Source organism: Peromyscus leucopus, chromosome 6 (assembly GCF_004664715.2).
Source record: "Peromyscus leucopus breed LL Stock chromosome 6, UCI_PerLeu_2.1, whole genome shotgun sequence".
Classification (NCBI taxonomy): Eukaryota; Metazoa; Chordata; class Mammalia; order Rodentia; family Cricetidae; genus Peromyscus; species Peromyscus leucopus.
Window position 1 is genome coordinate 131858801 of NC_051068.1, and position 144179 is coordinate 132002979.

General features: G+C 42.3%; 2 protein-coding genes and 1 pseudogene across 3 annotated transcripts; 2 read left to right on the plus strand and 1 right to left on the minus strand.

The window, feature by feature from the left end:
• Positions 1–16010: 16010 nt before the first annotated feature.
• On the plus strand, positions 16011–77927 carry Abcd3 (ATP binding cassette subfamily D member 3). Of its 2 annotated transcripts, none has more exons than XM_028880074.2 (23): positions 16011–16199; positions 33428–33464; positions 42030–42128; positions 42990–43078; positions 49518–49587; positions 50883–50980; positions 51315–51438; positions 52973–53029; positions 55282–55424; positions 58409–58478; positions 59813–59882; positions 59967–60064; positions 60159–60250; positions 61805–61896; positions 61980–62052; positions 63592–63655; positions 66823–66900; positions 66998–67063; positions 67161–67250; positions 67688–67807; positions 71712–71816; positions 75275–75331; positions 76339–77927. In XM_028880074.2, the coding sequence occupies exons 1-23, from the start codon at positions 16090–16092 to the stop codon at positions 76414–76416; spliced, it is 1980 nt and encodes a 659-aa protein (XP_028735907.1). In that variant the 5' UTR covers positions 16011–16089; the 3' UTR covers positions 76417–77927. The 2 variants fall into 2 exon arrangements, with proteins under 2 accessions (XP_028735907.1, XP_028735909.1); XM_028880076.2 differs by lacking the exon at positions 16011–16199 and adding an exon at positions 16381–16474.
• LOC114700452 lies at positions 33473–34873 on the plus strand (annotated as a pseudogene).
• A 29197-nt stretch (positions 77928–107124) lies between the features above and the next one.
• F3 (coagulation factor III, tissue factor) lies at positions 107125–117741 on the minus strand. The gene is given in 7 exon segments (XM_028880077.2): positions 107125–108026; positions 109521–109680; positions 110337–110515; positions 112159–112346; positions 116343–116448; positions 117558–117585; positions 117587–117741. Coding segments are annotated over 7 exon segments (858 nt in total). The 5' UTR covers positions 117647–117741; the 3' UTR covers positions 107125–107889.
• Positions 117742–144179: the final 26438 nt, after the last annotated feature.

Consider the following 144179-nt stretch of genomic DNA (forward strand, 5'->3'; position numbering starts at 1 on the left):
AGAAGGGAAGAACCCTTTTCATTGTTGGGTGTCAGTGATACATAATAACAATATGTAGCTATCAAGTTATTATTGGAAATGCCAATCTTCTTTGTTTTTTCTTTGTCTGTGTAGCCCTTGAACTCACAGAGCTCTACCTGCCTCTGACTCCCCAGCACTGGGACTAAAGGTGTGCACCACCACTGTTCAGCTTGGAAATGCCAATTCTGACCACTTGGTTAAAGTGGGGTCTGCCAGATCCCTCAACAATAAAATGACTACACTTTCTTCTTTTTTGTACTTTGTATTCATTAGAAATGAGGTACTAAGCTTAGTTAACATTCCAGGTCTGGGTCGTTTTAGATATGAAAGTGCCACACAAAAAAAGGGCTTTGTGTTGAACATCTGTGCTGTGGGATGTCATTCTGTATGCTGTGAATATGTGTTGCTCTGATCGGTTGATAGATAAAATGCTGACTGGCCAGTAGCCAGGCAGGAAGTATAGGTGGGGCCAACAGACCAAAGGAATGCTGGGAAGAGGAAGAGCAGAGTCAGGAGTTGCCAGCCAGGCACAGAGGAAGCAAGATGACAAGGCAGAACTGAGAAAAAGTACCAAGCCACATGGCTAAACATAAATAAGAATTATGGGTTAATTTAAGTGTAAGAGCTGGTCAGTAATAAGTCTGAGCTAATGGCCGAGTGGTTATAATTAATATAAACCTCTGTGTGTTTACTTGGGGGATGCAAGTGGGAGAGATTTATCCTGACCACCAGCCAGCCAGGACACAGGAAAACTTTAAAAGGTGATTGGATTATAAGGATGGTAATTTCATTGGTGGGTTAACCCATAGATGAATTCATAGCTGGATAGACTCTAGAAGGGAAGGCCTTGCCAGAGGAGGTGAGTCATCAGGGATGTGCCTCTGAAGGGTCTGTCCCTGGACCCTTTCTCTTTGGCTACTTCTTTGCTTTCCATGAAGCGAGCAACTTTCCCACCATGATCTTTGGCGATGATGTTTCTTCTTTGGAGCCAGATAACCATGGATTATAACCTTTAAAACTGTGAGCCAAAATAAATCTTTCCTCCTATATTGTTGTTTGAAAATATTCTCTCACAGTGACAAAAGGTGACAAACACAAACTGTGTTACCTCCTGATGGGAGGGTATCAAAGAATGTGCGGACCCGTGTTAAAGTCAGCAAAACTTTTAGTATAGACTTTGAGGCTACGTGACTGTTCTATTCCTTGATAAAGTTTGACTCACTAATTTTAGTATGTATTCTATAAGTCTTGTCCTTTACAATGATTACCAATATGTTCAAATGCTGCTTTTCTATTGCCCCAGTTAGTTCTACATTTGTTAACTGATGCTTTTTAAGTTCCTGTGACAAAGAATTTTCCCTTTGTTCAATTGTTATACCATCACTTATGTGAATGTCCATGACAATATGGATTGGTGGACATTTATTTCATTCTTTGTGTTTAATCCCATCTAAGCTTGCTGATTTGGTTCCAGGCTTGGCTGATGCAGGCACTTTTAATTTCTGTATCATCTAGCCAGCTATCACCCTACCTGAGTTCATACAGATAGACTCAGTCCCAGCCCTGCATGTTTCCTCCTACCTTCTTGCTGATTGATAACTTATTTTCTCTGACGATGAGAAGCCTGACTTCATGACTGACAGTTTTCTTTTGTTTGTTTGTTTATTTGTTTCTATGCTTAGTCTTTGCACATTTGGAAAGAGTTATGGACAGTTAATTGCTAACTGTATTTGTGTGTGAAACATGAGTAGAATACAAGTATTGTCTACAGTTCTTTTTGTCTTCAACCCTACATGTCACTAGAGTTTTCCTGCCTTGCCCACAGTCAGGACAAATCTTTGTCACCCGCCAGTCCCACAGTCGCTCAGACCCAACCAAGTAAACACAGAGACTTATATTGCTTACAAACTGTATGGCCATGGCAGGCTTCTTGCTAACTGTTCTTATAGCTTAAATTAATCCATTTCCATAAATCTATACCTTGCCACGTGGCTCATGGCTTACCAGCATCTTCACACGCTGCTTGTCATGGCAGCGGCCGGCAGTGACTCCTTCTGCCTTCCTGTTCTTTCTTTTCTCCTCTCTGTTAGTCCCACCTATACTTCCTGCCTGGCCACTGGCCAATCAGTGTTTTATTTATTGACCAATCAGAACAATTTGGCATACAGACCATCCCACAGCACCTACAATTGAAAAACAAAACAAAATAAAATAAAAATGCACCAAAACACTGTTTTCCCAAATTACCTGTCAGCTCTTCTCTCACTCTGTGAGTCTGTACAGTTAAGATTAATCTGAGTAGTCTACATTCCATCCTAAGAGTTTCAACAGCCTGATTTATTTTTTATATTTGCCTATGGTAAACTTTACTGCTTGTGGCACAGCAATCTGAACATTTTACTAAGGATGTGGTCATTCTTTTTACCACTGTAGTATCAAACAGAGCAGTTCCGCCTTCCTAAAGTCCCTAGTCATCTAGTCCAGAACATCTCGGTCACTGTTCTATTGCTGTGAAGGAACACCATGGCCATGACAACTCTTATAAGAGAAAACATTTAACTGGGGCCGACTTACAGTTCCAGAGGTTTAGTGCATTATCATCATGGCAGGAAACATGGAGACACACAGGCAGACATAGTACTAGAGAAGTAGCTGAGCTTTCTACATCTGGATTGACAGACAACAGAAAGAGAGAGGGGGAGGGAGAGGAGAGGGAGAGGGAGAGAGAGAGGAAGAGAGCAGGCCTGGATTGGGCTTTTGAAAGCCTCAAAGCTCACCTCCAGTGACACACTTCTTCCAACAAGGCCACACCTACTCCAAAAAGGCCACACCCCTTAATCTTTCTCAAGTAGTGCCACTCCCTGATGACTCAGTTTCCAACTGTATGAGCCTATGGAGGCCATTCTTGTTCAAACCACCACACTAGGATAGCTCCTTTAGAGTGAACTCCAGCCCTTAACCCCAACACTTATGACATCGATTTCAAGCAATAAAGGGCATTAGGAATCAACTTGTCTAACATGTTTGTATTTTATAATTTTGTTTTTTTAACGATATAAAAGTAATGAACACTTTTTTGTTTAATGGTAGAGAAATGTGTGGTCCAGAAGATGAGCCTCCCTAGGTGGGGTTTGCATGTGGATATGTGAGAGCTTATCTCTTTGGATGCCCGCGGGTGAGTTCTTGTGCCCACTCTTAGACTTCTCCACTCAAAAGCCTTTTCCAGGAGTCAAGTGTTCTAAGACTGATTCTGGAAAGTGACTGATACTGAGGCCTTTCTGTCACACCTGGTACTGTTCAGAGCCTCCCCAAAATAAGTCATACGGTTACCATGACAAGGCTGGAGGTGGGGTTTAAACTTAGGACCCAGGCACATGATTCTTTCGACTTCGGTGGTTCAGGGCCTGCATCCAGAGCAATCGGAGCACCAACGGTGGGTGGGTATGAGACTTAGAAAGCGCCTATGAGCAGGAAAGTACCATATGGTGACCTCAGCTGCTGTAGCTACAGAGGGAGAGACTTATGTGTTGGGAGGGAGATCTCCATTCAAATGTTTTCACTTCTCACCTCGTACCATACAGAGCTCTTTAAAACCAGTGAGCCGGACGGTGGTGGCGCACGTCTTTAATCCCAGCACTCGGGAGGCAGAGGCAGGCGGATCTCTGTGAGTTCGAGGCCAGCCTGGGCTACAGAGTGAGTTCCAGGAAAGGCGCAAAGCTACACAGAGAAACCCTGTCTCGAAAAAAAAAAAAAAAAAAAAAAAAAAAAACCAGTGAGCAAGCAAGCAAACACATAAACAAAACAAAAACCCCAACCAAGAACAGCCCCAGACCTGATAGATAGAAACAAACAAAAAAACCCTTCCAACCGGGCTGCAGTAGGAATTTAGCAGGAAGTAACAAGGATCCTAGCAGCCAGAAGGCCTCAGCGAAGATTTTCTTATGAAAGTCCTAGCAAGAAAGCAGCTTTCTAGAACTGTAACAGAAATATGAGAGGCTGGAGAGAGAGCTCAGGGCCAGAGCACTGGCCGCTCTTCCAGCAGAGGTTCAGGTCCCCTCACCCTCCAGGGGAACCTGACTCCCCCTTCTGACCTCTGCTGGCACTGCACACACCGTCATGCAGGCAAAACATTCATACACGTAAAATAACAGTAAATATTTTTTAAACAAGAATTGCTGATAAGATGCCTGCCCTTGAAAGTGCAAGTCTGAAGACTGGATGGTGGGAGAAAGTCCTGGATTTGTTTAACAACTGTGATAGCAAGAGGTGGCCCTGGGAGACAGAGGAACAGTGGCATTCTGACATTGCAGGTGGAGCCCCCACATGATTAGGCAGGATACCAGCCAGGGTCTGTCAATTTTCAGCTTTACAGCCTCTAGAGAAAGGCCTAATGCTCTCTGTCAAGCTAGCCTATGGAGATGGCCAAGGGTACTTGAAATATAGCACAGATGATTTTTTTTTTTTTTTTAATTTCTAAATGATTGTGAGTCACCATGTGGGTTCTGGGAACTGAACCTGAGTCCTCTAAAAGACCACAAGACCAGTTAACTTCTAAATCACCTCTCAATCTTTGATAGCACAGGTTTTAAACACACACTATCATTATGCAATCTTGTTTCTCTGTATTATATTCCTTTCACTGTTTGAGTAAAATATACCCCTTTCTGTGCTGTTAAGGAGCCACGTTTGGAGTGGAGTGCAGCTTGCTAACATGTATAGTCACAGTCCTGATGCCCAGCATGGGCTGGCCCAGACAACACACCCAGCACACAATGGTATCCAGACAAGCCTCAGCTCTAGGGAGAACTGCCACTCACTCCTTATGTATAACGCACTATCCCTGATGGCAGACATCTTTTTGGATTAGAAAGTGTTTTGACATTAACTGTACATCCCATGGGGCATTTGTAACTATTTTAAAGGTTATTTGAAGGACATCTGAGCTAGATTGCTTTTCTTCTCATGTTTTCTTAAGATAATAATTTCTCTTCCGTAGTTTTAAGTACTCATGGAGCGTGAACGTATCAGCAAATGGTCTTAACATACCTATTTTGATTTGCTCTAAGCCGTTTCCTTTTCAAACGCATGGTTAGTGAGCTGGTGATATAGTTTCCTGCTAAAGCACTTGTTTAGCATGCCTGGGGCCCTAGCTTCAATCCTCACCATCTCCACAGACAGATAATTTGTTACGAATTATAAATAATTAGCAAAATGAATGGCATGGTGGGAATGCAAACTTGTACAACCACTGTGGAAATCAGTATGGTGGTTTCTCAGAAAATTGGGAATCGATCTTCCAGACCCAGCCATACCACTCTTGGGCATATACCCAAGGAATGGTCAATCATACCACAAAGATACATGTCAACTATGTTCATAGCAGCACTATTTGTAATAGCCAGAACCTGGAAACAACCTAGATGCCCGCCAGCTGAAGAATGGATTAAGAAAATGTGGCACATATACACAATGGAGTACTACTCAGCAGAGAAAAACAATGACAGCATGAAATTTGCAGGCAAATGGATGGAACTAGAAAATATCATCCTGAGTGAGGTAACCCAAACCCAGAAAGACAAACATGGTATGTACTCACTCATAAGTGGATTCTAGATATAAAGCAAAGAACAATCAGACTGCAACCCACAGATCCAGGGAGGCTACATAGCAGGGGGGACCCTAGGATGACTGTGGCTTATAATAAGTTCTGCCATGCTGCTTTTCAGAGGATTTTACTCTTTCCCAAAGAAACCACTTTCTGACTTCTATCATAGACTGATTTTGTGAAGTCTTGCACTTTGGCGTCACCAAATTGTCTTGTAATTGCATAGATGTACCATAAAGTACCCGCTCTGTCACTAAAGGACACTGGGGACATTTCTCACTTTAGGCTGTTTTGGATAAAACTGCTGTGATGGTTAATCTTGGTTGTCAGCTTGCTTGGATTGGGGATTAATTAAGAGGAACCTCTCTGGATGAGTCTGTGATGGTTTTCTTGGAATGACTAAAGGGGAAGACCCACCCTCAGAGTATGCAGCCCCTTTCAGGGGCGATACAGACCCAAACGGGTCTATGGAAGAGCAATGCTGCTCTTTTTGTTTGTTTGTTTTTGAGATTGTATTTTAATCACAACATCTTTCCCTTTCCTTTCCTCCCTCCAAACTCTTGCATATACCCCCTCCCTGCTCTCCTTCAAATTCAGGGCCTCTTTTTTTTTTTCAACAATTGTTATTGCATGCATATATATTACACTTATTTGTGGATCTAAGGACAGACTTTTATGGGTTGTTGCTAGGGATTATGCTGCTTTACTAACCTGGTGATTGTAGATTTCCTCCAGTAACCACGATTTCACTCTTGCTGAGCAGTTAGCCGGGTTTACAGTGTCAGACATGGTAGCCCTTTTGTTGGTCAGGTCTTAAGTCCAATTAGGAGCGATTGGTTACTACCAAGGTGTGTGCGCTACTACCTCACCCATAGGGTTATTGGGCCGTGTTTGTTGTCAATGTGGTTCATAGGCATCAGAGTTGGGTTGGTTTATAGGACTGCCGGTTGTCTCCCGCCTTTGGAAGCCTCCATGGCTCCTTCTGATACTGTGAAAGCTAGTCCTCGAGGGGCGGGTATTCAGGTCAGGTCCAGCTCAGGCTTCTCTGGCTCCTGTTTCAGAAGTGCATGGTGTCATCAGCAACAGGGCCTTACCTTCCACCTGTAAGGGGTAGCCAAGGGCAACAGCAATATAAACTGCCTGCTTTGGCTCTTGCTGGTAAGTGTATCTACTCTGTTGCTGCCACTGCTGCCGCTGTCATTTGCTGACACTGGAACCCAGTTCCTTAAGCTGTCCGGTGTGGACTGATGACCAGCAGCCCTCTGGGTGTACTGCAGGCCTTCCTTCTGTGCCAAGTGGGGACTGCTGTGGCATCCAGCCTCTTGGACTGAGTAGCCACTGAGTTCTAAGCCTCTCTAGTGTGTACACCACCATTGTTGGGCTTCCCAGTCCATATCATGTGAGTCAGTTGAATAAATTCATATATATACAGAAAAACCCGTCTCAAAAAAATTTATGGCCCCGTTACATCTGAACAGTTTAGTGTATGAGTTATAATATGTATACCTTATAATACAACTAAGGAAATTACCAATTTTAGTAAATTTAATACTGATATAATACTCTGATCTACCAGCAGTATCTCAATTTTGTTAGTTTTTGACTCAATAATGTCCCCATGCTCATTTCAAATCAAGCTCTAATTTAGAGTCAGCTATTACTTTTAACAGTCACCTCTCTTTAGCCTTAATCTGAAGCACCACAGGGAATATTTTATAATTTTCTTCAGATAGATTTTGAACATTTGTTGTCAGTTTTTGAAAAAAAAATTTTATTTAAATGTTATCATGTTACATTTTTAACTTGTTTGTATATATAAATATAGCTTTTTGCATATTCATTTTATATCCTACTACTTTTTACAAATCTTTTATTATTTTAGGTAATTTTGTCATTGCTTTTCTAGGGCGAGGTTACAAATGTTTTATGTAAAGGGTTAATTTTAGTCAGTATTCTCCAGACAAACAAAATCAAGAAAGTATATTATCTGTAAATGTACACATATTTTCTTTTACCTCATTTCACCAAAACTAGGAAATATCTACCACGTGTTAAGCTCTCTTCTAAACACTTTACAGACATTTTAACTTATTCCATCCCCCGAACACAAGCAGATGAACAGGAAGGAGGCTAACACTTACCAATAAGGAGAGCCAACGAGGGTCGCCTGGCACCAACCAAGAAGCCCTTGTAGCTGTGGCAAGGAGTTGGCTTTCATAACAGGGAAGACCTTAGAAAGGTTTTAAGCAGAAAATGAGAATCTCACCCTTCTCCAATGGTAAGATTTAGACAGCAGAGGTCTGAGAGAAGAACCTTGCAGTCACGGCTAGACTCATGATTTAAAGTTATAAATGAGTATGGCCTACTTGGAGAACTGGTCTGTTAGGAACAGAGAGTACCCACTGAGATGCGGTGGTGGGAAAGCTGGCCAGGTAAGGTCACTGGGCTGGAAAAGATGCTACAGCAAAGGTAACATCGGCAAACAATATTAGGGAAAGGAAGAAGCTAGTGTTTTAAGAACGAATATAAAATCAGGTTGCCATAAATATTAGTTTCCCTGACTCTAAAGGTATTCGTATTTGACTCTTATCTATCTCACATATTTTAGAAATATCAATTTATTTTATGTGCATTAGTGTTTTGCCCTCCTGTTTGTGCACAGCATGTGTGCAGTACCGCCTGAGGCCAGAACAGGGCATCAGATCCTGTGAAATTGGAGTTACAGATGGTTCTGGGAACTGGATCCTGGCCCTCTGTAAGAACAGCAAGTGCTTTTAACCACTAAGTCACCTCTCCAGCCATCGCACATATTTTTATGCCTTCAATTGGGGTGTGTGTGTGTGTGTGTGTGTGTGTGTGTGTGTGTGTGTGTGTGTGTTCTTTTAGGCAATTGCTTATTGGACAATTCCTCTCAATACTTTCTAATATATTATATAAGGAGAAATACATTGAGTGTCTCTCCTGGGGTGAGATATTATCAAAGTGTTTGTTGTCGTTGCCTTTATTTACAGGGTTTGCTATGTGCTAATCACCGCTCGACTGTCATAGAAACTAAAGCACTTAATCCTAATAACAACTCTTTGAAATAGGTGCCATTGTACTGATGAGAAAACACATGCAGAGACATACCTTGCCCAACATTATACAGTCTATAGAAGTCACGTGTAGCTACGCTGGAAACAAAAGGCATCTAGGTCAACAGTTGTTACTGACAGCTCTTTCATATGCAATTCATCCGTGTCCCTAATGAAATAGCAAATTATTGCTGCTCAGCCAAATCTGGCCACGTAGCCAAAGATGGCCTTGAACTTGTTGTTATGTAGCCAAGGGTGGCCTTGAACTCTTCATCCTCCTGCCTCCACCTCCTGAGTGCACTACCACATCTAGCTTTTAAATTTTACATTTTTCAATCAACTTAAAACAGCAACGACTGGAAAACAGTATTCCACCATACATGATGACTATATTCCATCATACATGATGACCATATTCCACCATACACAATGACCATATTCCACCATACACGATGACCATATCCCACCATACATACACGATGACCATATTCTATCATACATGATGACCATATTGAATTCAAGCTTTTGTTGTAATCAAGTTTTATTGTAACACAGCCTGTTCATGTACATTATTGCCTATGCTTGCTTTCATTGTTCACTGACAAAGCCAAGCAGCTATAACAGAGGTTCTTTGGCCCAGACAGCCCAACTTATTAACTAGTTGTCCCTTTGTAGACAAAATTTGCAGCCCTTTCCCTGAAGGAACTCGCTATTTGAGGGGAGCAGAAGTCAAGTTAATAAATTAGTATAGCACAGAACTCTAATTGCTTTGTCGAGGGGCCAAGTGGATAGGAAAAGACAGAAAACATACAGAAACCGAGTTAAACATGGAAAGCCAAACAGTATTGGGATGGGGCAGGAGATTAAGGTTTGAAACTATTTTATCAGAATGCAGCAGTTGGCAGAGCCTGGGCTACTGAGTAAGAAACCCCTGTGCCTGGAGGGAAAGAGGAAGCCAGGGCCAGATTAAACATCTGTAAGGGCTGAGAAGTTTGTATTTTCTTCCTTTCTTTTGGTTTGGTTTTGAGTTGAGAGTCACACCACGTTGCCCACGCTGGCCCGATTCCTGGGCTCAAGAGATTCTACTGCCTCGGTCCCCAAGTAGCTAGAACCGTAGGCATAAGCCACCTCACCCGGCTGTATTTCTTCTTCTTTCTTTTTAAACCTCTGTGTGTATGTGTGTCCATGTGAGAGCGTTTGCTTGTCACAGCATGCGCGCGCGGAGGTCAGAGGACAACCTTGGATATTGGTCCTTGCCTTCTGCCTTGTTGGAGGCTGGGCATATTTTTCTGTTCTCTGTTGTATCTGTCAGACTAACTGGCTCTATTGCTGGGTGTTCTCCTGTCTCTACCTCCTAGCCTGTAGCAGGAGTCCCAGGATTACAGGCGTGCTGCTGTGTCCTGCTTTACACGGGTCTGAGGACGCAAACGCAGGTTCTCACACTTGTCCAGCAAGCACGTGACCCACCGAGCCGTCTTCCAAGCCCTGCATTTGATTCTTCACATGATGGAAAGCAGCTGAAGGATTTTAGATGCCAGCCTGACATGATCAGGTTCTGAATTATAGAAAAGTACCAGGTCCTAGGAACTCAAGCCTAGGGCAAATCGAGATAAAAGGCTTTCTTCCTGAGTCAAAATGTAACAAGACCCTCGGCTGCTACCAACTCTGCTACCACACTCATCCTCGGATGTCCCCGGCTCTCTTCATCTGCTGTGGAGTTCTGTCTTTTCTCTCTCAAGACAATAGCCACCAACAAGTCTTTAACACATTTTATAACCTAGATAGAGCAGATAGTTCAGTATGAGTTGATGTATATACATATTTCATCGTTTAAGACAATTTATATGTTTTTTATATCAAACATATCACTATAACATGTAGTTATATTGGTGAAACTATGGTTTTATATTATAAAGTGAAAATAATAAAGAATCCACCCGACTTTGTATCAACTTTACTTTAAAACTACCTTGCATCATTATTTATTTTCTTCTAGGCTGGGGATGCAGCTCAGTGCTTCCCAGAACATCCAGAAAGCCCCTGAGCTGATCCTCAGCACTATATAAATTGAGCATGGTGGTGCAAACCTGTCATTCCAGTACTTAGAAGCAGGAGGGTCAGAGTTTCAAGGTCATCCCCAGCTACCCAGTGAGTTAAAGGCCAGCCTAGACCATATGAGACTGTCTTCAGCTACACAATTTTCTAGCCTGGTGAGTACTGGTGGAGAATGTGGGAGTCAGATACCGGGCCTGTGCCTCATGAAGATGGTCGAGCAAGATTCAGCCTGAGGAGGGTATTGTGCCAAGGTCTGTTTCTAGGAAGGAGACCTGACATAGCACGGGAGAAGAATCCAGTCCTAGGTGGGTTCATGTTAGCAATTTGTGCCCTCAAAAGAGGACGGTGATGTTGAACCCAACAGCTAGTCAAGCTGAGCATTACTGCGGTCTATGAGCAATGTTTGGTTGGATCACACAGACGGATGACTGGACATTGGGTTGCTGGGCAGAACATGAAGACTAACTTCAATCTGCTCTGCACAGTTCACAAACGAGAGGACCTGAGCATGCGAGTGCAGGCAGGCATGGGGAAGGGCCTGCCTTCAATGCAAAGATGACAGTAAACATGAATTTGTTTCCTTGCAAGTCCCTAGCCTGGATTAGTTTCTTCCTCTTGCACATTCATACATATTTCTGATTATATACCCAGCGCAGCTTCTATTACATTTCCTTTTGGATTGTCCTCTTGTTCCAGTTGTTAATCACAAGCGGGCAGGGCTGTTTTAGTTACTTTTAGGTGTGTTCTCAATACATGACTCACCAGATAACTTCCTGAGATATTAAACATTTTCTTCTTCCTTTTCACCTGTTTGGAGGACAGGCTCTGTACATCATTGCCTCCTCCATGGGTGGAGGGCTTCATGACTTTTTGTCAACACTTGAACTGAAATAGAAGTTGGAGAAGACTCAAAGGATCCTACCAGAATCTGGAAACGAGGGCTTCGCCTTGTAGGATGAACTGAGTTGGAAATAGGGGTATTAGGGTAGGAAGTATCTGGTATCTAAGGCAGAAAGAAGAGTACGTTCCGGGGAGGAAGTGACTGGAGTTTCCACTTATTTCCTGCGGTAGTGGGAAGTTTGGAAAGGTAGGCAGAGCTTCTCTTGCATCTGGCTTCGTGTGGGTGTTGAGGATCCTGGAGTTCACCCTGTTGGTGAGAGAACAGTAAGGGGGTTGCTCATTTGGTTCCCATTCTCCTTCAGTAACAAGTACGCACCACTTCTGTGCCCTTGACTGTGGGTAAATAAGATTATTCTCTCAGCCAGGAGATATCACAGTCAATTACAAAGTTCTCTTCCTACTACTAATCAGCAACATCACCTACCCGCAGCCAAATTCAACCCCCAGAATCCTTCTCTTGTTATTTGCTTCTTGTTGCCTTGACTCAGTTCTCATTACCTTTTTACCCAGATATGTCACAAAAGTGTGTAAACTGGTCTCTCAGCTTAGTGTTTCCTCCTTCAGTTTACCCATCATGCTCCAGGAGCATGTTCTCTGCCCTAAATCAGAGCTAAGGTCCTAGTCTTTCCCCAAACTTCCACATGATGTACAGAATGGATATCCTCACATGCAGAACAAAGCGCACCTTGGCACTTATGCCTTCCACAAGTTGATACTAAACATTTCCACCTTTCCCCCTCACTTCACACCCCTCCTCCAACCTCAGCCTTCGCCGTCCTCCTCGATCTGCCTTTATTTTTGCTTCTGTGATTTTGATTTCATTATTTCTTCTAAATGTCCCAGTGTTTTTTTTTTTTTTAAGGGTTGATGCAAATCAATCAGTTGCAAAAAGATCACACTCCAAATTTAGTGCTTAGCACAATAAACATGTATTATTTTTCACAGTTTCTGTGAGTCAGGAGTTTAGGTGCATCTTAATTGAGTTGTATGATGGGATCATTCATGAGACTGTAGCTTTCTGAAGGTTTGCCTGCAGAGAGAGGTCTGTTTCTCAAGTGACTGTCAGGCTGGTGCTGGGTTCTCTGGGGCTTCCAGAGAATTCTCCATGGCAGCTGGCTCACTCTATAGCAGTGGTTCTGAACCTTCCTAATGTTGTGACCCTTTAATACAGTTCCTCATGTTCTGGTGACCCCCAAACCATAAAGTTATTTCATTGCTATTTTATCACTGTAATTGTGCTACTGTTATGAATCATAATGTAAATATTTGATAATGGGACCCCAAGGGGTCATGACCTGACACAGGCTGAGAACCACGGTTCTATAGAAAGCAGTGCAGGAGATCAAGGCAGAAGTCATGGTGCTTGTTAGGATCTCAGTCAAGAGTCACATATCATCAGGTTAGTCTTTGTACCAGCTCTGGAGGAGAGACACAAAGGCAAGGACAACAGGAGGCAAAGCTCAGGAGAACAATCAGGAGATTGGCTGCCAGTTTTTTTTTTTCCCCAGGGTGCTTTCTTGATTCTCCAGCTCCACTTGTCTCCTATCTCCCCTGTTCTCAGTAGCTCAAATTCTCTAAAGGTCAGGTCTCCCGCAGACTGCTTAATAAAATGCCGTTTTCTCTTTCTTATATGTATTTGGCATGATGAAATGCGAATCTGAAAAAAATGCATATCGAATGACATAGTGCTGGAGAACTTTTCCCTCTAAAACCCTAAACGATGGGTTCTGAGATCATATCACTAAGAGGAGAAAAAAGCCCCTTCTTGTTTGGAGGATTTGAATGACCCGAGTTTGACTTAGAGAAGTAGTCCTGTGCTGGATAGTCTCATGTCAGTTTGACACAAGCTGAAGTCATCTGAGAGGCAGGAACCTCAGTTATCAAAATGCCTCCATAAGATTCACAAGGGCAGTCCTATAAGCATTTTCTTAATTAGTGATGGATGGGGGAGAACCCAGCCCATCATGGGTGGTGCCATACCTAGGCTGTCCTGGGTTCTATAAGGAAGCAGGCTGAATAAGCCATGGGAAGCAAGCCAGTAAGCATCACCCCTCCATGGCCTCTGCCTCAGCTCCTGCCTCCAGGTTCCTGCCTGTTTGAGTTCCTGTCCTGACTTCCTTCAATGAAGGACTACAGTGTGGACGTATAAGCCAAATCAACCCTTTCCTCTTCAACTTGCTTTTTGGTCATGGTGTTTCATGGCAGCTATTGAATTCCAAACTAAGACAGGTCAAAAATTAGAGACAAGGGGCTTATAAACAATGCTCTGCACTGATTTTAAATTTATGTTTCCAAAGGCATAGAACCTGGAGTCTACTTTTCAACTCAGGTTTACTATTGGAAGTAGATCTGATTTGCTTTGAGCGTCTCAAGCACTACTTCATTCAGATTTTATACTAAGTGCAGAAATTTCTTCATCCTTTTTTGGGGATCAGTCAGGGTCACAATCCTTCTGCTGTTTGGTGTCGCTTTTTGCATCAGTTTGGAAAGCTGACTTTGTTGGACTAACCCTCAGTGCTTTTTATCAGATGGGCATATCAACAACTAGAAAACATTGCAGCTTGTATAATTTCCTTTCTTTCTCCCTCCCTCCCTCCGTCCCTCTCCCTCCCTTTCTTCCTTTCTCTTCTTGCCCCTTAGAATCTTCTATGCTTCTTGAGCAAGGGTATTTTGTAGAATATCTTGTCTGTGGATTATTGTCTTTTTTTTTTCCTGAATGTTTTGAAGTCTATTTCCTCACAGATGATGTTTTCAATCAGTTTTAGAAGCACCCCCTTCATTATTACAAACTACACTGCAGTTCACTAGTGAACTAGTACCCACCTCTTCCCATCTGCGGATAGACTCCTTTGGCCTTAGGGTGTAGTTTTGAAATCATCGTATTTGTCAAGCCTTAATGAAAAGTTCTAGAAAAATTCTAAATGTTCTTATTGGTATTCTCATAGTACCCAGTTCATTTTTCTAACAAGTCACTTAACTCATCCATATTTTTCTTCATGTTTTTCTCCTGTACTGGCCTCTGGAGAATAAGGGACTGATTGTTCATACTTGCATTCTCTGGCCAAGCACACCTAATTACCTAAATGATTCCCAGGGTAACAGGAAACACACGAATGGCATATGGAGGATTTGGTAGAGGCTTTACTTTTGTGTAATTCAGACTTTTGACCGGCTGAGCACCTGTACACAGCGCACGTCACTGTGTCTGGTCTTTGCCATTCTCATAACCTTTTAAACGACCATCCATTCACACAGAGAACACCTGGGGCACCACTGTTTCACTGGTTAAACTCGTAGGCAACTTTCAAACGTGTATGCATTGTGTGAGGTTTTATAAGCCCTCTTTCTGACTGACACTTGCCTCTCTACGCTTTCCTCAACTGAAACCAACCATTCATTAAGTTATTGTGCATGCGCGAGACTAAACGCCAGGGATAACAATTCCTGCATGATAGGGGTGGGACAGGAGAAGAATGCTGTAATCTGTAAAGCCCTTCTGCTTCTGGGAGTAAGGCCAGCATTAATACAACGCACGATTGTTATTTCTGAATGTCCCTTTGCAAAGAACAGCGTCTCTCAAACTTTCTTTGACCAGACCTAACATAAAGAAATACTTTTTTTTTTTTTTTTAAATCGCCATTCCTGGTACATAGCTATACAAAAAGAATGTTTTTTCCCCCTTAAAACTCCTTTTTGTCACACACTCTTTTCTACTACATAGTATTTGAAGACTGAATGATGGGCTCGTTCTCCTAAACCGATTTTACAGAACTCTATAGAGATCATAACCCACGACGACTTGGAATAAGATATTTGATCTGCTGTAGTCTTTCTTCCCAGGTCTCCCTTCACTCCATTTCAAGTTGCAAACGATGACCGCACCTCCTCCAGTCTCGCAGGGCTCGGTGATGGGGCCGTTGCCCTCTTTCCCCCGGCTTCTTTAAGGAGGTGGCGCCGACTCATCCAGGGGATGGCGGAGGGGCCGGGCTCCGCGAGTCCGCCGGCGCAGGCCTGGCCCGCTCTTCCAGGTCTTGTGAAAGCCAGGGTGTGTGCACGCGGAGCTCACAAGGCCGAAGCGGGGGCGGCCACGGACCCGGCACCCAAGGACCCGCCGCGTTTCCGGCGAGTCCGCGGGGGTCCGCGCGTGCGCAGAGCGTCCCCCGGGGGTGGTGGTGGTGGGAGGGGGGGGGCGAACCTTTCGACCTCCCCGCGCCGGTGCGCGCGCCCGAGAAAGCCAAAGTCCGCGGTGGGCTCGGCGCGGCGGCGGCGGCGCGCGCCGGGGGGCGTTCCCGCGCGGCCGGCCCCGCCCTCGCCCGCTGGCTCGCTCGCTCGGCGCGCCGAGCTCTCCTCCCAGTCTCCCCCGCGCTTCCTGCACTGGAGGTAGTCGCCGCCGGCGCGTCCCCTAGCCCGCGGCTCGCTCGCCCTGCCGGTGCCATGGCGGCCTTCAGCAAGTACTTGACGGCGCGGAACTCCTCGCTGGCCGGGGCCGCGTTCCTGCTGCTCTGCCTGCTCCACAAGCGGCGCCGCGCCCTCGGCCTGCACGGGTGAGGCTCGCGGCCGCGCCGCCTTCCCCGGGCCCGAGCGGGTGCCCCGGGCGCGCGCCTCGCCCTTTCCTCCCGGGCCCGAGCTGCGCGGGTGCCCGCGGAGCGAGGCCGGCGGTCCTCTCCTCCGCCCCTCCTCCGCCCGCCCCTCCGAGTCCCCGCGGCCCTCGGCGGCCTGGTGGTGGTCACCGCGCTCGCCCCGGACTGTGGGAGGGAAGAGGGCGCGCCGTGTCCCCCGCGCCCCCTCACCACCTCCCTCCTCGGTGCCAACTTTCTGGGTGCGTTCTGGTTTTGCCATCTCATCGCTACGGAGAGCTCGAAAGGATTTGTTCGCCGGACGTTGACGTGTGCGTTCGGGATGGGCATTTTAACTCGCCGGGCTGGACCCAGCACTTGGCCGAGTCCCCGGGACCAGCTTGGGCTGGACTCCGGAGCAGTAGCGGTGCGGAGTCGCCAGGGCGTCCCGAAGGGGGGTGTTCTAGGTCCACTTGGCACGGTTTTCTCCCCAAGGGGTGCCCTCGTCCCCGGCCCGACCTGATCGGCGAACGCCCTGACATTTCATTTGGAAAAGCTGAATTGGCACCGTGCTGTGTGGAGGACAAAGTTTCCTCCCTCGGCTTTGTAGGTGAAAGGTGAAAGTGTGTTTTAGGTGAAGAGCACTTGTTAATTACACCACACTGCTTCCCGCCTGCAGAGAACGTTCGAGTTTGCTTTGAACTTTGGGGAAATGAGGGGAGAAGAAGAGAATTGGGTTCTGGGAGTGGGACACAGTTCTATTTCTTGTCGCACATTTGATTTCAGCGAGTGAAGGAGAAAAGGTTACTTCCTAAGCGTTCTTGCTAGTCTTTAGATAGTTAATATTCAGTCTTAGAGTAATGCTTCCATGCATTTTATTTCATTAACCCTCTGGGCAGGTACTGTTGTCTCCTGCTTTTGATTTGCCTGAACTATCAGAATGTGGTCCAACATACTAGCACGGAGTTCCTAGTACCCTTTCCATGAAGTATTTTTTGTCCTTCTGCCTGCGTTGACTTGCCTGTTGTCTGCAGGATACTTTTTTATTCCTACAACAGCTTTACAAAATAATGACCTGCATCACTGTCATACACTATTCGCCTTTTTAAAATATTTATTTGGGGGTAGGTGGGAGAAAAGGATTAACTGGTAAATACTTTCCTCTTAGGTTGTGTCTTTTTTGAACTCCCATTTGCAATTAGAAGTTATCAATTATTTGGGGATATGCTGATAGAAAATAATGCTTTAAACTACTTTTCTTTTTTTCTTTTTTCTTTTTGCTAAGGAGCGTTTCAGTGCATAGAACAGGCATTTTAATAGGAAGGGAACTTGGTTGCTAACAGCTCTGACGATTTAAAAACAGTTCTCTTTGCTAGGACATTACATTACATACAGAAAACAACATCCAGCGTCAATGTCAGGCTTGTCAGACTTGTGTAAGTAGAACACACCTGTGTTACCAGTGCCCAGGTCAAGAAGTATTATCAGCATCCTAGAAACCCCTTCATGTCCATTTCCAGTCACAGTCCAAGCCAACAGCTCCACTGATTTATAATGCTGTAGATTATTGAGTACAGGGATTTTTAAAAATAATATAATGGGAAATAGTAGCAATAGTGGTGACATAGTATAATATAATTTATTTTCCTAAGTAATTGAAACTGTTCATCTAACATTCCAAAAATCTTTTTGAGAAACTTTGTGAACTTTCTGGAGATAGAATTATGCAACAGGTAATTTAATGAACAAAATAGAGTTGCTAATCTTTCATATTGGGGTGAGTAGCAAAATCTTTGTTTTAGGTGTTAATATTTTGAGGGGTGAAAATGCAGATTATGGACAGATAAATGTGAGTCATAAATTCCTAAGATAAAATAAACTTACAAAAATCACTAAGAATGATATATATACCATTCATATATAATTTTTAGTGATATATATGTATCTAATATATATATATATATTATATTGTGTACTTCCATGATCTCATGTTTATCTTTCAGTCCCTACCTTTGGTTTCACAGTTTGGAGGTTAGAAAATTCTGACCTTCTATTCTACTGTTTGTATTTGGTAACAGAGCTAATTATTTTAATGTCTGGTGCTTAACTAAGGGATAAGTGGTTGCTAGTCCTTATTTTGTCCATCTTGTGAATAGTAGGTCTGTCTTAGAATATATATTATTTTGGACTTGGGTAGGTAACAGAGCAAGTAAAACCACTTCAGGAGTTTTGTTGCAACATTATTCTAAATATTAGAGTGGATAAAATTTCTGTTGCTTTAAAATTCTGCTAATGTAATTTTTATCACCCTGTTAAATCAATCTCTCTCTCTCTCTCTCTCTCTCTCTCTCTCTCTCTCTCTCTCTCTCTCTCTCTCACACACACACACACACACACACACACTTTTGTTATGGAAAATTTTATATATATACAGAGTAAGTAGAATATAATAACCCCCCATTAACTTTATCCATATTGTTTCATCCATATCTATTTGTGCCCTGATCCTTTTTATAGATTTTTAGGTAAAACAGTCATTGAAATGTGCAATTCTTAGTTACACTTTTTTCAAACAGAGACATTTGTATTACATTCTATCCTACAAATTAGAACATCTTCATCTCCCCAGAAGGTTCCTTTGTATTTCTTTCTAATTATTTCCTACTACTGTTTTGCTAACTTTTCCTACTTTACTCTTCCTTAAACAATTGACTTTTTTTTTTTTACTCATGGGCAAAAGTCAATTAATTACTAAAAAGGAATTGTTTGTTTAGGATGGTGTACTTCTGTGCTCCATGCTGTAGGAGACAGATACGTGTAACATTTAAAAAATGTAAGCCATCTTAAGGAGCTTACATTCTTATTAGGGAAAAGAGAGTTGCACATGAAATGTTGAAAGTGTAAGATGTTAGAGTGGAGTGTACAGCCACTTTACAGTCCTAGCTGACCCATGCTAGTGATGTGGTCCTTTGCTTTTGTACTTGGTTCAGCCATGTGCAATTAACTTGGAGTCTGTTGGGTGGGATAGGCCTCCTTTGGGGGTCTGATTGGATTTGTGCCATCTCCACCACGTCTCCCCACTGTTAGTTATTTTTCTTCACAGCTTAGCTCAGTAAAAAGATTTCTGCTAGGTGTTCTCTGTCTTTCCTAACTGCACACTGACAAATCTGTCCTTTGCTTTTCTGACACTGTAAGATTCCTCTTCTCTAGCACCCACCAGTTAGTTTTGTACTGGTCTGCTTTCTTGGCTTCTGCTTACATCAGACTCTGAAATTCTTTAGCCTTTGGACTGAGTCATGCTTATATTTCCAATTTGCTTAACTTTTATTTTCACTGTACCAGGGATCATACCTAGGCCTTGTCCACGCTAGGCAAGGGATTTACCACTGAACTAGGGAGACTTTGAGTCATATTTAAATCCCTCATTTGGATATGTCCCAGGATAGACACTCAGTGAATGTTACAGAGGGAATAAGTGGTGCAGAGCTGTGGAAGAACTCTTAAGGACAGTTGGCAGGTGTTGGAGAAGCAAATAGAGGTCTTATCTTCATAGAAGTCGTGAGTGTACCCGAGAGTTTGCAACGTGACCTGAAGAGTGGGAAATCAGGCTAGTTCTAATGCAGGGAAGGGGACCAGTCTACATTGCCTCAGTATTTTACTATGTGAAATAAAAAGCGTCAAAACAGAAGAAAGCAGTTTCCCTTCCCATCACTGCTCGTGAAATAAAGTTCAGATTTCTCATCCTAGGTTTCAGAGCTTTCCTCCATCTGGTGTCACCTTACCTGGCTGATCTTACTGTGGTCTGGCCTGCCAGTTGGTCCTCTGTGTTCCAAATAGGCCAGTTTCTGCACTGTTCTCTCTCTGAGCAGGCTACCCTCATTCCTGGCTTTGGACCTTTACCCATGTGATCAGTCTTATCTGTAATTTCTCTGTCTCCTTTGTTCTCCAGTTCTTTAACATACTTACCTGGCTAGAGAAGGGTCACCCTGACATCAAGTAGTGAGCTGCTCTTGATGATCTCAGTGATCCCACCCTGCTTTTAACTTGTCACGCCAGTGCCTTGCCTGTTGTACTCTGCTTCACTGGGTGTAATCCAGCTGGGTGTGTCAGGTACACCTCTAAAGTCTTAGTCTATAAGTGGTGGGGCACATCTTCCTCCCCAGATGCTTCTGCAGAGTTTCAGGCAGCGTGTATTCCTCTTACTCCCATCTCGGCGTGTGCTGTCTCCAATCCCACTCACTGTCTTTTGAGCCTGTCTCATACCTGTATTGCTTGCTCTACACCCTAAGCATGGTCCCCAGCACAACTGTTTATAGAAGAGTTGTTAGAAAATTGGAATTAGTAGCAAAGGTGGTATCTCAGCTTAGTTAACATCTTAAGAGTCTTTTACTTCAGGTATTTCTTGTGTATTCCCACCACTGGAAATTTCTCTGCGGTTTCCTCAGCCCGAGTTTCAGGGCCTGTGCCAGGCCTCTGCCTTAGCACTGGACGTGCTCCCGTCTAGCGGTCACTTCTTGCACTCCTTTCTCTAATCCCTGGTAGCTTCCCTGCAAACTTAATTCGTCCTTTCCTTATATCTGTCTGTCCTTTTCAAATCAAGCTAGTGGCTGGCTTCACCTTTCTTAGTTTTACAAGTTCACTGAGGGTTTTGTACAAGCATGAGCCATGTGAGGAACTGGGTCTGAATTGACATCCTTAGAATTAACTGTTGAGTAGAGCTGTATGGCTGGCCCTATTTGGGTTTCTAGACTAAAAGGAGATACTTAAGGAAACATACCTTTAAAAAAAGGGTATGTTAGCAACAACAGCTGTGTACTGAACCCAGTTGGAGCAGAGTTGTGAGAAGCGGTCTGTGGTCTGCTGGGGCTACTGGGTAAGGGTTGTCTATTACAATTCTCAGGTTTTGGTACATTAGCCCCTCAGACAGCCACTCTTGTCCAGTGCTCTTCCTTCACTTGCTCTTCCCCGTCTGCAATGTTTTCATGATGTCACACTGTTTATCCCTTCCCCTGTCAGTCATTGATCAGTTCACAGTTAGACCTGTTGCCCTATGATTTCAATAACATCCTTTGTGTGTACACGTTCTGTGTCTCTTCCTAGCAATACTTTCCTCCATAGCACTTAGTACTGTCAAACAGTCTGTGCTACTGGGATGTAGTTAAACTCCACAAAGGAAGATATTTCCGTCTGTTTTATTCATTGGTATAGCCCTAGTGGGAAGAACTGCATCTGGCATAGTGTACTCAGAAAATACTGTCCAGTGATTTTACCTGTGAGATGCTAATTTCCTAGGGCATGGCTACTGCTAATTTAAATAACAGTTTTCTTGTTATAAATGTGTATGTTATCTTAAGCATGTCATCTCTTTAAGACCTAGACCTCTTATGCTATTTGTAGGTTCAGAAACTTAATATAAATGATAGCATTAATTTATGATTTTTTTTAAAACCAACTTTTTTGGCAGTTAAGGAGGAGAAATATTAAAGATAATTAAATAAACTAAAAATTGCTCATATGACCATAAATATAATAAACATTTTATTTTTGCTTACTCTGTATTTATATGCCTTTTGCAGTTACAACTTCATATTTCACAGTTTTCATTTAAGGCATAAATTCTGTTTTTCTATATGGCCTTTATGACTATAGTTTGCATGTAATTATCCTATTTTATTTTACCCTTACGTGTTGTGTATTTTGACTGCCTGTGAAAGATTTTGTTTTTTTTTCTTGTAGTGCTGGAAATGGAATCTAGAGGGGTTCTACCACTGATCCATGCCTATAGATTTTTATGGATAGTATATGGATAGTATATTTTTTTTAGTAAATATTTATATCTCTGCTGAATAATTTCTTTGGACTAAATTGCAGAAAGAGGATTAATAAATGGAAGTGTATGGATGTCTTTATCATGATGAAAGGGGTGTGAACATGACTTTTTAAAATGGGTCATGAAAATTTGTAATGCTATGAATGTTAGTATAATTTACCATTATTGAGGGATTTTTTTTCTCTTTTAGAGGTTTAAAACGATGTTGAAAAGTTAGTTTACATGTGTTTTATAGATTGGCAAGAATGAGGTTTTGTTTATTTTCATTCAGCAGCATTATGATCATGAAGTAGCTTGATAGAGTTAAAGGACATGGTCTTTGAGGTCAGGTAAGGGTTCAGAGGTTTAGTTACCTATGCCTTAGATCTATGGCTTCTCACCAATTTCCCCACCCTCTCTGAGCCTCAGAAGAATAGGATAATAGTATTTATTTAAGCCATCACTTACGTAAAGATTGAATAAGAAAACATCTTAATCCAGTGCTCAACTCAGAAGCCATCATTATGCCTGCCAAAAGAAAACTAAAAAGACAACAAAATATCCCTCTGTTAGCTTTTCAGAAACTATTGAAGCTTCCAGAAAATGCTGTCAAGTGTGTCAATGAAAATGTCCTTAAATAGCTTTGAAATTGGTAGATGATTTGCTTTTAGAGTATTACATTGGTTTCAGAGACATAGTTTTAGGTCTTACATGTTTCCAGTTGCCATCTCCTAAATAAGATACTCTGTATTTCTCCACTGATAAAGAGCTGGTCTAGACTCATAGTATTCAAAGTGTGCTCTCACAGGGCAGAAAGAACTGTGACCTACTTTGTAGATCATAAGCTTTTGTTGAAATAGCATGAAGTTGCATTCATTTTTATGACATCACATATTCTTCACTGACTTCCTCTCTTCAAGTTGTTCCTTTGTTGTTATTGTTATTTTTGAACTTTTGAGTATTGGTCGTTGCTGGTCCTGTGAGTCTTTCCTTTCAAACGGTTTTGATTCTTTATTCTTAATTAGTATTCTTTCTGTATATATTCCTAGTAAATTTAAAGGATCAGATTAGAGTATGAATAGGTAAGATGTGACCATTTTGAGAATTGTTTTAGTTTTTATCTGTAACTTACCAGCACTTTCTGGTAACAACAGACTTGCCACCATCCGTCTCTTCCTTACTGAGTAGAGTGCTCTTTTAGCATATTTTTCTTGAAGCCAGAGGGAAAGGTCTTTCAGTTTTGGCCATGGAGCTGCCATGATGACATCATAGAGCCAGTGGTCCTTTGACCTTGAAGAGGGAGAAAACCCCTCCTGATCTAGTCTAACATTAGAGTTGCCACCATCCCTTCAGAGACCAGATTGGTCTTAGTCTAGCAAGTGAGCTCATGCTTAATCCAGAATTTACTACACCCTTCTGAAGTGCTCAGGTCATACTGTACCTTTAGAGAAATACAATGTAATGCTTTCTGAGGATCATTCATCTAGGATCTGATGTTTATGCTCCACCTTTAATCTGGAATCATGGGGAAGAAAAGATTACGTCTTCTTTGGAGTTATATATAGCAAATTAAATTCAAATTTATTCAAAATGTTATTTCTTTTGTAGAGTTTTAAGAATTGTTAGAGGTTGTTTAAAATGGAATTTGCACTATGTACAAAGGCATTAGGCCTTGGTTAAAAAAATCAAGACATTCTTATATTAGAGTCACTTTTGTTGTAGACATCTGTGTCAAGAGGTAAGCATAAAGACACAATACATAGGCTGTGTTCATCAATGGAGGCTGTAACACACATTAGGATATTTTTACTGGTCTGTGAATGTTTTGTTTTTGTTTTGCGTTTTGTTTTGTTAATGCTAAACTTTTTTGGGGAGAACAGGGTTTCTCTGTGTAGTTTTGGTACGTGTCCTGGATCTCGCTCTGTAGACAAGGCTGGCTTCAAACTCACAGAGATCCGCCTGGCTCTGCCTCCCGAGTGCTGGGATTAAAGGTGTGTATCACTGTCACCCAGCCACTTTTTTTGAGGCAGGGTCTCGTGTAGTCCAGGTTAGCCTTGAACACTAGGTAGCTGAGGATGACTTGAACTCCTGTCTCTATCGCCTAAATTTTGAGATTACTGGCATGTGCTATAACGGCTTTGTATTTAAAAAAAAAAAATAACATTTCTTATCCTTTTGCTAGTGTAGCAGGCCTGAGTGAATGTAACTGAACAAAGTATAAATCGAAATTGAAGCTCATCAGAGCATCATGATGCCTATAAATAGGTGTGGAAGCCTCAGCATTGTACTGGTAGCGTGAGGCAGACATTAAAGTGGACTGTATGATTTACTCCATGTGTAAACTATTTTGATGACTTCTTTTTATTTTTAAGCAATGCATAATGGTGTGGTTTTTTTTTTTCAGACCACAATTTAATATATTTATTATTTGTTCACATATTTTGAGACAAGACCTTATGGAACCCAGGTTGGCTTTGAATTCAGCTAAGTAACCAAGGATGACCTCAATTCTTGAGTTTACTGCCTCCCCATTTCTCAGGTGCTGAGACTGCAGGCATGTGCTACCCAGCCTGTCTTACTATTTCGTATCTGTCGGCATTAACCTGTAGGTGTACTATGTAGAACAGAGCAGCCTCTTAGGTATGTAATAGTTTAGATAGTGTATTGTGTTTATGGCCGCCCACTGTATGTTTTCATTTTTAAAGTATTCATGAAACTTAACCAACCCTATGAAGTGAGTAACATGGTATCTATAAAAAAGGAAGTGATGCTTTTTTTAATGTAGTGAATAGCACCAGATGCAAGAAATAGTTTTAAAATTATTCTTCTAATGCTTCATATTTCAAATATTAAACATTTTTAATAACAAAAAATTAATACACCTTAAATTTGAATACTAAAAAGAAAAGGAGAAAGCACCTATCATTTATCACTGTTACATTATATTTCATTGATTCTAAAATCTACTTTTTTCACATTATAGCATCCATTTTCACATTTTAATTTCTGAAATTAAATTGCAAAAGATAACTGATGTATCTTAGTTTTGACTAGAACAGTACTTAGGTTATTGCATTTCCTCTTTATTATGCATGTTTTTATCTTGTTTGTAAAAATACTGTATCAGCTTATGTGGAGGACTCTCTAAATTTAATGTTATTACTGTTCTTCAGTATATCATAAGCTTAGGAAAACAAGAAATTGTAATAGAATCATATATTTTCCTCATTCCAGACCCAAGAGTTGGAGGAAGCAGGCTGGCCTGAGATCAGTAGGTAGATAAAATAACTTCTTGCTGTGCGGTGGTGGTGCATGACTTTAGTCCCAGTACTCGGGAGGCAGAGGCAGGCAGATCTCTGAGTTCAAGGCCAGCCTGGGCTACAGAGTGAGTTCCAGGGCAGCCAGGGCTACACAGAAAAACCCTGTTTAAAAAAAAAAAAAAAAAAACAACAAAAAACTTCTCAAAGGATGCTGAGGTTTTAGCCTGTTAGTAGATGATCAAGGGATCCTCTTGAGAATTGAGGGGTATGGGCCAACTTTGAACCTTAACGTACAAGAATATAGTGATCAAGGAAGACACTGACATTAATCTCTGGCCCCCACATCCACCTGCATACTCACTGCACCCACATAATAACACATGCATGTATATCACACACGAGTACACATGCAGAAAGAAAAAAAAGAGAACCGTGCAGTATAACATTTCAGTACTACTTTTCTAGTTCAATCTCAAGCATCCCTACTAAAATAATCCTCTAGTAATACTATATTTAGAATACCATTCTCTATTTACCTGTGAATACAATTATATTGTATTAAAAATAGATTTAAGGTATTTTGAACTATAGAGTTCCTTTGACTTTTTCTATTAGTAATGCCCAAGATAGGCTGTTTAGTAGAGAGCTGGAAGTGGGGGAAGCCAATGTAGGATAAATGATAGCATTCAGTTCATGTGATTAACTGGGTTCAGCAATAGCAAGCTCTCCCTTGGAGAAAGGGATCAGTATGGAGAGAAATAGAAAATTTATCCAGTACGTTTAATTAAACGTTTGTTGTTTCTCGGTATGATAGAGAGTGAGATTAGCACATTGAATATGAAACTACAAATAATTTTAAGAAATCCAGAATTCCTAGACCTTTGTTAGGAATGTGGTCTTTTAGGAGAGCATGGAATTAGAAAGATTTAATTAATCTGCTTGTTACATGGATAGATTTCACTTTTGAGCTCAATCTTAATCTTTTGCTAAGAGGTCAAAGGCATTCCAAGTAGGGAGAACAGCTTGAGCAAAGACATTGAGAAGGGTCAGCAGGAACATGAAATTGGAGACAGTAAAACTCATTATTTTTATTGAATACTCATCATATTTTACACATATCTTACATTTATGGCGTGTATCAGTTGTTTGGGGTAGTCTTACTATTTTCCTTTTGCAGCTGAGGTATCAAAGAGATTTAAAAACAGGTATGAGGGAGGTGGTTCAGTGGTTAAGAGTGTTCACTGCTCTTGCAGAGGACCCGGGTTCTCTTCTCAGAATCCATATGGTAGCTCACAACCATCTGTAGCTCCAGTTCCAGGGGATCTGCTGCCTTCTGACCTCATTGGGCACCAGCCACTCATGTGGTACACATATACATGTGGGCAAAACACTCATACACATAAGAAACATAAATCTACAAACAGTTAAGATTGAATTAATGATGTGGATTGTAAAGAATAAAGCTTTTTACTCAAATTCTTTTAAATGAACTTTGATTCAAAAGAATAGTCAAGACTCATTCATGGTCTAAAAAAAGATTTTATATTAAATACAAAACAAGTTAATTATTAAATTTATTACATTATTAAAATGTTGAATTAACATTGTTTTCTGTGTGTGTGTATGTGTATCTTTCTCCATCACTCTTTGACCTTCCTCTTTGAGTCATAGTCTTTCGATCAGACCCAGAGCTCACGGATGTAGCTTGTCTCTCTCTAGGCTTGCTAGCCAGCTTGCTCCAAGGATCTCCTGTCTCTGCCACACCCACTGGGCTTCCTTTTGGGTTCTGGGGATCTAAACACCAGTTTTCTTGCTTGCCTTTGATCCACTGGAATCAAAATCGTGTTCTTCCAAATGTTGTCAAGGTGAGAGGAGAGGGAAGAAGGGAAGCCAGCGCAACAGTAGAGCGGCAACAAGGAAGGTCAGCAGTAGATGGGTGCGAGCCAAAAGAGGTCTTCCCACTCTAGCACGGGCGAGTACATTTTTAACTGAAGAACACCCACTCAGGGACAGCGAGGTGGCTAGTGCTAAAGTGCTTGAGCTCAGTCCTCAACCCACAGGAGGAGAGAACCAACCCCAACGTTGTCCTCTGACCTCCACACCTACAGCAGACATAAATAAAACAAAATTATCTTTAAAAAGAAATAATTTTAAGGTCTAGGAAATATATGTATATATATATTATGCAATTAAAAATTGAAAACAAACATCTTATAAGCTTTGAGAAATTCCTTACGCCATACTACAGGCTCATAGGTTAATAGGAATAGTACTTGCCTTCAAAGAGGTGTTACGATCTACCCAGAGTAAAATACTGATAGAACTATGAAATTACACACATATTAGATCTAAGCAAAGTGCTTTGAAATACAAAGAGGAACTACTGTTACTAAACCTTTATTCCAGAAACATGCAAAATATAAATTGAGACTTAAAATTGAGCAGGATTTAGTGTGAAGGTAACTTAAAGGGGGTTGGAAGTAAATAATACCATGGACACTATGAGCAAAATAATTTATTTCATAAGGTAGAAAATTATATTCATTTTAGAGATAGATGTTCAGATTCTAGCTGTATGCACAGTTACAGCTCGAAAGGGAATTCCTGGATCAGAATCCCAGTGACACCATGTGTTAGCTGTGTGACTTTGGGCAATTTATATAATTGCTCTGTGCCTTGTTTTCCTGCCTACAAAGTGGAAATAATATCACAAGTTAACATGAGCTAAAACCCATACAGTGCTTATAACAGACCCAAGCACTGTGAAGATGCAGAGGTCAGTGGCTATGTGAGGAAGAACTGGTAGTTGTGTTCGGGAGTGGGGATGTCACTTGAGGAGACCTCTGCCCTCAGTGAGAGCGGACTAGAGTATATAAAGTGATTATCCCAAGTCAGACGTAATAAACACCTAACAAAGACAGTAGCTAAATAAATAGGAAGGAAGGCCGGGAAGATTATTAGAAAGGACAGCAGGAACAGATTAGAGTTGAGAATTAATATGGAAATGAGAGGGAGAAAGGGGCACAAACTCAGAAATATGTAAAGGCAGGGAAAGAAACCATTAGCTCCAAACTAATGCCCAGCAAAATAAAACATTTTTCCTTTCCCAGAGACAATGTGCCCTGAGGAGAGTGGAGGGCAACGATTCCTCAACCATAGTAAAGAATAACAGTGAGCATTATTAAGTAGTCTATAAAAATGCTTCTTCACAGTGAGAGAAAAACAGCTTAATTACTTGGGAAGATGCTAGGTGGTGGGAGGAAGTGGACGTGTCAGTGACTGTAGTTGAGCTTTACTTTGAAATGGCACTTTTTAAAAACAGTCATGTCCCGTGTGTCTCATGAAAAAATTGGTGTCCTTGTCCGTGCAGATGTCTTGTAGAAGGAGGCTGCTCACTTGTTCACTGGCTCTGGCGGTTTTCCCGGAGTTTACCCAGAGTTAGCTGCTTGCGTATCTGGTCACTTAGATTTTTCTCTTTTCCCCTTAGGCAGATTCCCAAAGTCTTGGTCTGAAACCAAATTTAAAGGAGAAAACAAAATACAAGTTTCAGAAGTATCTACCATGTGTCAGGCATAGTGTTAGGCCTTAGTGAAATGGAGATGAACGGGACAGGGCCCCGTTCGCATGCTGGTGAGCGATAAATGCACTCACTGTAAGGGTTGTGAATGGGTGTAGCAGATGCCTGCCTGATATTCTCTGCTGGAGAGGCAAAAAGGAGACAAAGAAGACTTCTGAGATAGAGTTGCCGGATAGTTTGTTATCCTGATTAGCACAGCTTAAGACTGAAGGGAGGTATAATTATTTATTTTGTCAGCACAGTAGCAGTAAGGAAGGATCAGTCCAACCTTCATTTCAAAAGTCAAATTACAGATGGTTGTGAGTGGCCATGTGGGTGCCAGGTCCTCCCCGAGAGCAGCAAGTTCTCTTAACAGCCGAGCCTTCTCTCCCGTCCTGATTTATTTTGTGAAATAGGCTCTCATTATAGAGCCCAGGTGGGCCTGGAACGCTCAGCCTGGGATTCCAGGCATGCGCTGTGACTCTTGCCTAAAAGGACTCCTTTTAGTCAGCAGTAGTAACGTGAAGATAGAACACAGTGTGAGAGCACGCGGAATCAACACCGTTAAGATGGAGATGGTCAAATACTTGTAATTCCACAGTTTAACATAACTAATGTTGCAGTACCATCAGCACATAGAGTCTGTGCTCAGTGGCAGATGAGCCTGACTGGGCTGGAGCCAGATCCTGAGCAGCTTCAGTACCATGCTATAGAATTTGGACTTTGTTCTGAAAACTGTTTAAAGTTTTAATTACAAACTATACATTCTCATGGTGTGAAATTAAAACCAAAAAACCAGAACTCCTGATAGGAGTAAGAACAATTTGGTTTTTGTTAGGGTTTAGTAGTGATGCCTTCCATGAAGCAGACAATACTTTTTGATGCGTTGTGCTCAGTAACTTTGAAATTATCCATTCTTGGGCAGTTTCCTTATAAGTCTTTTGGGTGTGGTGCTTTTCCTTGGGATTGGTAGGAGACGATTCTGACAATTTTCTCAGTTTCCCACCCTTTCAGTCCACTTTTTTCCTTTTTCTTTATTTCTCTATTGATTAGGTGATCAATTTTGGAAAACTATGTTTTTCTAGGAAATTAGGCATTTCATCCAATTTTTTAAGTTACTTTATAAGAAATCCAGAGACTTACTGTTTTAAATTTTTAATTGCCTTTTGTCTTGTGCTTTTGCATTCCTCTTATTTTCTTAATTTTGAGGGAGGCACTATGTCCCCCTAGCTGGCCTCCTGGTCCTGCCGCAGTCTCCATGGTCTTGGAATTAAAAGGTAGGCACAGCCTTACATGGCCTGTATTCTTCCTATTAGTATTGGGTTACCCGGTGCTTTATTTTCTAAAGAACTAGCTCATGGATTGTTATTGCTTAAGGTTGACAGGTTTATTGTTGGCGGTAGACATGAGAGTCAGGCATAGGGAGAGCCAGTTGGGCAGTGAAACCAGAGTACAGGCACCACTTCAGGATCCTGACTCCATGTTCTGGGGTTAAATGCCCACAAGTAGAATTGCTGGATCATATGGTAATAATTCTTCTTTAATTTTTTTTTTTTTGAGGAATCTGTGTTTTCTCTTTAATGACTTTATTTGCATTCTTCTTAGCTATCTGAGAGTTCCCTTTTCTGTACACCTTTACCATCATTGTTATCTTTTGTTTTTTTGGTAATAGCGATCCTACTAGGTATTAGGTATATCTCATTGTAACCTTAAAAAAGGTATTTATTTGTTTATTCATTGATTCATTTTTATTTATATGTGTGTATCTGTGTGAGTTTATGTGTACCATGTCTGTGCAGATAAATGGGGAGGGTAGAGGGCATCAGATTCCCTGAAAGTAGAGATACAGGTTGTTGTAAGCCATTTGAGGTGGGCTCTGGGAAATTAACCTGGGCCCTTTGAAAGAGCAGTGCATGCTTTAAACTGCTGAGCCCTTACTCCACCCATCATTGTAGTGTCTATTTGCATTTTGTTGATAAAGAGACTTGAACATTTTTTGATATGCTCACTAGCCATTTGTACGCATTTTGATTAGTGACTAATGAGTAATGTCCATTGCTCTTTTTTTTTTTTTTTTTCTTTTTTTCAAGACAGGGTTTCTCTGTGTAGTTTTGGTGCCTGTCCTAGATCTCGCTCTGTAGACCAGGCTGGCCTTGAACTCACAGAGATTCATCTGGCTCTGCCTCCCAAATGCTGGGGTTAAAGATGTGCACCACCACTGCTCTATGTTTTCTTGTTTTTTTAAAAAAAAGTTATTTATGTTTTGAATGCCAACTCTTTACTAAATTAATGGTTGCAGATAGTTTCTCTCATTCTGATGCTGTCACTTGTTGATTATTACCTTTGCTGTGCTAAGAGACACTTTAAAACAGTTCTATAGTTTGTAATGTGTTTTAAACAATCCTATAATACCCTTAAATTAAGAACAATAATAACCTAAAGTGCTGTTTTCTTAAAAAAGTTATGTATTTTTATTTTATGTGTATGTTTTGCTTGCATGTATATAAGTGTGCCTTGTGCCTATGGAGGTCAGAGGAGGGCACCAGATCTTCTAGAATTGGAGTTACAGTTTTGAGTCACTATGTGGGTGCTGGGAACTAAGCCTGGGTCTTCTGCAAGAGTAGCCAGTGCTCTTAACTGCTGACCTATCTCTCCAGCCTGAACTCAAGCATTCTAACAAACGGAACATCCTTTGACTTGTCATTAGATGTGTCTTTCTAGCTCGGCTTGGTCTTGTGTATCTTAATGCTGAAAATGAAGTCTACTGAGTGGTTGAGCTCAGTGAGGCATTGACAGTGGAAGGCTGAGTATACATGACCCTTGCAGAGACTTGGAGATGTGCAGCAAAGATTCCTCTTTAAAGAGTGACTCACTGCCTACTCTGAGGAGTGTGTAAGCCAGGCAGCCCCCTCTGCCCATACTTTAGAGTCTACTTCAAGCACACAGACCCCCTCTCCCCCCAGGTCATGACTTAAGAAGAGCAGCATACATTTGGATAAGCCTGAGCAAAGCAGAGGTGTAAAGACATTTCAGTTCACGCCAGGGCATTCTTGACAGTGCTTATTGAGAACATGTCTTAGTTTGTTTTCTACTGCTGTGATAAAACATGGCCAAGACGACCTACAGAAGAGTATTTTGGGTCTATAGTTCTGGAGGGGCGTATGGCAGCAAACACCAGGTATGGTGGCACAGGAACATGGTGCTGAGAGCTGACATTTAGAACGGCAAGCATGAAACAGAAAGTGAATTGCTAGCAGGTGAGGCCTTACGGTCTCAAAGCCTGTCCCCAGGGACATACTTCCTCCAGCAAGGTTGCCTTTTCAAATAGTGCCACAATTGGGGACCAAGTGCTCAAATGCCCGAAACTACAGGGAATATTTCTCATTCAAACTACCAAGAATATGTGCCTGACTGGCTGATATTTTGCTGGGTGTGTTTGAGTTCTGCCTAAACTTGGTTTCCCCTTTCTGTTCACTGATACAGATTTCATATTCCAAATATGCTATACCCTCAACTTCAGGAAACCAATCTGCATCAACTTCTCATCTCTTCAGAATACTTTACTGGAAGGAAACACACCAAACAGGAATTTAAAATGTGGTTCATGTTTCATTGAAGAAGCACAAGGATAGTGTGTTACAATAGGTTGTAAGCCAAGCTAATGATGCTGTGTAAACAGGGACTAGTAATCAGATCATGAACCTGAGCTACTGTTTCCTTGAGACATCTATTTAGATTTGGTTACTCATGTGATTGAGGGGTGCAGATTCTGAGCAGCATGAGAGAACACAAAGAAGAAAGCTTTTTCTAGTGTGATGGCTAACTCAGCCAGCGTGACTGGTAGAGAAACACTCATAGAATCCAGAACTATCTATGGATGACATTTCTAGAGGAGATCGACTAAGTGGGCAGACCTGTCCTCGATGTAAGAAACACCATCCAACAGACTGGAAGCTTAGATGGGGGTAAAGGGGTAGAAGGAAGTTCACTGTCACAGGCCCTCTCATATCTTCATAGTGCATGCTGCTCTGCTGTCATGGTGGACTGAAGCCTCTGAAACTCTGAAACAAAATAAATCTTCTCTGGAGCACCCCACCTCCAGCCCCCAGTGTTTTAAGTCTCAGCACATGTAGCTTTGTGTCAACTTGTTAAAGTACCATTGGCCAAAACAGTTAATGTGGCCCAGTTTTATTCAAGAATGGAGAGGTAAATTGTCACCATTCTGTGGGAAGATTTATAGGAAAAATTATAATACTACAGATTAAGCATGTCTGCCCTGAAATTTTCTGAAATAATATAATTTTTTGAGCACCCTGGGTTTTTGCATCTGGTAAAATGTATGTAACATTTTTGTTTTTGTGACAAATTTTGAAAAACTATGAAATCTGAAGCACTTCTGGGCCCAAGCATTTCATGCAGTAGACACCCAGCCTGTAAAGAGGCAACTGAATTCTGAATGAATTTTGCTTTTCTAGATTATGAATAAAACAACCATTGGGAGAATTTGATGTATTTTTTGACATCTTAGAATAATTTTGACTATGAAAGCATATAGTATATAAAGTAAAGCTCTTTTATTTTTCCTTTGCAGTAAGAAAAGTGGAAAACCACCATTACAGAACAATGAGGTAAAAAAATTAAATCTACTTTTGGGGATATTTGCATTATTTACTTAATTTTATTGGGTACTTTTGAATTAAGATGAAGTCAGAATTTTAGAATGCAGTTTTTAAAGTACTCCTTCCAACCTACTAGATAGAACTAGAGGAATTTTCTTTTAAGAGTCCCACCCATCTAGTGTCTTCTAGACAAATATTGCTTGTATCTGTTCATGGAAAGTGGTCTTCTAAGGAGGAAGTCTTAACTCTGTTAGATTTAGCCCATGATGAGATTGACTGCCCATGTAGCTTTGTTTTTCTTATTTGTATTGAGACAGGATCTCACTATATGTATAGTCTTGGATGGCCTTAAACCCTTTATCCTCCTGCCTCAGCCTCCTTAGTGTAGGATTTAACATGTATGTAGTGCTATGATAAGAAACTTTCTTTGAATATTTATCATATGACATCATTTTTATCTTTTTAAAATTCTATATATATGCTTTTGGACTTACCCTAGAATGTCCTTAGACATTGTGCTTAAAATAGAACATAGTTACCCAAAGGATTTGATGTGAACAGCATATTGATAGTTTTCAGCTTAACATTGATATTATTTGTTTATTTATAACTATTTTTCACAAGTTATTGGTAAAATCTTTAGGTATCTTTTGATGATCTCTCTGATAACAGATCCTCTATTTCTGTATTCACCAATTAAATTTAAGTAGTAGCTTTATACCCCTTTAATAGTCATCATTTAAGTGTGCAAGTCAGTTATTAATATATTCATCACAGAGTTGAATGGTTGTTACCCCTCTCTTAAATTATTGGTGGTACCAAGTGGGCCCTGAGGTCATGTCTTGCCCAGATGGATCTCTGCAGTCCCCATTGCCCGTCTGAGTACTTCTGCCACACCTTCCTGCTGTCCACATATGTGCCTCAGCTCCACCTCAGCTGTGCCAATTGAGTGGATAGAGTCACCACACTTGCTGTGGGGACAGCTATACTTGGTTACCTGGCTTACAAAAAGTTCTATGTTAAAGATCATCACACCAAAGCTGTGGTGAACCTTCACATCCAGAAAGACAACCCCAAGGTCGTGCATGCCTTCAACATGGAAGACCCGGTAGATAAGGTCATATACTGATGCTGTAGGAGGTCCAAAAAGTTCCTTTCTGCAATGGCGCTCACATAAAACACAATGAAGAGACTGGTGACAATGTGGGACCTCTGATCATCAAGAAAATAGAAACTTAAGAGAGTCTTGATGCTGCATCCCACTGTGTTGTGATGTCACCTGATCATCTAATTAGAATGGCATCCGCTCTGTCTAATTGGTGTCCCCAGGTTCTAGATGTAGTACCTTGTAACTAGCAGCTTTCATATTCATGGCATCAGCCTTGCTTCTGGAACATCTTGGTGCACATTTGTTGAAAAAAAAAAAACACTAAACCAACTTCATGATATATGAGTTATTTGGGTCTTGTAAGGATCCATTCCTTTAAAATAATGGTCTTAGGATATATTGTATAAGGTTAATGTAGTAAATGATTTTCAAAATCATATACCATGTTCATTGTACTTATAGTTTAAAGAAAAAAAAATCACCTTTTCATATTACTTAGTTAACCTGGAAAGTAGAGAGTGTGATGAAGTTGCTTTGATTTATAATAGCATATGAGAAACATACTATAACCTTGACTGTCCTTGTGGCTGAGGTGACGGCATGGATTCAGCTTGTGAAACTGAATGTTATTCTCCTTAAAGCCAGCCAGATCAGGTCAACAGTAAAAGAGCAACAACTTAAAAAGACTTTTTTTGATTAACTCCCATCCCTAAGTCTCATGCTTAGTAGCACTCACTTCTTGTTAGCATCTTCTCTCAACCCTTAGCAACCATTGATCTACTGTTTGTCTATTGGTCTGCCTGATTTGGGGCATTTCATATTCATAGACTTATGCAGTATGTGTGGTCCTTTAGGCCTTTCACTTAGCATGATGTTTTCAAGGTTTCTTCATGTTGTTGCTATATCCATACTGTTCCTTTTTATGCTGAATAGTTCTGTTGTATAGGTGTAACACCAGGTGAGGGACTTTTACGTTGTTAACATAAGCATAAACACTTAGGAGTAATGCAGCTGTGAACATATACCAGTTTTGAGGTGGATACATGGTTTTTATTTCTCTTGGATGACCTATAACTTAGTGGGGAATTTAGGATTATATAATAACTCAGTTGACTTTTTTTCAAATAAATGGTATTTATCCCTGTGTTAGTTTATTGGCTTTAACTGCCTGTAGTATTAGTATAGTTTTGAATGTAATTCTTATACCTAGCATGTTAATACAGGCTATTACATACAAGATTAATTTGCCTTCTTTTTCTTCCTTAAAATTATTGCTAGAATTGACTAAACATCAAAGTGATTATTACCTGTTACATCCTTTAAGCTCTCCCCACCCTTTATCTCAGTTTGTCTCTCTGTCCACTGTGACTATATCTCATTGTAGCAAAACTGGTATTTCTCCATTAAGGTCACTCTTTACCACCTTCTTTTTTTTTTCTTTTGAGACAGGTTCTCACTTTGTAGCCTTGACTAGCCTGGAACTTGCTATGTAGACCAGGCTGGCCTTGAACTTGTAGAGATCTGTCTGCCTCTGCCTCCTGGGTGTTGGGATTAGAGGCAGGCACCACTATGCCTGACCTTCTATAAATGTTTTAAGAGAAGGATGGAGTTAGGAGGACAACTCAACAAGGAGAGACTTGAGGGAGATGTTTTTCTTTTCCCACCATGTGGGTCCTGTGGGTTGAACCCAGGTCATCAAATTTATTGGCAGGTGCCTTAAATTTTGCTTTCCCTCTTTTAATTTTTTTTTGTTGTTTTTGTTTGAGATACAGTCTCACTATATGCTTAAGGCTGGTCTCCTGATACTCTGTCCTCAATCTCTCACATCTAAATTATCCATCTGAAATGTGTCTTAAGTTCTAGGACAGTTAATTTGATTCCACTTATTTTGTACCCCCCCTTTTTGGACAATTTTGTGTTAACATAAATTATTTGTAGGTTGTATATAGTGTAATCAAGGTAGATTTAAGTTAGGTAAGTGATTGGTAATGGAAATAGTTACAGTTGTATCAGTTTGCTTTTTTTTTTTTCTTCAATGATAAAAGGCCGCCATGACCAAGATAATTATAGAAGGAAAGGTTTATGTAGGCTTACAGTTCCAGTGGGGAGTCTGTAATGGCAAGATGGCACAGCAACAGGCAGCCAGCACAGGAAGCTGACTGATAATGTTTTTGTCAGATAGGAAACCACGAGAGAGCAAGCTGGAAATGGGTTGAGGTGTTATGGCCTCTCAAAGCCTGCCTTCAGGGACTGCTTCCTCCAACAAGGCTCCACCCCCTGCAGATGCCATAGCTTCCCCCAAACTGTACCACCAACTAGGTATTACTTCTTCAACATCTTAGCTTATGGGAGACAGTTCTCATTCAGACCACTGCAGCACCGCACTGGCAAATTGTTAGGAAGCGCACAGATATGCTAAAGTGAAATGTGATAGGAAACATCCCAAATATCAACAGTTGAGAACTCCAGGTGGGAGGTACAGATTTCTTACTTTGCTGATCAGAATTTAAAATGTTTTCTACAGTGACTGTTACTTAGGAGAGAAAACAAAAATATTTTTTTTCATATCATACTCCGGGATGAGGATAACTAAGACAGTTTTCATAAGATGAAATTTAAGGTGTAAAGCTGTTAGATAGTTAGAAAATAGTACCGAGTTTATTTTATTTTAAAATACTTATTTAATTTGGTGTCATGCACAGCATGAAGGTAAACACTATGCTGTGATTGGTATTTAGCATTCTTCTGGGTGTTTATTAGTGTGTGGGTATGTGTATACCTACAAACAATGTATATAGAATTATTTTACATATTTAGGAATTTTATGAATTTACTTTTAAAGTGAAAAGCACATCGTTCTATTTTTTTCTTGTATAATGCTTTTTAGATTCATCCATGCTGAAAACAGTAGAATCTAGTTAATTTTTTGTTCAGTTTTTGAGATGAAGTCTTATTCTGTAGCCTAGGCTGATCTGAAACTTACTGTGTAGCTGAGGCTGGCCCTAAATTTGGTATCTTCCACCTTGGCTCAAAAGAGCATGGGGATCACAGTTGTGCATCATCATGCTCAATGTGAGGTCTACGTAATTTAGCTGTGTGTTGATAGTTCTCTGTTCTGTGTCACTGCCCTGTAACTTCATGTTCTGTTGTAGGAATGTGAACTGCTTCCCCTTCTTAGAACAAAGTCACCATAACTTGTGTAGTAGTGATGTGTACTTAGATTGTTTTAATTTTATAGGCTTATAAACTATGCTGCTTTCCTCATTAATGTTGCTGAATGTATGAATAGGTTTATCTGGAAGTTAAATTTGTGAGAGTCTTTCTTTGTCCTACCAGCCAGCTCCCAAATAACCATACAGAGACTTCTTATTAATTATGAAAGCTCGGCCAATAGCTTAGGCTTGTTTCTAACTAGCTTTTATAACTTAAATTAACCCATATTTCTATTAATCTATGTTCTATCATGTTACTTTCACCTCTATCCCAGTTTGTGTGTCCAACTCATTCCATATCTGGCTGGCTTCTCCTTGTCTCCGCCCTTTTTTCCTTGTCCTCTCTGCCCCCAAAATCCTGTCTAGCTATTGGCCATTCAGCTTTTTATTAAACCAATCCAAGTGACAAATCTTCATAATGTACAAAAAGATTATTCCACAATAGAAATTGCTAAAAATAAATTTGCTGGATTATTTTACATTTTGATAACTGATGCATAATTGTTGCAATTTAAATGTTTACAACAATGTACAGGAATACTTTAGTCATTACCCAAATACCTCTTACCTCAGTGTGTCAGACACTATTTGCAGTTTTATAGTTCATTCTTCTAAGTTGGGTGAATGTGAACAGGGGCTTCTCATTGCTCCTTGACTTTGTTGCCTCCTGACTTTACTTTTATTTTCCTAGTTGTGTGAAATGTGTTACTTAAACTTCTTAAGTGATCTTTATCTAATTTTTTATTTTCTTTTTATGATTCCCATGTTAAATGCATCACCAAAGTGTTTAATTTTTTTTTTAATACTGAAAAATAGGGGAGGGTATATATTAGTGATAAACCACTGGGGCTTCATAGTGAGACCCTGCCCAGCTAGCCACTACTTTTTAGTTTAGTTTTTTTTTTTTTAATTAATTAATTTATTTATTTAGTATTGCCAACAAACTTCCTGAGTGCTGGGAGCATTCACCACCACATGTGGCTTAAACCTGTGTCTGACTGTCTCTGTCTCTCTCAGTTGTACAAACTAATTAGTTTAGCTACTAATATTCTTAAAGTGCTTCATTGTTACTCTCATATTTTTTTTTAGCTCCTTCATCGTACCAGATCATTTCTTAGGGTCAGCTAGAAATAGGTATTCCCAAGTTTCTGTAGGTAGAAGGTCATTTTAACTCAAAATTCTGCTTCAAGTTCAAGTTAGAAATGGACGGGGATATTGAGATAACTCTGTAAGGCATGTCCCGACTGTTTTTGGAGGAGAGAGGCCGGTGGTGGAAGCAGGACTTGAGAATAGTCATTTCACTTAGGGTGGTGAGGTAGTGCTTACTCTGTTCTCTTCCTGCCTTGTGTTAGTCTGGGGAAATACAAAGAGACTTAGGTTGAAGTTACAAAGTTTGGCTGCAAGAGAATGCTCTAGCTCAACTAATAGACTGAGTAGGGTTTTGTCTGTCTTTTTTGCTAATAGGCCATCATCATTTGGATTAGTGCCTGGAGGAAGTGTTGAGGGAATGAATGCAGCTATGTGTGAATGAAGTAGACTGGGCCTGCCATTCACTGGGAGGTGTTTGAGAGTGAATTTTCTTGCTATGGCAACATACCTGACAAAGGCAACCTCAGGACAAGTTTAGTCTGGCTCACAGTCTGAGGGTAGGTCAGTCTAGAGAGAGAAAGAGGAGTCCTGTGGCATGTCTGAGGCACTGGTCACACTGCATCTGCAGTCAGGAAGCAGACAGGTAGATGCTAGGCCTCAGCTCACCTTCTCTTTGTCTTCAGTGCATGTAATGGTGCCACCCACAGTTAGGGTGGGCCCCTCCACCCCAGGTAACCTGATCTGGAGACTTCTTCACAGATGTACCCAGAGGCTTGTCTCCTCATTGATTCTAGATGCTGTCACCTTGACAGCATTAAGGATCACCACAGCTTCCTCTGAAAGACAAAATCTGAATCTGAAATCCCTAGTTCTAACTCTGTAAACATATTGCCTCCAGACTTCCTTTTTAAAATAACTGCTGTAGTGTGTGTGTGTGTGTGTGTGTGTGTGTGTGTGTGTGTGTGTAAATGTACTCAGCACAGTATGACACCTGGGAAAGTAATTTATGTTTTTTTAAACCAATTTTATTATTTATTTACTTATGAGTGTTTTGCCTTCATGAATGTGTTTGTATCATATGTATGCTTGATGCCCACAGAACACAAACTAGAACATTGGATTTTCTGGAACTAGAATTACTGATAGTTGTGAGCTACCATGTGGGTTCTAGGAACCAAAGCCAGGTCCTCTGCAAGAGCAGCAAGTGCTCTTAACTGCTGAGCGGTATCTCCAGCCCCTAGTTTATTGTTTTCATTCAGTATTAAAACTGTTGTCCGAACCTTAGATGGTCTTTTAACAAAAAAACCCAGAGCCAGATATAGGGGTGAAAGCTGAAAGATCAGAGAAGAACAGCCAGCCACTAGTTCTTACTTCTACAAAATCCTCAGCCTAAAGAAAGTGAGTTTATGTTTCCTCACACCTTATATACCTTTCTCTGCCCAGACATCACTTCCTAGGATGTGTGTGTGCTTCCCAGTGCTGGGATTAAAGGCGTGTACCACTACTGCCTGGCTCTGTTTCATTGTGGCCTTGAACTCACAGAGATCCAGATAGATCTCTGCCTCCCAAGTGATAGGATTAAGGGTGTGTGCCACCACTGCCTACCTCTATGTCTAATCTAGTGTCTGGTTCTGTCCTCTGATCCCCAGGCAAGTTTATTAGGGTACACAGTGTATCACTACATAAAACCATTCATTTTACAGTCATTTAGTATTAGTTTAATATAATATTTATACAAATGCTTGTGTAGTGGTAATTGCGCTGTCATGGGCATTTGTTTATTGAGAACATAATAGTTAAACAAGTGAGCTGTGACTGGGGATCTGGAAAGGGCTGGGTAGGATGTGTTCTACAGTAGCTTGTAGTTTTTCAGGGTCTCTCTTTCCTGTTCTCCCAGTCTAAGGGTAGCAAAACAAATACTCCCTACCAAAAGCTGTAGAAGCCACTTTTTTAGCTTTGCAAATGATTTGTCTTTCTGTTTTCTTGCACTGTTGAAAACAGACTCTAAGGGAAACGCCATGACCTTACCTTAAATCTCCATCCTGACAAGAAGTTCTTCTTCTATGTCCTTTAGGCTCTGTTCTTTGTAGGCACTCCTAACTTTCGTCATTTATGTCAGACTTAGAGATCTACCTCCAGATTAAAGGCATGTGCCACCACTGCCTGGCAGAAGTTTCTTCAAATTAGGGAAAATCATATTCAGGATTTTTAGAAAGCTTCTGTGTATCAAGAAGTGGAGGCTAGGGTTGTAGGACAGTGGGGATGGGCACATGCCTACCGTGAGGTCCTGGTTTCAGTTCCTGTCCCTACAAAAATAGTCAGGAAATACTCTGACTGCTCTGCACGTCTCAGACCTTCATCCATGCTGGCCACCTCGTTGTCCCTGGAATACTTTGACATGCTGTTTTCACTTACTTTTTATTCAATTATGCTCTTCTCTTAGAGAGCACACCTCATTTCTCTTCTAGGTAATTCTGTTTTCTTGGAATCTGTCTGAATAGAGAGCTGCTCAAGTGTGTGCTCTAAATTTATCTGTCCATCTTAATGCTTGTCTATGCAGCTATCTTAAAATGTGGCTCCATAATCACTGTGTGTTGCTGCAACTATCTTTTTTTTAAAAGTTGATTTATTATGTATACAGTGTTTTGCCTGCAGGCCAGAAAAGAACACCAGATCTCATGATAGATGTTTGTGAGCTACCATGTGGTTGCTGGGAATTAAACTCAGGACCTCTGGAAGAGCAAGCAGCCAGTGCTCTTAACCTCTGAGCCATCTCTCCAGCCCATGCTGCAACTATCTTAAATGTGGTTCTGTAACCACTGCATTTATTGCAGCTATCTGAAATGTGGTTCTGTAATCACTGCATTTATTGCAGCTATTTAAAATGTGGTTCTATAATCACTACATTTGTTGCAGCCATCTTAAATGTGGTTCTGTAATCACTGCATTTGCTGCAGCCATCTTAAATGTGGTTCTGTAATTAGTTTGCATTTGTTGCAGCTATATTAATGTGGCTCTGTAATCATTGTGCATTTATTGCTGCTTTCTTAAATGTAGTTCTGTAATCACTGTACTTGTTGCAGCTTTCTTAAATGTGGTCCTGTAATCACTGTGCATATGTTGCAGCCATCATCTTAAAATGGTCTTTTTTCTCTCTAAATGTAGAAAGAAGGGAAGAAAGAGCGAGCTGTGGTGGACAAAGTGTTTTTATCAAGGCTCTCACAGATCCTGAAAATCATGGTCCCTAGAACATTTTGTAAAGAGGTAAGTCTTAGGAGATTATAATACTGTATGTTCAACTTTCCATATTCACAAGTATTCAGAACAATAAGTCATAACAATTCAGGTAAGATGTTTTCTGTGTACGTAAAGAAGACTTAATAGTCTCTAAATTGACACCTGTATTGCTGAAGTAACCATTGCCTGCTCATCACTTTTTAATACCCGTTTTTACCTAGTAGAAGCTTATGATAATTTTGTATTATCCCGATCTGTCAGATCCGCACCTTCATGCTCCATGTGGCTTTAGTCTTTTTTCCTGCCCTCAGTCTCCATCCTCTCCTGTTTCCCTTGGTCTGTGTAATGTATTTTTCCTGCCACAGCTGCTTCTGCTATTCTAGACTTCCCTCTTCTCACTTCCATGAGGTTGTACAACTCTGTCTGACTGAGTTTATTGCTTTTTATGTGTAGCTCTTGCCTTAAGCACTCAAGTTGAAAGCCCTAAGAAACCCCGGCAGTGTTAAGAGACTTTTTATTTAACAAGTTGAACCTCATTTGTTTAGCTTGTACAAATTTTTAAGCTTCAGTGCTTATTGTTTAGTTAACACAGTAACCATTACCAGTGTTCTTTATTAAAGTAGTATATTAAAAATAAATAAGAAAATCACAAATTACCAAGCCTGATAGTCTTAAGTTACATGTCTAGTTTCCACCATTGACTTTTTGTGTGGTATAATTTTAAGTTCCTTTTAAACTTTAACATTTATTATAGATAAAATACACATACAATGTAAATAAATATTGTAAGAGTAAAACTTGGAAATTTGAAACCAAAAACTTCACCAAGTTATTGTTTCTTTTAACATTCTAAAATGCATTTAGTTTACTCTACATGGTTTATTTTAGACAGGCTACTTGATACTTATTGCTGTTATGCTGGTATCTCGAACATACTGTGATGTTTGGATGATTCAAAATGGGACGCTCATTGAAAGGTACTTGTTCATTCATGTTTTTCTTGTGTGTGTGAAATAGTAGTTTGCCTTGTATTTAAGCATTGCCTTTATAAGCAAAAAAAAAAATAGAGTAAAATATACTGAAGTCTAGTTATGTGTTTGTTCATTTACATAAATAGTTTCTGGGGTATTTCCTGTGTATTTCCTGGTAGCACTGTGGTACATGATGGTAGGGATGTGTACCAGTGAACAGGAGAAATTCTGTATCCAGCCTTGCTGAACTGACAGTGTATCAAGGAGAACAGACAAGGAAGCCCAGAATTACAATGCAGTCTGACAGGTGCTACATTCAAGCTTAAAAGAGCAAGCAAAGGGGTTGGGGATTTAGTTCAGTGACAGAGCGCTTGCCTAGCAAGCACAAGGCCCTGGATTCGGTCCTCAGCTCAAAAAAAAAAAGAGCAGCAGGCAAGTGTTGATTGTCTAAAATAAGATAATTTAGAGGAAAGTGTCAAATTGGTGAATCATATGGAGTGTGCCTCTTTTCTTTTAATAGGAAGAAAATCTTAATCTTTTCTGTTTCTAAACTTAATTTTTTATGGTTTTTATTATATTTCTGACATAACTTTGTAGCATGAATCTTAAAAGTTCTTATTAATAAAATCAAACCTGAGGCCAGTTATTGGAGTGAACACTGGAAGATCAGAGAGACAGAACAAGCCACAGCTACCCTCACCTGGCCAACTTCTCAGCTGGTCTTGTTTCCTCAGACTGGAAGCCTCTGTGTCCTCATATCCAAATGGCTCTCAGCTGAACTGTGCTGCTCAAAAACTAAATGCTTAACCAGCCAAATGCTTCTAGTTTCTGGTCCTCACGCCTTATATATCTTTCTGCTTTCTACCATCACTCCCTGGGATTAAAGGCGTGAGTCACCCTGCTTGGCTATATCCTTGATCACATGGATTTCTGCCTCTGGAATGCTAGGATTAAAGGTGTGAGTGCCACCATTTTCTAGCCTTTGTATCTAGTGGCTGTTCTGTCTCTAACCCCAGATAAGTTTATTAGGGTGCACAATATTTGGGGGAACACAATACCACCACATAACTTAATCACTGCAATTGAAAATTTTGGATTTAATACTGAAAAGGGCAGTTGGGATCTCAAGTTGTTGCAACACTCGTTTGTCTGTTAAAGAATTTGCTAGTATAATATGAATGACAAAGTGAAAATTTTTATTGGAATTCTTTTTTGTAGTATGCAGTGTTTATCTGATATGTATTAAAATATATATCTAAGTTTCCTTTTTGGATAATATACCGAAACTTTCGAAATCTTTTAAAATAATGTTTTTATTTATATCCTTGATCTGTAGGAAGCATGCTCTATGCCCATGTAAACATATATAGGTAAATTATGTAGGTTTTCAAATACGACAGTGATCTTTCTGAATGTGTGTGCATTTCTTTTTGTGGGCCGTGTGGATTTGGAGTTTTGTCTTTGGAAGGAGAGAAGTCTCTGGCTTGTCTCTGTGGTGTCATTCTCTGGTGTTTGGTTGTCAGGAATTATTGGTTACTGATACTGTGTATTGCTGGGAGCTAAGCTACAGGCTGTGCTTTGGTAGCTGCTCTTCTGAAAGCATGCTGTTTGGCCTGCCATTTATTAATTACAGGGTTTTGTTTGCCCACTGTTCTGACTCAGCACAAGGTTTTTCACAGTACTGTAAAATCTCCACAGCATGGTTAATGTAATATTGCCCAGCACACCAGGCAATCTTAATTTTACATCCCTGTTTTCACCCCCACACCATGCCTCTGTAGTTTCCTGTGTGCCTAAATCTTTGATTGTTATTTTCCCTGTTAACTTCCTCATTTTGGTAGACACAGTCTTTTTCTGAGAAAGGGCCAAGGAGAATAAAGTTTTGAGACCTTGTGGTTCTGAAAATGTCTTCTGTGCTCACACTCTCAATCGATGATTGAGCTGTCATCAGACTTGGAAAGTGTCACTCTATGGCTTCTAGTTCTCATCTTGGCTGCAGGATGTAGAATCTTCGGTACCATCTTAAGAATTGCTGATGCCTAGGTCTCACTCAGGAGTTCCAGTTTAATTAGCTGTTGCTGTTTGAGACGTCCCGGGTGATTCTGATTTGCAGGAAGGATTGAAAACTACCTACCATGTCTTTAATTCTATTAGCTAGAAAGCTTCTCCACACTTAGAACTTTATTTCCAAGAACCATCTATTGTAGGGATCTTCATTTTTATAGTAGTCATACTTTCACTTAAGGAACTTTTTCATTTCTGAAGCTATTACCTTATTTTCTTCTTAGTTGTTTTGTCATTAGTTGCCAGTATTATTTCTGTGTCCTTAATGGTCTTGTTTATGTTAGAGGATGTTCTCAAGCAGCTTTTGACTCTTGGCTGTGAATTCACAATTCAGAGTGAAGGCCTTAAAAAACAGTTAAGGCTTGTTGATCATCTGATTTCCGTTGAAGGGTGTCTGTAGGAGTCTTAAGTGTGTGCATGTGCAATATTTTTTGGTCATGCTCTATATTTATGTAAGCCATAAGCCCAAGTAATTTGAGGCCTCATATGATAAATACACAGAAGACATTTCTAACCTTCCATATTTTTCTCTGATAATTTTATCTATATTTTAAGAGTCCCTCCAACTATTACCGTTTTCACAAATGATATTATTGTATTTGTGTGTGGTAAAAGTATACAATTTATGCCCACTACAAATATTATATTAAGTATCTGGGTAGAATCACATAAAGAATGATTACAGAATTGAATATTGCTTTATCTCTTAAAGAATAAAATGGAAAATTATCTTTTAAAGTTTTTTTCTTTTCAGATATCATAAATTCATGTTTCTGTAGTCCAAAAGTAATTTTTATGTACTAGACATTTCTATTTTTTGTTGACTTGATTTTCTTACATACTTAGTAACATGGAAAGTGCATTGCTGAGAGTGGTCGTATGTAATTTAATTGATGATGACGGATATGATCCAGTTTATAATTCTGTGAGTCAGCCTATTGGGTATCAAGTTTTACATTTTAATTGTGAAACTAAAAAATTCTTTGCTGCAAGTTTTCTTGAAGTCTTACTTTATTTAAAACAATTCTTTAGGAGTTGGGTGTGGTAGCATACACCTGTGATCCCAGCTTTCAGGAGACCGAGGCAGGAGGACTGCGAATTTGGGGCCAGCCTGCATTCTATTACAAGACCCTGTCTAAAACACAATAAACATTTTAATAATTTTTCATTGCAAGTGGGCTTTGAGGTTTCAGGAGTGCCTGCGCTGTTCTCGTCAGTGCTGTGCTCGTGCGCTCTCTGCTCATGGCATCCCTTCCCAGGAGAGAGTAACCAAGACAGCTTTCTCTGCAGTATACTTCTCGAGCATCAGGAATGTATGAGACTTTGACACTTGGTAGTCACTTAGCTGTGTAGTTTAAAGTAGTTTTAATATTGCAAGACAATTTCATTTGAAAAATTAACAGTTTTTTTTGTGTCAATATTAAAGTTACATTGTGAATGAATTTGTTTGTCTTTTTCTTTTTGGCTCTTATAAGTAGGTTTAGAGTTCCAGGAGCTTTGTTAGTGTTATTAGTGTGCTACATTTTATTCTCTTTCATATTTCAGACTTATTTGTTAGTAATGGCCAAAAAGTGTGTAGAATGGGTAAATTGTAATAGGCCAGACATTTGTAAGGTAGAAACTAGTGATGCCACAGTGTGCAAGAGGATCCTTCTTAACTATGGCTGCTCTATCCAACCATAAAGATGTATTTTAGTTTCATCTGTTTTGTTTTAAGCATTTTTAAAACACAAAACAATCTTTCATAAATGTCTTTATGTTTTTGGGAGTAATAGTGACTAGGTTACTCATTGCTAATTATTTTTCTTTTGCAGTGGAATAATAAGCAGAAGTGTGGCTTTATTCAAGGAACCATTTTTTAAATTTATAGCAGCTACTCCATTGGTAAACAGTGCACAATGATGGATGGCATGTGACAAAATGTTGTAGATAGTTTCAAGTGCTTCACAGCTTGGGCAGCGCTAAAACACTTTGGTTTTCTGCAGTTCGAGTCAATTTTAACTGAGACTTAGAAGCTTTTGTACTGTCCTAATTGCTTCATGTTTCAAGTAGAGTCATTGCTGTGAACAGTATGTCGGTACTGTTCCATGTTTTCCTTCTAGTTCAGCTTTTACAAAGACCAGTATCTCTTTCTCTTCAAGAATTATAGAAAAATTGCATATTTTATTTTCCCCATTAGTGTAAGGTACCATTTCTTAAAAGTTTTGTCAAGAAACAGAGCATGCTGTAAGCCATTTTAGATTTTTATATATTAAAATCTTTGAGAAGATCTTTGTAAGGATGTTTGATAGCTTTGTTTAATCCAGATTTCCCAAATTTATTTACCTACTTCCTCATAAAAAATAAATTATTTCCTTATCATATACCAGTCAGGTATTTGGAAGATCTAGGCAAATTGTTTGCTGCCATGTTTTGAGAGAGAGAGAGAGAGAGAGAGAGAGAGAGAGAGAGAGAGAGAGAGAGAGAGAGAGAGAGAGAAATATTTTATATAATCACATTAGGGAATATTAATAAGAATTCTCTGAGAAGAAAGTTCTGTGACCCCACGTTTTATCTCTTTAATAGATACACATGCATAGTATACGACTGTCATAATGGCTTTCAAACTCTTGTTAGGATTTATTTTTATTTTATGTATGTGGGTTTTACCTGCATGAATGTGTGTGCACCATATGCATGGCTAGTGCCCCCCAGAGGCTAGAAGAGAGTTCCAGACAGTTATGAGCTGCTGTGTGGGTGCTGGGAACCAAACCCACGTCCTCAAAAAGAAGAGCAGTGCTCTTTCCTGCTGAGGCATCTCTCCAGCCCTACTCTCAAACTCTTAAAGTAGTAGAACCCTTATTTTAGATTCTTAATATGTGTTTTAAAAGCAGATGAAGGGAGCTGATTTTGTTGAATGTGTCGAGGGACCTCAAGCTTTATTTATTCATTCATTCATTCATTTATTTTTTCATTTATTTATTCATTTTTTTAAAATGTTTGTTTATTATGTATACAGTGTTCTGTCTGCAAGTATGCTTGCAAACCAGAAGCGGTTAATAGATCTCATTAAGGAAGGTTGTGAGCCACCTTGTGGTTGCTGGGAATTGAACTCAGGACCTCAGGAAGAACAGCCAGTGCTTTTAACTGCTGAGCCATCTCTCCAGCACAGACCTGAAGCTTTTACAGACTGATTCTGATGCTTCTCTCATGTGTCAGCCAGTTCCAGGATTGGCCAGTCAGAACCTGTAGGAGAAGTCTCATTACTCACCTTAAAAAAAAAGGGGGTGGGTCTCAGTATGTAGCCCTGGCTGGCCTGAATCTCATTATGGAGACCAGGTTAGTCTCAAACTCACAGAGATCTGCCTGCTTCTGAGTGTTGGGATTAAAGTGTGCACCACCACACTCAGTCTCATTTTTTTCCTTTTCTTTTCTTTCTTTCTTTTTTTATATTTTTTTTTTGGCAAAACTCTGTTAGAGTCTAGTCAGGCTGTCTAGGTTTCCACTACTCCAGTAGTGGAAGCAATGTGTGTAGCTGGAGTTTTCCTGCCTTGCCCACAGTCAGGACAAATCTTTGTCACCCGCCAGTCCCACAGCCGCTCAGACCCAACCAAGTAAACACAGAGACTTATATTGCATACAAACTGTATGGCCATGGCAGGCTTCTTGCTAACTGTTCTTATAGCTTAAATTAGTCCATTTCCATAAATCTATACCTTGCCACGTGGCTGGTGGCATACCGGCATCTTCACATGCTGCTGGTCATGGCGGTGGCTGCAGTGTCTCTCCGCCTCAGCCTTCCGCTTCCCAGAATTCTCCTCTCTCCTTGTCCCACCTACTTCCTGCCTGGCCACTGGCCAATCAGTGTTTTATTTATTGACCAATCAGAGCAATTTGACATACAGACCGTCCCACAGCAAATGTGTAGTTGCAACAAGACCCACAAAGTCTACACTTCTTTCCTCTGCTCTTTCAAGCTCACTGAGATAGACCCTCTTAGTCTTTCTACTGTCATTAGTTCATTCCAGTGAGAATCAAGGATGCCAAAATATTTAAAACCAGCAAAAAACTACTTTGGTTTATCTGTAATATCCCAGAATTCCCGGGTGCTGTAACCCGGAACCTTGCAGGTGCTAACTAAGCACAGGTTCTACAGGTCTTCCCTTGAATACACCAGTAGCCCTTGGTTACCATTTTTACTTCATTTTATCATCTGCAGAGTCAAATTCAAGCAAGCTGTTAAAAGGTTGCAAAATTTGCAAACTTGTTTCCAAGATTTCATTTTTTTTTTATTACTTTATGATTCAGTAGACATTCCCAAGAAGGGCTTTAGAGCTCTAGGCTTTCCAGTGTTACATTGGGCTTCTTTTGCAACTAATGCATTGCATGTGATGGTTTGCAGTGGCATCATTGGCCGTAGCAGTAAAGACTTCAAGAGATACTTGTTCAACTTCATCGCTGCCATGCCTCTTGTAAGTGCACTTCCTTTGAACTCTGATTTGGGAGAACTTTACACCTATTAAATCTTGAATTTGTACTTACTAACTTTAAAGATTTGTGGTATTAAATTCTAATTTTGTGTTAAAAATTGTAGTTTATGGATTAATATTTCAGTGTAAACCTACACTTAATTGAAAACTAAAAAATTTTGTTTGATTTGATCTTCTTTATGTTAGTGTGTGTGTGTAATAACACACACATACACACACACATTGTTTTTCTTTCTTTTGTTTTCTGGTTGTTCTCTCTCTCTCTCTCTCTCTCTCTCTCTCTCTCTCTCTCTCTCTCTCTCTCTCTGCTTTTCTCTCCCTCCCTTCCTTTTTCTCTCTTTTCTTTTCAACGTTCTCCTGACTAGATTTTCTCAAGTGTTTAGCCACATTCTCTTAAGTGGCAATCACACCCCTCTCCCACTTGGGATAACTGAAAACATTTCCAGGTTGTGAAATTGGGAATAAGATGGGCAAACCGCCCAGGAACTATTGAATAAAACATAAACAGTTGCAACTTGAACCACTGTTAAATTGGAGTCTATATCTGAATTTACTTAGCAATTAGTTTAGCCTAAAAACCAAATGATTTTCTTGCCTTGGTTTTTATTTTTATTTTCTTGGCCATATAAGACTTTTAATGTCCAGATTTAGGAGAACTTTGCTTATGAAATCTAATTAATTTCTAGTTTAATACTTGAGGATGGACATACATAATTTTTAGATTTTTTTTTAATTAAAAAGTTAAGATAGCTAACAGGTATCAAAGGTTGGAAGTACTATGTGGGAGCATCTTTAATAAAATGAGTTTAAACGGAACTGGAAGGATTGATTTAATGGTGGGATAGATTAGTAAAGTGGCTCTAGAATAATCTGGAAAGTAGCATATAAAACTCACACTTTGAAAACAAAAACCTGCTGTCCAGGTTGTAGTATTGGTAGTGGAGCAGAGTGTAGAAATACAAGTTTCTGAACTTGTAAAGTCTCTATCAGGTAGAAATCGGAAAGCTTTGCATTTTTGATCACCCAGAAAGGATCTCATAATAATATATTAAAATTAAGCTCCAACTAAAAATCCAGATAGGATAATTAAGTGCATGTGGCTTAGCTGCTTATTTTTGCATTTTATAAAAACCTAAACAAAACAGAACTGAAGTACAGTATGGCCTGTGGGTTATGAAAATCAGAACTTGTAGATGCAGAAACTGATAGAGGAGTAAATTGCAATTTAGTAAGTAGAGGTTGAAACAAAACCAGTAATGCTTGCTTGTTTGTTTTAGATCTCGTTGGTTAATAACTTCTTGAAGTATGGTTTAAACGAACTCAAACTGTGCTTCCGAGTGAGGCTCACTAGATACCTCTATGAGGAGTATCTCCAGTAAGTGAAGCCCTATTTTCAAATACTTAAGTTGGACAGTAATGTTTATGATATCAGATGTTTTTCTTGTTTACTGGATTGTTTCTGAAGAAAATGTCTCTTAGACTAGGGGCACCTGGGGAGGAGTGACCTGTCAGTGACGGGGCTCTAGTCCTAGCTCTCCTAATAGCCATCAGACCACCCTTCTCTGGGCTTGCTTCCCCACGGCTGACTAACTTAGGACAATTCTTAGGGTGTCTAGACTGGTCCGTTTGTGTTTATGCAGTGGGTGGTATATGAATGCATGCTTTCTGTAATTGCTTGTTTTGAAAACACTTTTTGATTGCTATTTCAGAGCTTTCACCTATTATAAAATGGGCAACCTGGATAACAGAATAGCAAATCCAGACCAGCTGCTCACACAAGATGTAGAAAAATTTTGTAACAGTGTAGTTGACCTATATTCAAATCTTAGTAAGGTAAGTTTTTACTTAAAAAATTTTGTTAAATTTGTTGAATTTAGAATCTGAGGGAATTCATATAGAATTGATTGGATGGAAGGGAATAGTGTATAAATAATTCTTTTAAAAGAAAATTAGGATAATTATAATTGTTTTAATTATATAATTTAAAAATCTTATTTCTGTGAAGTATTTGACTTAGAATTGAAAGTAGTGTCTTACAAAAGTTTTATAAGAATTTTGTGGACTGATTTCAGCCATTGGGTCTCTTGCCTGTTTACCTCTAGCACTTGATACAGGTTGACTTTTCAGTTTATAATTTCAAAGTATACATCCGTAAAATGAGACAAGACTTCCTGTTTTCAGTATCATCCTATGTGAAAAAAGTAACTCTGTGTGTGTGTGTGTGTGTGTGTGTGTGTGTGTGTGCGCGTGCGTTTGCGTTTTGAATGTGTTAACGTGTCAGGTGCCATGCCATGCATGTGGAGGGTCAGAGGACAACTTTGGGTGTCAGTTCTTACCTTCCACATGTATTGGAGATAGTATCTCTCTTGTGTTCACTGTTGGGTTTAAGCTGGCTAGCCCACAGGCTATTCTGGTGATTCTCCCATCTCAATTTCTCATCTCCAGAGGGGACATGCTGGGATTACAGATGCTTGTGCTGCCATGTTGTGGAGATCAGAACTTAGATGGTCAGGTTTTCATGGCAAACAGTTTATCCACCGACTCATTTTCCTAGCACCTCTCTCTTCAGTGTATAAATAGACCTATGGAACTAATTTTGTAGAGAAACTGTTACATATTCTTTCCTCTTGGCACTTGAGCAAATTTGTAGCTCGTAAAGTGTCGTACCCACAATAGAGAAGTGTTCTGAAATTAATTATAGTGTTTCTATGCACTATAGTGCATTCTCTGTTTTAAACATGATTTAAATTATGAATATTATTTTTGGCCAGTAGCCTTTACATATATTTGAATTGAATTTTTAAAATATTTTTAAGCTCTTTATAATGGGCAAGACAGAGAAAGTGAAAGGTACATTTTTGTATGAGCCAATTCATAAAGCAAACCATTTGTATTAGTACTCAAGTATTAGACTTCAAATAAATGAACACAATTTGGGTTTCTTGAAAAGAGTTAAAATACATGCTAGTGTCAGAACCCTGGTTGAATTTGTTCTCAGTGGGTAGCAGTACTTTAATATGTAGAAACTTGAGTATTGGATCATCAGATAAGCTCCAGAGACTCACTTGATTATTTCATTTATGTAATTGTTATAATAAAGTAATAGACTCAAATAGTATTACAGAAGAAAGACCCTCTCATTTTACAGATGAAGTTGTATCAAAACCAGAAAAATGCATAGCAGATTTGGAATTATAACTCAAGTAGTTTTTTTAATGTTACTGTGTTACTAATGGGTAATTATCCTAGTAGAGCTATCTTAATGATGAAGAGAAGTATTTTTCCCACTTGATAGTCAGTAGTCATTGTTTGAGATACCTCTATTTCAAGAGCTCTAACTCTGTATATTCTAATGTTTATTTTACAGCCATTTTTAGATATAGTTTTGTATATTTTCAAGTTAACAAGTGCAATTGGAGCTCAGGTGAGTCCACTTTTATTCTTCTTTCATTTGTATTTGTATAGATGCATTTGTGTGCACACATACACACACATGCACACATACACACACACAGATCACAGGAGAACTTATAGGAGTTTTATATTCTCTTTCCACCATGTAGGGTCCCAGGGATTGAGCTTAGCTTTGGCAAAAAGTGTCTTTACCCACTGAGCCATCTTGCTACCTGTGGCAGGGTCCTGTGCTGTTGTTCCCTTTGTGGGAGGGGGCCAAGTAGGCGCAGAGTCAACGACACAGACTCTTGAGAGAATGTCAAAACAACAAGCTCAGTTTATTCAGTCAGAGGCAAGTCTTATATACCCTCCTTCCCACCTTGGGGGTAGGTCTGATGAATATGCATCTGCTGGTGTGACATGGCTGCCTCTCATTGGTCCAGGTCATCTCCAGATCATGTCTCAGCTGCTGTTGCTAAGGCCCTTAGGCAGACCCAGGTTGGCTCTCAGAAAGTGATGAGTCATCCCACAGCTACCCCTGTTCTACATTTTAAAATCTACAATATTACATTGTGATCATCATGAAGGTCTAAGAAAAAAAAATTTAAGCTTGGGAACATCTTCACATTATACCTAATATGACCTGGTTGTAAAGTAATACTATACTGGAGGCTTTAAAAGTATTGTAATTTGGCTTTTTAATGTTTACTAAATTAGTTACTTAAATTTTTTTCTCACAATAGTAGCTAGAAATATTTAAGCACATATTACGTACATTGAACACATGTACTTATTGTTCCAAAGTAACATCTAAAGAGAGACTTGACAGAGTCTAAAAAGAATAAAATCATCAATATACTCAGAATGAATACTCATTTCAGAAGTGTTTTATAATATAATTATTGACTAGTCCATGAGCCTTATCCTCTTGTCTCTGATATTTATGGTGACAAGAGTCTTTCTTTCTGAGTCTTACTGATGTCTAACTTGAATAATTATTTTATAGTGATTACATATTTATAGCAAATCATATAACAATGTGTTGGTTTTATGTACCTATATATATGTATCTTTACAACCATTTTGTGGTTGATTAATAGTTTGCCTTGTTATTTTTATTGCTTCCCTGTTTGAATTTCCTGTTTTTCTCTTCACTACCCTGTGATTAAGGTTTAATCATTCTCTAGCTGACTGTACCATAAGAGTGAATGGACCTAATTTTTCTAGTTTCTATACTGTAATTTGTATTTCTTGTACATATTGATATGTACAATTCTGCATCAACATTTTAAAAATACAGTTAGCACCTCTGCTCTTGTGCTGTTTTTATTGAAGTGTTTTGAATCATTCAGGTACAATTTTGAAAAATCTTGGTACATATGTTCATATACATTGTACTAGCCATGAAAGGTGAATCAGTTCCTGCCGAAGTTTAAACATTACAATGTCTAAAAAAAAGTAGTTATTCAGGCAATTATAATGAAGTGAGAATGTCCACTAATGGAAGTTTCAGGGAAGTATTTAGTGCCTGGAAGAATTGGAGCTGACATTTGACTGTTTTGAAGTGATACTTAGATCTCCATTAGTTATGTTAAACTTATGTAAAAACTGCTCCTCTGAATGGCATGTTCAGGAAAACAGTTTTGTTTGGGATAAATTTGATTTGAATATGAGAGATGTGTAGAAATTAAGGGTGGTTTGGCAACTGGTTGCATCTTCTAAGATTGTCAGTGTACAGTGAGGTCATTTACAGAGTTGTAAAGTATAGAAGACGAAAGCTTAGGTACAAGCAGGGAAAGGCTGATAGTTTGTTTAACAAAGTGTCCTTGAGGCACCTATACACTGTTCAGGTGAGGGTGTAGGGCACATACTTGGCAATAATATCTTGTACTCTAAAAATGATAGGCTTAGAAGTATAAATTTAGGATGAGACAAGAGTTAGGAAGGAACCTAGGGGAACATTAACATTCAAATAGAATGTGAAACAGAGCCCGAGAATTCTTGTGGACTGAGAGAACATTAAGATGGTTCCAGTGGAAGAGTGTTAGATGGCTGAGAAGGTAAGTTCCCGGAGAGGTTTTAGGTGAACAGATATTGGGGAGGAGAGCTACAGGAGTTGGGTGGATGATAGTAACAGAAAGGTAGAGACTAGTGTTCTGTTTCCCAGAAAGAAAGGAAAATAAGCAGAGGCTCAGCTTTCTCAGGCTGTTACTTCGGACCATCTACACATGCTTTTATTACCGTGTCCTTGAGCTCTGTGTGTCATTCTCTCGTTAACCATAGGGCCCAGCAAGCATGATGGCCTACTTGCTTGTTTCTGGGCTATTCCTAACTCGACTTAGAAGACCCATTGGCAAGATGACAATAACGGAGCAGAAGTATGAAGGAGAATATAGATATGTTAATTCTCGACTTATCACAAATAGGTAAGAGAAACATTCTAGAACTATAAAGAAAATTTCTTTTTGTGGATATTGATGTCATTTATATTGAAAGTCTAGCAGTATAGTTACTGAAATAGTGTGGTGTTTACTTGTTTTGAAAACAAGTTTTATGAAGAATATTGGTTTTATAAAGTAGAAATCCTGCATGTTTCAAGCCCTCTTTCTGTTAGCCATGTAGTTTCCTTGATTGACCTCTTCATATCTTCTGTTAACTGATTTTCTGTGAATTTCATCTTAAAGTTTAGTCCTGATATAATTCAAATTTGTTTGTATTTATTCAAAGAAACTTTTGCCTTAACTTATCCATAGACATTTTAAAGTTGCGACTGTCTTGCAGTGCTCAGTGATCCTGTTTTCCAGATAGGGTTTTTTTTTTTTGTTTTTTTTTTTTTGTTTTTTTGTGGGGAGAAGGGGAGCCTCAGGATCTCTTGAATTTAGGCAGGTACTGTTCCATTGAAGTGATGCCCTTAGACCTCTGGACAGTTTTGACATCTAAAATATGAAGGAAAAAAAATGTAGGTATTGAAGCCATCCATAATAGTTTCAAAATGTACCCTTTCTACTTATCAATTCTTTCTATATTACGTGATTTTAGCAAGTTATTCATAGCTTCACTTTCTCGTAGATAGATAATGGAGTTGTTATGAGGATTAACTCTACATATATGCTTTTGGCTCAGGTTTTGATCAGGAGCTAGAATGCTCTGTAAATTTTCTTGTGTCCATCTGCCAACTTTAAGTCAATTTTGAGGGTCCTAGTATCTATGTAATACTATGTAGGCTACTCTATAGGAAGTTACAGAATTACTTAGGAGATCTCACTCTTAATAGTTTCCTCTTCCAGCTAGGTGGTAGTGGCATATGCCTTTAATCTCAGCACTCAGGAGGCAGTGGCAGGTGAATCTCTATGAGTTCGAGACCAGCCTGGTCTAGAGAGCAAGTTCCAGGACAGCCAGAGCTGTTGCACAAAGAAATCCTGTCTTGAAAAAAAAACTAAACCAACAATCAAAAAAATACTGTCCTCTTCTCTTGCTTCCTTGTTAAAACCATATTAATTTTATATGTGGATTTCATGCTGGGGGGAGGGGAATAATAGGTACAGTTAGTGAAGAGCTGTTTATGGGATGCTCTTACTAGAAAACAAACATGCTCCCGTAGTGGAGATATTGCTTGTGCCACACAAGAATCCTTAGGACAGAGCAGTCAAGGGCACAGTAGGATTGGAGTTGTGGCTCTTGCTGGCTCTCCTCTTGGCTCTGTCCTGCCTTACGTACCATCCTGTCTTAGTTAGGGTTTCTATTGCTGTGAAGAGACACCATGACCTTGGCAGCTTTTATAAAGAAAACATTTAATTGGGGCTGGCTTACAGTTCATTATCATCATGGCAGAAAGCTTGGTGGCATGCAGACAGACATGGTGCTGGAGAAGTAGCTGAGAATTCTTCATTTGGATCCGTGGACAGCAGGAATTAACTGATTGAGTCAGTAGGCCTAGTTTGAGCTTCTGAGACCTCAAGGCCCACCCCCTAGTGATGCACTTTCTCTGACAAAGGCATGCCTACTCCAGTAAGGCCAGATCTCGTAATTGTGCTATTCCCTACGGACCTGTGGGGCCATTTTCATTCAAACCACCACAGATCCCTTTCCAATGGTTAACTCTTGTGTGCACTTTGATTATAGATTGCGTGTGCAGGTGCGTAATAGTACCCATGTGGAGGTCTCAGTTCTTTCCTGCCACCTTGGGTTCAGAGATGGCATTCAAATTGTCAACCTGCATACAAGTGCTGCCTAGCCATCTCACCAGCCCCACACGTATTCTCAGTGTGTCTAAGGTGTGGTATTTGGGCTTCCATGTAGATACTTACTTTCTGGTGCTGTAAGAAGTACTTTGTAGGGGCTGGAGAGATGGCTGTATGGTTAAGAGCACTTGTTACTTTTGCAGAGAACCTGGCTTTGATTCCCAGCACCCACATGGTGGCTCAACCATCTGTAACTCCGGAAGTCCTTTACTTGGGCAGTTTACATCATATTTACAGGGTAGAAAGACTATAAGCTTTAGTTTAGACAAGAGTGATAATTTTAGCTGTTGAACTCTGCTGGTTATGTAACTTTAAAGAATGTATAATACATTGAGCCTTTCTTCACCTGTAAGGTACTGGCTTCTAAAGAATTTATCTAATTATACTGAGCCTTTCTTCATCTGTATGGAACTGGTTTTTCCCTGCTGAAGATCTTTTGGCCCTTGTGGACCCATTCACACTCTCAGGAAATTGTTGAGGAATGGTGTGGGACAAAAATAAGAAGAGCTTTGGTGCATCTAGCCCTGAGGGCACTGCAGCACTGTCGGGACTTTAGGCTTTTCAGTTTTTCAAAGGCTGTCTATCAAAATAGCACTACTTGTATTTTTTTGTTATTTTTGTCCCCGCTCTGATTTAGGTCTGCAATTTAACATGTGGTCTATAATGTCCACCTCAGCCTAATCTTCCTTTATATCAAAGTGTCTTCCTCTTCTGCCTCAGTTACAATTTGTGAGCATTTGCTCACTTCATCTTTAATACCAGGTTACATACAGGTAGCTTATAGTCCAGTCTGTGATCCAGTCAGGTGTGTGCCCATATACTCCTAAAGAAACTGGATCTCAGGTACAGTCCCTAGCTTGGCTTATGCCAAATGTTCTCTTAGTGACAGCTACTTTTCTTTATTATTATTATTATTATTTGTTTTATTATTATTGAGGAGGCGACGAGGACAGCTTTGTGGAGCTCGTTCTCCCCTTCTGCCTTTCTGTAGGTTTTGGGGATTGAGCTCAGGTTGGCCGGCTTGCACAGCACGCCTTTACCCCTGAGCCATCACACTGGACCAAGATGTCCATACAAACATTAATGTTCACTCATTGAACACCGCATGTCAGTTACATTTCAGGGTGAGAGAACATTGACATTAATTGCTGAATTATTTTCTTTAATAGTGAAGAAATTGCCTTTTACAATGGGAATAAACGAGAAAAGCAGACAATCCACTCAGTCTTCCGAAAACTGGTAAGATAAAGACTTGAGGGTAACCAGGTGGTGGTGGCTCACACCTTTAATCCAGCACTTGGGAGGCAGAGGCAGGCAGATCTCTGAGTTTGAGGCCAGCCTGGTCTGCAGAGCAAGTTCCAGGACAGCCAGGGCTACACAGAGAAACTATCTTAAAAAAAAAACCAAACAAAACAAAACACTTGAGGGTCACATGGTTTTTTTTGTGTGTGCGCTTATATAGGTATGAATACATAGTTAAAGATGTATTTTAAATAGCAAGTCTTTATACTGTGTTTTAAACTATAAAAGTTTAAAACTATTGCATTAACATTAAATTCTCCATTTATTAAATGGGATGATTTACTAAAATAGTCTTGCGCATTTTTGCAGTGGTTGTTAAAGAAGTCTCATTGGATGATTAAGTTATAGCTCCCACAGATTAGTGGAGAACATTTTACAGCAGGAATCAGCAAGCTAAAAAGGACAAGATAGTTATGTATATATATTACATTTCCTGCCCACATAGTCTCTGTTGGAACTATAATATATGTGTGAGTGGGTGTGGCTATGCTAATAAAACTTGATTGATAACGCAAGTGACCTTTGATTTAGAATATAGAGATTTTTTAAAAACAGTTTTTCTTTATTTGATGCTTGGAAATTTTTTATTCAAATAGTTTTACTCATTCAGCAGATACTGAGTACCAGCTAGAGTGCTTGGTAGGTGCCATCATTAGGTGCTAATGATAATTAGGTGGTGAGCATGATAGATGAAATCCTGTCTCTAGGGAGCTAGTATTTTAATGGAAATTGTGATATTAAGTACATATTTTACAAATACTAAAACGTTGTCTTGAGCTACTTCAAAAATTGTATTTTTTCCATTTAATGTTAACTTGAGTTTTTAGAGTGCTCACTGATTAGAGCATCTAAAGCTCCTTTCCTTAAGATTGCTGTCCACTGACCAGCTTTTCACATCGCTTCTCTAAGCCCGGGGGTTATCAGCCCAAATACTAACAGCTTATTACAGCTTTACCTTCTCTGACAAGCCTATTTGAAATGGATTCTCATCCTTCTTCTTTGCTTTAGTGACTGATGAGTTTGTATGTCTCTAGCAGTATTGTAAACAGCATTATACTATTATGTGTAATATGTTGTTGTTAAGTAATAGTTGGATAGGGTGTGTGTTTGGAACCTGATTTTTTTCTCAGTGTTGTGCTCATTGTTTGGTGTCTAGCAGAGTGATGAATCATAGCTACTGTTTGTAAATTAACTGTGCTTTATCCTTAGGGAAAATTAGTTCTTTTATTTGTAAAGAAAAAAAAATACATTTTTCTTTTGTTTTCTTTCAGGTGGAACACCTACATAATTTCATTTTCTTTCGGTTTTCTATGGGTTTCATTGATAGCATCATTGCCAAATGTAAGTATGTTTTAAAAGAGATGGTGGGACATGATTTGTGGGGCAAGTGAAGTAATGATACTTAATTTAACTGTTTTGTTCCAGATGTTGCCACAGTAGTCGGGTACCTGGTTGTCAGTCGCCCTTTCCTAGATCTCTCCCATCCTCGGCACCTTCATAGTACACATTCAGAGCTCCTAGAGGTGAAGTAATAATACTGATGAGGGCAAATTCACATTAAGGCTTTGCTTTTATTTTAGAAATGTGAGCAAAATCTAATGCTTGTTTCTCTTTAAGGATTACTACCAAAGTGGAAGAATGCTTTTGAGAATGTCTCAAGCTCTGGGCCGTATAGTTTTGGCTGGCCGTGAAATGACTAGACTGGCTGGGTAAGATTAGTAATAATAAGCAATGCATTGAATCAGTTGTAAATATATGTTGTTCTTAAAATGTGGTACCCAGTTGAAATTAAGATGAGGGAGCGACTGACCCTTCCTACTCTAGGAAGCTAGTTTGGGTAGAAAATTAAGGAAGACCTCTCTCTCAGTGAACTTTTTGTGCTTCCTGAAGACAGCTGTTTTGAATCTTATCCAGAATAGTGTTATGTTTGCTGTATTTCACAAACTCTGGCCTCGAATAAGTTGGAAAATTACCATTCTTGGCAGCCCTTTCTTACAGAAATTTAAGTTAGTGAGTAGAAGTTTCACATTTGAACATTTTTGTTCTCAACTATGGATTTTTACCCCTAAGGGTTTATACCAACATCTTAGCTAAATAAATGAATAGAGGTTGATTTTAGTGGAATAAACCAATTACCTTACGGCATCTGTGGTTAGTTGTAGATATGTTACCCAGTAGCAAAGCTGTTTTAGCTCATGGGATGGGATTGAACAGCTCAGAAGCTGAAATAGAAGGCAGAAACCTCAAACCATACCAAGGTGTGAAAAGTGCCACAGACTTTGGGTTGTCTAAGGAAGTGTGCTGCCACCAGCTCTCTCTAGGCCTGTATCTGTTCCTGCGTTCTCTCTCTGTCATAGCTGCTAGGGTCTTCATAACAAGTCAGAGGTCAACACTGTGAGGCCTTGTTCCTGAGAAGCTGCTATGTGTTGTACTCGTTAGTAACTTCCTCAGACTTGTATGAGTTCATCCATGTCAGTTTCCTTGCAGGGGTTCTTTTTTCTCCTCCCCACAAAAAACATTTTATTAAGGAGTGATTGGTATATTAAAAACATCATATTTAATGCACACAAAATCATGAATATAAGAACAAGTATGCTTCTGTGAAACTATCAACACCGAGAGTGTAATTGTATCTGTCACCTCCCAAGGTTTCCTTTTGGGAGTTTCTTTTTGTTATTTATACCAAATAAACAAACAAATAACTATCCCCCTTTGCTTCTCTGATGAGAAAACTTTTCTTTGACCTCCATGACCTTCTTATAATCCCCAACTTCTTGCTACTGGATTGATTTCTATTGTCCCATGAACTCCATCATATATTCAGAATTCTTCATCTTTTCCCTTCTTCAGAGTATGAGAGCAGAAATAGCTTCAGTTTCCCCATTTAGAGAGAAGTAGCATGCCTCTAGTGAATCCGTGCTTCTGGTAGAAAGTATTAGTCGTGACAAGAAGTCACTCCAGCAGCTCAGGACCCAACCTTCCTGGGTCTGCAAAGTGTACTAGCAAGATTACTTGACAAAGGGAAACACTGCTGTCTTGCCTCTTAATAGGGTGTTGTTGAGAAGAGGATCCTGTGAAACCTCCTCCCTTTTTTTCTTTCTCTTTTACTGAAGCAAAATAGGGCACATGTGTTATCATTAATATTTTATGCTGATGAGACTTCTTTTATGTCCCTTAAGCTAAGTTACAATTTTAGACATTTCAGTTTATATAAAAGATGTAGTAATACCCTGACCTTGATTATGGTTTCTGTTAAATTTTAGTTTTACGGCTCGGATTACAGAATTAATGCAAGTACTAAAGGATTTAAATCATGGCAAATATGAACGCACGATGGTATCGCAGCAGGAAAAGGGTAAATATAAACACCCCAGTTTGTAGTCACAGTTGTAAGTTGCTCCTAATATATGATGTTTTAATAATTGTTTTCCATTTAAGGTACTGAAGGAGCACAAGTTAGCCCCTTGATACCTGGTACTGGAGAAATCATCAATGCAGACAACATTATAAAGTATGTACAGGAAAAGGCTGTGCTGTACTATATGTATTTACTTCACTTCATGGCAGCCTTTCTCATCAGCTTGTAGTTACGTGTGTAATGTAAAATTGACTTTAAAAATTTTAAATAGGGGCTGGAGAGATGGCTCAGAGGTTAAGAGCACTGACTGCTGCTCTTCCAGAGGTCCTGAGTTCAATTCCCAGCAACCACATGGTGGCTCACAACCATCTGAAATGAGATCTGGTACCCTCTTCTGGCCTGCAGTCATACATGCTGTATACATAATAAATAAATAAATCTTAAAAAAAAAAAAAAAAATTTTAAATAGCTTTGGGGTATCATTGACATAAAAGTTATATATATTTAATGCCTATAATTTGATGTTTTGATATTACATACACACTGTAAAACAGTGTCCATATTCCAGAAAATTATTGTATCTCTTGTCTCTTCATCTGAACGTGTGTATGCCATTTCATGTGTGTAGAGCATATTTTTAACTGTTGTCCCTATGCTGCTGGTTAGACCTCTAGAACTTACTCATCTTCCTTCATACTTTCTGAATGACATCACTTACATTTTCCCTTCCCTCAGTCCCTAGCAACACTCTCTGCTATGAATTTAATGATTTAGATTCTGCATATAAGTTATATATGAACTGTGTTTCTTTTTCTGTCCTACTTTGTTTACCGCGATGTTCTCTACCATCAAAAATGACTGATTGAGTTCTTTTACAAATATGTTGTGGTTTTGAGAGTTTAAAGCAGATTTTTACTTACGTGCTTGTGTGTGTTCCTACTTGTCTGCATGTGTACCATGTTTGTGCAGGTGCATGTGGGAGCAGAAAAAGGCATTGAATCCCCTGGAACTGGAGCTACAAGTGGTTGTGAGCCACCTGATATGGGTGCTGGGAACCAAACCTGGGTCCTCTGCAAGAGCAGTAAGTGCTCTTAACCACAGAGCCAACTCTCCAGCTTTTTTTTTTTTTTTTTTAAGACTGGATAATACTCCTTTGTATGAGGAGTGTGTGCTTACACATATGATATATTTTTTCTTTTTATCATTTGAAAGACTTTCAGGTTCCCCTTTTGGTTTGTTTAATAAATACTGCAGTGCATATGGGAGTGCAGATACCACTCTGCGACAATTATTTTATTTCCTTTGGTTATCTCTCTGGAATGGGATTGTCTCTCTGAAGCAGAGAACTCATAGCAGTTAAGTCTTTATTTTTCTGAGGACCCTCTATGCTGTTTAATTACATTCTTGCCAACAGTAGGTAAGGGTTCCCATTCCTCTGCATCTCGCCAGCACTTACCTTCATCGTGATAACTGTCGTCCTCACAGGGTGACACTCATTGCAGTCTGGAGAGGCAGTTCCCTGGTGGTTAAGATCTCGAGACCCTTTTCAGTTGCGTCTTGTCTTCTGAAAGTATTCTTTTATGAAGTGTCTGAATGGTCGTTACTTGTTGGGTTATTTCTATTTGGGGTATTGAGTTATTTGAGTTCCTTACTTGTTATTAATTTCCCTTTTTTATTAATATCCTTTTTTAGGTTTGATCATGTACCTTTAGCAACACCAAATGGAGATATCTTGATCCGGGATCTTAGTTTTGAAGTAAGTTTTTAAGTGTTCATATAAGAGTTTAAATTATCTTCAAAATATGAACTGGAAATTTGAATATTTAAATTAACTTTAAGGTTTGAGTTGTCTCTATCTAAACCCATACTATTACATTTGAAACTAACTCTTTGAACCATCTAGAAATCTCGTTTTTCTTAAAATTAATTGGGCTTTAAAATTTTCAGGGATTACTACTGCATCAAATTTGTTTTGTTGGAGAGATGGCTCAACAGTTAGAACTTAAGCTTTCACAGAGGAACCAGCTTCTGTTCCCAGCACCCACATGGCAGCTGACTTCTGTCTGTAACTCCAGTCCTCGGAGATCTGACATCCTCTTCTGGTCTCTGCAGGCTCCTGCACACACATAGTACACATAAACTTATGCGGGCATGCACATGCACAAATGAAAAAATAATCTTCAAACAAATTTTTTTGCAAATAAAGTCCATGACAAAAAGATCCATCTAATTAGATTTACCATGTATAATGAAAACTTAAACATGCAAATACAACTTTAATTGCCTTAAATAACAAACTCTAAATCAAAAGTCTCTTTGAGGGGGGTGTTTATGCAGGAAGATTTATATCCATACAAACAATACAAGATCATTCTCTCTCTTTACATTTTATTTATACATTTTGTGTGTTGTGTGTTGGGGGTGGAGCACATGTCTTATTAAGTATGTCAAGGTCAGAACACAGTTTGAGTGAGTGGGTTCTCTTCATCTGCTGTATGGGCTCCAGGAGTTGAACTCAGGTCATCAGGCTTGGCAGGAAGCATCCTCACCTCCTGAGCCGACTCACTAGTCCCTGGAAAACTAGCAGCACAGTTGCACCCCGCGTAGCCAGCAGGCTGTCAGTCAGGTAAACAGTGATATCGATTCACTGTGTTTTCCTAATTAAACTGGTGATATGATAGGTAAAATGAAAAGGCTGTCCGTGACTGTTTTCGTGTGATTTGTTTCTTGAAGTTTGAGGATTACTGTTTTAGGTTATTTGTCTGTTGAGACTTGCTGAGCTCAAAGTCTTAAAAATTAGCAACACGTTCTTACCCTACAAATGGTCTCTTAAGTTCCAGATACTGTCCTGTAGCGCACACTGCCCAGGAGAACTCTGGGCCGCTCTGTGGCCAGGGTGGGTATTGAGCATTGAAAGTGTGGCAGGCGCAGTCATCAGACTCCGTTGTAGAGTGTATTTGATTTTAATTAGCTTGATTTCAATAGCCATGTGTGACAGTATTGGACAGTCTTGCTCTAGAACCCTCCTCTGTGTGTACCCTCGTGCTAATGTTTGTATGTGTTTTTTAGCTGCTTTCACTGAAATGTTTTCTGATAGCTTATAAAATAAAGAGTATTGTTAGATTTGCTTTTAAACTCTTATAATCTTAGGTAATTCTTTAGTTTTCTGCTCTTACTAATTTATATTTACTAAATATATCTACTGTCTTAAGTAACTAAGAATTAGAAAATGTTAGTTATGCAAAGTGAGTATTGTATCATTGTCATGCCTCCTTTACAGCCAGGCCCTGTAACAGGAAGTAGAAACTGTACTGTGGTTGGTAAATATTGACAGGCCTGGGGTGAGGAGCACTTCTCTCAGTCGCAGGCTGCTTCCTTTGTAAGGCAGCCGCTCCTTCTTCCCGCCAGCAGCCCTGAGCTCCACTCAGACCGTCTGCCCACTGCTGCTTGCTTTTGGAGTCTCATTGGCCAGGTCTGTCTGAGGCCCGAGTTTGCCCAGATTTGCCATAGCCTCTTCCTCCCCCTCACAGTCGTGTTCCTGACTCACCTGTTAGCTTCCTTTGGTCCCTGTTTCTCTTTCTCTGGAAACTGTCTTCTTGTTCTCTTGGTCTGCTGTTAAGAATCCCTTTTCTGCCTCACCTCTAGGTTAGATTTGGTCTTTTCTTGTCTCCCCAGGATTTTCCTCAACATGGAGTTTCTTTATGGAACAAACATCCTTCAATTTTTTTTTTTTTTTAAATCATTTCCAGTTAGTTGTGCCCATCTGACTCACTTTTGAAAATCAGTATTCCTTTCTTTGGAAAGTCGTCATAAGGCCGACTCGACCATCAGAAAGCACACCTTTCCTACTTGCTTTCATGTTGTGTTAGAGCTAAACAATGTGCTTTATGAGCTCTCAGTACAGGCATAGTTTATTCCTTTTTAAGATAAATAGTATTCATTGTGTGCATAGACTACATTCTGTTTAGCCCTTCACCTGCTTGGGCTGTTTCTACCTTTTGGCTACTTTAAATAATGCTGATGGCTGTCTGTTTTATCTCAGTAGGAGCCCTCAGTTGGTTTGTGCTATGTTTAGGACTTGCTGTCCACTACCTCTTCCTACCTCTTACCTCTCTGAGCTCAGTAAGTGCTACTGTTCTCTTTGCTGTCTTCTCCAGCAGAAGCAGTCTGTCTGTCCTGTGAGATGAGGCTCGTTCCTGTCCTCATGCCTGCTTGCTATGGGTGGCCAGGAGTGGTTTTCCCATGATAAGCTCCTTACACATCTCTGGAAGTTTTCTCAGTTCTCACTTTGAGTGAGGTTTTTTTTTTACCCTGTGGCTTTTCTCCACAGTACTGAGTCTGTAGTATACAATTTAACTTATTTTTTGTATGTATTCTTGCTGACACAAGTTATGCACAATGTTATCTAAAAGAGCAAAAGAAAATATGACCTACATATCTAATCATTGGGGAATTTTTAGGTAAAATGGTACACTCTTAGTATGTACTACAGGCATTAAAAGAATGGGCGAAAGGGACATAAATACAGTGACCTGGAGGAATATTTGTGACATACTATTAAGTAAATATAGACCTCTAAGTAAAAGAATGTAGTCTACAGTTCAGTTAAAAATATGTTAGTAAACATGAATATACACAATTATTGTCGAGAATCCTCAGATTTTTTTAAGCTTTCAAATTTTACATTCTGATTAAGACTACACATTGAACAGTATAAATTAATGATGTTTTTTAAGAGCAAAAGGAAAAATTGAAAGTAAGTGGAAGTCAAAGGTTTCTCCCTACATCACTCCATAGTTGTACCTACACCACATTTACAGGTAAAATGAGAAGCTAATAATAAGCAGAGAGCTTTTTGACTCTAAGGAAATACACATGATTAATTTAGTTAATTAGTTAATTCAAAGACTTACTGTCTTTCAGGTTCGATCTGGGGCCAATGTTCTCATTTGTGGTCCAAATGGATGTGGAAAGAGTTCCCTCTTCCGTGTTCTTGGTGAAGTATGTGCATATGGTTTCCAAAATTTACCATCTTATTTTGTAATGCTGTTAGGTTCTGAATGTCACAGTCACTTCTGTCCTCTCTTTGTGTTCACAGTTATGGCCTCTTTTTGGAGGACGTCTTACTAAACCTGAGAGAGGAAAATTATTTTATGTTCCTCAGGTAAGACTTTGAGCTATTTTGTAACCTGTAAGAATTTTTGGTTTGCTATCTCAAAATGTACTTTTAATGACTCTTGCTATGTCATTATGACTACTAGCGACCCTATATGACCCTGGGAACACTGAGAGACCAAGTGATATATCCAGACGGAAAAGAGGATCAGAAGAAGAAGGGGATATCTGACCAAGTAAGGGGTGATCACATCCTGCATTCACCAAGCATGCCCACTTCAGATTCTTTGTCATTTTAGACGTCAGATAGTGTGGCCTCTCTGGCCTAATCTAAAGCCTTCCAAACCATGGTTGCAGCTCTCCAGGCGGTGGCAGGAGGAGCTGCTTCCCTTAGGTGTTACTCATGGCATGTTTTAACCTTGTGACAGTGCTGTGTCCTCATCACCCCCATCCTTCAGTTATAGGACACCATTACCGTCCTGAAGCTCCCAGACGGTTAAGGGTAGTATGGCTAGAGACTGACCGTTCAGGTCAGCTTTGTGCCATTCCTTTTCTGAAGAGCACCTACCTGTCCACTCGGTTGGCCATGGAGTTAATGAGCTAGTCTAACAGTAAGGTGAGACAGGTCATTAGCTTCTAATACACTTTTTCGGTCTTTCATCTTTGTATAAAGGTGCTGAAGGAGTACTTGGATAATGTGCAGTTGGGTCATATCCTTGAACGGGAAGGAGGCTGGGACAGTGTTCAGGACTGGATGGATGTACTCAGCGGAGGAGAAAAACAAAGGATGGCGGTCAGTATCCTCTGAAGACTGGTACCAAATACTTCTTAGAGTCACTGTTAGAATCCAGAGTTTGGCTAATCCGAACACAGAGTTTTGTCTTTTTTCAGCAAAGTATTAAACTATTAAAGTATTAGTTAGTTTAAATTGTAATAAAAGTGCTAGGAAATGTTCAACTTCATATAAATTTGGAATTCCAAAGAATGTATCAGTAATGCTATTGTTCTGTGAAAGGGAAAGCTGTAGATCTCCCATATCCCACCAGTTCATTTTTCTAGACATTGGCCCTGTGAGGATGACGATCATGGTTCCATCGTTCTGTAGCTTTTCCCTCTAGATAGCACGCTCCTCTCTTCCGACTGCTCTCCCTGAGTGCCTGTAAGTGCTGGGAGTGTGAGTTCTCCATGCTGGCCTTTGCCATTGTCCTCATTCACTGTTACTGTAACTTGTTTCTCCCCTTAACTGACCTACTCTTAAAGTTAGTTAGAATTTTAAAACTTTCCTAGGATAAAGAAGAATTGGAAAGGCACTGTTTGATTTTTTTTTTTTTTTTAATGTATAATAACAAAATTACCTTGGAAAAAAACAGATTTTCCCCCTGCTTCCCAGCACTTACTCTTCCAGTATACCATCCCCTAATTATTTATTATATTCCAAGCTCCCACAGAACAGCCCATTAAACTCTGAGCAGCAAATGGCTTTTCCAGCTCCAAGTTCCAAATGCTTCCACTATCCTTCCAAAAAACACATTGGTTAGGTCCATTGTAGCAAAACTCCACTGTTGGTACCAGTTTCTGTCCCAGTTTGCTTTTGATTGTTATGATAAACACATGTCCAGAACCAATCTGAAGAAACTTTGTTTTAGTGTACATGTTACAGACCATCGTCTGGTGAGGTCGGGGCAGGAACTCAAGGAAGGCTCTTAAAGCAGAAACCACAGAGGATGCTGCTTACTGCTCGTCCAAGGATGGTACTGCTCCAGGGAGCTGGGCCACCTTTTTTTTTTTTTTTTTAATGATTTTTTATTTGAAAATGTTTTTCTTTCCTTTTACATACCAACCCCTGTTTCTCCTCCCTTCTCTTCTCTTGTTCCCCCTTCACCTCCACATCACCACCATCCACTCCTCATAGGGGGTAAGGCCTCCCTTGGGTAGTCAGCACAGGCTGGCATACCAAGTTGGGGCTGGATCTAGCCCCTCCTCCCTGCATCAAGGCTGATTAAGTCATCACACCATAGGGAATGGGTTCTAAAAAGCCAGTTCATGTGCCCGGGATAAGTCCTGGTCCCACTGCCAGGGGCCCCACAAACACATCAAGCCATACAACTGTCACCCACATTCAGAGGGCCTAGTTCGGTTCCATGCAGGCTCTCTGAGCTGGGCCTTCTTACTTCAGTTAGTAATCAAGAAAATAGTCTAGAGAGATGGCTTAGTAGTTAAGAGTACTGTTTGCTCTTCTAGAGGACCCAGGTTTGATGGCTAGTACCCACATGGCAGCTCACAACTGTTGGTGACTCCACAGGTCTACATCAGATGCCTTGTGTATTTACTTTTTTAGACAGTCTATCACTGAATTTGGAGCTCATAAGTTGGCTGGGCTGGCTGGCCAGTAAGGCCACAGGATCCGTTTTCCAGCACTGGATTAGAGGTGGAGGTCACCATGCCCAGCTTTTTTTTTTTTTTTTTCTTTTTAAAATGGGTGCTGGGAATTTGAATTCAGGTCCTGGTGTTTGCAGAACTGGCACTTGACCCACTGAGCTATCTTCCCAGCCCCAGGCTTCAGTTTTCTACCGTACTACTTTACCTCTCAGCAGAAGAACTCGTTTTTTATTTGAAAAAGAGAGGCTGTTATCCAGGTCAGTGACAGCTAATTTTTGAGTGCTTAGTAGATGATAGCCAATATGCCAAGCGGATTCCAAAGGCTAGCATTGTATCTTTAAAACAGTGCTATTAAGTAATCCTGACTATCCCAGCCACCAAGGAAACTGCACTTGAGTGGGTTAGGGCTTGCCAGGCCGACTGCTGATGTTAGAACTGGTGAATGGCGGCTTATCAAGCTCAGCTCAGGCAGCGTGCTGGCTTGAACATTTGCTCTACAGCTTCCTTGTTTTGTGGCGAGATAGCTGACAGCATGGAGGGAGATGGAGACGCACACATAGACACATGAGGAGAAAAGGGAGGCACTTGGGAAATGCTGTCAAATGAACTGTATCTCTGCGATCGTGTCTGTTTGCTGCTTCCTCTTCCTCACCTCATGCACATGCGTGTAAACCCCAAGAAAGCAGTTTGTTTCAGTTATCCACTTGGTGTAAGTGTTAGGTGTGTTGTAGTGGTTTAGTCATGGTTTCTGTGTTAGTGAATCTTACAGCTTAGGCAAACACGCAGACTCCAGGACGCCACATACAGACTGTTGCAATTCCATAAAGGGTTCACTTGGATTGAGAGAATGACATTGAGCAGACACTTGAAAGATGTCTGGACCAGAGTCTGGCATTGGGACTTAAGAAAGAATAAGCTTGAAGTGATAGCACAGGCATGGTCCCAACATTCCAGAGGCGGAGGCAGGAGGATTGCCATGAGTTTAGGCCAGCCTGGGCTACATAGTGAGTTCCGGCCACCAGAGGCACAGAATAAGAGCCTCTATCAAACAGAAACAAATAACACAACAGCAAAATGAGAAGAAAAGAAAAGAAAAAGTGGCATGCAGAGTCTGAGGCTTAGGATGCCTTACTTCAGAAGGAAGGAAGGGGAAGGAAAGGGACACAGGGGTCTCTAAGGCCTGGGATGCCTTATCCTAGTAGTCGAGTGCTGGCTGGATGTCGAGATCAGAGCAGGAGGAGGAAGACTCCACAGGACCCTGGAGATGAGAAAGGGGAAGCTGTGGAGAAGGTTTAGGTCGGGTGGGGTTCTTTGGCTTGCGTTTGTGATAGATTGTCCCTGGTTACACGGAGAATGGAGGACAGCAGAGAAGGAGCTGAAGGTTGTGTCATCCTGGGAGAAAGTGAGTGTTCTCTGGGATAGGGGCACGGCAGAGACGAGGAACTCGGAAGGAGAGTGGCTGAGAGAGAGGGTTAAGACAGGGCCAAGAAGATTCAGAAGAAAGAGGATCTGGGATTTAGTTCTGAGAACTCCACATACACACGCTGAATGGCCACGTGGGGAGCACTAGAAGGAAGAAGATGGCAGCAGGGGGCGCCAGTGGCTTCACTGTTTCTCTCCAGAAGGGAGTGGTTTGAGTGGATGTTTCACACAGCCTAAGTGGATGGGTTTAGGAACATGTCTCCTGCCTGGTTTGGGACAGGATGATCTCTGTTGGGGACAAGTGACAAAATAACTGTCCAAGACAAGGACAGACAGAACTTGCCAGAGAGTAGAGTGCGCTCGGAGTGGAAGTAAGGGAAGAGGTCCCACAGCCTTGCTAATGAAGAGTCTGTCCATCTACAAGATCAGCAGAAGCTTCCAAAGACTGCGCACACCCGGGGCCGACAGCGGAGGCTTGTCAGTGCCACAGGATGCTGGCGGGAGCTCTAACAGGGGCCATCACTTAAACAGCACCTGCTTAAGATCTGTGATCTGAGCTTTAGGTCTAGTTCAAACACGAAACTTGTTTGTCTAGTGAACTTTCCTTATTTTAAAACTCAGTCCCATCTCACAGCAGTTTGTGTTTTTCTCATAGCAATAAATATTTCCCAAACACAATATTTCTCTCTTTGTTTAAGATGACAGTAAAAACAATCTGTTTTATTTATATTATTTTTGTCTCTAGGAATGATGCTTTTTAGTTAGAATAATTTTCATATTTTTAGCTTTATAAGACACCAGAAAACATATTTAACTGAAGTAAATTTATCTTTCTTTATTAGTTTTATCTTTAGGCCTGCCTCTGTTTACACAGACTATCTCCTTTTATGCTTTAGATGGCAAGATTGTTTTATCACAAGCCCCAGTTTGCCATTTTGGATGAATGCACAAGTGCAGTCAGTGTGGATGTGGAAGGCTACATTTACAGCCACTGTCGGAAGGTGAGTGTCACGCTGCAGGTGCGTCACTGGAGTGTCGTCTGTGTGCCGTGTCCAAACACAAACCACACCAGCGTCACTGGAGTGTCTGTGTGCCGTGTCCAAACACAAACCCACACCAAAAGGAAATTCCAAGCCACAAGGTTGCTACAAAAAGATAGTGCCCTATATTGTCTTTAAATTGGTAACTAATTGATATGAATAGAGTACAAAGAATTATTGGTGTATTCTAAATACAACTTTATAGATATGAGCAGAATACAAGGAATTATCCTTGCATTCTAAATAGAACTCTCTTTAGCAATTTCTTAGACATGGTACAGTATTTAAATATATTCACCTTTTACCTCATTACTTAGACTTAACAAAAAAAATTCTTAACTTTCCTTTGTCCCACTAACTTTACCTATGTATCACTTTTTAAATCAAGAAAAGTCAATAGTTGATTTTTGGCAATCTAAAATTTTTTCAATTTCTCATTTTGTGTGTGTATGTGTTGGTGGCATACATGCCTGTGCTTGTGTGTGTGTGTGCATGTGTGGTGGTGTGCATGCACAGGGTACGTGTGGAGGACACAGGCTGATTTTTGCTATCCTTGATCGCACTTCCCTTCACATACTGAGACGGGGTTTCTTGCTGCACCTGTAGTTTGCTGATTGGGTTAGTTTAGCTAGCAGGCTTGCCCTGTCTCCCGGCCCGAACCCTGGGATTCCAGATGGGCCACCACACCTGCCCAGCTTGTTCATGGGTGCTAGAGAGCCAAAATTAGTCCTCGTGCTCGCAAAGCAGTTGCTGTATCCACAGAGTTCTCTCTCCAGTCCTTCCTTTAGTAGTTATAAATTTATCTAGTTTATTTTATCTGGACAGTATTTTACCAAATTTCTTTTAGTTGACAAAATAGGAGGCTGACTGTGCTGCCGTTATTTAAGTACTTGCTCACTAGTCCTGGTGAGCTTTTTGTTTTAGGAATTGCTGCAACTCTCTGTACTCTGGTTAGATTTGAAAAATAATAATATATTCCTTTTTAGAGGTCCTTGTAAATAAACGAGTTACAGGAATATTTTAACACTTTTTGTCTATATCTGGGGAATTTACAATAAATGAAATAGTCATGTTGTTCACACATACACACACACACACACACTGAATTCCGACCATTTGGAGGCTAGCCATGGATCACCAGCATTAGCAGTTCCTGGTAGTTTGTTAGAAATACACAGTCTCTAACTTTGCCAAATAGAACGGCATATTAGCAAAATTCCCATGCAGATGCATATGAAAGGTTGAAAAGTGTGGTGTGATAATAAAAGGATCCTCAGTAGTCTTCTCCATAGGAAGGCCTGAACATTGACTGTATTTCTTTAATGACTATTTTTTTTATTTTTGAATCCCCTTTAGTAATCTGTATGTGGTTTTCAATGTTAAAGGTATTAGAAATGTGTGTGTTTTCATGCATAAGACTATGTAGACTGTTTTTGGACTTAAAGGCTTCTCCCTGTCAATTCTGTTGTTGCCTCCCACGTTTTTAAGAGTCTCTAAATCTGTAGAACACAGTCCATTTGAGGGAGGACACTCACTTGGGGTTTCGGTGATAATTTAACGTTGTCACAGTGGCACTGTATACAAAGAAGCAGAACCGGAGAGAATGGATCCTTAAGTTTAGAACCTTGGTGTAGTTGTTGATTTCGTATTTGTCTGCATTCCGTGCTGCTCATGTGCAGCTCAGAGGAAAACCGTGAGAGTCGGCCCTCTTCCACCATGCCGGTTCAGGAATTAAACTCAGCCTTGGTGGCAAGTGTCTTTACCCACTAAGGCCTCTTGTCAGGTCGAGAACTTTTTTCTAACTACAAAACCAGTGTAAATTTACAAGGGAATAAAGCAACACTTCAGCTCAATTCAGAATGTTTAACATTAAAGAGAACAGTGGTGCTGCTTGGCCAAAACTAAGCCGTGAGCATAAGATTTAATTATGGAAAGGTAGTTCAGATCTCAGTATTTAAACTTTGCTTTTGTGTTTTGGCTTAAGTAATTCTAATATACAGTATGCCTACTCTAATTAAGGTCTAATCCAATTATAAAATCAGGAACAGAAAAATATATCTAAGTGGCTTTTGATGCAGTTGAAATGTGTGTTTAACAAAGCTGATAGTGTACTTATCTTCTTATGCAGGTCCTCACTAATTTGCACAAGGGAGCCAAACTTATGACATAGTTTCAGTGATATCACTGGGTGCCAACAGAATAATTTAGTCATAAAATTTCATGGTAGAAATTATCCAGAATTTACTTAGGTTAATCTTTTAAAATTATTACAAAATAAAAATAAAATTAGTGTCTGGAGAGATGGCTTGGTAGTTAAGAGCACTGGCTGCTCTCCAGGAGGACCTGGGTTCAGTTCCCAGCACCTACATGGTGGCTCACAACCACTTATAACTCCAGTTCCAAAGGATAGGACACCCTCTTTGGCCTCTGAGGGCACTTTGTATAGCTGGTAGATTTACATTTGCCAAATCTCCCAAACATAAAAGGGGTGTGTTAAAGATCTGACCTCAGGTAGTGTTTCTCACCCTCATGTATTGGCTGGATAACTCCTAGGCAGTCTGTGCCAGGGCTGTCCTGGACATTATACTATGTTTAGCAACAGTTCTGGTGTCTGTCCATTAGATGGCAGTATTGTCTTCAGTCATAGCCACAGTGTCCACCAGAGAAAGATCTCCCCTCAGTTGAGAACCATTGCTCTCACTGATCCAGAGCAACTACAGTTGAATCTATTGATCCTCTCTGAAAATCTGAAGTGCAGTTGAAATCCTGAAAGCTGGACCAAGACTGGACATCTTTTTATAATTTTATAGCAGGCTTATTGCATAGCAATACCTGATCTAAACTTACAAAAGAGTTAAACTCTTGTCTCAATGTCAGTATTTGTACACATTACTGTAGACACATGCAGAATTCTGCCTTAGAACCTTCTAGAACAGATGGAATGATCACACTTCTGAATATGTCTGAATTCCAAGGCACATCCCAAAATAAGACTGCAATAGCAAATTATGACCCTGCATTTGAAAGCAAATTGGCTGTAGACCATTTATGCTATTTAGTCCTGATTTTAACCTTTTGCTTTTTTTCATTTCGTTTTGTTTTTGTTTTTTCAAAACAGGGTTTCTCTGTGTAGCTTTGGCTATCCTGGAACTTGCTCTGTAGACCAGGCTGGCCTCGAACTCACAGACATCCTCCTGCCTCTGCCTCCCAAGTGCTGGGATTAAAGGTATGCCCCACCACCGCCTGGCTACCTTTTGCTATTTTTGTCTTACTGTTTTTCATAATAAATCAAATGTAGGGGGATATATTTTGACATTAATTCTTAACTAGCCACTGACCATGTTATCCTAACAACTTAAATGTGTGTAATTTGTGGCTTACTATTACTGATGTAAACATAAACCTTTTCTTTGAATTAGGTTGGCATCACCCTCTTTACCGTTTCACACAGAAAATCCCTTTGGAAACACCATGAGGTCTGTATTTCTTTGCTTGTATGGGATGATGAATGTTTATCTCACATAAAAATGTGGGTCTTGGTGACTGGTTTTGGATTTCATGGTGAATGTTGCTATGTAGGCTTACACCTTAAGGCAGAGAGTGATTTTGAGTTTTATAGTGTACAGTAGGACTTTGTTCAGAGTTATTCCATCAGTTTAGAAAGCTGTAGCATACATAAACTCTCACTCTACCGAGACTAGCGAGCAGTGAGGTCTCTAGTGTTAAGTGACCGCTGTGTAATGGCTAAGGGTAAAAGAGCTGTGTCATCATTCAGGTTGGACGGAAGAGAAAGTCTTAAGTTAGATGGCAGAAGCTTAGGAGCATTTTCAGTAGAGGCCAGGACTATAAGGGAGAGATGGCATAATGCCAGCCATGTTTGGAATGTAATAAAGTAGGATCTGTCATCAGTCACGGTAATTTACAAAGACACAGTGCTGAGGTTTGCGTAGTACAGAAGCGCTGTGTATTCTGGGTAGTGTCCATAGGGTTGGTGGGGTAATGTTGAGAACAAGTTCTTTCCCTTCCCTCCACTTCTCTAATCCTCCCCTTCTCCTCCAACTTCCCCCTTGTTTCTCCCTTCCCCTCCCTGTGCCCATGGGATCTAGCCTAGGCCTTGGGTTTGCTAGGCAAGAGCCGTGTTCATGTGAAGGGGGCTGGGGGACACAAAGAGCAGCTAAGAAATCACAATACAGAAAAAACAAATCTTTATATATAAAGGTTCACTAACTAAAAACAGGAGGCTTTGTTCTGTGTCTTCAGAAGGCACATGAATGGCTCCTTTTCATCTCCACTAATCCTAAACAAAAGACTTGAAAGTGGAGATTGGTAGCTGACCAGTGAAGCATCAGTGCTGCCCAGGCTCTGGCACGGGTCGTCGTGGTAGCTCTGAGCTGCAGTCCAGAACTGTGGAAGCATCCTCATTTGTGGGATGCCTGTGCAAGCGGACTGTTCGTAGTTACTGACTTGCCCTTCTCTCCCATAGTACTACCTGCATATGGATGGTAGAGGCAATTATGAATTCAAAAAGATCACAGAAGATACAGTTGAGTTCGGATCGTAAAGACCACCTCAAGACCTTCACCTGCTTCGATGAAACAAGAATGCATTTGTTAATGCAAAGTGCATTGTAAAATAAAGTTAAGCTTGTTTTTTTAAAAAAACAAAGCAACAAATTGACTAGATACAGGATCTAATTGAAACATGTTAAAACACTTAATATTGTATAGGATATTGCTAATTGTGTATATGTTGGTTTAATTATTAATTATGTACTAAGAATGTCCTTATTCTTGTGGTTAAAAAACCTGCCTGAATTAAATTGGGCTTAAATCAGTGTAACCTGATTCATCCTGGGATGTAAACCATTTGAAGTCAGCTAATTTGACTTTTATGGCTCTATCTTTTCTTTTAATGAAGAACCCTATTTAAAACTGGGGTCATTAGCTGTTCTGTCCTAACAAAATAGTCTTTTGAGTTTCATTTCTGTGTGTCCCATGGTAATGGGAACCAACCAATCACAATGTATTATTAAAGTGTATACCATCAATACAGGATAGCACTTATTACCCAGTGGCAGATTTCTTTTTTTTATTTTTATTTTTTTGGTTTTTCGAGACAGGGTTTCTCTGTGTAGCTTTGCGCCTTTTCTGGAACTCACTTGGTAGCCCAGGCTGGCCTCGAACTCACAGAGACCGGCTTGGCTCTGCCTCCCGAGTGCTGGGATTAAAGGCGTGCGCCACCACCGCCCGGCGCCAGTGGCAGATTTCTTTAGCTGCTGATTTATACTCATTCCTCATACAAGCCTTGAGGTACATTTGACTCCAAGAGAGCCATTTGGGTTTTCCTTAGCTAAATAATCAGTGTACCTCCTCAGTCTTATGGACTGAGTTGTTTTGAAGGTTCTTTGTGGTGGTGTACAGCAGTGTGTGGTTGTGCTTACAGCCTGTGGTTAATACACGTTAACACCCAGTTTTATCAATGTTTGGAGTGTCCAGGCAGGATCTCCTGTGTCAAGCTCAAGGTCTTACAAGAATTTTAGATTTTTGTGAAAAGAATTGGACAGGTTCATCAGAAATGTGGTTGTGTAGTGGTGAACCCCATATGACTGTAGAGGCACTACACGAAGTAACACACTGAGCACGCAGTGTTACTGCTGTCCTTGACTGAGTTTTTGTTTTAAAAATGGTAAACATTATCATGCACATGGGTGAATGACATTTCCTAGGAGCTGCCTCTGACTCCTCTACGACTACTTTTGTATCTGGATTACCATGTTGAGAGATCATCTCTGGCTCCGAGCACCATTAGTGACTACACCTGTTGTTTGCACAAAGGAGGGCCAAGGCTGGACATGATCAATAAGTGGTCATGAAGTTGGCTTTACCAAACGGGTTTGGAAAGGGGCATTTGATAGTCTTGTTTCTGCATAACTCAGAATCACTGGCTACCAAAATAACCTTGATGTATTGAGTCCAGAAATACATCACATTCAGTTTTACTGTGTCTCCTTAGCAAACTTGTATACTTTTTTCTGTTCAGATTAAAAAAAAAAATTGGATAACCTACACACAACTTATGCTTGTCCTTTTTTATTCTTGTGCCTAAATGCTGATATTCAGAAAATGCTTTTAGCACCCAGATGACCTTTATAGAACCTTATTAAATGGCCTTTAAATTTTTTTGTTTTATTGTTTTAGACAGGGTCCCACTATATGGCTCTGGCTGGCTTGGGACTCTATGTAAAGGAGGCTGGCCTTGAACTCACAGAGATCCATCTGCCTTTGCTTCCTGAGTGCTAGAATTAAAGACATGCTCCACCCTGCCTAGCTAATGTACACTTTTTAATGTGTTTTTATTGCTTAGAAAAAAATCCTCACCAGGTGTTTATACCTCAGAAATGCTACCAGCTAGCCAAGAGACCTTAAAAAATGGTCTGTACTGAGAAAGGCTTTAAGGCATAGGGAAATGACAAGTTTTCAGATGGCTGCCAGCAGAAGTATCCATCCTCTTGTCTGCCTCAGAATCCCTTCCTTCTTTTAATCTAATAACAAAATGCCTCACCATTTGAGGCAGCGAGGAAAGTCTTCCAGGAGAACCCCAGTGTATTCTAACATTATGGTTTTCTTCGGGCTGACTCTAGCAGTGTTTCCAGAACGTGATGATTGTGCAGTCATTCTCTGCATAGTTATCACAAACTACACTGAAAAGTGCTAGTTTAACCTGAACAGTAAATCAGAAAGTGAATGGAAGAACTTTATGGATTGCATTCTGCAAATCAAGTATGTTGTTCCGTGTCCGGAAGTTCTTTTGATCTAATGAGAACGTGTGTAAACAGTGTTGCTGCGCACTGCTGGTGTGAAGTGTGTCTGCTGGTGAGTGGCAGTTGCCTTATAACTATGGGGTCAGTACTGTGGGGCCATTTTCTTAACATGACTTTAAGCCTTTAAGCTTAGTCCTTAAAACCTTGACCTGCACCTAGTAACCGAGTTCCATTGTCAGATTGACATTACTAATTTTAAGAAGCTGCTCACAATGTTTTAAACATGTTTATCATTCATTTTTTTCATTCATGAAAGATGGAGATGTTTTAACCTTCTCTATAAATATGTCGTGTGTGTCACATTAGAATGATAGTGCCAAAAAAAATGAAGCACGCACTCACTCACTCACTCACTCACTCACCCACTCACCCACTCACCAGCACCAACCCAGCCGATACCCTTTGCCCCCAAAGGTGACCATTTTTCACCCTAATTTTTTAAACATTATGACTAGGTCCGTTTGTTGTTTGGTTGGCTGGTTTTGAGACATGGCCCCACTGCGTAGCTCTGGTGGGCCTCAAACTTGCAACTATCCTGTTTCTGCTTCTTAAGTACTGGGATTACAGGTTGTTTATCATAACTTGTTAGCTTTGGATAGTTCCTATCATTTACCTTCCTGCTACATCCTCCTCCCCATATAGTTAAATCATTTTTAAAACCTTACAAACACTATATTACAGCATATGTACAGAAACAACCTTAAATTTAAGCACAGTGATTTTTTTTATGTCCACGATTGCAGTCATTTGAAACCAGGAAATAGAAATTTATCACAGTTCAAAAGCCTCATTTACATCTTTTCCCAATTATTAGCTCCCTACTTGGCTAGTGTAATTTTCCCCGGTTTTTAGACGTTTTACCTACAAGGTGCCTTCTGTACAGGACTCTGTTCTCTCAGTGTGTGAGGTTGACTGCTGGTGCGGCGGCAGTTCCTGTTCCACGCTGTATTTACCTATCTGGGTGCTTGTTCCCTGGCCCTCAGTGGGTTAGGTTGGCTTCTGTTGGAGCCACTGTGCATCAGCCTTGTAGACATTCCTAGGCGTGTCTTTTGGTGCATTTTGGAGTGGGGCTGCTTGGTTGTTTAGGTTCTGCTGTATGGTGGAGGCCTTCTGTCTGCCTCTACCATAAGTGTAGAATCACATCTCCCAGTCCTTGACAATGGTCAGTATTTTTGTTGTTGGTTTTGTTTTGTTTTTTTCTCACTGTGTCTTTAGCCATGGACTGTAGGTTATCGTGTCTTCATTTCACATTTCCACAATCACCAGTGAGGTTGAACTCTTCGTGGTTACTAACTGTGTCTACATCCTCTGGTGGAGGGTTCACTTCAGGCCCCTTCCAGAAATAACATGTCCTGTTGATATTTCAGAGCTTCTCCCGTGAATTCTTGTATGAGTCTTTAATTCATTAAGTGCTCTAATATCAGACAAAGTAGATTATAAGTAAAGAGGGACATTGAATAAACGGCTGATCCTGTAACAGTGAAGTGTAACAATTCTCCATTTGTCTGTGCCTAATAATACAGATTTAAAACAGGATAGAATAAAGCAAAAAACAAGCAACTGAGCTATTTGTGAGGAAAACTAATAGAAGAAGTGAAGACACACCCTCCCCTAACCCCATTTGAGCATGACTAACCAGGCCTAATAGAGAATTCTTGCAGTCGTGAAATACATGTGAAGTCCTCTTACTCAGGACTTCACTTTCTGCCCAGTAGTGTTCGTGGCTTTCTGTGTAGATATATTCCACCGCCTTAATTAGTCTTATTCCTAAGCATTTGATACTTGTTGATGATAGTATCAATTGTATCTTTTTATTTTTTAGCATACAAGATAATGGGTTTTGTTATGACATTTTCATACATGTGTATCTTTGTACTTGGCTCATCTTTGCCCCCATTACCCTCTCCCACCCAGCTTCTCTCCCAGTTGTGTCCCTTCCTCACAAATATCCCCTTCTGTCTGCCTCCCTCCCTCCCTCCCTCCCTCTCTCTTTTCCTTGCTTCTTATCCGTCCTAGATTACACATAAGAAAACATGGTAATTGTATTTCTGAGTCTGACATTCACTGATCATAACCATCTCCAATTCCTTCTCTTTTCCTGAGAATGACATAATTTCATTCTTTATTGCTGAGTAGAACTCCATTGCACATATATACCACATTTTCTACATTCATCTTTTGATTAGCATCTAGACTTACATATCTCGGCTATTAACACTTCATTTTCTCATTTTTGCCATGATAAAAAGTGCTGCTGATTTTTATACATTAACCTTAGTGGCAAGTTGCATTTTTCAAAGATGGTCCTGTCCCATCCCATATGCTCTTTATAACACTGTGGTGTCAGCATTATCCATGGAAAGGTGAGTCCATGCTACCTCTTGAACTTGTAGAGCTTATTGTGACAAATTTGGAGATTTGGGTGTTGATGCAGAAAGAGACTAGGTCAGGAGGGGCTTGTCATACAAGTTTTATCTGTATGTCGTGTAGACAGGGTTGCATGACAGGGTGGCACTATCTATTGATATATGAGAATTTGGATTTGATACCAGCAAGCTAGTGGTACTAGGCCAGTGTGGGGGAATAGACAGTGTGGGGCCATCCCTGGCCCAGTCATTCACGTCTATGATCAGTAGACTGCAGCAGAAGTTCTATTTGTGTGGTTAAACCCCTTACCAGCCTTTGAACAATCCTGTGGGGCATGCAGAGCCAAATAGAACACAGTGTTTCTTGCTGACCTCCCTCTACAATCTGATCCTACCATTTTGTTAGCCTTGTCTTGTCAGCCATCATTACAACAGGTACTAATTTTTTTATTATGCTGGCTATGTTTATGGCAACTTGGCACAAACCAGAGTCATCTGAGAGCCATCTGAGAGGAGGGAACCTCAACTAAGAAAATCTCTCTCTAAGGATCAGGCTGCAGGAAAGCCTGTAGGGCATTTCTTGATTAGCGATTGATATTGGAGGGCCCAGTCCATGGTGGGAAGGGGGCTGGTGGTTCTGGGTTCTATATGAAAGCAGGCTGAGCAAGCCAATTGAGAGCAAGCCAAAAAGCAGCACTTCTCCATGCCCCTCATCAACTCTTACCTCCAGGTTTCTGCCCTGTTTGAGTTCCTGTCCTGACTTTCTTCAATGATGGACTATGGTGTGGAAGTGTAAACTAAATAAACCATTTCTGTTATTTATTAAGCGGTGTAATGTTATTTATTAAGGGAGAAAAGACACAAGGTACAACGAAACCCACTATAAGAGTTTATTAAGGGAAGGGAATAGAAGGGGTGTGCATAGGCGTATGAAATGACCGTGCAGGAAGAGAGGGGAGAAATAGGTGGAACCAACTCTTATAGGTTCCCCACACACATGCACATATGGGCTTACGTAGCTATGCCATGCATGTGCATAGATTGCGTGACCACACTTCGCTTAGATTATGTGATCACACAGCACACAGGTTACATAGGACGTAAGGCCCTAGGATAGCTAAGCATCTTTCCTGGCTACTTACTGGACAGCGAAAGTGTGGTCATGTAGCTGGGGGAGTGGCTAGGAATTCTAACACTTTCCTCCTCAACTTGCTTTTGGTCATGGTGTTTCGTCACGGCAATAGCAGCCCTAACTAAGACAATTAAGCAGTTGTTCGACATATCTGTGACCTGTGACCCTCAGGATGCTCTTTCAGGCTGCCCATCCTCCTGCACTCTAGGCTGGTGGTGCTGTAGCCCAAGCTACATAAAGTTCCCTATCTTAGTCGGGTGGTGGTAGCACAGCCTTTAACCCCAGCACTTGGGAGGCAGAACCCGGCAGATCTCTGTGAGTTCGAGGTCAGCCTGGTCTACAGAGTGAGGTCCAGGACAGGCACCAAAACTACACAGAGAAACCCTGTCTCGAAAAAACAAAGAAAAAAGTTCCCTATCTTCTATTTCCTCTTGTTGGTTTATTCTCTCATTTAGCAGAACATGTCCTACCTACATGGCTCCCTAGGTATGTCTAAAAGTATCTCTGTTCCATTATACCTGTGAAAAGTTCATCTGGGATAAATTTAGTAAGAGGCTACCTGGAAAACAGGACCCCAAGAAAGACACGAGGATCGCCCAGTGACGGAGAAATGGATGAGATCTACATGAACAACCTGGACATGAGTGGGAGTAATGAAGGGTGAGGGTCGAGGGAAAGAGAGCCTGTGGGAGCGGGAGATCCCAGCTGGATCAAGAACAGAGAGGGAGAACAAGGAATAGGAGACCATGGTAAATGAAGACCACATGAGAAAAGGAAGAAACAAAGTGCTAGAGAGGCCCACAGAAATCCACAAAGATACCCCCACAATAGACTGCTGGCAATGGTCGAGAGACAGCCGGAACTGACCTACTCTGGTGATGGGAGGGCCAAACACCCTAATAGTCGTGCCAGAAACCCCATCCAAGGACTGAGGAATCTGGATGCAGAGATCCACGGCTAGGCCCCGGGTGGAGCGCGGGGAGTCAAATTAGCGAGAAAGAGGAGGGTTTATATGAGCGAGAATTGTTGAAACCAAGGTTGGATAAAGCACAGGGACAAATAGCCAACTGAATGGAAACACATGAACTATGAACCAAAGGCTGAGGGGCCCCGATTGGATCATGCTCTCTGAATAGGTGAGACAGTTGATTGGCTTGATCTGTTTGGGAGGCAACTAGGCAGTGGTACCAGGTCCTGGGCTCGTTGCATGAGTTAGCTGTTTGAAACCTGGGACTTATGCAGGGACGCTTGGCTCAATCTGGGAGGAGGGGACTGGACCTGCCTGGACTGAGTCTACCAGGTTGATCTCAGTCCTCGGGGGAGGCTTTGCCCTGGAGGAGGTGGGAATGGGGGATGGGCTGCGGGGAAGAGGAGGGGGGAGAACAAGGGAATCCATGGCTGATATGTAGAACTGAATGGTATTGTAAAATAAAATAAAAGGGAAAAAAAAGAGTTTATTTTAAACTGGGTGGTGATGGCGCACACCTTTAATCCCAGCAGTGGAGAGGGAGAGGCAGGCAGATGTCTTTGAGTTTGAGGCCAGCCTGGTCTACAGTGTGAGTTCCAGGACAGTCAAGGATATGGAGAGAAACCCTTTCTTGGGGGAAAAAAATGTGTATGTATGTGCACACAAGTGTGAGAATAAGTGTGTGTATACTAGGTCAACCCTGGATGTCATTCCTAAAGAGCTGTTCATCTTATTTTTTTTATTTGTAATGTATTTATGTGTGTGTGTCCTTACATGTAGATACGTGTGTTGTAAGCCAGAGGAGAGCCTTGGGTGTCATCCTTGGTCAAGTCATTCACCTCCTTTGAGACAGGCTCTCTTGTTGGTTTGAAGACCATCAATTAAGCTGGATTGGCTGGCTAGAAAACTACAAAAATCCTCCTGTCTCTGCCTCTCTAGTGTGGGACTGCATGTGTGCATTGTCCCGCCAGTTATTTTTCGGGATTCAACTAAAGTCCTTCGTGCAAGGCAAGCTACTTTACTGACTGAGCCATACACCCATCCCCTCCCCTGGTTCGGTATTTTCGTGGGGTTTTTAGTTTTGTTGTTGTTACTTTTGAGAGCGGGTCTCTCACTGGAACCTGAAGCTCACCATTAGGCTAGACTGGCTGGCCAGTGACTGCCCAGGTGTCCTCCTGTCTCAGCCCCCCATACTGGGATTAACAAGCGCACGCCACCACACCCAGCTGTTGACACAAACTCAGGTCCTCACGCTTGCCTTGTACCCACTGAGCCTCCTCCACAGTCCCCTCTCCTTAAACTACTTTTGTGTGAGTGTGTGTATGCAGCACCTTTGTGCGGGTGCCCATGGAGGCCGGTCCAGGGCATTGGATGCCTTGCGAATGAAGTTAGGAGGTGGCTGTGAGCCACCTGATGGGGAGCAGGTGCTCCTAACTGCTGAGCCAGCTCTGCAGCCTGTCCTTGAATATTTGTGGTCATTGTTGTCTTGAGTTCGCTGTTGAGAAGAGCGATGTTCTGATTTCTTTGCATGTGGCAATTCCTACTGCCTTTTCTCATCCTTCATCCCCATCTCTGTGCTTCCCCCTCCTCAGTCCAAGAATGCTCTCTGTCCATCCGGCAAGTCTTGGTGTCTCAGCCTCTTGTTAGCTCAGTGGTGGCAAATGCTGTGGATATCACTCTATATAAATAAAACACTGATGGCCAGTGACCAGGCAGGAAGTATAGGCGGGCAAAGAGAGAGGAGAATTGGGGAAACAGGAAGGAGGAGAGACACTGCAGCCACCGCCAGGAGAAGCAGCATGTAAAGACGCCAGTAAGCCACCAGCCATGTGGCAAGGTATAGATTTATAGAAATGGGTTAATTTAAGATATAAGAACAGTTAGCAAGAAGCCTGCCACGGCCATACAGTTTATAAGTAATATAAGCGTCTGAGTGATTATTTTATATGTGGATTGTGGGTCTGTGGGGCTTGGTGGAACCTGGAGAGAAGCCCTCCAGCAACAGGCAAATAGTTCTCCCTTTCTTATATGTATGCTGCAGAGAAATAGTCCCTCTCCCTCCCTGTTTGCCCTGTAGATTCAAGTCTTTTTATTTTTTATTTTTTATTTTTTTGGTTTTTCGAGACAGCGTTTCTCTGCGTAGCTTTGCGCCTTTCCTGGAGCTCACTTGGTAGCCCAGGCTGGCCTCGAACTCACAGAGATCTGCCTGGTTCTGCCTCCCGAGTGCTGGGACTAAAGGCGTGCGCCACCAAACGCCCGGCGATTCAAGTCTTTTTAATACTACTTGGTATCCTTTTTGTGGGGGTCTTAGAAGGAAAAGAAAACACAAATGTCTTTCATTTTTAGCTGGAAGTACTTGACAGTTCCTATGTTCACATTTTTCATAAATTGGTACTCATTATAGCATTAGAACTTAGCATATTTAAGAAAACTCAAAATAATGGGCCATGATTCTGGAATGTCTTTAGAGCATCATAGATTTGGGATGCTTATGTAGTTTCTTAGATTGGAACAGCTTGCTCTGTGGTCTCATGTGGACATTAAGGTCCTCTTTCTTTAAAAAAAAAAAATCAAGTCATCCTAAATTTTAAAAATTATCAATACTTACATTTTCCCCAAATTTGTTGTTTGCCACTTCTTGACATTTTAGTTGGCCCCACTAGGTTTTTTAGCTGGTGACACCTGGGCAGTGAGTGTCTGACTAGGAATGTGCGGAGTAACACAAGCCCAGATTTGATGAGACATGTTTACGTGTGTGTGATCTGTGCCCAAGGTGCCGTTCGGGTGCTTCAGGTCGGGCGTTCCCTCTTCCCTTTCCCTGGAGAACTCTGTCTTCAAAATGAAATCTACAACATCCTGACGAGGTCAGGCTAAATGGCTCTTGTGCGCACCTCCACTCTCTCCGTCGTCACACTTGCCCGCTGTTCTAGTGGCTTGTTCGACACTGTACCCAACCCTTATGCAAGTTCTACAAGAACTGAGATGATTCCTGTCATAGTTCAATAAAGTCCATAGTGTCTGGCACATAGCGAGTCTGAGGATAACGAATACGTGAGTGATCCGAATGCCTAAGTGTGGCTCTTGCCAAGGGGACTGCGGTCTATAAAAGGGGTGCAACAGCCGAACAGCTGTCTTCGCAGCAGGGAGAGTTGTGCGAGCACAGTGAGGATGCAGGAAGTGGGAGGAGGGACGGACGGAGCAGGGGAAAGCGCCTAGATTTAACAAGCTGGCGGAGCAGGGCGCCCACCACCGGACTGGAGCAGGGAAGCCTGCCCTTCACACAGCTGTGGCTCTGGGAAAGTAGCTGGTGATAGGGTCACAGCTCTGTTGTGAGCATGCGTGAACAGCTTGCTTGGGGCTTAATAAATGGCTCCTCTCATCGAGTCTGTAGCTCTGTCCTCTTCCATCCCATGTCCCTCACCCAGCCTTTGTGAATGACATCGGGAATGGTGGCTAAGTGGTTAAGGAAATCACAGAGAACAGTCCCTTCAATTTCAGGGTGCGTCACAGCATCTGGAGAACTCTGATTCTGGTTCTGTAGGTTCGGCAGGGGTCCACGAACTCCAACTTCTAACTAGTTTTCCAACTAGTTTGCTAAAGAGGCTGTCCCTAGACTGTGTGACACCTCTAGCTAGGGGCCACAGAAGTCACAGGAACCTGGGGAATATTACCTTAGTCGGTCATTCTGGCTTCCTCTTCTCTCATGAGTCTTCATTTGTAATCATTTGCGGGTGTAATATTTTCGCTTTCATTTGTGGACTTTTTAGTAATTTTGTGATCTAGCCTGAATGTTCTTGTCCAGTTGCCCGCAGGACCCGTAGATGGCCCCTCCATCACTGTAAGGAAGACGTGCTGTAAATCTGTGCCAGGGAAAAGTGCCCGCTGTCCTGGGGGCTGTGTCTCCTTCTCATGACCTGAGATACTTGTCAGAGATGACTTACTGTGCTAAAGCAATGTGTGGTTGGTGGTGCTTGAAGATCAGGGTGAATAAAGACTGTGTCAGGAACCTCTCAATGTTTTCTTAGGCCTCTTCTTAGAAGTTTATTATACATCTCTGCAGTTCCCAAACTGGGAAGACTGGAGCAACAGGTAGTGAGTTTGACACCTGCCTGGGCTGCATGCAAGATCCTATCTCAAAAAAAATTATCTGTTTAATTTAAAATGAATCACAGTTTTTTTTTTTTTTTTTTTTTTTTTTTTTTTTTTTTTTTTTTTTTTGGTTTTTCGAGACAGGGTTTCTCTGTGTAGCTTTGCGCCTTTCCTGGAACTCACTTGGTAGCCCAGGCTGGCCTCGAACTCACAGAGATCCACCTGGCTCTGCCTCCCGAGTGCTGGGATTAAAGGCGTGCGCCACCACCGCCCGGCATGAATCACAGTTTTTAACACTTACAATTCCTGGATTTTCTTTTCAGTGGTTTAATTTTCCTCAGAAAAGACTAAATTATTCACTGATACACTCCTAATATATAGTCACAGAATTGAGCTTAAGAAGAGATGGCCTTTTTTGATTTATTCTTTTTAACTTTCTTTTTATTTAGTATTTGTGTCTTTCACATCATGGATCCCAATCCCATTCATTCCCCTGTCCCTTCATATCTATGCTCTGCCCTTGCAAACCTCCCCCTCCAATAAAATAAAACTTAAGAGACAAAAAAGAAAAAAGAGGAAAAATCAAACCTCATCATGGAAGCTGTAGTGTGACAGTGAGTCACACAGTAACCCTTTTATCCACATGTCTTTACTTGCAAGTGTTCATTGCAAAGAGTCATTGGTCTGGTTTGAGGCCTCTGGTTTCTGCTACATTATCAATGCTGGGCCCTCACTGAGACTCCTCTTGGACATCCTGTTTTTTGCTGTGTCGTGGAGATCCTGCAGCTTTGGGTCTGCAGGATATGGGGACTGTTGGGAGTCCAGCCCCGACCTGCTCTCACCTATTGAAGGGTTATTAGGTGGAGGAGAGAGGAATGAGAAAATATCAGATAGAAAGACCAAGACAAGGAGAAATACAGAGACACAGGATAGCTTTGGAGGGCCTGGGTCGATACCCAATAGCCTAGAGGTTTATTCAAAAGGGGAGAGACAACAATGCCTTTTTATAACAATGCCAAGGGGAGAGGCAAATGCTGTGGATATCGCTGTGTATAAATAAAATGCTGATTGGCCAGAAGTCAGGAAGGACATATAGGCAGGACCAGCAGAGAAGAGAATTCTGGGAACAGGAAGGCTGAGTTAGGAGACGCTGCCAGCTGCTGCCATGTACCAACATGTAAGATACTGGTAAGCCATGAGCCATGTGGTAAGGTATAGATTTATAGAAATGGGTTAATTTAAGATAGAAGAACTAGATAACAAGAAGCCTGCCACAGCCATACAGCTTGTAAACAATATAAGTCTCTGTGTGCTTACTTGTTGGGTCTGAGCATCTGTGGGGCTGGTGGGAGAGAGAGATTTGTCCTGACCGTGGGCCAGGCAGGACCAGGAAAACTTCAGCTACAGGCAAAAGATTCTTCCCCCTTCCAAGATCAAAGCACACCGTACAGCCAAGTGTAGACCCTTCCAAACACCTGGTAAACATACCCATGGTCAAAATCATCTTCTTATGTAGCCCTGCTGGGTAAAGCAAGCCCAGATTCTCTGACCCTGAGTAAGTTCTCACTAGGAAGCCTCTGTGTGTCTCCACAACAGGACCAGCCCCTTCACAGGCTCCAGCAGATCACAGATGGTGTGGATGTTGGGGTGGACCAATTCATAACCCTGGTTCTGGGCCCGGGTACTTGCAGGGTTGAGCAGCCCGCCAGCTGTCCCCTGTCCTCATCACCAGGGGGAGCTCTCCAGCATTGCCTGGCTACTTAGTTCACTCCTTGCAGGAATGAGCAAGGGGTGGGGCCAGTTCTCCCTCAGGGTCAGCCCTCCCACACCTACACACCACCAGGGCCAGCTTTACCGTGTTGCCTAGGTGAGGGCCAGGGGCCACCCTCCTGAGTTGTAGCTGGTGAGGGGCAGGGACAGTTCTCCACTCTCAGGACCTTAGAGCCATCTCTCCCATCTGCCATAGGCAGCAAGGGGCAGGGGCATCTCTGCTCTACCCATACCACCATATGGCAGATGAGGGGCAGGACCAGATCTCTCACATTCACATTCTTGGACGGGCTCACTCCTGCCCCCATCAACAGGGTCACCTCCCCTGTGCTGCCCCGATAAGATGTAGGGCGCCGTTGTCCTGAGTGCTGCAGCTGATAAAGCGGAGGGTCAGCTCCTTTGTCAGCTGGAGGCGGCAGAGGCAAGGAGGGAGGACATCTTTCCCTCACCTCCACCACTGCACCAGAGACGACGGAGGTGGTACCAGCTGTGACCCTCTTCGCCCTCCGCGCTGGCTCACCTGCATTCCCGCAACTCTACTGTGGCCCCCAGGTGAGGCTCAGGGCCCTGTTCTCCTGAGTGCTGTAGCTGGTAAGGGGTTGGGTCAGGTCCTCCACCTCCTGGAGGTGCTAAAGGGCAAAGGGAGGTGTACCGGCCTGTTGGATCCCACCCAACCTGTCAAACAGTCCTGAATAGGGGAGTGAGGATTGAGAAAAAACAGATAGGAAAAAATAGAAATGTAAGAGAAAAGACGAGGACGCCAAATAGCTCCAGGAGGGCTCTGTCAGTACCGCAGCAGCCTGAGTGGAGATGTCATTCTAAACCATCTTAGTAAATAAGAAACACAGAGCCAAATAAAGAGTTAAAAGCCCAAGAGGTCAGGGCACTAGCAAATAGCCTTTAGCTTACCAGCCGCTGCGTCCTTCCCCTGAGAAAGAGAACTACTTTCTGTGTGTCTGTATTTTTTATTGACTTTCTGTTCTGCCTTCTCATTGGTTCTAAACCCAACCACATGACTTCTTCATCACTGCCTGTCTATACAGACCTCCAGGTCTCCATGGTTGGTACTTGGATTAAAGGCGTGTGTCACCAAGCTGGCTGTGTCCTTGAACATACAGACTCTGCCTGCCATGTGATCGGATTAAGGGCATGTGCTACCACTGCCAGACTTCTGCTAAATGGCTTGCTGTTAGCTCTGACCCCCAGGCAACTTTATTTATTAACATACAAATAAAATCACATTTCAGCACAAATAAAATATCACCACATTTCCCCTTTCTATTCTAATAAAAAGAAAAAAGTTATAACTAATATAAGAAAACTATATACAAAAAGTACAATAATTATATACAATATATACAAGCAATAAATACCTAAACAATGTCTAGTCCATTTGCATTTGACAAACTCAGAGAAAATAATTCCATTATCTATCCCATTTTTGTAAGTCTAAAATGTACCTGATTCACTTTCTATCCTAACTTATATTACTAACAGAAATATTTTATAATGTCTTTCAATTTTATACGCTTACACCTCTTTAGTGAATTTCTTTTCTGAAATTCTTAACAAGAAAAAACTATATCTAATCTTTAACTATAACTATAGCTACCTAATCTTCAACTATAACTCTAATCTTCAACTATAACTATAACTATCTAATCTTCAAGTATAACTATCTAATCTTCCACTGTAACTATAAATATCTAATCTTCAATTCCCTCAGAGACCTAAGAAGGAAATAATATAACCTAGTAAAACAGGAAGTGCAAACAAGCGACTTCCAAAAAAATGTGAGTTGACAGAAACAGCCAGCTGCCTGGACAGTCACCCGAGGTTTCTCCGCAGCGTTGGAGAATCATCTTCAGCCTATAGGCTTAGTGTATCTGACAGACTCATTTGTGAGGTAGGATATACACAAGGCCAACAGTTCGACCTCACACATGGTGAGAGCAGTCTATGTACCAGAAACATCTGAATTCCACTAGTGTCCTGTCATGATTCAGGATTTTAAATTCTAGAAATTGCTGATTTTTTTTTTTTTATTTTTATTCAACTGTCCATTCTTCTTGGCTCGTGTGTGTGGCTTCATCTTGGCACATCCCATTCTTCTCAGCTTGTGGGTTGCTTCAACTCTTTTATTAAATGTCAGTCTACCATTGAGAGTTAGACTCCGTCAGCTTAGTTACTCTTTCATGAATAACTATTTCAGCTGCTGTTCCACTGCACATCAGAAGCCATCAGCCCACTGCCTGTTCAGCTGTCTTCAAAGAAAAGGGCACTGTAGCTTTTCCGGATTGCAAAGGCCACTTCAGGGATGGTGCCATATTGTCCTGGCCTCAGAGGATGCCTGTTTGCTAAAGCCACAACCACACTTGTCTTGGCAAGAATCTGTAGTCCTTTGTTTCATGTCCTGTCTGTCCATTTTGTCCTGTTGATTCGAGGATACTTTGTTGTCCAGTGGCTAACTTTGCCACAATGAAGTTAACTCCATATGCAGTTTCTTCAATGCCCACATTTTCTCTGAAGTAGATTGGTACTGCCAGGAGCCAACATGTCTCATAGTCATTAAAAAAAAAGAAAAAAAATTTCTAAGTTATTAAAACATTTTAAATGCCATATTCTGTAGATCTCTGAAGGTTTGAAGATGACCTGTCTATCTAAAATATATCTTCTCGATCTTAAAAACATACCTTATACAGGCCGGCGCGGCCCGCAGAGATATACAGGCCCAGCAGCGGCCCACAGAGGTAGACAGGCTTGTCAGCTGCGGCCGACAGGGTCATACAGGACCGGCAACAGCCAGCAGAGGTAGATGGGCCCGGCAGCGGCAGCCAACAGGGACATACAGGCCCGGCGGCGGCCCGCAGAAATAGACGAGCCCGCAGCAGCAACAAGCAGAGGCAGGTAGGCCGCTGCAGCAGCCGGCAGAGACATACAGGCCCGGCGGGGGCCGCAGAGGTAGACGGCCCAGCAGCAGTGGAAAACAGGACATACAGGCCCAGTGGCACCTACAGAGGTAGAGGAGCCTCTAACCCCAACACCTATCTCGTGGGACGGAACCAGAACGAATCTGAACACTCCGCCTGAGGACAACCCAGGGCCCAGCTGCTGATCCTGCAAAAACCCAACAACTTGGAGGTGTTGGTGAGACTACCCCGCTCAGCTGAAATCCACCGGGAGAGGATTCAGATCCCTACAGTTTGAAGTCTGAAGAAACAAGATCAGCTGAGGAGTTGATGAATGAACAAAACGTGACTGGGAACACAGAAGAAGGCGCTGCCCAGCCACCAAACCAGATCACCAGAATCATAAGTATATACTTCACCGACTGAATCAGCTGCCCCTGAAGAAATAGCCCAATAGCACCAATTTAACCAAGAACTCCTACTAAACCAAGACTAAAAATTAGAACAAGGGAGGCACTCTCAGACACAGACACCACCTGCACCACAGAGGAAGAGATGAGTAGACGCCAGTGCAAAAATACAGGCAACAACATAAAGACCTATATGGCAACATCAGAACTTAGTGATTCTACACCTGTAAGACCTGAACATACCAAGACAGAAGAAACAGAAGAAATCAACCCTAAAAATGACTTTAAGAAGATGATAGAGGCCCTTAAAGAAGAAATAAAACATTCCCTTAAAGAGGAAATAAAAACCCTTAAAGAGGAAATGAAAAACTCCATTAAAGAGGAAATAAAAAACTCCCTTAAAGAAATGGAAGAAAAAACGAACAAAAAATGGGAAGAAAGCCAAGAAAAAGCAATTAAACAGATGAAAGAAACATTCCAAGATCTGAAAAATTAATTTGAGACAATAAAGAAAACACATGCTGAGGAATGCTGGAAATAGAAATCCTCACTAAACGAACAGGAACTACAGAAACAAGCATAACCAACCGATTGCAAGAGATGGAACAGAGAATCTCTGACACTGAAGACACAATAGAGAAAATAGATTCGTCAGTCAAAGAAAACACTAAAGACAAAAAAGTCGTAACACAAAACATCCAGGAAATTTGGGACACCATGAAAAGACCAAACCTAAGAATAATAGGGATAGAAGAAGGAGAAGAATACCAACTCAAAGGCACAGAAAATATATTCAACAAAATCATAGAAGAAAACTTTCCTAACCTAAAGAAAGAAATACCTATGAAGATACAAGAAGCTTACAGAACACCGAATAGGCTGGATCCAAAAAAAAAAAGTCCCCTCGCCACATAATAATCAAAACACTAAACACACAGAACAAAGAAAAAATATTAAGAGCCCAAAGGAAAAAGACCAAGTAACATATAAAGGCAAACCCATCAGAATAACACCAGACTTCTCAATAGAGACTATGAAAGCTAGAAGATCATGGACAAATCTTATGCAGACACTAAGAGACCACGGATGCCAACCCAGACTATTATACCCAGCAAAACTCTCAATCACCATAGGCAGAGTAAACAAAATATTCCAGGATAAAACCAGATTTAATCAATACCTGTCCACAAACCCAGCCCTACAGAAAGCACTAGAAGGGAAAATCCAACCCAAAGAAGCTAAACACATCCATGAAAAATCAAGCAATAGATAATCCACACCAACATACACCAAAGAAGGACAACACAACACAACCACAAAAAATAACAGGAATTAACAATCACTGGTCATTAATATCCATCAATATCAATGGTCTCAACTCACCTATAAAAAGACACAGGCTAACAGAATGGATAAGAAAACAGGACCCATCCATCTGCTGCATACAAGAAACACACCTTAACTTCAAAGACAGACACTACCTCTGAGTAAAGGCTGGGAAAAGGCTTTCCAAGCAAATGGACCTAAGAAACAAGCTGGTGTAGCTATCCTAATATCTAATAAAATAGACTTCAAACTAAAATCAATCAAAAGAGATCAGGATGGACATTACATATTTATCACAGGAAAAATCCACCAAGATGAAGTCTCGATTCTAAACATTTATGCTCCAAATACAAAAGCACCCACATTCATAAAAGAAACACTACTAAAGTTTAAAATGCACATCAAACCCCACACATTAGTAGTGGGAGATTTTAACACACCACTCTCACCAAAAGACAGATCTACCAGACTGAAACTTAACAAAGAAATAAAGGACCTAACAGATGTTATGACTCAAATGGACTTAATAGATATCTACAGAACATTCCATCCTAACACAAAAGAATATACCTTCTTCTCAGCACCCCATGGAACCTTCTCAAAAATTGACCACATGCTTGGCCACAAAACAAATCTCAACAGATACAAAAAAATTGGAATAACCTCCTGTATCTTATCAGACCACCATGCCTTAAAGTTAGACCTCAACAACAACAAAAATTATAGAAAACCCACAAACTCATGGAAACTGAATAATGCCCACCTGAAACATCAATGGGTCAAGGAAGAAATAAAGAAAGAAATTAAAGATTTCCTAGAATTCAATGAAAATGAAAGTACAACATACCAAACTTATGGGACACTATGAAAGCAGTGCTAAGAGGAAAATTCATAGCTCTAAATGCACACATAAAGAAGATGGAGCAATCCCATACCAATGAATTAACAGCACAACTGAAAGCTCTAGAACAAAAAGAAACAAACTCACCCAGGAGAAATAGACGCCAGGAAATAATCAAATTGAGGGCTGAAATCAACGAAATAGAAAACAAGAGAACAATACAAAAAAATCAATGAAACAAAGAGTTGGTTCTTTGAAAAAATCAACAAGATAGACAAACCCCTAGCCAAATTAACCAAAAGGCAAAGAGAGAGCACCCAAATTCACAAAATCAGAAATGAAAAGGGAGACATAACAACAGACAACGAGGAAATCCAGAGAATCATCAGATCATACTTCAAAAACCTGTACTCCACAAAAATGGAAAACCAGGAAGAAATGGACAATTTTCTGGATAAATACCACATACCAAAATTAAATCAAGACCAGATAAACCATTTAAATAGACCAATAACCCCTAAAGAAATAGAAACAGTCATCAAAAGTCTCCCAACCAAAAAAAGCCCAGGACCAGATGGTTTCAGTGCAGAATTCTACCAGACTTTCAAAGAAGAACTAATACCAATACTCTTCAAAGTGTTCCACACAATAGAAACAGAAGGAACACTACCAAACTCTTTTTATGAGGCTACAATTACCCTGATACCCAAACCACACAAAGATGCAACAAAGAAAGAGAACTACAGACCAATCTCCCTCATGAACATTGATGCAAAAATACTCAACAAAATATTGGCAAACCGAATCCAAGAATACATCAAAACAATTATCCATCACGACCAAGTAGGATTCATCCCAGGGATGCAAGGATGGTTCAACATACGAAAATCAGTCAATGTAATACACCATATAAACAAACTGAAAGAAAAAAAACCACATGATCATCTCCTTAGATGCTGAAAAAGCCTTTGACAAAATCCAACACCCCTTCATGATAAAGGTCTTAGAAAGATCAGGAATACAAGGAACATTTCTAAACATAATAAAACAATGTATAGCAAGCCAACAGCAAACATCAAATTAAATGGAGAGAAACTCAAAGCGATACACTAAATTCAGGAACAAGACAAGGCTGTCCACTCTCCCCATATTTATTCAATATAGTACTAGAAGTTCTAGCTAGAGCAATAAGACAACAAAAGGAGATCAAAGGGATACAAATTGGCAAGGAAGAAGTCAAACTTTCACTATTTGCAGATGATATGATAGTATACATAAGTGACCCCAAAAACTCTACCAGGGAACTCCTACAGCTGATAAACTCCTTCAGTAAAGTGGCAGGATACAAGATCAACTCAAAAAAATCAGTAGCCCTCCTATACACAAATGATAAAAGGGCTGAGAAAGAAGTCAGAGAAACATCACCCTTTACAATAGCCACAAATAATATAAAATACCTTGGGATAACACTAACTAAACAAGTGAAGGACCTTTTTGATAAGAACTTTAAATCTCTAAAGAAAGAAATTGAAGAAGATATCAGAAAATGGAAGGATCTCCATGCTCATGGATAGGTAGGATTAACATAGTAAAAATGGCAATCTTACCAAAAGCAATCTACAGATTCAATGCAATCCCCATCAAAATCCCAACACAATTCTTCACAGACTTGGAAAGAAAAATACTCAACTTCATATGGAAAAACAAAAGACCCAGGATAGCTAAAAGAATCCTATACGATAAAGCAACCTTTGGAGGCATCACCATCCTGACCTCAAACTCTACTATAGAGCTATAGTAATATAAACAGCTTGGTACTGGTATAAAAACCGACATACGGACCAATGGAATCCAATTGAAGACCCTGACATTAATCCATGCACATATGAACACCTGGTTTTTGACAAAGGAGCCAAAACTATACAATGGAAAAAAGAAAGTATCTTCAACAAATGGTGCTGGCATAACTGGATGTCAATATGTAAAAGATTACAAATAGATCCATATCTGTCACCATGCACAAAACTCAAGTCCAAGTGGATCAAAGACATGAACATAAATCCAGTTACACTAAACTTAATAGAAAAGAAAGTAGAAAACACTCTTGAACTCATTGGCACCGGAGACTATTTCCTAAATAAAACAGCAACAGCACAGACCCTGAGCACAACAATTAATAAATGGGACCTCTCAAAACTGAGAAGCTTTTGCAGGGCAAAAGACACAGTCAATAAGACAAAAAGACAGCCAACAGAATGGGAAAAGATCTTCACCAACCCCACATCTGACAGAGGATTGATCTCCACAGTATATAAAGAACTCAAGAAACTAGACATCAAAATACTGAACAGTCCAATTAAAAAATGGCTAAAGAGCTAAACAGAGAATTCACAAAACAAGAACTACAAATGGCTGAAAGACATTTAAAGAAATGCTCAGCATCCTTAATCATCAGAGAAATGCAAATCAAAACGACTCTGAGATACCACCTTACACCTGTCAGAATGGCTACGATCAAAAACACCAATGACAGTCAATGTTGGAGAGGATGTGGAGCAAAGGGAACACTCCTCCACTGTTGGTGGGAATGTAAACTTGTACAACCACTGTGGAAATCAGTATGGCAGTTTCTCAGAAAATTAGGAATCGAACTAACTCAAGACCCAGCCATCCCACTCTTGGGCATATACCCAAGGAATGCTGATTCATACCATAAAGATACATGCTCAGCTATGTTCATAGCAGCACTATTTGTAATAGCCAGAACCTGGAAACAACCTAGATGCCCATCAACGAAGAATGGATGAAAAAAATGTGGTACATATACACAATGGAGTACTACTCAGCAGAGAAAAACAATGAAAGCATGAAATTTGCAGGCAAATGGATGGAACTAGAAAAAATCATCCTGAGTGAGGTAACCCAAACCCAGAAAGACAGTCATGGTATGTACTCACTCATAAGTGGATTCTAGATATAAAATAAAGAACAATCAGACACAACCATAGAACCATGAGGCTATATATATAGCATGGAGGTCCTAGGACGACTGTGGCTTATAATAAATTTCGGTTTTACTCAATTATTGAAAAAAAATAGCCAAATGAATGGAAACACATGAACTATGAACCAAAGGCTGAGGGCCCCCCAGCTGGATCAGGCCCTCTGAATAGGTGAGACAGTTATTGGCTTGATCAGTTTGGGAGGCAACTAGGCAGTGGGACCAAGTCCTGTGCTCATTGCATGAGTTGGCTGTTTGAAACCTGGAGCTTATGCAGGGACACTTGGCTCAGTCTGGGAGGAAGGGACTGGACCTGCCTGGACTGAGTCTACCAGGTTGATCGAAGTCCTTGGGGGAGGATTTGCCCTGGAGGAGGTGGGAATGGGGGGTGGGAGGGGGGAGAATAGGGGAACCCGTGGCTGATATGTAGAACTGAATGTTATTGTAAAATAAAATAAATAAAATTAAAAAAACATACCTAATATGGCTACAAGTTTGATTATAATGTCTAACTACTAACTTTCATTTCTTTATATCCTAATAGTTGGTAATAATAACATTCAAGGATTAGCAAATTTCATTACATTGTTAAATGAGCAGTATAAGTACAATATCTTGAACAAGATTAGAAATATATGTATGGCATTTTCTAACAATATCAATCTCAATATATATAATTTGTATACAATATACAAAAATCCAATCCAATGTAAAGTATTTAAAACTAGTAATTGTCTTTTAAAAGAAGATTCAATAATCTATCTTATTATCTATATTGTATCTATATCTTCTCTTTATTTTTCCAAGTAGATTCAATAATCTACCCTCTATTCTATCATTTCTATATATCCTTTATTTATTTATTTAATTTTTTTATTTAAATAAGAACCTTAAGTCTAATTTTCTTTTAACCCTTTTCCTAACCCTTAATAACAACTTGTAACCAACACTCCTAAATAATGAAAATTATCTCAGACCCCAAAACCATTAAAAGACCAAAAACTACCAGCCCCACACCACCTCTTTGGGAATGTGGGGTCATGTTCTTAAAATTGCTTCCTGCTGGGTATGGGTAAAGGTATCTTTATTGTGAAAAGAAAAAAATTTGTGTTAATTGTCAAATTCTAGGAAAAGTAGCTATATACTTTGTTGCCCAGTCTGTGCATAATGCCAAGTTCAGGGCTTACCTGAGTTTATTTTTTCAGTTTTATTATACCCAAAGCAAGGAGGCGCAAAAGAATTGCCCCTCTCAAGGACACCATGGTTCAAGGAACAAACAAACATAAACACTTCCTTAATTCTCAAGATACCTTGTGACCATGCCTTTGGCCAAACATCTTGTTATCCAACCTTCAGGAGCAAAGACAAGCTAGAACTCTCTGTGTTAGTTAATTGGCTGTGTTGTGCTCTTACCCTGCAAGGAAATGTCACGAAACATGACAGAATCCGCTAGTAAGAGTTTTATTAGAGATAAAGGGACAGAGAGTGTTCAGGCCTGTGGGAGAGACACATGTGTGGAGAAGGAACCGGGAACATGGCGCTGGATTTTAAAGGCTGGGTGTGCCCAGGTCATGTCACTACTCCGCATGTGTGTAGATCACATGAGACACCTTGACCCGGAAATGGCTATCTTGACCTGGAACTGGCTAGGCGGAAGTGTCCAGGTCCGCCAGGCATCCTGGTTACGAGAGACACCCTGACTCAGAAATGGCTATCCTGACCTGGAACTGGCTAGGCAGAAGTGTCCGCTGGGCATATGCAAACACACCCGACCGTGGGGGTGTGTTGTGACGCCTTCACTCTGACCTTGAGTCAAGATGGAATCAAGCCATAAACTGGAGTCTTGTGGGCTCCCACACCAACCTTTTTCTTTTGGGCCACCAACCAGCTCCCAAATCATGACATAGAGTGTAAGAGGAGGTGGAGCTTTTTGTCCTGACTGCTAGGTCCCAATAAACATACAGAAACTTATATTTATTATAAATTCTTGGCCGATAGCTCAGGCTTATTACTAACTAGCTCTTACATTTAAATTAACCCATTTCTATTGATTTATGCATTGCCACATGGCTGTGGCTTTACTGGTCCTCTGGCATCTTGCTTCTTCAGTGGCTCTGGCTCCTTATGTCTTTCCAACTCCCCCTTCTTCACCCTAGTCCTCAGTTTGATTGTACCACCTAATCTTATCCTGCCTTGCCATAGGCCAAAAAAGCTTTGTTATCAAGCAATGAGAGAAATACATATTCACAGTGTACAGAAGTATCATCCCACAGCAACAGAGACTTCTTACTAGTTATCTTAGCTCTTATTTTAATCTATTTCTCTTTATATTTTGCCTTGGGATTTTTTTTTTTTTTTTTGCCTTGGGGATTTTTAACTTTCTGTATATCTTACTTTTCTGCTGTCTCTATGTCTGTCTGTCTGGCAGCTCTCTGGCTTCTGACTCTGGGCATGTCAATCTCTTTCTTCTCATTTTCTCCTCCCCCTCCTTCTCACCTTTTTATTCTCTCTGCCCACCAGCCCCATCTATCCCTCTTATGTCTAGCTATTGGCCATTCAGCTCTTTATCAGACCAATCAGGTGCCTTAGGCAGGCAAGGTGAAACAAATGCCACACATCTTTACATAATTAAACAAATGTAGCATAAACAAATGTAATACACCTTTACACAGTTAAAGTGATATTCTGCAGCATAAACAATGTAACACATCTTTATATCATCAAATATTCCACAACAAGGAGGCAAATTTCCCTCACCACATGGCAGGCGAGACCCACTCTCCCATTCTCAGACCCTCAGGACCAGCTCACCCATGCCCTTACGAAGCAGGGTCAGCTCTACTGTGCTGCCCAGATGAGGTGTAGAACCCTCTCTCCTTAGTGCTTCAGGCGGTGAGGGGCAGGGCCAGTTCTCCCTAATGTTGTAGCCAGTGAGGGGGCGTGGCCAACTCTGTACAGTCCTATCCTCTGGAAGCCACAGACATCATCACAGACTGTGACTTCATCAGAGCCATGAACCCAGACATGAGCCCTAGACATCACCATGGCCCTGGGTGGTAATCAAGTCACCCACACCAGCCCCCTCCTCACTGCTTCACCTCTTCAGATATGCCTCTGTCCACCCCACCCCCACTCTCTCCCCCCATACCACATCATATAATAGTGCCTGTCTGCCTGGAGCCAGAAGGCACTGGCAGGCTTGTGTTTTCTCCTCGGAGCCTGGGGGCAAACTGCCCGGGGCCTGCATATGCATCTCCTTGTCTCGCTCTGTCTCTGTCTATCATGGCTCTAGGCAGGACCCGGCTTCCTCCTCAGGACTGCCTGGGGCAGTCCACCCATGGGGAGATGGTCTTTTTTAAAAAATGAACATTTTTAAGTTTCTTATTTGTGTGGGTGTGCATGTGGCAGTCAGAGGACCATTTGTGGAGTCCGTTCGTTCCCTCCTTCCACCTTTTTACTTGGGGGCCAGGGAACTTGTGTTGCCAACGCCTTTACCCACTGAGCCAAGAGATGAAGATCTTTAGAACAGCTAGATTCTTCACACACACACACACATACACACACACACACACACACACACACACACACCCCAGACCTCCAGTTTTCAGTTAAACTTTCAGGACCGTTTCTGTTCAGTAGGGCCAGTCCCCACAGCTGCACATGTGGCAGACAGATGTTCACAGGGAGTGTGCCATCAGCAGAGGGAAAATTGTGTCTTGTTTTTCCTGCTTTTAATTTGTGTTGAAGTGACTGCATTCTGACTTCTCCAATGGTTGGGAATGCCTGTTCTGGTCTGTACCTACCCCAGCCTCCTTGAGAGTTAAGTAATAAATGTTGTGCTAATTGCAGTTGTTAATAGAGGCCTCAAACTTGAGGTGTTAGAATTGTTTTCAGAGCTTTTTGTCAAAACAGACCACTAATTAAGTATTTCTCGGGTGACACCAGAGCTGATCATCGGGGACTGTACTTGGAGCACAGTGGCTTAGCTGACATTGGAAGAAGGTGATGTCGTGGAAGCATGCTGGAAAATGAGCAGGATTAATCCAGGCGGTCAAATATGTACACAAGATTTCATTTCGCAGCTTTCCTTTAAAAGTAAGTGGCGTAGCTTCTCTGATATGGGGGAAAGGCGGTAAAATGTGGACAAGTGGATATCTGGGCTCAGAGCAAAGGACAGGAGGGCTGTCGGAAAGACAGCCTGCAGGATGCAGTGTGTGTATGTGTGGGGGGATGTCTCCTGCCTTTCCCCCTAAGCTTTGAGCTAGGAATGCAATACCACCATTACTCTTAAAAAGTCTGGTTATTCTAAGAGCATGGATTTGGTAAAATATTCTGAGTCGTTGTCGGCACTTTGATGTGAATGATTTTTAAATCCTTTCCTTTGTTAAACGGTAGAGTGATAGCTATCCTTTGGGATAGGAAACTGCTTTCCCGCTCATCTGACTTTTCTCCCATTTAGTCAGCTCAGCAGCTCTGTGATCCTTGTCTCAGAAAGGGATGTGGCAGCTGGAAGCAGTGCCTCCTATGGCAGGGTAGTGAGGACCAGGGCATGACAAGAACTGGAAAGAGCGTGGCGTCAAATAAGGAACATTGTCCCACCTCCATCCACCCACCCTCGGACTAGGAAAGGATCTTCTGAGCCAAGCAAGCAGTAACTGAGGAGAGGGAGTTAGGAGGGAGTGAGTGATAGTGTCATCTGGAACTCTGCCCGCCCTCTGAGCATGATGGAACAGTTGCCATCAAATTAGCGCTGCTCTGGTTACCTGCAGGGGATCTTAACAAGACTGAGCCCATTAGCGCCCTCTTGTGGAAGGGAGGGAGGGTGCACAGGCTCCTCCCCTCTCTAACAATACATTTGTAGGATGGGTACTCTTCATCAGTGGTGAAGTGACGGTCGGGAGCCGTAAGCCTAAGCGACCCTTGACACACATGCCGCCATATTTGGGCTTCTCTCCTCTTTTCCTAGATCTAAGCCTTGCTTAAGTCTCCATAGCACCAGAACCTCTTCCCACAGACACCAGAACCTCTTCTCAGATATCAGGTGAATGAGCTGCAGTTAAGCAATTAGGCAGTTAGGCAAGGATAGATAGATAACCCCCAGAGCAACATTTCCTGCTGGCTGAACAGCCCATAATTAAGTCCCTTCCTGCTTGCAGCCCCCATTACTAAGTCCCTTCCTGCTTGCAACCCCCATAATTAAGTCCCTTCCTGCTCTCAACCCCCTTTGCCTACTTATATATGCCTTGAGAGAAAAATAAAATTTTGGAGCTTGATCAGACGTCCTGTCTGGCTCTCATTCTTTGTGTCTCTTGTCCCTCTCATTCGCCGGCCCTCCCTTTAGGTCCCCGTTGAAGACCCCGCTGGCCGGGGCAGTGAAGCACTGTAAGAAAGCAGGGCAGGAATTCAAACCAGGCGACCCGAGGCAGGAGCTGATGCAGAAGCCATGGAGGGGTGCTGCTTACTGGCTTGTTCCCCATGCCTTGCTCAGCCTGCTTTCTTAGAGAACCCAGGATCCGCTATCCCAGGGATATCCCCACGCACAATGGGCTGGGGCTGGGCCCTCCCCCATCAATCTCTTATTAAGAAAATGCCATGCAGCCTTGCCTGTCTCCAGCCTGATCTTCTGGAGGCGTTTTCTCATCTGGGAGTCCCCATTCTCGCGTGTCTGCAGCTTATGTCAAGCTGACAACACCAGTTCAAGATGGGATTGTTTCCTTGGTCTGTCACTGGTGTCCTAGCTGCAGGGAAGGATGTGTGTCCACAGCCTCCAGGAAACCCCACACAGCAGTGGGGAATAATGGGAGTGCCTGGGATGATTGCTGCCATCTAGTGTCCCCAGGCTTTGTGACCCTGCTGTGCTGTTGAGACTGTGTGTGGTCTTTGTGAAGATTGGCTGGAGCAGGGAGTGAGGAGATGAGCAGTGAAGGCAGGGTGGCTTGAGGTGGGGGTGGAGGTGGGGTGGAGATGATGGCTGCAACTGGGATCTGGTTTAACCCGCATGCTGGCCAACTGCACTTAGATTGAAGTGTGCATGGGAAAAGGAAGGAGAAGTTAATGGTTACACCAGGGTTTGGGGCTGAGCCAATGGTCGTATCATTTCTTGAAATGGGAAAGAATGGAGAGAAACAGGCTTGAGGGGGGTAGGAAATTAGTTTCTTTGGATGGTCTGAATAAGCTCCCTGTTAGATATCAAGGACGTTGTGTAAGTAGCTGGGTCAGCTCTGAACTTTGAAAGAAGCTGGGCCTGCAGTACGTCTTTGGAAGGCATCGTCACATTTAGGTGCTGTGGGCATGCAGCACGTGTACTTGATACTAGACCTTAGGCTTGGACAGAATGCCAGAGCAACTAACCACTCATGGAGACAGGTTCCGGCACTAGGTCAACTCAGCATTTATGAGTTACAGGGCAGAGGATGGGTGTCCCAGGAATAGGACTTTCATAATGTGGAGTGTTTTTTAAGAGAGAAAATAGTGTGTTTGTATTATGATATGAATAACCAAACGAGGAGGACGTCATGCTAGAAAAAGATGATTTCAGCGGCAAAGTCTTTAGAGAGTTGTGAACTCATGGAAATGGAATTTATTTACATTAGGGGTGCGCTGCCTCTTAAGTTTTCATTATAGGTGCTGTCTTAGTTTCTTTTCATTTGCTGTGACAAAGCACTATTGAATCTGTGGCTCCGTCTCATCGTGGTGAGGAGCATGGCAGCAGGCAGGCAAGCGTGGAGCTGGAACAGTAGCTAACAGCTTGTCTTGATTCACAAGCATGGAGTAGAGAGAGAAAGCCAACTCAGAAAGGCATGGGCTTCTTAAGCCTCAGAGCCCAACGTAAGTGACACCCTGCTCCAGCAAGGCCACACCTCCTAAGCCTTCCCAAATGAGCCTATGGGGGCCATTCTCATTTAAATCACCATGCGTGGCTTCTTCCTTTATTCTTAACCTCCATATTAATGATTATATAGTGTTAGTGTGGGTGTTTTTGACTACAAGGAACAGAAAACCTGATCACAGAGAACAGAAAACCCCACTTCAGCTTGCTGAAAAAAATTAGTTACAATAGGTCCAGTGAAAAGTCCATGGGGGGTGGCACTTGTGGTAAAGCATATTCCAGAAGTCTGTGTCACATCCCAAAACTGTCTTATCTTGCTACCCAGATCATCTATGTGCACCGCCCAGTTAGATCATCCTTTTGTGTAAAATTAAGAGAGGGTTCCTGCTGCGATAAACAAATTTACATGATAGTCATTGGAGAGCTTCTCTCCTTAAGTGGGATTAATCCCACAGTATTAAATCCAAGATTAAATGGGAAAAAAAAAAGGAAGCCAACAGTTGGAGGAATATAATGCAGATGTCCTAGACCGTGTAGGCATTTGGAAATGAGTTTTTTCTGATGGAGCAAGATCGTTTGTTTAAGAGGTTGGTACTCAGACTAAGAGTCATCAGCTGTCACTGTCCTTAGAGTTCACATATTCTAGTTTCTTACGTATACGCCAAACTAATTTAAGAGGGAAAAATATCTGTAGAAAGCACGTAAGTTCTTTTTATTAGTTAGTAGTAAGCTTTATCAGTAAGTAGTAAGGTAAGGAGGTGTTCAGCTTGGCCCACTAGAGGGCAGCAAATCCTGGTGTCTGGTTTCAGCTGTGGAGCCCATCACCGTGATGATCAAGGAGCAGCTGTTTAGTGTCAGCAGTAAGAAGGGGTGTGGCTGCGCCCAGTGGGTAACGTTTGGAGTGGAGCCCTCTGATCCTTGCATTACTGCCTCACCAGATCTGGGAAGCCTTCCTCCCTCTGTGAACAGCTAGGTACCTTATTTATATCCAGACCTGCTTTCAGTCTGTGGATAATTCAAATTCCTTAGATTATGAAGGAAGGGAATTACATAATGCTATAATTATTCCTGGCAGAGAAAGGCAGGGCCAGGCACAAGCTCCTGCAGCCTGCTCTGCCCTTCATGCAGTACATGGAGCTCTTTGTCCTCGGCAAGACGTGTGAGCAGGAACTCAAGATAAGGGCAAAGGCACCCTTCTCTGAGGACGTGAACCAAGCCTGGCCCTCCTCTCTCTGGACTGCCGCGCATGCCCTTTGCTGCTCTAACAAACACTGCAGGGGTGTAAGCAGGCTCGGCCCCTGCAGTGGGCAACTGAGCATGTTTGTTACTGAGTAAACAAGTAAAGCCTACCAGGTTAGATGGGCCGCTGGCAGCTCCCCAGCCTTCCAGAGGGAAGCCAAACAGGTTTGTGGTTCAGGCAACTCAGACCTTCTTCATCCGCTTCTAATCTTCCTTCTATACAGCAGAGTTTGCTGATGTGAAGGTCTCCCTCAGTTTCTCCACTTTAGAAGTCACCAAGTCAGCTCAGCATGACCAAGTCCTTGGGCTTAGTCTCCTCAAAAGAGGTCTAAACCAAGAGCTAAACTCAGTGGTCACCCACAAAGAGCTCTCAGTCCAGAGACTTTGTTCCATCTCTCTCACTCCCTTTTGGATCTAATTTTTGTCAAGATAATAAATAGTCAAGAGCAGCTTTCTTCCTCCTAGCTGTTCCCTTTTTCGGGAATGGAACCATGTAGGTGTTCCCTGGTTAAATGGAATTTTGCAGGTGGGTTTAGGTACCTACCTGCGAGCTGGGGAGGAGGCTGAAGGTGGGAGCCACCCAGGCCTTTGTAATTTGCCCCACGTGAGCGCCAGATATTGGTGAAATTATTAAGGCCACTCCACGTAGTTAAAAGGAAGATTTATTTAGTGGATAACTTACAAATGAAGGGATAGGTAGGTCGCGGGGGGGGGGGGGGGGGTCTGGGGAAGGTGTATCACAATCCAGCGGTGTTCTCTGGAGCTCTGCTAGGTCCACCTCCACTGCTCAGGGTCCCGGCACAGAGAGAACGCTCGCCCATCCAGATCTCGGGTCTCTAGGCACCTCCCTTGGCCCTGCCTTGTAGGCGTGACAGTTGCCGAAGCCTCAATGGGGGTTGGAACTTCCAGATCAAAGCTGGAATGGCTACCCACTACAAGTCAAGAGCAGTTTTCTTCCTCTTTTAGCCTCATCCACAATGCAAGTGAGTGACTATGGGAAGAAATCTCTCATCTGTACTGGATTTCAGCATTTTCTTCCTTGTTTGTAAGATTATATCCCTGCCCATCAATTTGTGACTTCTGGTCCTTCTCAGAAGGTCAAATCTTATCAGGCTTGGTCACATGACTTGTTTGGCCATGTGAACCAAAGTATGGACCAGAAGTTTTAAGACCATGAGTTTGATTGAGACCAAGTGTCCAGGGGAGGAATTGATGTGATTATATTATAACCTAAATAGTGATTTTTTAAAAGTGGCTTAAACATTGAAGGTGCAGCAACCTGGGTTTATTTGTTTGGTGTTTGGTTTTTGGTGTGTGTGTGTGTATGTGTGTGTGTGTGTGTGTGTGTGTGTGTGTGTGTGTGTTCACCTTTGCTCTGATCCAAATAGAGATCTCTGCTTTGTTTGAGAAGACACTCAAGGAGCCATTGCCTACCAAGACTCACAAATGTGGTGTCAGTGAAAACTGTACACTGTTGTAAGCCACTGAGAGTTTTAGGATCATGTGTTGCTGCAGCAAAGTCACCTAATGCAAATTCCAAGTAGTAAATAATAAATGGAAGATATAAATGTAATAGTCTCAATTCCCAATGGCCTTTATTTATATAAAAGTATATTAAATAAATTATTTCAATATATACAAATAGAAGCTATATACATAGAAAAACCCATATACAAAACCTTTAAAATTTATATAAATATGTGCAAGGTTAACCATAGACACTTTGAAGTACCTTAAGTCATAAAACTCAGTGCAGTTTCTTTATGGAGTAGTCTTATAAAAATAGAACTGGCTATCGATGTTTAATCCCCACCATTGTCATTAAAGTGCTGAATTGTAACACATATCAGAAAGATGCCCAAGCAGAAATATCCTGCATTTAACACATTAATATGAAAGTCTACCAGTTGCTTTGAACTTCCAAAAGTACCTAGAAAGGGAGACAAATAAACCACATACCGCTTTACAGAAGGACAGCTGTTAGAAAAGTCCACCAGTTCCCACTATACTGCCCTAGAGTCCATGAAATCGCTTCTCCAGGGCCCTTCCAAAAGTCCCCCAGTGACCTAGTGTCTTCCTGAGTGTAGAATACACAATCTAAAAAAGCATTTGTGCAAGAGACGCTGTAGTGTTCACCAGTCTGTACCCTCAGTACATTTTAAAGTGACAAATGCTAGTGTTGGAATCAGAGCGTTGGCTGGAATATCGGGTCACAGGGAGCCTTTCTGAAGCAGACTCTTAGAGCTCCACGCTCCACATCCTCTGTTCCCATCAGAGGTCTTGGTAACAGTGCCATGCAGCTCGTGTGGCACTTAGTGGCTTCAGCCTCCTTCCTCTACGCCACTCGAAGTGGGGAGGTCTCCTTCCTTTTCTGCCCAGCTCTGCTCTGTCTCCGCTTGCACAGATATATGGACAGGAGGATGATAAAGATGGTGACCACGAACACCACTGCTCCCACAATGATGAGTGTTTCTGGAAAAAAAAAAAAAAAAAAAAAAAAAGACACAAAGTCAATTTGGAGGCTCAAATCCCATTCACAGGTGGGCGTGACCCCAAATGACACCATCCTGCTTTTTTGAAATTTGAAGTCTATTTCTTCCACTCTTTCTACCATTCTTAGATTAAAAAAGAATTTACCCAACCTCATATGCTTGAGAGAAACTGACAACGACTATAGCATTAAATGAGTCACCCTATGTTCCTAGGATAGAGAAGACCCCTGGAGTCAGATGCAAGAACAGGCATTGGAAATGTGGCCAAAAGGGACCCTGTGTTTGGTGGCCGAGATCATAGTAGAAGATGAATGGGAAGGGCAAAGAGGAGATCCAGTGTGGTGCAGGAGATGAGGAGACAGTAGCTGGCTGGTGTAGCGAGGAGGCTTTCTAGAGGAAATACCTCAGAGGATAGAGGTGAGGCCACAGAATTAGAGTAGAGCTTAGGAAAGGGAATCTGGAGGCTTGTGGTTCAGGAGCTGGCCCAGAGGGGTGTGGGCCCAGTGGAAAGAAGTTTCTGTCAATAGGAGTAAGAAGGCAGAATACTTCAATGTATTCTTGCATTTTAAAATATTATTTTTAGGTTAGCATTTAAAGTAATGGGTTTAATGGTGGCATTTTCATAAGTACATGTAATTAGACTTTGTTCTCATTCATCCCTTGCGCCCATACCCCTTTGTCTTTCTCCAGATAGGCCACCCCTGTACTTTCTTATCACATCTATTCCATTCCCTTTCCCTTATAGCTCTCCCTTCTCTCTCATGGTCCTCTTTCTAGTTCCATGACCTACACACACACACACACACACACACACACACACACACACACACACACGTATATAATTTTAAAATACCACATATAAGAGAAAACTGTGGTAGTCGTCTTTCTGAGTCTGGCTTACTTGCCTTAACATAATGACTTGAAACTTAACAGGGGTCAGCCACTGCTCCTGTCCCCTGCCTCTTCTTCCCTGATCGCATGCAACTCCCCTTCTCTGTGGGGCCCAGAGGGATATCCACAGGCTTTCAGGCATGACACTGAACACCCAGAGTGTGTGTTCACATACACACACACACACACACACACACACACACACACATCCCCTGTAGCAACAGGCCATCATAGGTGTGCTGAAATATCTGCCATGTCCAGAGCTAGCTGGTCCAGAAGCCACTGCCCCCCAGATCATAGTGTCCGCAAACACAGGCAGAGATGGCCGTGACCCGAGACTTAAGTCCTAACTGTGCTCTGCATACCCAATGCCCCACAGAACTGGACCCATTGCGAGTGCCCAGAAAAGTGCTTGCTAACCAAGGGGGCCACATGGAATCATTTCTAAATGCCCCGAAGAGAACCCAAAAGAAACCCTAAAACACCCTAAAGTTATTTCTCCCAGAATGTTTGAACCAAAGAGGTCCATGCTGTCTCCGACATGGGGCAGCCCACCAGGCCACTGACAGCCATGGCCACTCACCTCCCATTATACTTCTCCATTGGTCCGTGCACTCGGTGATGCTTTCTGGGCTCCTTTGGTTAATTTTCCTGGAGTTAATCAGAGCTTGGACAAAGAAGCAGTAGCTTCCTCCTTGATCCACATCAATGGAAAAATTATCAGTGCTTGTAGTGGCTTCTTTCTGTGAAAAGATAAAGAGTGCTTAGTCCGTCGAGGCTCAGCATGAATTCTTTCACCTTATTTAGTCACTGAGGAGGGTGAAACCTGGGATCTAACCAAGTTCTATGCAGACATCATTGACATAGGAGGATTAGAAGTTACTGGGTCAACGAGTAACTCCTGATAACTGCTAAGGATGCCTTCACCAAGGCTGAAAAGGTACAACTTAGGTACATCCAACTCAGTTCAGCCCCTTTTTCTATAGGGAAAAAAAAAATAGAATCACTGAAGAGGCTACATTTGGGGGCCAGGGATGTAACTCAGTGGTAGAGAACTTGTCTGGTGTACCAGGCCTGGGTAACAATCCCCAGCATCACAAAGCGGCATGCACACATGCACGCATGTGCGCACACAAATTAATTAATAAGTCATCCCCCGCCCCCAGCCCTCGGAGATTATCTGGTCCAGCTCCTTGGTTGAGAAACTGGAATGTCTGAAAGGACCTGCCCCAGGGCACAAGGCAACTAACTCCAAAGTGACAGGAGAGCGAGGACCTGTCGTCCATACCACCCTGACAACCCCTAGTCTGCTGTATTTGAACTAGGAAAGAAAGCAGCGGGCCGTGGAGAATCAAGGGTCTATAAAACAAGGCATAAAAATGAATGAGAAATTTCTCACCTTTCCTGTGCTTGCGTCTCTCCGATAAAAGAGTGTGTAACTCAAGTCCTTGCCGAAAATGTCCCGCAGGGTGAGGAAGGTGCCGTTCTGTCTGACCAGAGTACGTGGGTCTTCTACTGTCACGTTCAGTTTCCGACCAACTTGTTTAAAATTCTTAATTACTGGCTGTCCGAGTTTTGCTGAAATGGAAAAAAAAATTAAATTACCTTGGCTGGAAATTACAGTCAATACAAAGAAAAGATCACTTAGTTGTCATAATGGACAGCTCCTCTATTGTTCAGATAGAACATCTGTACAGACTCAGCTCCAGGAACAGGGGTGGTGGAGGCTCCTGGAGCTGAGTCCAAGACAGCACATGACAATGCCATCCTCTGGAAATACAAGGAGAGCTTTCATCATTAGAAAATCTGAAAAGGAACTGGTGGGATTAATTTTAATAATAAACTTCAATCAATATAAACACTTTATGGATATTTTACATTTTTCAAAAACTGGCATATATTTCATCTTGGCAGCATTAGCCATATTTCTAGAGTTTGGTGGCCATGTGTGGATGATGGAATGTACATTGTCCAATGCAGCTTTGCAAGCTGCCATATTTTAGCTATAATAAATTAGGGGCCGGGAAGCCCAAGAGGTGTCCCTGGTCCACCCAGGAGTCCATTTTAAGCTATTGGTTCCTGGTTCAGTTACCTCCTGTGCTCTGGTTATATGATGGTCAGATAAGTCCTCACTCTATGCAAGTCGAAGGACAGTGTGTGTGTGTGTGTGTGTGTGTGTGTGTGTGTGTGTGTGTGTGCTCTGCCATGTACCACAAAGGATCTGGCCTGGCTTACTGAAAGCTCAAGAACTATAAAGGATAGTCATGGCTGGGGGAGAATGATTGCCAGTGAGCCTGCATGAAGATGAAGCAGAAACACAGGGGGAAAAACACAAGGGAGTCCGAAGAGAGGGCCTTGTCAATGGAGACCCTAGGAATTCGGCCACATTCGCCTGGGTAATGAGACCATCAGAGCAAATATCAGAAGTAAAACTCTGGTCGATCGTCCCTTACCCATCCATGTCACAGTGCTGTCAGAGGGGTACAGATGGGATCACCAAAAATACAACACTCTTGTTTGACCCAGCAGGCCTTGCAAAAAGGAGTGGAGTTCAGTCTTCCTACTATGCTGCATGTGCTTATGAAATGTCTACTTCTGAACCACAGTCCTGACTGCCTCCCCCACCTCCTGGCAAATCGCCTACTTGGCGGGAATTCTCTGCACTTCCTTATTAGGCTAGCACACTGGGCCAAAGGTAGGGAAGAATGCATGCCACACATTCAAACCCAGCACGAGGGAGGCTGGCCAGAGCTGGCAGGTACTAGCTCATCTGGGGATCAAATGAAGCTCAGCTGGTTGAGGAACCAATGCACCAGATTATAGGCACAAGCGAGCTTCCCTGTGGACCTGTGCTTGTTTGGGGAAAATCCTCAACTAGGACCTCTGATCTGATGAAAGGATTGAAAAATCCATCGTGTGCCGAATATCTTGATAGAGTATCCCGAGGAAAAGCCACAACCCTAGCCTTGGTGCAGCCTCCAGCTGGTTACTGGTAGGAACTGAGGGTAGACAGTAGATGGCACAATGATCAACACACAAGTTCACGTTCTGTGGACCTCCTGCCACACCTGCAGAGAGCGGGAGCTCATTTATTAGATGTGCATCTATCTCTCTGTGTATAGAGACACATGTTTAATCTAATGGCCAGTAGGGGTCACAAAGCACAAGAATATACAGAAGACTAGACCAAGAATGAAGACATTACAAGCCAAGCTACTTACTGTCTCGGTAAGGTAAAAATTCTGGGGCATTTGTAAGTGGTGCGTTCCCCCAATAAGTGTTATTTGTTGGGACAGATAGGACTCTTGCTTGATAAATCTGGCGCACATCCTGTACGATCTCATCTGTGAGGTCACACTCAGTGTTTGGGGTTAAGAAGCATTTGATTTTCCAGTTACTAGATCCAGAGCTAAAGGAAGGAAGGAGAAAAAGAAATGGGATGTTAGGGTCTTGTGTCCACCAGGAGGAATGGCCTCCTGACAGAGTGCTCTGTGCTACCAACTGGCAGCTACAGGGGAACCTGAAGAGGCATTCCCCACCCTGAGCAATTGATATACAAATGCAAGTTCACTGGTTCTGCTGGATTTTTTAAATTAATCAGTTAATTTTATTTAATATGCATTGGTGTTTGCCCTGTATGTATGTGTGTGTGTGTGTGTGTGTGTGTGAGGGTGTCAGATCCTCTGGAACTGGAGCTTACAGACAGTTGTGAGCTGCCATGTGGGTGCTGGGAGAGCAGCCAGTGCTCTTATCCACTGAGCCATCTCTCCAGCCCCCTTTTAAAAATGCATGTGAGCACAGAAGGTCAGAGACACTAAGTCACCCAGTAATGGGTGGAAGACCTGGGATTGTTAGCCTCACCACGCCACACGCTAACTGTGACTACAAGAATGAGAACACACCTCTCCAAAGATCCGAGACAGCCAATGCAGGTAATACCCATTTAAACAAAGTCTGAGCCTCCGAGGGCGGAGGACAGATCTTTCGTTCTCTCCCCCACCCCACTGCTATGAGAGCTCTGAACATGCGGGCTCTCTTTGGACCAAGAGTTCTGATTTTCATCTCTCTACCAAGCAGCGTGGCTTCGGTGTGCGCTGAGTATGAGGCTGCTGCCCGTTCAGGGTGAATACACACTCCCTACGATCACACTCATTAAGAAGAATCCAGCGCCGCCTTAAAGAGATTATAGCAAATGAGGTTAACATGTGCAAAGGGGCCAGCATGCTATCTGGGATACGGAGAGTCAGTGGTTGACTAACCATCCACGATGATCATGGCAGAATGTAATTACGTAGGGAATCTGTTATTGATAGACTTTATTATCCAACATAGATATAGAATATGATACAATGAGCAGGGGTGTCACACAGAGATTCAATTATCTAAATCCACATAGAAGAGGCACAAATGTGGATTCTTCAAAAACATAGCCAGATTGAAAGAACCTGGGTACATATGTCCTTTATCCTCAAAGTTACACACTAGCATTAAAACGGGAACATTTTAGCTTCTTGTATTTTTTTTATTATTATTTTCTTCTATGATAAGTATAGAGGCTGTTTGGATCCAGGATGACTAAAATGCACCTTGATCACATCTTTCCCATATCAAAAGCCAATGGTGAGCTTCTTGGTGGCTTCTTTCCACCAATAAGACAAACAGGTCGTTCGGGGGTAAGGCTCTGGGTGAGGACATACAGCTGAGAGATGCGGTGTTTTGTTCCACCCAGCTCACAAGTAGGAACACGTGCTCTCTGAAAAAACTTTAGAGCAGGGGCCTGCATCATCCCGTGACAGCAGGTCAACGAGAGGACAGCTCTCCAGCGAGGTCCTCTGGGTGCTGCTAAGAGCACAACCACTTGAAAAGTCTTCAAGGTCCCTCTAGGTTAGTGAAAAAAAAAAACCCAAATTTGGAAATAAAAGTCCCTCCTAGTTTCCTGAGGAGTTCCAACAGAAAACAGACATTCGCTAATTGAGTTAGAGGCTGTGTCTGGACGCTTCTAAATTCAGCTCCAGAATTCAGCACACACTATGGACTGGGTGGCCCAAGTTGTGGCGTGGTGCTGAGGCAGGGCCTCTGGTACTTCCCAGCTAACCGCTGAGCCTATTTTCAGAGAAGATGCTGTGGAGACTCAACCGAGGGGCTTTGGTACCCAGAGCTGCCCTTGGGCCAGCACCACACAGCCAAGCGTCAGCAGCATGGGTGGAGGTGGGGAACAGGGTCCCCTGGTTAAGGTGCTGTCTCCTTGGGGGGGGGGGATGAGAAAATAAAGGAGATTCAGGAGAAGCAGTGATGAGCGAGGCCCTTCTCTCTACCTTGCATCAGACTGACAGACTCTCCTGAGGATGTGGCACACCTCAGTTCCAGGCAGCCTGGCACTCAGCAGCAGCAGTCAGGGTAGGTCCCTGGCTTCCCTGGGGCAACAGTCTCATGGAGAAAAATGACTGCCATGATTCCCTTAGTCCTGGAATTCCCTTTCCCCTGGGAAGAGTGAAGGCTAGCTTAGGTCTCAGGTACTGACCGATGGAAATGCTTCCAGGATCAGCCAGCTGAGCAGCAAGGGCCTGAGGAGGGTGACCTGACCCGTAGGATACCCAAGTCTGAGGGCATTCCTAAGCTGTGCCCTGAGCTCTGGTGTTTGCAGATCATGAGCTCTATTCATCTCAATAATGACCACCTTAAAATTCCCCCAAACTTACAGCTGGTAAAGGCTAATATTTCAAAAATCAAGTCAACCCAAGCTACATTTCCAATGCTGTTCCAATTAAGACAATATATTTAGAAGATAGTAATTCCTCCCCAAATCTAATCTTCGTATCTAGAAGGAAAGTGCTTCCTAAGGTAAATGCCAGGTTTATACAAAGGAAATTAATTACTTTAACAGTTCTCAACTGTTAGAATATGAATTTGTTTCGAGTCAGAGTCTCACTATGTAGCTCCAGTTGGCTTTGAACATATATGTAGCCTTGAACTCATAATCCTTGTGCTTCATATGACCAAGGTGTGCAGGGATTACAGGTGTGTTCCGCCATTACCAGTTCAACTCAATTGATTATGGCTGGGATCCAAGCCTTTGTGTATGGTAGAAAAGGACCCTACTACTGAACCCTATCACCAGCCTTTGAATGGATAAGTTGGACCACAACGGTAATTACAGATTAGGAAATGTCTGTATATCTGCATATATCTATGTATAGCTACACATGCATGTATGCGTGCATGCTCACACTCAAGTTCTCTTCGCTTTTGGTTTGGCGATAGTGATGGAGTTCATTTTGAAAAACAAGACAGTCCTCGGAAAGACCCACACCTGAGAGTTGCGCCCTAGTACTACAAAAGGTTCGGCACAAGCTGGAGCCGCAGAACACAGAGGCAAAAACACACTTGACTTTTGCCGGTGATACTCTTACATCTCTGCATCATCTCTATTAAAATAATTTCCACACCAGGCAGCCTCAATTTCCCAAGTTCCTTGCACATCTCCTCGAACCGATCAGAAACCAAAGGCTTGCCAAGAATACGTGAAAACCATCAAAGGGAAACGTGGCACACCCTGATACTTAGATTTCAAGTGTTGAATTACTTGTTCCTGAGAGCTGTCAGTCAGTGAACAGGCTTGAAGGAGCCCAACGGCCCTCAGACAGCAAAGGATATAGACAATCCAGCACTGTTTACTAAGCAGCTCAGTGAGTCAGGAACTTGGCCTCCACCAAGACCAAAATTAGATTCACAGAGTCCATAGATGAGTGAACCCAGCACGGCTTCAGGGCAATGTAGACTCTGGAATCCCTCCTACCTCTGCCCGACATGCCAGGAGCAGCCCAGTCTAGACAGCTAGCAACCGGAAAGGCACATTGGTGCTTATAGGAGATTAGCCACCATCGACCCCAAAGCATACTATAAATGCCTGCGTGAGCAGGCTCGCCCCTCTAAAGCTTATGCACTTAATAGTTTTCCTATAATTTCCTCCAAATAACTAGACATTATATCATTTTATTTATTTGTTTTTTATTGTTTATTTATTTTGATACAGGATCCCATGTATTGCAGGATGGCCTGGAACTCCATATATATATCAAGACTGACTGTGGATTTTTAATCGTACTGCCTCCACCTCCTGAGTGACTCCATGCCAATTCTATGCATCGCTGGGCATCTAACCCAGGGCTTTAAGTGTGCTAAGTAAGTACTCAACAGACTGAGGTGTGTCCCCAGCTCCTGTCCTATCAGTTTAAAGTATGGAAATGTTCCACCTTGATGGGACATGACAGTGGCCGGCATATCACAATGAAAATTCTATGATTTGCTAAATAGCCTCACCTAACATCGGCTTTAAAGAGTCGGTATTAGTGCACAAGAGCTGGAAGAGCAAAAACACTATCTTTTTGTCTTTAATTTAGCTTACCTTATCTCCACATTGTAGACATAATCGACGGGTTTGGGTTTCCACTCCAAAATTGTCTTGAAATTCATTGATTTCCAGGTTAAATTAAACGCTCTTGGTGGAGTACCTATAAACAACACAAAAGAACCATAATTGCATGCACTTCTGTGTTCACGAAACACTTTCCCATCCTCAAAAGGAGCACATTTTAAATGTCAGTTACAAAAATGTTGCTGACTTATCAAGAAGAGAGAGAGAGAGACCCCAATTTTTTTCTAGACCCATTTCGTCCTCCTGGCAACATCCACACCGCAGTCCGTGGAAACGGCTGAAGACCCTGAAGTTCTTGTTTGAACTATTCAAGGGAAAGTCCCCTTCCTAACGACATGGAAGGAGCGCACAAGGTCCACTCACCGTGCTAGAGAGTCCCAGACCCTTCTGTTCTGACATGGTCAGGCTCAAAGTAGAGGCAGCAGCAAAGGATTAGAGTAAGTTCAAAAGAGGGTACGTCCCACACACGTGAGGCGAGTCCGGAATGCGCATAAACGAAAAAAGCCAAGCTTGACCTTTCCGATTGTAATCTAAAATATCTCTACACTGAAACTCCCAAGGAGAGCAAGGTAGACGGGCGGCCCACGTGGCACCTGTCACATGGTGGGATGCCATTCCATTAAAATACTCTGTTACTAACGTCTCTTTTTGCAAGTCCTCGGGTTTCCGTCTCAGCCTCACCCCAAACATAGGGCAGATGTGGGGTATGCACTCTGTCTTGCCCGAGTTTACAACAGGATTGCTTCTTTCAGATCTAAACTAAAGGCCACAAGGGCAGCTATTTATTGCGGGAAGGCGCACACCTTTTCAAAGATAAAATGCAAGCCACGGAAAGCACGCCGACTTGGACAGAGGCGGACCCACGGGCCCACCACCTTCAAGGGCACAACTTCTTAGGAAGCTCTGTCCTCAAAGTCAAAGCGGGAACCCCAGATCATTATGCAACCGCGGTGGACGCACAAAGCAGGCATCTCCAGCGGCGACAAAAGCCAGGGGATCAGGCGCCAACTACCTTCCCGCCCTGCGTTCATTCAAACCCTCAGGACAAGTGCAGCTTATCCCGTCCACAGGTGCGGCGGGGCACGTTGGGGTCCTTCCCCCAAGAAACCACAGCAGCCCCCAGCCAGCCAGATCTGTTCCTTGTCTCCGGGGCGCCACGAGATCCCCATGACCAGTGCCACTCACCTGCAGCCACGGTCACCTGGGCAAGGAGGGCAGCCGAGAAAGGTGGGCGCGAGGGCCGCTAGGAGGCGCGGGCGCACGGGGATCGCCATGTCCAAGGTCTGGTGGCGCGAGGTCGCGAGGCTTCGGCGGCGGCGCGGAGGCTGCGCTACGGGGAAGCGATCGGAGAGAGCGGGAGATGGGTACCGGCTATACCCAGGCTGCCGGGGTCCCCGCGGGGCGCGTTATAAAGGGCCGCGCGCGGCCACCGGCGCCTCTCCACCCCGCGCCGCCTCCGCGGAGGCCAGCGACTCCCCGCCCCCCAGCCCGGGTCACTCGCCTTCGCGGTGGGCGGCTCCCGGTCAATCCACACCCCTGCCCCGCCTCCTCCCATAGGAAACTCCGAGACCCCGAAAGGGGTGACTCACCCGTGATTCAACCGCGCCGCCGAGCGCCGAGCTGCCCCTTCGGCGCAGGCGGATCCAGGTGCTGCAGAGACCCAGGCTGCCCCACCGATCCCCGCATGACCAGCCTGGGTGGCTTTCGAAGAAGAAAGGAGTCGCGTTGGAGGGAACCTGAGTTGAAAGTCAAGGGAGCCTTACTTTCCCTGTGCTTTCCATGTAGTCTGCGCCCCTAGCAGAAGATGTATCAGGGTCCCTAATAGAACAGGGCAGTTCCAGGCTCTGCCTGAGCACCCAGTGGTTAGCAGAACATTCGGCCAGTCCCTTGGTACATTGTGCAGGGCGGTGCAGTAAATACACGTGTCTGCCATGGACAAGTGCCCTGGATTAGATCTAAAGGCCACTTGGCATCCCCTTCCCATACCCACCCCGTCCCCGTTCCGGTTCCCAGCTTCAGAGGGTGACTGGGGAACTGCAGTTTAAAGTCCGGGGAGAATTTGAGCATGACTTCTGTAGGCAAGGGGTTCCAGGAAGGATGGTTCTCACGTTGAGGTTCTCACGTTGTGGGTTTAGAGGGAATTCCTCCCAAATACAGAGAAACAAAAAATGAAACTGAAAAAAAAAATAACATTCGGACTTCCAGTTTTGTTTGTTTGTTTTTCTTTCTAGATGCTGGGAATGGGGAGCTCACCCATTCCAAGCACACCTCTGTCACTGAGGCTAGTCCCAAACAGGTGTCACTTGCAAGCTTGGGTTTTCTTTTTTCCTGGCTTCCTTTTCTAGGTTTTGCTGTGAAGCTGGTCAGGTCTGAGAATGTCACTTGTCATATTGGTAGCGTTTGTCCAACATCTTGTCAAAAGAGTTCTCATCATTCCTTGTCGACTCTTCAACTTATTCCTTCCTTTACACCAGGGGTTTTCACCCTTCCTAATCCTGCAGCCCTTTAATACAGTCCATGTTGTGGGGACCCCCAACCATAACATTATTTTCTTTGCTACTTTCATAACTGTAATTTTGCTACTGCTATGAATCGTAGTGTAAATATCTGTGTTTTCCTGTGGTTTTAGGGGACTCCTGTGAAAGGGTCGTTTAATCCCTCATGAGGTTGCAAAACACTGCTTCATCATACACTTTCTTTTTTCACTTCCTTTAGTAAAGTCAAGCTTAGGAAAGCCTTGTAGGCTCTGAGAAGTGTAAAAAATCACTAACCTGTTGTCACACTCACAGTGCCTTTGATTGGGCTTCCTGATTATGTCTGAGAACAGACAGGGCAGAACCTCTTAGATATCCTTTAACAGTACCAGTCCTGAGGCCAGCGGGGCCGTGTGGACTCACGGGCCAAACTGCACAACATAGCTCTACCTGGTCCTCTACTCCAGGGGCTTTCCCCTTGCCGGCTACTCCTGATCGGGCAAACAAAGATTGCATCAAGCAAACTGTTAAGAGAATGATTAATTTTTCCATTCACGGACACTCAAAAGTGTCCTGCAGTGGCGTGGAAAACACGCGCAGTTTGAGGAACTCATTGTTGGTAGGCAGAAATATCCTGTTGGCTATTCCTTAAAACACACATGCATGAAGACACGTAGAGAGCTCGATTTCCTTTTACATAAGCGGTGGTGAAATGTGGCCCATGAGGAGTTTGCAAACAGCCAGGACATTCTTTCAGTCCTTCCTATACACGTGTATAGAGGACGCTAGCAGCTTTACCCATTCCATCCAGCACTCCGTGTACTTTTGATTATGTACTCACATGCCAATCTTCCCCATTCAAGCTTTTTTTGGGGGGAAAATCATGTTCCCCCCCTTTAGTCCTTAGCACAGTTACCAGCTCTTGGGAGGTGCCGTGTGTTTAAATCAATGAAGATTACTGTGCAGTGATGCATGCAGCTGGAAGTTTGGATTAACATTCAAGAGATGGACTCTGTCACTGAAGTTTCCCTTCGGAGCAGCCGGGGCCAGTGGGATGGTCGGATGGGTGAGAAAATGCAAATCGATGTAAATCAAAAGGCGCCGCCCCGCTCGCCGCCTGCCCCAGCCCCAGCCCCCATGGTCTCTAGGTGGTTGAGGCTCTTTCTGGCTTCCAGGACTTCTAACTGGAGGGGAGGTAGTTCCAGAGCAGAATGAAGAAGTTTGGAGCTGTTCATTTCTCTAACAGGCTGCACTCTAGGGTGATTCAGAACCTGCCCAGTCATGGGACCAGGCTTAACAGCTGTTGAGCGTAATTTCCTCAAAATGTCTGTCTTCCTAGGAAAAGGACAGGTTAAGATTTATGATAAAAGGTAAAATTGAGAGAGAGAGAGAAAAAAAAAAAAAACCACCCTGCTATATGCATGGGAAATGGTAAAAAAAAAAAAAAAAAGAACAATTTAACCACCACCCCTCCCCCCCTCAAAATGTAGGTAAAAGGCAAAATATGAGAAAAAAGCCAGAGGGAATTCAGTTAGTGAGAACACAGAGTTCTGAGTGGGGGGGAAAGTGACTCAGCAAAACCAAAGAAACATCTGTCAGGGTTAGTCATGAAGAAACTGGCAGTAGTGGTGATGGCTTCTTGTGAAAATAATTATGTACTATCCAACCAAAATTGGTTTCAATCAAAATTAGCTGAAAACCTGCACAATAAGAATCTGTTACCCTGACCGTCCCCACATGCTCCTGCTCACCAGCTCGGTCACTCAGTCAGTCAGTGACCACACAGCACCGAGATTTGGAAAAACACTATTTTTACTTATTTATTTATTGGTTAGTTAGTTAGTTACTTAGTTTGAGACAAGTTCTTATTAGATAGCCCTAGCTAGCCTGGAACTAAGTGTAGACCAGGCTGGCCTCCAACTCACAGAGGTCTACTTGCCTTTACAACCTAAGTGCTGGGATTAAGGGCATGTGGCTTAAAAACCCTCACAATTTTAGAGAAACATCTTCTAGTCTAAGTCTTGGGTTTTTTTTTTTTTTTCAAACACAAGGCTCAGTAGAGTGTCTGATAAACACACTTTCATAATGATCAATAGTTAACATTTTATTGTGTACATGCAATGATGAGAGATAAATTATAAATGAATCTCAGTTATGATCTTAGTTTTAAAAAATCCACTCAAAAGGAACCTTTAACCTGCACTTTTATTAATACAACACCATGTGGCTTAAAATTTTGTAGGGTAGCACTTTCTGCAAGAATGCCTTAATTCTCAATTTCTGAGACTTCTCACTGAATTTGATGTATAGAAATCCACTCAACAGACACTCGAATGCCTAGCAGCTGCTGGATTCTGTACTAGACTACAGATGTGCAGACTAAAATAAAAAGTCCCTCTCCTGTGAAAATACATCATCTTCCCTACTTGGGTTTTTAATGTTTGAATGCTTTTCTGTCAGCATATGGAGTGGAGAGGAAAGCATTTTCATAGTGTTGTTTATTGATAAATTTTCTTCTACTCCCTCCCAAGCAAAAAACTTTAAGCCTGTCATGGTCAGCCCTTCTAAAAGGCATTTTAAAAAGATTCATTTTCTTTTTTAAGAGGGAGGGGGGACAAATGCCTGTGCAGGTCAGGAAAACTGAGCTGGATGTCCTGAAGAGAATTCTGCAGATGGCTGTAAGCTTCCCAGAATGAGTGCTGGAAACCAAACTCAGGTCCTCTGCGAGATCAGCACATATTCCGAACCGCTGAGCCATCTTACCAGCTCCAGACAGGAATCTTCCACTCAGAAAATTACCTAGGAGTTTGAAAATCCCTTGAGCGAGTGAAAAAAATTAACGAAATAGCCAACTTGAAAGCTCATGTGCAGTTACATTTCAATCTTGTTTCTGTATTTACTTGTTGACATTTTCTAATAGCCTAGTTCACTGATGTTTTGAAGTCTATCCAGTCACTTTTGCCTTTGATGATGATGCTTCGTCTTCTCCTGAGTCTTTGTTCAAGGAAAGCTCTCAAGGCAGAGAGTAACTCTCAGTAAGTGAAGATATGTTACAGAACCATGTGTAATGCTTAATTGGTTGTAACTATCATCTTAAACCATTATTGTTTAACTTAGCATATTGTAACAGCACACAGAATAGCTCCTACTCTCCACCATTAGGAGGCTCTGGAGTATATAACTAGTCAGGAGAAAGGGCAAATACTCAAGTCTTAGGAGGAAAGAGCAGGACTGAGGAATGGGCTACACTGCCTTGTCCCACTAACAGACTGAGAACGTGCTGAAGAACTGCTTTGGCCTTGGCAATACGCGGGCTTCCAAGCACACAGCAGGTCCCCATGTCCTTAAAGCTTTGCTTACAACATAAGAGCTGCTCAGGACCCTCTGGGGAACTCTCTTCTGCCCAGGTCATCAGAGAAGGTTCTTCCAAGGAAAGAAGAGTTTGAGCGATGCCTTTGTCCATTTGGGCCACTCTAACAAAATACCTTAGTGCTCACTTGGCAGCCTATACACAAGAAGGAGAGAATGGAGAGGAGGGAAAGAGGGACAGGATGGACAGGAGGAGGGGAGGAAGAAGGGAAGGCACCCTTAGACTGCATAGTTTACAATAACAGAAGCCCCAGTGCTGGAGGCTGAGAAGGCCAGCAGTGAAGATGAAGGTGCCCACAGATTCAGGGTTTTTCAAAGCCTAGTTCTGGGCTTCATAGATGGTGACTTACATCCTCACATAGTAGGAGAGGACAAGTACCCCCCCCCACACACACACACCTTTTCATAAGGGCGCTGATTCTTTATATAATTCACGAGAATGAGACCTTTTGACTTAATCACCTCCAGAAAACCCCTCCCACCTCCCACTGATACGATTGTACCCTGCAAAACGTTCCAAGACATGAATTTTCAGGGTACACCAGCATTCAGATCATGGTAAACTGGAAAGCAGAGGACAGCAGAGCCTGGGGCAGAGGGCTGAGGTCTGTGGGCAGATGCCAGGTTTGGGAACACAAGAATCCTGTAGGTGAGACATGTGTCTCCACATTAAAGCCCCAGGGCAAAGCCTGAGGCCGGCGTCACCAGGCTATCCCCGAGGAAGCTCACTCTTCCGCTTATAAAATGTCAGCAGAATTGAGAATTGAAGAATTGAGTTGAGGTCCCATAAAAAACAAACAAACGGAGCAGAACCCCCCACCTACAGATGGGCAGGGGAGAAGCGGAAGGGGCATCTGTAAGAAACCATGAAAGAGGGGCTGGAGAGATGGCTCAGTGGTTAAGAGCACTGGCTGCCCTTCCAGAGGACCAGGTTCAGTTCCCAGCACCCACATGGCAGCTCACAACTGTAACTCCAGTTCCAGGGGACCCGACACCCATGGCAAAACACCATTGCACATAAAATGAAAATAATAATAATAATAATAATAATAATAATAATAATAATAATAAGAAGAAGAAGAAACCATAACACAAGTCGAGGTGGGGTGATTGACTTGGGTGGAGCAGGAAGCGGGGCTATGTCTGGGCACACAGGAAGGTAGCACCACAGGTCAAGACCACAAAAAGGTGGGCAGCTTAGATGAGTTTAGGGATTGCTAGCACAGAGTAGAAAGTGGGGCACAGCTTAGAGGGGGAAATGAGGCTGGAAAGAGAAATCGGGAAACCATGCTGAACAACGTCTCCTAGAAACATCTACAATATTAGCAAACCTAAAACAATTAACAGGAGCTGCTCACCCTGATATAAAGAAACATGTTACAGTTCACGAGTCCAGGAAGCTCTTAGAACCAATGGAATCTTCCTCCCATGTCTCCTTTCAGTCAATGTCTGTGTCACAGTGCCTAAAAGTCACCAACAGCCCCAGACTCAGGTCCCCTTGGCTTTGTCACACTGCGATACAATCCAGGTGTCCCGTATAGAGGCAGGAACTGCTCATCTGGCAATCTCTGTAACCAGAGGAATAACCACGTCTGGGTCACGTGACCTATCTTGGCGGCAGAAAGTGGGTCTGAGGCTAGAGCCACAGGTTTGGTATAGCCGCCTGCCAGATGGCGCATTATTTGTTTTCCCGAGATTGTGATAAAAGAACCCGACAAATAGCAAGTTAAAGGTAAAGAATTTATATCTATCTACTTGTAGTTCCAGAGGGAGAGAGTCCACTGTGGCGAGGAAAGCAAAGAAGCAGGAACATGAGGCTGGACTGGCCGTGACGAATCAGAGAAAATCGAACGTCATCCACACACAGGTAGTAGACAGCGGGAACAGGAAGCTGGGTGAGGCTACATATCCTTAAAGCCTGTCCTCAGTGATGTACTTCCTCGCAAGGCTCTTACGGATTCCATAACCCCTCAAACGGCACCACCAACCAGGGGCCAAATGTCCTAATCCGTGAGTTTATGGGGGACACTTCTCATTCAAACCCTCCCAGACAGAAACAAGAGCTGCTGCTGGGCCTACAACAAAGAAGTCCTCGGTGTGTGGCTGGAGGAGGAAGGTGACCTGCGAGAATATGGAGGACTATCCAGAGATTTAGAAAAGGATAGGATATTGAAGATTGCAAAAAGAAAAGACCATGAAGCTTCAAGTGGCAAAAATCTGTGTAGTTATAACAGCTACGGAAAGACCTAGCCACTAAGGATAAATTCCCGTGGACCTTGTCAAGTTTCTCACTTCTTTGGGTTATCAAGAAAGGAAGTAACTGTTGACTTGAGAGGTACATATCAGTGATTCAGATCAATTCCCCGAACTTTCTTGATTTCTCTATCATCAAGGTTACTCATGGTGTCAGTCTAGCTTGCTCTGACCTAAGCATCATTCATCTAGGAATTTGCCTTTATCAGTGCTTTAAAGCTTAGAAACTTGGTGTGGTGTGAAACTATTTCTAGGGAGACATGAACAGAAGTCTACTCACCCCAGAAAGGGAACTGGTGACAGATCAAAGAAGCAATGCTACCAAAGTCCAGTTTGGTAACAAGTGAGCTTATTGGGGTTTCTTATGAGAGTATGGGTGAAGGGTAATTATAGAAGTAGGAATGACTTATAGGCAGCTTTCTCACCAAAGCCCACCCCAGCATGAATGAAAACTCACAAAAGCTGGGGCCTTGGACCTCTCTGCACAACTTGTAGCCAGCTCAACAGGTGAGAGAGTCTCTTCTCCTCAGCAGTCCCTACTGCTTCTATAACCATGGGGAGGGAGGAGCCTTGTGAATCTGTTAAGTTTCAGGGACTTCCTGAGACTTCTGAGTTGTTTGTTTCCTAAGTCTTAAATAGCCTACCTTTAAGGCAAATTTCTGTGAGTTCAAGGCCAGCCTGGTCTACAGAGTGAATACCAGGACATCCAGGGCTACATAATAAAAACCTGTCTCAGAAAACAAAACAGCAACAATAAAGCCTTCCTAAGTATTGGGGGCTGGAGAGATGGCTCAGCAGTTAAGAGCACTTGTTGCTCTTGCAGAGGAGTTCAGTTCCTAGCATCCACACCAGGCGGCTCATCCTGGCCACCAGCATTGCCTGCATATAGCAAACACATGAACATGAACACAAACACACACACACACACACACACACACACACACACACACAATTTCCTGAGTACTAATGAACTCCCCTCCACGACAGAATTTTTCAGTTCAGAGGAAATTGCTATATAACATCCAAATGCTCAGATTCTACCAGCAGGCCTCAGACAATAATGAATGGACAGTTCAGACATGGTTACAATGGTTTCTGTCATAGGCAGGAAGGATCCTCTAAGAATCCAGGAACCCTACAAATAACTTTGTTTCCTCTTTCATTTCTTCTTAACTGACATCATGTCATCAGTGGAAAAGCAGATGATCATCTAGAAACTCAGAGTGGATCTCAGGACCATGCTATGATCTTTCTACCATTGAAAAAGGCCAGAAAAAAAAAGTTATTAACTCATTAAGTCTTTATAGTAATCCCATCTGAGATAGATAGAAACTTGCATTTTATAGATGGGTTAACTGAAGCCAAAGGTGGCTGGTCAAGTTGTTTAGATAGTACACAACTGGGAAATGGTGATCTTGAGTTGCACCTAGCCATTGGTGTCCTGGGATACAACCTTGTAACCACAGTGCTACACTACCTCTCTCATTGAGTGTGCCACAACACACACTCCCCATGGAAGCACGATAGACATTGCAGCATAGATTCAAGTCCTCTTCTCTTCTGCCCTCAGAGTCCTCTGCCTTGTGAAGCTGCACCTCTCTGGAGTTCCTGGCTTCAGAAAATGGGGATTTTCCAAAAGAAAACTGAGCCAAACCTGCCATTCATCAAGAAGAAAGGGCTCTTTCTTCTCTTTGTCTCCAGCTTATTCTGTTCTTGTATTTCCACATTCGAACAGCGTTCCTACCCAGAGCAGAGAAGAAAAAAGAAATTGTACCTGAAAATGGGTCATTCGTCCTGAGAACATGACATCAACGCCCCCCAGCTGTTACTCACTGAGAACTGTGGGTCATGTTTCCGACTAATAACCTGGGGTAGAGAAGCCCTCTCAGACTTGCTAACTGGGTTTATGGGTATGTTTGATGGTAATCCCTTCCGCCTATCAACCTGCCATTCTACATCGCTTCTCTTACCTGTCACTTCATGTCTGTTTATCATCATGATGCCTCCACTCTGGCTCAAGATGGGACCTGTGATGCAGTCAACCTGTATTTGCTTCGTTCTATTTGTTCAGTGGTTCCTCCTTACCCGAGAGCTCTGGAGGGAGTCCTCTACCCCATCCCAGAGCTCTGGAGAGAGATTCCCCCCTCCCCCTGGTACATAGGTTTCTTTTGTGAGATGTCCAGTGACCACCCAAAGCCACTCACTTCCATAAATCTAGTCCAGTTTTCCTGGTGATGACCTCAGAGCCTGCCTCTGGGACAAGTTAAGGATTTATTTTTATCCTTCTCCCCTGCGTGTGTGTGTGTGTGTGTGTGTGTGTGTGTGTGTGTGTGTGTGTGTGTGTGTGTGGTGTGTAGGTGATAGAGAGAGTCTGTCTCACATGTATGTGGGGGGCCGGTACCTGCAGAGGAAAGGTGTCGGCTCTTTGGAGCTGGAGTAACTGATGGTTGTGAACCACTTGATGTGAGCGCTGGGAACCGAACCCTTGGAAGAGCAGTGATTGCTCTAACCCAGCCAACCATCTCTCCGGCCCCACGGGGCAGGTTGATGGCACTACTTCCCAGGGGTCAGGCTCCCCTGTGCTCTTGCTCTGGGTCAGTCTCATGTCACCTTTGAAGTGGCCTAAGAAAAAATGTCATTGGTGCCTGCAGAGCCCACGGCTGAGGCTGAGTGCAGGAAAAATAAGATGTTCTTTTTCTCCCTCCCATCAGAGGCACTTGGTTTCTGTCATCATTAAGGGCAATGGCAGGAGAACAAACTCATTGGGAAGCTGTTGTTATGGAGGCAGCATGTGTCTATGAGAGCATTTAGGGAAAGAAAGAGAATCTTAACTCTATAATCAGGAGAAGTGTGGAGTCTGGGTTGAAACAAACCATAAACAACTACAGTAAGTCTCCATTTACCCCAAGGAGAGATAAAGGAAAACTGGATAGCAAATCAGAGAAAGTCATCCGCCCGTTTTCATAGGTATATGTCACACCACAGACTCTGGAGTCCCAGCCGCCTTTGAGCCTAGTGAGGTAGGTGTAGTTTATCACAGCCTCCACCACGGTGGGTTATGAAGACAGCAGGTGTGTCTAAGAGCACCACACATGTGATTGTTCCACAGAAAAGTCCGCACACTCTAAAACACTCAAGAGAATGGCTTCCTCCAGTCTGTGTCGGTTCCTGCCTCTGCCTCTTTTCCTAATAGCTGGGACGCCCCCCCACCTCCCGGCACCACAGGCTTGCTCCTGGTCACCCTTAGTCTCTGAAACAATGGGCTGTCTCCCCACGTGGGCACATGAAGCTATGCTTCCAGGATTTGGTTGTAATTGCCGTGGGAGAATGTTCTGGTCTTGGCCTCCTTCTGTGCCTGTGACCTGTTGGGCAGGATGCTAAAATTGTGCTTTAGTTAGCATTTCACAGAGCTGATTACAACAAGTTAGACGTTCCCTTCAGTTCATCCCGGAGCAAAGAACACTGAGTTATGAGGTCATGCTGAGTGGCCCAGTTGTCAAGTTTGAGTGCAGATATGGAAAAGCACACCTGCTCCTGACACCGAGGAGAGAAGTGTGTATGTACACACATGCACATGTGTGTCTGACCACTTGCTTTCTCAGAAGTTTTGTCTGTAGCAGGGAGCATGGGACCAGGGCTTTGATCTTGTATTCTGTGATCTGCTACTTAAAATCTTGATTCTCTGGGTCAGAACTTAGTCTCACGGCTGACCTGTGCCAATCAGGTTGAATAATGATTAAGTCCAAGTTTATCTTAAAATTTAATTGTTGCAATTATGTGTAATGATTATAACTAATAGTTCCTCTGAACATTCCTTCTGAAGTGACTTGTTCAAAGCATCCAGGTGCAAACCGGTTATGAGAACCGATAGCCAGCTCAGCCTCCTCGTTTTTTTTTCACTAAAGTTAACTCAGACATGGGGACCATTTGGTTGTGTGTGGGTCTGGCACATGCAGTAATTACGGTTATGTGCTCTTACTATGGTCCACTAGGACTTAGACTCAGCCGTGAACCCGAGCCTGTGAGGGCCATACTCGTCAGCTCTTGGCAGACTCGAGTGGGCATGCTGGCCAGACACATCCCCCGTGAAGGGGCACGAGGCTCTGCGTCTGCCCCTCAGCACCGTCACTTCCCATTGTAAGCAGTGAGATGCTCTTCTGAGAAGGCCTTTGGGGATGGGAGAGCTGAGAGGTGCAGGCCAGAGAGTGAGGCGGGAAGCAACTGCCCGGGACTCTCCTTGCACAGGATCCCTGCAGGCACACACACTGGGTTCTCCCTTCGATTGCCAGCTCCTGACCTCACAGTTCTTCAGTTTTCTTGCTGGCAGTAGACACATACTGAGGAAGTGTCCTCACACTCGACACCTAGTATTCCCACCTTCACGATGGAGCTGCTGAAATCACCAGGAAGTGTTCGCCTGCACAGTTCATAAACAAGTCACTGGTTTTTATCAGCATTGATAAGTTCTGTCTGGGCTACTCATGTTTAGTCATTAATAACACTCTTGATGTTTGATTTATCTCTCATGTAAACCCTGGGAGGCAGATACTCCAACAATGCTGACTTTCCCCTTGAGAAAACTGTGGATTGCCAAGGCCAATGCCATTTGCCCAGGATCAAGTGCCCGGGGTGAATAAAGCCGCAGCTCACAGCAGTCTGGTCCCAGAGTGTGTGTGCTTGGACCCACCCCAGGCTGCTAGCATCTAAGCCTAAGCTCCCATAAAACACCATCAAGGAGAAAGTTCTGCACGGCACTCCTAGTTCCCCACAGAGCCTGGAGGGGTGAGGGCAGGAACATGGCGCTAGAGCTATGTCACACTTAATGACACACGTTGAACAAGAGCGTTGCTGAGGCCCAGGGAAAGCCTTCGGCTTCGTGGGGAAGCATTTTTCCTTTCAGTCTCATCAGGCTGGAAGGATTGATCTATTAAAGTGATGACTCAGACTTAGAAAACTAGTAAAAGTGCCTACGTTGCACACACACACACACACACACACACACACACACACACACACACACACAGGTAAAGCAGCCTCAAGTAATGATGCAGAGCTTTTTACTCACGGCCCATGGGAGACAGGGACATTTTTAAATTCCCTTTTCATTTTGTTCTGTTTTTCTCTGATTGTCTGTTCCCTCCCCAGGTGAATTCAGCTTTGGCTGTTTTGTTCATTCCAAAGGCATTAATGTTGACATAATGTTCAATTAACACCGAGGGAGGGCGGAGGGAGGGGTACTCACGGAAGTTGATCCGCCCTTTCCCACACCTGCTCGACGGCCCCAACCACTTCAGTCAACAAAACTAGTCAAAGAAGCAAACAAGGCCCCAGTCACCCAACCCTCAAGTTTATTTCCCAAACGCTCATTTGAGTGACGTGTGATATTTGGACATGGCTGTATAAGCCAATGGCAATAGTTGGTTTTATTATGCAATGCCTAAAGACTTCACTGGATGTCTTCAGGTGTTGAAAGCAACAACAATCCTCAGTGAATATTGTGATAACAAAGCAGTTTAGGACTCCAGCCAGGCAGGTTTCTTTTCAAAACAAGTTCCCCCAGAATGAGGCAGCAGGATTTTGGGGTGCCATGGGTCAGGAGGTCAGCCCTGGACGGGCATGAAGGAGACCCAGAGAGCCAGACTGGAATCCCAGGCTACCCCTCAGAGTTCCCGGTTGCAAATCCCCATGAGGTGGAGGGTTGGGGGGATCTCAACAGGACTACAAGCAGTCCTACTATGCGTTCTTGAAACAAATGGATCAAGAGCATTGTACAGCTCTCTCCTCTCTCTTCCTCTCCCTCTCTCTCTCCCCCCCTCTCCCCCTTTCTCCTTCTCTCTCTCTCCTCTCTCTCCCTCTCCCTCTCTCTCTCTCCCTAGAAAGAAAAAAAAAAGAGCGCTGTACAAAATGCCACTCGATATCCCACATCCTGGAGGTAAGCAGAGACACCCAGCGGGTTCCATTTTTGCTTGTGCTTTGAAAATGCATAATCTTTCTGTGTTAAAAAAAAAAAGAATTCAACTTTTCAAAGCAAACTGGTATTCCAAGAAGCAAATTTTCTACACCAAAAATTGCTAGATTTGGATGTGACTCATTCCCTCTTATGAAACAGAATGTCTCTGTGCCTGACGACCCAGCAAGTATCACCCTAGGAATGCAATTTTGGATCGCAAATGGAATGGATGGAGTCCTTTATCAACCACATGAATGTTTTTTTGTTCCCCCCAAGAAAAGGTGTTGGCAAAGAGTTTATTGGGTGTAGATTTTAAAATTATTAATAGGTCAGAAACATACTCCTTGGTTAAATTTGTATAAAGCACTTTGTATAAAGCATTAATCTAACAGGAGAAAATCCGACTTCAATGCAAAGAAGATATCCTGGTCTCTACTCTTTGCCTTGTTCCGGATGAGGAGAGATGGACAGTGAGGTCTCCATGGCTGAGAACCAACCGGGAGGAAGCTCTTCAGGGCCCTGCAGGAGCTAAAAGCCTGGCTTGCACTGTCTGGTTGTTCTGAATTCTGAAGGCACACTGTGAGGAAAAGGTTTCCCCATGGTTGACAATCAGCACTCAGAAGTGGTGGCTGATTGTCACTGCAGAGGTGGCTCAGCCCAGCTTCCCACGGCCCTGACCAATGCCACCATTGCTTTGTCCTGGGGGACCCCCAGACACACACACACAACACACACACACCTCACAGAAACCTACAGGGGAACTCAGGTCTCTAGTAACACTGTCGGGATTTGAAGTTGCCTGCATGTGCCATTTCTGCCTTGTTGAGGGAAAGGAGAGCATTTTAAAAGAACTCCAGCACCAGACACCCAGTTGGCACATCACACATGTTTGTTGAATTGGGTAGAATAAACTAGAATCTAGAAGAACACATAATTGGTTCTGTGGCGCTGTCTCTATTAATGAAGCAGCTGTGACCTTACCACAGAGATGTGTGCATCAGGACTCAGAGTGACAAGGAGGAGGTGTATACCGATGCTTCTCTCTGGCCAGACCCTGTCCTCACAATATCCTTCCCTCTGCTCCAGATGGGCTGGACATCATCGCTCTGACTCACAGAGATGCTGGAATATTCCCATTACTTGACGGTCCTCTGTGGTTCTTAGGGTGTTGGTGGGGGGTTCCACGAATTTCTGTGGAATGAATGAACATACTGATGGTTATTTACCTCAGGGACATCCAGGCCTCACGAACTGCAGCCTGGGCAGTGCTCTCGGCAACCTTGGGTGTGGGCGCATGGAGACATGGCTATCCAGGCTGTTCAGTCTTCCACCCCTCAGCTCTCCCTGGGTGGGGCTGACTGTTCAGGTTTGGTGGATCCTCCTCTGACAACCGTCAACCTTCCTTTGTCTGCCAGCTCCATCACAATGAATTGTGGGTACAAGAACCTAGTGCTGCTTCTAAACCTATCTTCAGATCAAGAACGCATTCATTGTTTATCGATGTTTCTTTGGGATCATACTTCCTGAATTTGATCCCGCTCTTGTGTCTCGCCCTCATTTTCCTGAAAGAAAAAAAAAAAAAAGAACTTTAAACCACTGGATACTACGTTTGTTAGTCAGCTTTGCCCGACTGTAACAAATCCTCGAGACAAGCAACTGAAAAAGAGGACAGGTTTATTTATTTTGGCCCGTGGTTTCAGGGGTATCAGTCTATGGTTGCTTGGCTCTGTTGGTTTGGGACCGTGGTAATAGGGAACATGTGGCAGGGGGACCTGTTGACCTCATGGTACTCAATCCTTCTCTTCCCCTGTCCTCCCTGCCCTGCCACATTTACAGCCTACTCCTTACCGCATTGTTGATAATGCCAATCACTTGCAATTTTGGCTTTCGATTTGAGACTGGTCTTGTAAGACAGGGAAGTATATTTCCCAAGATTCCTTACCCCCTAGCTTCAGAACATTACAGCTATTGAGGGAAACATAGAAGGCTGTTGAGAGGAAGTGTTAGGTCTGGGGTCACACAATAATGGGGGATGGACCACCAAAGTCTATTAAACCAGAAGTGGACTTTATCCCAGAAAAAAACACAAAACAAACAAACAAACAAACAAACAAACAAAAAACCAAAGAAAAAAAAGAAAATCACCACGGGGCACAAAAGCTTATCAGTTAGCTAAGAACACAGCCAGAGTTGGGGATTCTGAGGCTGTGGTATTGGAGGTGGGTTCTGGCCCCCTTTTTGTCGCAAGAAGTAAGCATTAGGCATGGACAAAAGAACAACTACAATTCTGAAGTTAAACTTTTAGAGACAAATTGCTTTTTAGGTTTTACAATTTTCCATTAACAAGGTTTTAGAGGGTTCCAGCTAAATGATGTTTATATGTCCCTGCAGCCCTTCCTGACATAGGTAATTGACATTTGCCCAAACCTGCAACTTTTCCTGACATGGCTGGGTTCCCATAGCAAGAGGAATACGAAACAAGGCAAAGCAGGTTGTCACACAGAACACATTAAAAGTGAACTTTGGTTGGTAGTGACTGGTAGGGGTTTATGGAGAATAACTAACCCCAGGGCTACAGAGGGCAATCTTTAGTAAAAAAAAAAACTAAACATTCGGGTTGCTGACAGAGCTGCACATCATAAAACACGGAGAGGCCCAGTTAAAGGCTAATCCGCATTTGCTGGCAAGCTTTTATTTTTTTAGGTTTATAATTTTATATTTCTAGATTCCTGGACCCTTCAGAAGGGGACGGTAGGAGGCCATTCCTCCCCACCCTCGGCCCTTGCTCTGGTGACCAGAAGGTCCTCCTTGGACACTCTGGGAAACCTGCTGCTAGGATTTCCCAGAGCCATCTCTTCCTGCCATCTCCTGTCCCCAGGGGTGGAAGCACGTTCTCTTGATCCTCCTGAGATGGCTCTTCCATCATCTTCTCAACCAGTCCCCTGCACCAGATCTGCACCATTTAAGAAACCTAGAGCGGTTTCTTTATAGCTTTCCTTCCTTCCTTCCTTCCTTCCTTCCTTCCTTCCTTCCTTCCTTCCTTCCTTCCTTCCTTCCTTCCTCCTCCCTCCCTCTCCCCTCCCTCCCTCCCTCCCTCCTTTCCTTCCTTCCTTCCTCCTTTTTCTTTCTTTCTCTTTCTCTTTCTCTCTCTCGCCTCCTTCCTTCCCCTCTCCCTCCCTCCCTTCCGTCCTTAATCACAAGAGCCCTGTTGCTTTGGGACTGTGGTGAGACAGAACACACAGCAGAGGGGACCTGCTGACCTCCTGGTACTCAACCCACTCTCACAGTGCCACATACTACATCTGACCTCACGGGAGCCGGCCCTCCCTTTCCTTCCAAATGCCCTATGGCATGAAGCTCTCTCACAAAAGGATAGGCATCTCTCAAAATAATTGTGATAACTGGCTGTTTGTGGGTGATCTCTGAAATACTGGAAAGGGTGGTATGTTGTGAGGACTGTATATATGTCTGTAATTAGCATCCAAATACAGCTGTCCTTTGGTATCTTTGAAGGGTGGTTTTAGAATCCAGTAAACACCAAAATCTGCCTGTTCCTTCTACAAAGTGTTATAGTACTTGTTTATAAACTATGTGCTTATTCCAGCATACTTTAAAATAGTCTCTGATTACTTACAATACCTAATACAATACAAGTGCTATCTACATAGCTGTTAGAGTATCTTGACTAGAGAGTTACGAGGAAAATGTCTATATGTATTCAATGTAAATGAAATTTGTTTGTCAATATTTTTATTTGAAGTTGTTTGGATCCATGCAGAACCCACAGAAGTAGAGTGTAGACATACTCTTTGCAGACTGAATATTAATTTCTATTTCCTTTGGAGCAGTCACATGGAAGATTCTAGGTGTAGGAGACTGGAGAGCTCCTTTGCTGATCACTTGCTTTTCTTCTAACCCTGACTAACACTCACTCAGTGCCGGGCCATTGAAGTCATTTACTCCTCAGCCATGGATGCCAATTTGAACTCAAAAGACCTAGAAGATGGCTCATGGCAGCAGATTTCTGTTGACAAGACTCAGTGGGAAAGGTATGGTCTTTGGAGCCAGACACCCCAAAATTCAAATCCCAGCTTTGCATGTCCTGAGTTTGAGGAAATTGCTTCTTTAGATAAATCTTAGGTTTTTTTCAATATCAAACAGAGAGGAAGAATCCCATTTTGCACAGTGTTGAACGCAATAGATGACGGGCACCTGGTACCTCACGAATGAGAACGGCCGTGGTCACACGTGCTGGCCTAGCGTGTCCTGAGCGTGAGAATTTGGAAGGGCCCATCTTAGTTGTAGGAAATAGGGCTTTGGCTGTCAGCTCATAGTCATGAGGTAACTCAAAGGAGGGAAAGAAAAAAATCCTCAAGCGGGAAGAATCACGTTTGCTTTGTAAAATAAACCATTACTGACTCATCCTGACTGGTAGCAATTGGAAGCATTTCGTTCTTACATTCTTTTTTTTTTTTTTAATACTGTTGCAAAGCAGTTGTGTTTCTTTTCTTGTCTAGTACATTTCATAAAGTGTTCACAATTCTAAATCAGAACAGCTATTGCTATACGTAAGATAAAGTATGATTTTAAAAGTAAATAATGTAAATAAATAAACCAGAACAGCATCTAACAGACCACACAGGAATGTCACCTAACTAACTCTGCATCTTGTGACATATTAGACATACACTCAGTGCTTGTTTTTAAAATCTTATTGCCCTGTCTAGTAATTAAATGAGAGAATACGTGTCTCAATTTTAAGTAAAATAATTTGTCCTATATTGCCTTCCTTTGCATATTAACTAAATAAAATAACACATAAAATGTTTTACAAATTTAGTTTTTAAGTGAAAATGCTTTTTAGTTAGGCATCTGGGACAGGTGAAACCAGACAATAATATATAAGATTTTATTAGTCTTAAGACTTTGACCCAATAGCTGTATGAGTATATTGTGAGTTTAAATTTAAATTTTAAAAATAATAACTAATTCTTATTGTATAATTTGAATGAAGTGAGGAAATGTGTGAAAAATTGGAAGTCCCTTCTTTCCCCCTAATTCTCTCCTGTCCACAGCTGTCAGCCATTCTCTATCCTCCTAGATCATTGTCTGCGTACATTCGTATTCCTACACACCTGGAACCTGCATGGGTATTAGCTCCCTGTTTATTATATAATTACCTAAATGAGACTCAAGAGTATATTCTGAAGATACAGTTTTTTGTTGCTTGTTTTTTCTTTGTTTTCAGTGTTCTAGAAGGTGCTGTGTTCTATGCTGACTTACTCCCCTCATCTTTTAAAAAATACTGCCCCTGCTGTGGGTTTTGAGTGGCTTCCTCCAGGCAGCAGGAGTCCTGGGTACAGAGTCTAGGGCTCTGAGGCACCCTGGGCTTCACTGCCAGTGGGTGTCCTCTCAGAGTGTCAGCAGGGCTCTTAAGGTAGCTGTCCCCAGCTGTCTCCTAGGGAAACCCAGGGCTGACAGTGACAAGCCAGCACTTACAGAGCGAAGATGCCAGATCTCCTAAGACCTTGTCTTCCCCTCCGCCATCCCCACAGTATGGAAGGTGGCCTCGTGCTAAGGTTGGCCTTTCAAGACCACAAAAGCAGCTCCATTTATTTCCAGACGTGCTTGGAAATAACTTAAAAGATCCTTTAAGGAACCTAATAAATTTGTTTCTACAAAAGTCAGATTCCTTAAGTGAGTTCTCTAGGTTTATCCATCAGGCCTATCTATTACAAATAGGATAAAAAAAAAAAGTCAAGATTTGAAATGTTTGACTTTCGTAGCACAAAGAACTGGGTCAATATTGAATGGTGCTGATGGAAATTGGTGACCTTGAGGGAGTCAACAGGTGTTTTCCATTACGAATTGTAGACTAAATTCTAGCTTGATCAAACTCTACACTTGAGGACGTGACATCAAGGTTGTGCTCCAACTTGATCTCTCTTGGAAGGACCTGATTTAAGATAAGAAAGTATACTGTTGATTTTATTTAACAATTTTGTTGAATATTTTTTAGCATTTTTAAACCAAGGGATGGGGGGGGAAGGAAAGCCAATGACAACTTGAATTGAAATTTTGCGAAACCTAACATCCAGAAACACAGCTGGGAAACATGGAAAGGGATCCTGCATCCGAAGCCACCTCTCAGAGGGCTGATTGGTACAGATCTAAAAGGCTCAGGGGGAGCAGCCCAGAGTGGAGGGCTAGCAAAGAACAACACTGAGAGAAAGCCTCAGCCCTCACCAAACAGAGAGGTTTGCCATGGAGGGCGACTGAGGGCCTCGATTAGCAGCTGGGGAGGTCTCTCCTGCTCCTGCCCATTGAGAGCAGATGGCAGAGGCTGGTGAGCCTTGGTGTAGGGCACCGCTGAGTTATCAGAACGCAGACCGGCAAATAGCCAGACACAATGTATTTTAAAGACCTAATAGTTGAACAGACAGCACATAGGGCAATTCATTCTGAAGCTGCTCCTAATGAGAACAGTGAGGGCTCGGGACCTGTCATTTCTTAGAACAGATGTCATAAGTCTGCTAATCATTTCTGATTTCCTCCCTGGTGTGGAGGTCTTTTCAGATTAGCACCTCAAAAGTGTCTGGGTGGTCACCTGAGTACCCCCAGTGTCCATGCTCAAGGTGGAGGTAAGCCAGTCCACTCAGAAACACCTTAGTTCACTAGTGTGCGCTCCAATTTTTCCTCTTGCTCTTCAGCAGTTAGAAGAGGCCTTGATATATGGCAAATGCTCAATATATACTTGTTGAGTGCTTGAATACGGAGATGACAATCCTGGTTTTATATTTTAGATATCAAAAAGTGCATCACAGAACCATAGTTTTTAAAGCTCCAAGATCAGACTCTGGATGATAGCCCAGCTCCTCCCCCCCACTCTCCCCCTTATGCCTGCAGTTTATGCTTGTTAAAGCACAGGCCAGTGTTCAACCAGCTCATCCTGGAGACTTCAAGTTGGGTGACTTTGCTCAACTGGAACGTGGCTGACCTACTATTGGCGAAATTATTAAGGCTGCTCCACGTAGTTAAAAGGAAGATTTATTTAGTGGGTAACTTACAAATGAAGGGATAGGTAGGTCGCGGGGTCTGGGGAAGGTGTATTGCAGTCGAGCGGTGTTCTCTGGAGCTCTGCTCGGTCAACCTCCACCGTCCAGGGTCGAGGAACAGAGAGAGTGCTGGAATTGGAAGCAAGGGACGTGTTCCCAGGACTCATCCCAGCTCGATATATCCTTCCCAAAAGCATCTCTACACTCTCATGGGCCTGAGGAAGCTGTGCTGACAGCTTTTTCCAGTCCACCAACTCTAGTCTTTCAGGATGTGGAGAATGAGCCGAAGTTTATTTCTAAAACCTCCTTTTGTGTAAGTCTATAGGAAAAATGCATTACTCTTTGACATGTTACTACCTCAATCAAGTCTTGCTGTGGCCTGAGAATCACTGTGTCTCACTGATAGATTGGACGCACATGCACCTGCAGATAGTTTTTGAGTGCTCATTCAAGTGAAGGAGTGGACATGGCTCCTGTCTGATCTACTGGGCGGCTGATCCTCCCTCAGTAGTTTAGGTCTTCAGAGGGTGTCCTGTAGAGAGCTGCGTGCAGCCGCGCCTCAAAGATGGCGCTGGCTTCCGCCTTCCACCCTCCCGACAGTGAGTGCTCTCTGTGATAAACAACTCCTTATTTGGCTAAGGCTGAGGATTTGGCTGGCTTCTGCGCACCTGGACCGATCCGCAGTACCCACGTGGCAGATTGGGGTTGGCTGCCCAGAAGCTATTTAGGTTGTGGGTTGGCTTTCCCCCGGGTCAGAAGTCAGAAGATTGTTTCAAGGTTTCTGAATAAACTGCTTGGAGAAGAGCCTGGTGTTGCGTCTTCCTTGCTGGTTGAGGTGGACGCGACAGTGTCCGTTTATCCCTTCTCTAAATACTAGTTTAATGTTCTATTTCCCACATCTGCCACCTCCTCACATAAGCAGCTTCCTGAAATCATGGATTCATTCTCCCAAACAGTGTCCTTCCAGGGAAGAAGATTAAGGTGACTTACTGACCAAACATGCTGCTCCCTGGCAATTTGTTGTTGCCTGTAAATTAGTGAGTTGCCCTTTGAGCCTGACACAAGGCAATGAGTAGTGAAGAAGTCACATAGCTTCAGAGAGATGAGGCCCAAAGTCAGTTGACATTCTGTTTCTGTGAGGGTCCTTACTCCATTCCCAATGCCACGGCCTCTCTGTGTGAGGTTTCTGCCTTTAGAAACTCTTGGCTCCTTGTGCAGTGGGCCCAGCCCATTGATTTCATTGTCCCTTGGTTTGGGACCAGCCCATGATTTATCTATGGATTAGCTCTATCTTTGGAACATGAACAGAAGAATTAATAAGAGACCAGAGAGAAAAGCCTGTCTGGAGAGTCCATGCTCCCTTATCACCTCTTGAACAATGTACCTGTAAGACCTCAGCCAGGAAGCCTATGAAGGCCATGGTGTGAGCCCATCAAGTGGAGGGTGGCAGCTGGAGGCTCCTCCAAGGCAGAATCTATCCGCACCATCTTCAGGATGGTGAGGTTCCTGAAAAAGGTGCAGAGATGCAGAATTGCTCACATATTGGAGGCATTGATCAGAGTTGACCCTGTTCCACTGACCACACGTTGCATGACTTTCTTCACTAACCTGGGAATCCTGCAATAACAATCGGTTTCTTTATATAACTCAGTGTGCGATATCCGCTCAGAAATATAATGTCATCTGTGACTTAAAATTTCCTATTGTCCACATTTCAAAAAAGTAAAAAGAAAAAAAAAATGAAATGAATTTTGAGTACATGTTTTACTTAATCCAGTATTTCACAAACATTGTTTTTTCAATATGGGATTGATCCAAAATTATTAATGAGATGTTTGGCATTGATTTTTTTGCTTTGGTAGCAAGTCTTCAAACTCAATACATGATGTATACTGGCAGAACATCTGGGTTTGGGACAGCCCATTCCACGTTCTCTGCAGCCATGTGTTGCCGGTATGAGACATCGTATCCCACAGTCTTCCCAATGTTCTCAGTAGGGCCTCCTATGTTCAGGTGCAGCATCAGCTTCTGTCTTACATTGCTCCTGCTTCTGAGAAGATCGGGGATAATCGCTTCAAATGAAAACTTTAAATATGACCTCCAGGTGCTCTCCTGTGTCGCCACCATGAGGTTGTGAAGTATCTGATGAACTGAACTCCATCATGGCCTTCCATAGGACCTACAGCTCAAAGCTATGAATCCGCTGGACAGAGCAGGATTGAAGTCTGTGGCCATGGGACTGACCTATCATGCGGCTCCAATCTGAATGTCTTGGAGGTGATGAACAGGTAACTGGACATGCTGCATGGTTCCTGGGACCTGTGGCTATGGATTTGTACTTAGGTGAATGCACAGGTGTCAGTCTGTACTTAGAACTGATTAGATGAGTTGCCACCATAGGAAAAACAAAAAATCTGTCACACAACTAACCTTGAAGGAAAAGAAACATAGATATGAGGGACAGAGTTACTGCTTTGGTAAATATTCTTATTTTAAATGACATAATATACTATAAATGTAGTGAATTCTGACTAGGTATACATAAAGCTGAGATATATTTTTAAGAATATAGAGCAATATAACACATTGTAAACTACCTCTTAGAAATAGGTAAAATACTTAAAGTTTATTAAAGGCTACTTATTAGTTACTTTTTTTTACTATGATAAAATACCATGACCAGAAGCAACTTATGGAAGAGAGTTTATTTTGTCCTGTGGTTCCAGAAGGGGAGTCTATAATGGTGGGGAAGACATGGCAGCATGCAGCTAGAGCAGGAAGATGAGAGATAACATCTTCTACTGCAGAGGAACAGAGAGAAATGGGGTGATGTTATAAACTCTCAAAGATGTACTTTCTCCAGCAAGGCTTCACCTCATAAAGGTTCTGCAGCCTCCCAAACATCTCCAAACTCAGCACTCTTGCCTCTGGTATACAGAGAGAACAGCATTAGATGGAGTTTCCAGACTAGGCATCTTGACACTAGAGTCAAGTCCCCCATCTAGCACCAAACAGCTGTGTGACCTTGGAGAGTCAGCACAATGATTTCCCCAGATGTTGCATTCATGGATACATTGGCCTAATTCTCTTTCACTGTCTTCTACCCACAAGCCTTGGTTTCATTATAAATCTTTGTGTCTAGAAACACCTTTACTTCATTCTGTGTCACACATCTGAAAGTCTCCTAGCAAATGCTTTGACACATAGTTTTGAATAGTCTTCATCTCTGTAGGTGGAAGTTTCTGTGTCTACCTAGCAACTCCCAAATACCAGGCAGCTGCTTCTTAAATAATTGACTGAGGGGCTTAATATTACTTATAAATGCTCAGCCAGTAGCTCAGGCTTATTACTAACTCACTCTTACACTTAAATTAACCCATAATTCGTATCTATGTGTAGCCACGTGGCTTGGTACCTTTTTTCAGTGAGGCATTCTCATCTTGCTTCCTCTACATCAGGCTGGAAACTCCTGACTCCTCCCTTCCTCTTCCCAGCATTCTTAGTTTGGTCACCCTGCATATATTTCCTGCCTGGCTACTGACCAATCAGCACTTTATTAAACCAATTCAAGTGACAAATCTTTACAGTGTACAAGAGGGTTATTCCACAGCACATCTCTACTCAGATATTCTCTGAAGTTGGTATCTATGGTGATATTTTAAGTGTACTGAAATGTGATTTTATTTGTATGTTAATAAATAAAGTTGCCCGGGGGTCAGAGCTATTAGCAAACCATAGGAAAGCAGGGCGGTGGTGGCGTATGCTTCTAATCCCAGCACTTGGTAGGCAGAGCTAGGTAGATCTCTGTGTGGTCAAGGATACAGCCAGCATTGGAGACACACACCTTTAATCTCACTACCAACCATAGAAGACCTGGAGGTCTGTACAGACAGGCAGTGATGAGGTGGTCATGTGTTTGGGTTTACAACCAATGAGAAGGCAGAACAGAAAGTCTATATAAAGACAAACACACAGGAAGTAGGTCTCTCTTGGCTGAAGAAGATTGCTGAAGCAGGAAGGGTAAGGCTCTTAGCTCTGACCCCTTGGGCTTTTTATCTTTACATTGGCTCTGTGTTTCTTATTTAATAAGATGGTTATTTCTACAGGTGCCCCTGCTGAAGTGGTACTGGCATTTACACTGGTGGATAGTTTAGTTCAAGAAGGATGGCAACATGCAGTGAGAGAGAGAGGTGTCCATGGGTTGAGCAGAAGCCGAGAGCTCCTGCCTGGATACTTACTCAATTGACCTCTGATGAGAATCTACTACTTGCTCCAAGCATTGTGCAAAGTGGTGGCCAGAGCTCACATCAGGGGATTCTCTGACCACAGGATTAGGACTGGTCATAAAGGGCAGACTTGTAGCAAAAGAAAGTCCTATGTTCAAGTCATGAAAGTGTTACTCCTCTGTGACCACAGGCATGGCATTTATCTACTCAGAGTTTCTACTCTTTCATTTTATTTTTTTATTATTAAATTTTTAAAATTTATTTTACATACCAGCCCAGTTTCCCCTCCCTCCTCTCCTCTCATTCTCTTCCCCAACCTCCTTTCTACCCCACCCCCAACCCCATCCACTCCTCAGAAAGGGTAAGGCCTCCCATAGGAGTCAACAAAACATGACACATCAAGTTGAGGCAGGGCCAAGCTCTACTTCCCTGCATCAAGGCTGAGTGAGGCATTCCACCATAGAGAACAGGTTCCAAAAAAGCCAGCTCATGTGCCAGGAACAGATCTTGGTCCCCCTGCTAGGGGCCACAAGCAGACCAAGCTACACAACTGTCACCCACATGAAGAGGGCCTAGGTTGGTCCCATGCAGGCTTCCTGGCTGTCGGTCTAGAGTCTGTGAGCTCCTACAAACTTCGTTCAGCCAAATCTTATTTCTAGGACCTTTCAGCCTGAAAAAGCTTCAGTTCCTGTCTCCTCATGCTTTATATACCTTTCTCTGCCCAGCCATCACTTCCTTCCTAGTGCTGGGAATAATGGCGTGTGTGCTTCCCAAATGCTGGGATTAAAGGTGTGTGCTACCACTGCCTGGCTCTTTTTCTCTCCTAGATTGAATCAATCACATGTAATATAGGGTGCTTTTGAACTCACAGAAATCCAGGTGGATCTCTGCCTCCCGAGTGCTATGATTAAAGGTGTGTGCCACCACTGTCTGGCATCTATGTTTAATCTAGTGGCTTGTTATGTCCTCTGATCTTCAGGCAAATTTTATTGGGTGCACAAGATATCACCACATTTCCCCATCATTATCCTGATGACTCCCTTTTGCTTATATAACTCCTCCTCCCTCTCTTCAACTGGACTTCCAGAGCTCGGCCCAGTGCTTGGCTATGGATCTCTGCATCTGCTTCCATCAGTTACTAGATGAAGATTCTATGATGGCAATTAGGGTAGTCACCAATCTGATTACAGGGGAAGGGCAGTTCAGGCACCCTCTCCACTATTGCTAGGAGTTTTAGCTGGGGTCATCCTTGTGCATTCCTGGGAGTTTCTCTGGAACCAGGTTTCTCCCTAACCCCATAATGGCCCCCTTTATCAAGATATCTCTTTCGTTGCTCTCCCTCTCTGTCCCTTCCCCAACTCAACCATCCTGATCCTTCCTGTTCCCTTTCCCATTCCCCTTCCTTCCACACCACCCCAGTTTACCCAGGAGATCTCATCTATCTCCCCTTCCCAGGGTGATCCATGTGTCCCTCTTAGGGTGCTCCTTGTTACCTAGTATTTCTGGGGCTTTGGATTGTAGTCTGGTTATTGTTTGCTTTACATCTACTATCCACCATGAGCGAGTACATGTTATGTTTGTTCCACAATAGAAATGGAAGGAACATTGCCATAATCTTTTTATGAGGCTACAGTTCCCCTGATACCCAAACCACATAAAGATGCAACAAAGAAAGACAATTACAGACCAATCTTCCTCATGACCATTGATGCAAAAATACTCAATAAAATACTGGCAAACTGAATTCAAGAAAACATCAAAAAAAATTATCCACCATGATCAAGTAGGCTTCATCCCAGAGATACATGGATGGCTCAACATGCAAAAATCTGTCAGTGTAATCCACCATATAAACAAACTGAAAGAAAAAAAACCACATGACCGTCTCATTAGATGATGAAAAAGCCTTTGACAAAATCCAACACCCTTTCATGATAAATGTCTTGGAGATATCAGGAATACAAAGAACATACCTAAACATAATAAAAGCAATTTACAGCAAGCCGACAGCCAACATCAAATTAAATGGAGAGAAACTCAAAGCAATTCCACTAAAATCAGGAATAAGACAAGGCTGTCCACTTTTTCCATATCTATTCAGTTTAGTACTTGAAGTTCTAGCTATAGCAATAAGACAACAAAAAGGAGATTTGAAGATGATATGATAGTGTACATAAGTGACCCTAAAAATTCTGCCAGGAAATGCCTACAGCTGATAAACACCTTCAGTAATGTGGCAGGATACAAGATTAGCTTAAAAAAATCAGTAGCCATCTTTATACAAATGATAAATGGGCTGAGAAAGAAGTCAGAGAAACATCACCCTTTACAATGGCCATAAATAATATAAAAAATCTTGGAGTAACTCTAACCAAACAAGTGAAAGACCTGTATGACAAGAACTTTAAGTCTTTGAAGAAAGAAATTGAAGAAGATATCAGAAAATGGAGAGATCTCCCATGCTCGTGGCTGGGTAGAAT

Coding starts and splice junctions, on each gene's coding strand:
- Abcd3 (XM_028880074.2), top strand. CDS start 16,090: ATGGCGGCCTTCAGCAAGTACTTGACGGCGCGGAACTCCTCGCTGGCC. Junction 50,981..51,314: donor CTCTATGAGGAGTATCTCCA/GTAAGTGAAGCC, acceptor TTGCTATTTCAG/AGCTTTCACCTATTATAAAA. Junction 67,251..67,687: donor AGAAGGGGATATCTGACCAA/GTAAGGGGTGAT, acceptor CTTTGTATAAAG/GTGCTGAAGGAGTACTTGGA.